Source organism: Notamacropus eugenii, chromosome 5, assembly GCF_028372415.1.
Source record: "Notamacropus eugenii isolate mMacEug1 chromosome 5, mMacEug1.pri_v2, whole genome shotgun sequence".
Classification (NCBI taxonomy): Eukaryota; Metazoa; Chordata; class Mammalia; order Diprotodontia; family Macropodidae; genus Notamacropus; species Notamacropus eugenii.
Window position 1 is genome coordinate 88,068,999 of NC_092876.1, and position 144,179 is coordinate 88,213,177.

The 144,179-nt window shown below is 38.6% G+C and overlaps 2 long non-coding RNA genes and 2 pseudogenes across 3 annotated transcripts; 2 read left to right on the forward strand and 2 right to left on the reverse strand.

Moving 5' to 3' along the window:
* The first annotated feature begins 27,493 nt into the window (after positions 1 to 27,493).
* On the forward strand, positions 27,494 to 28,641 carry LOC140507531 (vesicle transport through interaction with t-SNAREs homolog 1B pseudogene; annotated as a pseudogene).
* A 407-nt stretch (positions 28,642 to 29,048) lies between these two features.
* Positions 29,049 to 98,102, forward strand: LOC140504789 (uncharacterized). 2 transcript variants are annotated; one of them, XR_011967245.1, is made up of 5 exons: positions 29,049 to 29,692; positions 30,873 to 30,958; positions 96,398 to 96,482; positions 97,751 to 97,886; positions 97,973 to 98,102. It is a non-coding gene; the product is annotated as an uncharacterized lncRNA (long non-coding RNA). The 2 variants fall into 2 exon arrangements; XR_011967244.1 differs by having other exon boundaries at positions 96,398 to 97,886.
* LOC140504788 (uncharacterized) lies at positions 33,312 to 40,034 on the reverse strand. Its single transcript, XR_011967243.1, has 2 exons — positions 39,047 to 40,034; positions 33,312 to 38,647 (listed from the first exon to the last, which is right to left on the reverse strand). It is a non-coding gene; the product is annotated as an uncharacterized lncRNA (long non-coding RNA).
* LOC140504786 (interferon-induced very large GTPase 1-like) lies at positions 90,684 to 117,658 on the reverse strand (annotated as a pseudogene).
* Between the last annotated feature and the right edge of the window lie 26,521 nt (positions 117,659 to 144,179).

A 144,179-nucleotide genomic window follows, 5' to 3' on the forward strand; every position in this document is an offset into this window, starting at 1 on the left:
GACTTTTAGAGAGAACTGTGATTTTAGAATGGGGGTCCAAGCACCCCATCACCACCACTGAGAGAAATGAAATGGTGGACACAACCTAATCATGTTTGCCTTCTTAAACCAACTCTAAGGTTGACAGGACATTGAGTGGGGGGAAGGAGGACACAGTGACTAGGTAGGGGGATTGGCTGTATTGAGTCTGGGAGCCTGTGGTGTGGTTAAAGCTAGAATGTATGGTTAAATCTGGACATGCCTGTTGTTCGGGAAGGCCTATGAGGAAGTTAGAATATTGGGAGTGGGGTCAGCTTTATTAGAATTCCATCATCCACCTAAGAAATGACACTCTGAACCACAAAAAAAAAAAAATTAAAATCAAGGATAAATTTATAAAAATATTTTTCTTCCCACCCCTACATTGCCCAATCCAAAACAAAGAGTGCAAGACAGGAGAGGGAGTTCTTTTTTTATTAATTAATTTATATTAAACTTAAATACAAAATAAGAAAAGAAAAAAATGCATTCTAAGAAAAGACAAAATGCATTGCCATGTGCACAGCACAACTTAAAAAGGACTCAAAATATACAGCAAAAATTTCCATAACAAGAAAGCCAATATAATCAATACTACACATTGTGTTCAGAGGTGTCCATCTTTTCTTTGCTTCCTTGCAAATTTTCATTTGTTCTCTGCTGTGCACATTTTACTTTGTTCTTTTTCTCCCTTCCTTCTTCCCTCTTCCCTCAAGAAGATCACAATTAAGTGCAGATATAAATACACGCACATATATGCATAATACACAAGTGTATACATATATACACACATACATATACACATACTTATATACTCCTACATATACATACTTATATTTAGATATCTATGATCACAGTCATATAATGTCATATACATTCGTGTGTATCTATGCCACACCATACAAGACTTGTTTCTCCTCTTTCTCTGAGTATAGATAGCTTTCCTTCATAGGGACAAGTCTTTCCATATTTTTCTAAGTCCACCAACTCACTCTATACCACAACAATATTCTAACCTTATACTGTCTAGTTGTTTTAAATAGTCTAAAACAATATTGATTAACATGACTGACATAATGGTCTCCCTATTTTTCTCTTTTAATTATCTTTTTTTGAAACTGACAAATTTAAATTGGTCAGTCTTTCCAGAAATACTTTCATTATTCTAATTCTTATAAAGCATTTAAGCATATCATTTAGTTAAACCTTTGGAGTTGTGAACAATGTTTTTCCTTCCAAAGTTCAGTTTGCTGATAGTGAGATTGCATTGAAACTCCTTATCCTGATCAACCCCTAGCCCAACCCTGAACTGACTTTATCAAAGGTACAGAGAAGCTGCACTGTGTTCTGCTTAAGCTTGGGTGGAGACAGATTCTTCAGTCTACATAGCCCAAAGCTGGGAGTAGTCTGGTATGGTTGGGTAGTGCTCTCATAGAAGAGATATTTCCTCTGTTTGGAGGTAAAATAATAATGGGGTGATTTCAGCCCCTGTTGAAAAGATACATAAACTGGGCACCCCAAGCTCCAAATCAAGCTACATCTGTACTGGCTTTTTTAGGTGAGCTCAGCTCTGGACTAGAATTCCCATGTAATGCATGTATGTCACCAGCCGGGGAGAAATTAAAATGTGGACACAACCTAAATTTATTTTTCTGTCTTAGAACAGACTCTGTGGAGGTGGACATTTAATAGTGTCATGACCTGGATTAGGACTGGGATCAGAGACGGGACATTTTTCTCCTGATAGGGCAAGCATTAAGCATCCACAGGGCTCTTTTCTCCTTAACTCTCAGCCCTGAAGGGTGGGTGAGTTTTACCCCCAAATTCCTATTCCTATCTCTTGGACTCCCTGTATTTGGTTGCAATCCACCTTTCTCTCCAAGAGGCTCTGGGGGCAGAGACCTCAAAACGGGTCTCCTCTGAAAGGATATTCTTCATAATCTGATCAGAGCAAATTGGCATGTGATAAGTTGTATTGTAATCGGATTTGGTTACTTTTTTATGGATGAATTTATTTTTAGTTTTCAACATTCATTTCCACAAGATTTTGAGTTACATATTTTCTCCCCATCTCTCCCCTCCCCCACCACAAGACAGCGTGCATTCTGATTAACCCTTCCCCCAATCTGCCCTCCCTTCTATCACCTGGCCCCTTCTCTTATCCTGTTTCCCTCTAATTTCATGTAGGGTGAGATAGATCTCTATACTCCATTGCCTGTATATGTTATTTCTCAGTTGCTTGTAAAAACAATTCTTAACATTTGTTTTCAAAACTTTGAGTTCCAAAATCTCTCCCTCCCTCCCTCCGTACCCACTCCCATTGAGAAAGCAAGCAATTTGATATAGATTATACATGTGTAGTCATGAAAAACACTTCCCTAAGAGAGGAGTTGTGAAAGATTAACTATATTTCCCTCCATCCTATCCTGCCCTTCATTTATTCTGTTCTCTCTTTTGTCCCTGTCCCTCCTCAAAAATGTTTACTTTTGATTGCCCCCTCTTCCCATTTACCCTCCCTTCTATCATTCCCCCTCTCCGCTTTACTTTCCTCTAGGATAAAATAGATTTTCATAAACAAATGAGTGTGCATATTATTTCCTCTTTAAGCCAAAGCCAGTGAGCTTAAGGTTCACTCAATCCCTCTCACCTCCCCCCTCTTCTCCACCAATGTGTAATCCTGATTGTGTTTCCACAACACTTCAATTGTTTCTTTATGGCTGCTTGCAGTATTTCTCCTTGACCTCGGAATTTGAGAATTTGACTACAATATTCCTAGAAGTTATCCTTTGGGGATCTTTTTCAGGAGGCAATTGGTAGATTCTTTCAATATTTATTTTCCCCTGTGGTTCTAGAATATCAGTGCAGTTTTCCTTGATAATTTCTTGAAAGATGATGTCTAGGCTCTCTTTTTGATCATGGCTTTTAGGTAGTCCAATATTTTTAAATTCTCTCTCCTGGATCTATTTTCCAAGTCAGTTGTTTTGCCAAGGAGATATTTCACATTCTATTTTTTTCATTTGGGGGCGGGGGGGGGGTGGTGTTTGCTGATTTGGTTGCTTTTAAAGGATGTGGGGTGAAAATTAGAGTAATTAAAAGATAACTCTAGTTTTTGACAGTCTAAAAAATAAAATAAAATTCTAATTCTAAATTGGTTTATCTTGAAAACAAGCTAAGCTTAAGAAGCCAATAAGAAAATTAGATTTGTTGTGCCCTCTGTCTTGTCATTCTGTCTTTCTGTTCATAAAATGACTGTCATGTTTGTGTTGAAAGATTTAAAATGCATCCAGGAAAACTTCTAAGATCTGTAATTAGAGGGAACACGGGGAAAGACCTCCCACTCTAGGCTTTCAGTGAGAGATTAAGACTTTGGGGGGGGGGGCTAACACTGGCCAAATTGGGGTTATAAGAAGAAATTTAGAAAATAAATAATGGAACTGAAAACACAAGGTAAAACTTTCCCAGAAGTTAGTTGGAAGGTGGAATCAGATAGCAGCAGCTTTATACTAATAAGATCTACATAAGCAGCCCTAATATACCAATAGAATTTTCTTTGCACCCCTCTCCCCAATATATCTGACATTAGGACAATGTGTTTAGAACTGCAGAATTAGGTTTTTTTGATTTTTTAAGACACTATGATCAGGGCTTTTATTTCATAGCCTTAAACGCAATCACTTTAGGATTTCAATGATTTGTTTAAAATGCATATTAACACTATAAAAGTTGTTTGTGGAGGGTGTGAGAGAAATATAGCTCTCTTGATTTGTCAATTATTAAACATTAACTCCCTCCAGATGCTAACAGGTGCAGAGAAGCAGGAGAAAGAGGAGGTGAGTATGATTTTCAAATTGGAAAACTGTGTTACTTAAGCAGTGAATTATTTAATTATTATCTCTGAAAGCTCTGGGTGCTTCTGCCTATGGAGACTGGAAACATCCTGTGAGCATTACATCAAGTTCCTCAGGTCTTTTTGCCTGGGCCAAAAACAGCAGTACAACCTAGAGTCTTAGAATACTGGCATAGCACATTTTAAGCTAATCTGATGGCAACAGGTGTGATTTGGAACTGTTTGTAAAACTTTATATGAATTTCCTAGTATATACAACCTGAAATTTCCATGAGTATGGAATGGGGAGCTGGAATGCTTTGGGAAGTTCTTTCTTTGATAAACCTTCAAACAGAGAGGAGACTTCAGATCTCCAATGCAGTAGAGAAAAACGGTTATTCAAAGCTGGGAACTGTCACCACTTGTCTTTTTAAGGGAATATATGAATTTATGGATAATATTTTCTTTTGAAGTGCCAGGAGTATTAGATTTTTACAAAATTAAAATGCTTACCATTAGCAATAATAAATACAGAAGTGATTTGACTTTAGTCAAAATCTGTCCTGAAGGAATAAGAGCAGCATCTGAGTGTACCTTTCCTATCAGGATTAAGCACAAAAAGATATTGTTTTTGACTTTAAAAAATTTCTTATGTATAGCCCCAAGAAAGTTCTACGTTCTTCAGTTTACTGTTCTGTAAGTGGATAATAATAGAACCCACTTCTCAGGGATGTTGTGAGGATCATATGATTGTAAAGTGTTTGGCATAAGACAAATGCTATCTGAATGTTTACTGCTTACGTTAAATGTAGCTATTTCATACTTGATAACTTTATATGAACTCTTAGATGTGATCAGATTTCAGTGGCAATGAGATGAATGATTTTTTTGTGTCAAACAATTTGAAAACACATCCAATTAAATGAAGGTCGCCTGATTGGTAATGAAGTGGGTTTGTTTCAAGTTTCAAAAACATAGTAATTTTTTATGATATTGTTATATTTCTAAATTTTCTTACTTTGTGTGCTTTGGTGACAATTGTGTGACCTATGTTGTTAGAACAGAAATTTTTCTTATAATCTAGATATTAGATTTTTTTTTAAATGAGTGCATTAGGAACCTACTAGGTCATTCTATCTGACATGTATTGTAATATTCTGAAGTACTATGTAAGAATTTAAAACCTTTCAAGTTTTCTCTATATTTAAAAGGAAAACTTCAGCTAAAATTATTTGCTCTCATGTATGACAATTAAGACTGTTAAGCTATTTGGTGTTATCGTTTAAGTCAAGTGTTTACAAAAATATTTTTGTGAAAGGAAAATTGGTAATGATGCAAAGAAATGACCTTGTAATATCTCCCTTATAATTCTTATCAACTGGATGCAAGAGTTTTGTGATGTAGAATGCTTACTGAGTAAATAGGTCCTCATTATAAATACCTTTTTGACCAGAGAATTTAGGTAACTAAGAATTTTGTGGTAATCAGGAATTTAGTTTGTTATAGTAACATCAGGATAAATCATAAGCTGTCCTTAAGAAAGAGAAATACTTCAATGAAGAAATGTTTGCAAAATCTTTTGTGTGATTTTTAGAAAGCCTACTAAACATTCACTTACAAGCTATTTTATTGAAACAATACTTTAGTATCGATAACAATTATCTGCAAACCTCTTGTGAATTTTCAAGTTTCATTCCTAGATTTGTTGTGTCCTTTGGATTGGCCTTAAATGAGTGTTTTTGGAGAAACAGAGTCAGAGAAGCAACACCAGACATCTCAGCTGGTAATTAACACTAAAGCTGTAAGTGGGAAGTACCTTGCTGTTTTGATCTGAATTATTCCATGATCTAACAAGAGTTAAAATTATTGTTTGAACTTATCATATATATATATATATATGTATATATATATGTACACACACAGACACATATACATATATGTATATATACATATGTATATAGTATATATATGATTGAATTCTTGAAGTATCTCATTCTTTCACATTGAGTGTGGTTAGAGAAGGACACATAAACTTGAAATACAGAGATGCAAATCTATTAAGAGGATTAATTTGTGAACTGTCTTGCATTATCTGATTTGATTTTACTTATGTTGTTATTTGATCTGGAATTAGAACACATGAAGAACTGTATGCAACTTAAAACCCACCTTAAAGATTTTCCCATGGTTTAAAGGGCTTCTGAGAGCAGTAGTATTTTTCTGTGATGAATCTCATATTGCTTCCAAGGTTAAACCATAGTCACGTATATGAAACTGATTATTGGATCCTCTTGTTCAAGACCTTATGATAGGACTCTTAGCTGACATTATTCTGAGTCTGACTCCAGGTATTTTTATCAAGGAATGCTATTGACCCAATGATCCATGATGCCAGCAACCCTGTGGGGTCTATGAACTGTGTCTATGAACTACAGAGGGTGATCTCATGGGAACAGTTGGGAGAACAACTATTCCACATGAGCTGAGGCAGGATTCTCCTGCCTCAATTTCCCCAATGTGAATATCCCACCTGACCGACTTCAAACCAGACTCAAAACAATTGGCCATCTATATAACTTCTGCCTGGAATTGACATGAAGTTGGGAAAAACATTTTTCCCTTACTATAGTTAAGTCCCTATTCTTTTATAACAAATTTCTTTAATCAAAAGTTTTGTAAGCACCATATTAAGTCTATTAAACAGTAGATTGATACTGGAACATCTGGGATTACCACAGTAAGATTCAAGTATAAGAATGAGTTTTTGGCCTAGAATTTTCGCCCAAACAACTAAGTAAATATTTAGCCTTGACATTTGTTAATAGCATGTATTCTTCTATTCTTATGGTCTTAAATTTCTCCTAATACTATGGAGATAATTAGGCCAAGGACTTGTGAAACAAGGACATGATTTTATTACTTAGTTAATGTCATAACTGTCAATTCTGTTACAATTAGTTAATTTTAGAAGAAGAATGGCTTCTAGTCTTGTAAAAACCATAAAAGAACATGCACTTTAATTAAGGGTTGTTCACTGAACTTGATTAGAAGTTGGAACTGTTTTATTATACATAACTTACTTGACATGTACTCTTTCAAAATGGATTACTCAGTGTATCTATGTATACCATACTTGAACCTTTTCTTACACTGGTAGTTAATCTGGCAATTTTTCTGTTAATAATTCTTTAATTCTGCTAGTAATTGTTAATGGGATTGTTAATAGAGATTCCATTCCATATTTCTCTATGAGGAATAAATAATGCAAAGTATAAAAAAGAGGTTCTCATTTTTCTGTTTCTTTTTTTAAATTTGAGTTTCTTAGGTATAACAGCCTGACAACTGGCCAACTTTCCAAATCTGGTTTTACAATAAGAGATGAAGGGGTGAGTTAACTTTTGTTATTTGACCTGGTCATTGGTAATGTAATATAAATTTGTATTAAGATCAATTTTGTAGGAGATTTTAACAGAAAGAGGATCTCTACAAGGAATACTAAAGAAGATAGTTTACTGGAGACTGCTTAAACCACACTCTGGCCAGAAAACATTATGAGATAATGGCCCAAAAACCAGACAGCTGTGAGAAATGAGAATTCTGAGTTTTAAATGGACAATCTTATTCATTGTTTATCTTTTCCTTTTGCATCATTTTATCTGTACAGTCTGCTTACTGTTAGAGATGCACTTGACACACAAAAACGCATCAAGGAAATTTCTTAGAGTTCAGAGGAATTGAACAACTTGGCCAAGGTGAACTCCACCCTTCTTCAAAGAGAGAGAGAGAGAGAGAAAGAGAGAGAGACAAAGAGAGAGATGGAAACGAGGGCATTTTTATAAAGTTAGTGCAGGACAGATGGTCCCATCAGAGGACAGATTGGTCCATTCTCTTTTGGGTCACAAACTTTTGACACATCCACTCTATGTGGATGACACATCCAACAAGTGGAGTTGTACTTTTAGGTGGTTCCTTACAACGATGTCATGTTCTTTCTGATAGATTTTCCCTCAAACAGTTCATCAATCCGGTGCAGAAGTTTCTGATTTTCTTTATCTAACTTTTCTGGGTCATAATTCTGATTAACTTTCCCCACTGAAAGTTTTGACCTTGTGGAAACGGAACTTTTTTCCTTTGTTTACCAAAAACTCCTCCTTTCTTTTCTTTATCAAAATTTGTTTACACACCTAAATACAGTCAATATCTCCTCATTTTCTTTCCCCTATGAATTATTCTCTTCATCCATCTCCCCTTCATATGAATATGGGAAGAGAGCAACATTGACTGACACACTGAGAAATTACACAGGGGCAGTCCCCTTTCATAAGTACAGATGCAGGGACTCAAAAGAAAAAGTCAAATCAATGAATTGTCAAGTTCCATCTCATACAACAGTCTGGGGAGAAACATCATCTGATGCAGTTTTCTGGTCTGGATGCTCATTCAAGGCATCTTCAGCACAGCAACTCAGCATCCTCTTCCTGATATCTTCTTGCAGAAACCCAGATGTCCACTCTCCTACAAAATTGACCCTGATACAATTTTAGATTATCATTCCTAACTTTTATACTCTTATGACTCTTACCAAATCAAAATTGGAACTTTGGCCAATTGTCATGTTTAAAAAATTCACATTAGAGGGGAGGAGCAAAGATGATGGAGTAGAAAGATACACATATGCTAGCTCCAGACCCACAGCCCATAAAATACCTGTAAAGAAGAACTCCCCACAAATTCTGCAGCAGCGGAAGCCACAGAACAACAGAGTGGCAGAGATTTCCATTCCAGAGAGACCTGGAAAATCAACATGAAAAGTCTGTCGCGCACTGGACCCAGAGCAAAGCCCAGCCCTGCATTGGCCACACGGCATCAAGGTAGCAGATCTCAGCAGGCTTCAGGAATGGAATCTCCAGTGGCCGCACAGGTCTCTCCACCCACAGGTCAGTGAGAGAGTCTTTTTGGCTGACCGAGAGGGGAGTGGGGTTTCCCCATAACTCAGGCCTCCTCAGGAGGCAGCAGCAGAGGCGTCAGCAGACAAGGGCTCCCAAAGCAGGCAGGAGCTCAGATCCATTGTTGAAGTTCTCCACATAAACCCCCTGAGGGAACTGAGCCCCATGTGGCAGCCCTGTCCCCACCTGAGCACCTGAACTTAATCTCACACTGAATAGTACCCCCACCCCACCAAAAGCCCTGAGGCTGGGAAGCAGCATTTGAATCTCAGACCCCAAGCACTAACTGGGTGGATCTCGAGACGTGGTGGGTGTGGAAAGGACACTCAGAAGTCAAGTCACAGAAAATGCACAGAAAAGGGAAAAAAAATAAGACCATAAAAGGTTACTTTCTTGGTGAACAGATATCTCCTCCCTTCCTTTCTGATGAGGAAGAACAATGCCTACCATCAGGGAAAGACACAGAAGTCAAGGCTTCTGTATCCCACATATCCAAAATAAATATTCCATGGGCTCAGGCCATGGAAGAGCTCAAAAAGGATTTTGAAAATCAAGTTAGAGAGGTGGAGGAAAAACTGGGAAGAGAAATGAGAGAGATGGAAGAAAAGCATGAAAAGCAGGTCAACAACTTGCTAAAGGAGACCCAAAAATATGTTGAAGAAAATAACACCTTGAAAAATAGGCTAACTTAATTGGCAAAAGAGGTTCAAAAAGCCAATGAGGAGAAGAATGCTTTAAAAAGCAGAATTAGCCAAATGGAAAAGGAGGTTTAAAAGCTCACTGAAGAAAATAGTTCTTTCAAAATTAGAATGGAACAGATGGACGCTAATGACTTTATGAGAAACCAAGAAATCACAAAACAAAACCAAAAGAATGAAAAAATGGAAGATAATGTGCAATATCTCATTGGAAAAACAACTGACCTGGAAAATAGATCCAGGAGAGACAATTTAAAAATTATGGGACTACCTGAAAGCCATGATCAAAAAAAGAGCCTAGACATTATCTTTCATGAAATTATCAAGGAAAACTGCCCTGATATTCTAGAACCAGAGGGCAAAATAAGTATTCAAGGAATGCACTAATCACCTCCTGAAAGAGATCTAAAAAGAGAAACTACTAGGAATATTGTGGCCAAATTCCAGAGTTCCCTGGTCAAGGGAAAATATTGCAAGCAGCTACAAAGAAACAATTCAAGTATTGTGGAAATACAATCAGGATAACACAAGATCAAGCAGCTTCTACATTAAGGGATTGAAGGACGTGGAATATGATATTCCAGAAGTCAAAGGAACTAGGACTAAAACCAAGAATCACCTACCCAGCAAAACTGAGTATAATACTTCAGGGGAAAAAATGGTCTTTCAATGAAATAGAGGACTTTCAAGCATTCTTGATGAAAAGACCAGAGCTGAAAAGAAAATTTGACTTTCAAACACAAGAATGAAGAGAAGCATGAAAAGGTAAACAGCAAAGAGAAGTCATAATGGACTTTACTAAAGTTGAACTGTTTACATTCCTACATGGAAAGACAATATTTGTAACTCTTGAAACTTTTCAGTATCTGGGTAGCTGGTGGGATTACATAAACACACACACACACACACACACACACACACACATTCCCATAGAGACAGAGAGCATACAGTGAATGGAATAGGAGGGGATCATATCTTAAAAAAATGAAATTAAGCAAGGAGAGAAAAATATATTAGGAGGAGAAAGGGAGAAATGGAATGGGGCAAATTATCTCTCATAAAAGAGGCAAGCAAAAGACTTATTAGTGGAGGGATAAAGAGGGGAGGTGAGAGAAAAACATGAAGTTTACTCTCATCACATTCCACTAAAGGAAGGAATAAAATGCACACTCATTTTGGTATGAAAACCTATCTTACAATACAGGAAAGTGGGGGATAAGGGGATAAGCAGGGTGGGGGGGATGATGGAAGGGAGGGCATGGGGAGGAGGGAGCAATCTGAAGTCAACACTCTTGGAGAGGGACAGGATCAAAAGAGAGAATAGAAGCAATGGGGGGCAGGATAGGATGGAGGGAAATATAGTCAGTCTTCCACAACATGACTATTATGGAAGTCATTTGCAAAACTACACAGATATGGCCTATATTGAATTGCTTGCCTTCCCAAAGGGAATAGGTGCGGAGGGAGGGATGAATAGAAGTTGGAACTCAAAGTTATAGGAACAACTGTCGAGTACTGTTCTTGTTACTAGGAAATAAGAAATACAGGTAATGGGGTATAGAAAGATATCTGGCCCTACAGGACAAAAGGGAAGATGGGGACAAGGGAAGGGAGGGATGATAGAAGAGAGGGCAGATTGGTGATAGGGGCAATTAGAACACTCGGTGTTTTGGGGTGGGGGGAGGGGACAAATGGGGAGAAAATTTGGAACCCAAAATTTTGTGAAAATTAATGGTAAAAGTTAAATAAATAAATTTAAAAAAAGAAAAAAAAAGAAATTCACATTAGAACCCGCTTTCATATTTTACATTAATTCACTATTCATTTCCCCCATCAGAAGGATGATATTTCACTAAGGAATTAATCACAGGCTCTGCTACATATATAAATACAATAAATAATTTCTAACAGTGTACCTATCTTGTCATAAAACAATTTCAACTTCTGGTCACGTGGTGCTTCTTTTAAAGTATTCACAAGATGGACCACAAACCATTCTTCTTTCAACATTAACTAACTGAGACAAGAATAATGTTAACTAAGCTTGTTTACCTCACAGGCCCTCACTCTGTCTTCATGTTATTACTAAGAATTAACAGACCCTAACTAATTGTTGTTGTTCTAATATTCTAAGCCTAATAGCTTAATTTTGGGGTTTAACTTCAGATGTTCCCTTACCAACAATCTACTCTTTAACAGATCTGGTATTATGCTTACATAAATTTTGATTATATGAAATTGCCATTAAGAGTAGGGTCATTTCAAGGAAATATCTCCCTAACTTCATGTCAGTTCCAGGCAGGAGTAGAATGTGAACTGGCATTTACCCCAGCTTAAAGTCTGCCAGGTGTCAGTGGGGAAATTGAATCAGGAGAATCCTAGTTCAGGCAGAACAGACATTCTCCCAACCTCCCATTAGATCAGCTTTTTGCAGTTCATACCAGCATCTCACAGGTTCACTAGAATCATTGATCAGTAGCTCAGACAGCCTTTCTTACTATTCACACCTGGAGTTAGACTCAGAAGAATAGTCAGTTAATAATCCCATAAAATTTTAAAGTAGCAAGCTCCAATAATCAGTTTCAGATATGACTATAATTTCACATTAGCTGAAGAACATATTTAAAACAGTCTTAAGTAGCTTGCATGCTTTTCCACACTTGTTCTAGTTCCTGATTAAATAACAATCATAAAATCAAATTTACCATTAAAACCTTAAGTTATTGCACTAATGGACTTACATCTGCTTCCCAAGCTTCTCTATCCCTTTCTAACCACGCTCAGTCTAAAAGAATGAGTTACACATATGATAAGTTCAAACACTAATTTCAACTTATGTTCATGAAATGCATTCAAATCAAAACAAAAACATTTAACTTTTCCACCAATGCAAAATGTTATCAGAGACTACCTGCCTTTAAGAAACATCGACTGAAATTCTTTTCTCTACACTGAAGATGTCTCTGATTTAGTGTTAGTAATTAATTCAATAAATTGCATTAATACTCATTTGCTTTTACATCACTTTGAAACCTGCAAGGACCTCATTACAGATTGGGACCTCTGTCCCTTTCCCAAAAGAGTTTGAGTCCCATTTGTCCAAAGAAAACCTCAACCTGAAAGCTGCTTGAATTTCTCCACTTGATCTGGCTCTCTTGAGGCCCATGGACTTTTCCCAATCATTATGCCCTATCAATCCTATTCTCCGGGCTACTTACCCCTGCCATCAAGTCCACCCTTGGAACATGGAGACCGCCTGGATCCACCCCTGAATTCCCTTCTCAGTCCCTCTGTAAATCAAATCCATGAAAGTGCTCATGTAAGACTCTATCCAGCCCACCTACCTTAACAATTATAAAGGTCTTTTCAGAGGAACACAATGAGCCAGGAGGATCCAATCCCAGGCAGAGGACAGGATTGTCCCCTGAGGCAAACTTCTGCCTGTAACAGTCACATTCTTCTCTGAGTAATTGAACACAATTAGTAAAAGTTCCAGAGGATTTCATATCAGATGGCATGTTTCACTAATCAAAAACTTTACCAGGACTTACATCTTAAATCTTAAATTTGTCCTAAAAGCCAATCACTAGAGATTATTTATCACCAAAACAAGTTCTTTATTTAGGAATTCCATACTCAAAGAGTTTACACTTTACATAGAGACTACAATTTAACCAAGAGAGTCCCAGTAAGTCTGAGGCATCACTGCTTTCTAGCCTTAGATGCTACAGCCAAATGGGTGATGCTTTTGGGCTTTTCCAGTCTTAGGGGCCCAGGGTGGGACTGGTGTCCCTCCTTTCTTTCAAAAATGGGAAAGAGTTAACATCTTTTTTTTTCCCCTATACTTTTCCCAGCTCTTAAGAAGTCCTTCTGTAATAACGACTGAACTTTGAAGGTGAATGAAGAGACTGCCCTTAAGCTGTCTTAAATTTATCATGGAGCTTCCTGGAGCCATAAAATTCTTGGTCTCCCTTATCTTGTCCCTTTTCTTCCAACCCACATGAAACCTTTATAAAACAAATTAGCTTACAAATATAAATTTGGTACGCCTTTCAAAAATATTACAAAAGAATTGACAAAACATTTCTTCATACAACAAATATTTTTCTCTCTTAAAACCAGTTTATGGGAGCCTAGATGGCAGAGTAGAAGGATGAACCTGCTCTAGTTTCCCCTCAACAGCCCATGAAATACCTGTAAAAAATGACTCTAAACCAATTCTACATCAGCAGAATCCACAAAAAGATAGAGTGAAAGAAATTTCCAGCCCAAGACAGCCTGGAAGGCTGACAGGAAAGGTCTATTGCACCAGGCTCAGCGTGGAGAACAGGCCAGACTTGGCCAGGTGGCACAGCATGGACAGGGCTGAAGTAGGCTTCAGGGCTTGGAATCACAGGTAGCAGCAGTGGTTCCCAGGTTTCTCAACCCGCAAATGCCAAAGACAGCTTCAAAGGTCAGTGAGAAAGCTCTTTCACCTGGGTGAGAGGAGAGCAAAGTTTGGCCCCAGAGCAACAGCAGCCACTGTGGCAGCAGAGTCCACTTTTGGAGCCCTCTGCCTAAAGACCCTGGGGGAATGGAGCAGCTGATCTGAGTTTCAGCTCTGAGTGGTGCTCCTGGGGTGAGGAGGAGTGCAGGTGTGGTGGAGCTGGTGGAGGCTCTGGAGAGGGAATCCTACTTGCAGATCCTTGCAAGAAAAAAGTGCTTGTGGTTGCTCCCAGACCAGAGTGCAGACCAGGAGAGGAACAAACTCCTCTCCCTTGAGTGTGCCACCTTGGAGGAACTGAGAACTTACAGGGTAGTTTCAGGGAATATATATTTGTAAGTGTGTATGGGTATGTAGGCATGTGCATATTATATATGTGTAAGTATATATGTATGTATGTATATATATATGCATATATATATACATGTGTGTGTATATATATATATATGTGTGTGTGTGTGTGTGTGTGTGTGTGTGTGTGTGTGTGTGTGTGTGTACATACACACACCTGCCCAGAGGTCACAGGGTAAGCTGAATATGAAGGGAGAATACCTAAAAATAAATAAAATTTACTGTTGAATGGAATGTACTAGGACTAACAGAAAAAGAGAGATAAAATGTAGCAAATCATAAAAGAGGGAAGAAAGAGATTTTACAATGGAGGGGAAGAGCAGGGCAATGAAAGGAAATAATTGAGCCTTACTCTCATAGAATTTAGCTTAGGGAGGAAATAATATACACTCACTTGGATATAGACATCTATTTTACCCTGAAGGAAGGCAAGAGGGAAGGGGATAGGAGAGGGAAGATAATAGAAAGGACAGCAAATTGGGGAAAGGGATAACCAGAAGCAAACACTTGTGGGAGGACAGGTCAAGGGATGTCAAGGTCATTTTACAGTCATTTTCCAGATTACTTCCCTTTCTCAGAATTATCCTATTCAGCAACAACACTGCAGGGTAGATGCTCAAATGTCCTTGACTTCCTTTTCCTCCTATCAAAATCTAATACATAGGACTTTAGTTCCATTTCCCAGATTACTTCTTTTTCCCAGAATTATTCCATTTAGCAACACTGGAGGCCAGATGCTTAAGGGCCTTGTCTTCCATATCATACAAAAGTGATATCAGAGGAAATATAAAAAACCTATTGATCCTGATCCATTGGATTAAAGAAAGTTCCTGCTCCTTTTTATTTCTGATTATATTCTTCAGAACTGTGAGTGTGTGCATGCAGGGACAGCTCTAAAACAGCATCATATTTCACAGACAGTCCATTCTAAGGCCCTCCCATTTTGACTTGAGAAGATAAAAATCCTCCTAGAGAGTGACTGAATGACAGTCTAGCTATATGAATGACGCTAATATACAAATTTGAATTTCATGATCATTTAGTTTGCCCTAAAAGAATGAGGTAACTGGAGTCCCTTTGGGGCTGAGAGTGTGAAGGCTCAATCCAGTCCTTTTGTCCAAAGGGGAAGAAAAATGCAAGATACAGTAGAGGAGAAAATCACCAAGAGGCAGAGTTCGAAGGCAGTTGGTTCTGCCTCTTTCTCATTGAGAGGGAGAAGTAAGAAAAAGTAGAGATTTTTCATTCTGCAACACCTAGTTTTATATTATGTCATTTTAGATTCTATGTTGGCAGCTTAATATTACCTAAAGTAATAGAATAAGTGATGGACATTCAGTGATAGAGACAAATTTGAAGATTTCATGTTGAGGGAAAGACCAGATCTATATTTAGAATTTTGACTTCCCAAGACAAGAATCAAGAAAACAGTATAAGAAGCCCCATGTTTGTGCACATGTTGTAGTCTTCTTGTAACCTTACTGGAGAGGCTACACATCCATTCAGGGGGAATGGAAGTAAAGATTAATAAAGGCCCTCCTGATTTCACAACAGATATTATTCTTTATTTAAGGTGAACATTTAAATTTCTGCCTGTTGGGGGCTTGTTAGACTGGCTCACTTCTAACAAAAGGATGGGTCTGTTCAGGGTATTTATTAGACTTAACAGGACAAAGGAAGTTCAGAGGTTCTAGAAGGCTCTGGAGACATTGGAATCAGGCATTTTAGAGGACTGGAAAATTCAGAGGCTATAGATTTATCAAGCAGCTTAGAAGACTCAGGAGATTCAGCAAGTTTAGGATACAAATTCCTTCCTTTGTTTCCCACGTAGAGCCCTCAGATTATTTAAAGAGAAGACTAGTCCAAAGATTCTTGTTCAGATATACATTGGATGAGGTCATCTCCATGGTTCCTTAGAAACTTGAGACTCTGTTGGGATTCAAGGGACTCAAAAGGCCAGAGATCTAAGGATGATGGAAGCACTAAGAGATCCACTGGGTCTCAGAGGTATTTCTCTAACTGTTGGTGATTAGCACGTCATTCCTCTTCAGTCTGTCCATACTCCTGATGTTCTTTGCCATGCCTCAGCTCTTCATTTGGAAGTCTCACTTCAGCCCTGGTATGAAGTACCCTGCAAAAAATCTCTCTCTCTCTCTCTGTCTCTCTCTCTCTCTCTCTCTCTAGGTGCCCAGGACAGCAGGGCATTGTCTTTCCTTGTATTTTTAATTACCTGACACTTAATAAATGCTTGTTAACTGACTGACAGCCTACTTTGGAAGGTTTTTGTTTGTTTTTTTTTTTATTTGACAGTCTGAATTTCTTCCTTTGGTTCATATCCTTTGACCACTGTAATAGCCTTCAAAATTGGTCCTTGTGCCTTCCCATTCCCATCTATCCTCTCACAGTAGCCAAAATGGTTTTCTGAACATCTGGTCAAGTCATGTCCTACCCTGCTCAATAAATTCAAGTGTCTTTCTGTTATCCTCAGAATCAAATAGTGTCTTTTCAAACATTTAGAGCTCTTTACAGCATAACTATTTCCTACTAGTTTTAGAAGAAATATTTTAAAATAATATTTTTCTCTGAAACTCTCCAAATTCCTAGAAAAAAAATGGGTGAGGGGAAAGACAAAAAAAAAAAAAAACCTTTTCTAAAAGAACTAATTAAAGGACAATCTCCTTGCTTCATTCCCTGAAGTAATCAGACTACAGTCCACCCCAATGGTGTCCTCTTCCACTCAACTGGAGGCATTGCCTCCTATTGAATTTCAATTCTAGATATAGATGTTTTGAAGTAACTCCATTGGTTCCTTAACAATGATGCTAGAGGAATGGGATAGAGATATGTTTGCACATCTATGCAGAATCCAGAACTATATCACTATACATGTTGACAATTTTTATCAGATTCCTGTACACCTAAAATTGTCTTACAACAAAATCATCTTGGAAGTTATGTACTAACTATATCCTCTTCTCTCCACCCACTTAGCAACCACTCTTTTCCAGTAAGAACATTAAAAAAAAACCTCTTCAAAAATTATATTCAACTAGCAAGTATTTCTTTAATAATCTCCTACCTTCTTCCTCTCATTCAAGAAAAGGAAGGAAAAAATCCTTGTAATAAATATTCATTATCAAATAAGATAAACTCTCCCATGAGCCTAAGTTATATCTGTTTACAACACTATTGTTATATCATAACTTTTTCTCCCAGTTCTGTTTACTTCTCTGAATCAGTTCATTCAAGTCTTCACAGGTTTCTCTGAAATTTTTGTTAGAGACACTCAAAAAAGATATCAAGAAAAATTTAATAAAAATGGAGTTCAGAGGAAGGAAGGCCTTCTATGTTCCTCACCCTGAAGGAATGGGTAGCTTCCAAAATGGCCACCAGAAGGACTATGACCAAGTCAGGATGAGGCAGGACCCTTATAGAATTCTGAACTATGGATTTTCCACAACACCATCCCCTGGCCATGAGACTTCATGTTCTCCTCTGGTAGGCTTTCCCTCAAACAACTTATTGACCATGTGCAGCACTTTTCTGACCTCCATCTCACTAGGTCACACATTGAAGTGTGGAAATAAAACTTACTTGCTGTTTTCCAACAAACTCCCTCCTTTTCTCTGTATTAAAAATTTTGTTTCCATACCTAAATCCAAACAATACCACCCCACTTTCTTTCCCCTACGAACTCTTCCCTTCATCTATCTCCCTTTTATATGAATATGGGAAGGGAGCAAGGTTGACCAACACATTGACAAATTACAAGGGGGCAGTCCCCTTGTTATAAGTACAGAAACAGATATTCAAAGGAAAAGGTAAATTAATGAACTGTCCATTTAGAGGTTCCATCTCATACAGTAGGACTGGGGAGGGACATCATCTGATGCAGTTTTCTGGTCTAGATGTTCCTGCAAGCAGTCTTCAACACTCAGCATCTTCTTCCCTTTATCTTCTTGTAGAAATCCAGATGTCGACTCTCCTACAAAACTGACCATAATACAATTCTAGATTACCATTCTGAAGCTTTATACACTTATCTTTCTTACAAAATCAAAATTGGATTTTCAGAGGAAGAAATTAAAGCTATCTATAATCATATGGAAAAATGTTCTAAATCACTCTTGATTAGAGAGATGTAAGTCAAAACAACTCTGAGGTACCACATCACACCTTCAGATTGGCTAACATGACAAAACAGGAATATGATAAATGTTGGAGAAGATGTGGGAGAGTTGGAACACTAATTCATTGTTGGTGGAGCTGTGAGCTCATCCAACCATTCTGGAGAGCAATTTGGAACTATACTGAAAGGGCCACAAAAGCATGCATACCCTTTGATCCAGCAATGTCACTCCTGGGACTTTATCCCAAAGAGATCATTGAAATGGGAAAGGGCCCCACATGTACAAAAATATTTACAGCAGCTGTCTTTGTGGTGGACAAAAACTGGAAATCAAGGGGATGCTCATCAGTTGGGGAATGGCTGAAGAAGTTGTGGCATATGAATGTAATGGAATACTATTGTGCTATGAGAAACAATGAACAGGAAGACTTCAGAAAAGCCTGGAAAGACTTATATGAACTGATGCTGAGTGAAAGGAGCTGAACCAAGAAAACACTGTACATAGCAACAAACACAGTGTATGAGGAATTTCTCTAGTAGACTTAGTACTTCATTAACATCCATGGACTTAAAAAATTTCCAACGGACTCTTGAAGCAAAACACATTCCACATCCAGAGAAAGAGCTAAGGAATTCGACTACAGAGAGAAACAGATAATTTTCTTTTGTATTATGTTATGTTTTGTTTTGTTTTATGGTTTCCCCCATTCATTTTAATTCTTCTAAGCAACATGCATTTAATAGGAATGTACTTGTCAAACCTATATAAGATTGTAACCCATCTCAGAGAGGGAGAGTGGAGGGAGGGAGCACTAAGGGGGAGGGAATGGAAAAAATTTAAGATATATGGAAGTGATTGTTGAACACTGAAAACAAATAACTCAACTTTAAAAAATTTAAAAATTACAAAAAAGAAATACAAGGGAAGCAACATGCTAAAACATGCCTAACCACTGGGGAAAAACACAACAAAAATGCCAACTTCTACTGGGATTCAGCTCACTTTCAAGTCATATGTGTGTAGAAAATAAACATAATTTGAGGTGTGTATGGAATACGATAATCTCACTGATTTGCTAGAAGGCCAGAGGAAGCCTCAATCTACCTGGATTGCTTTATTTTCTTGTTTTGACCCCCATATTTCAGCCTCATATACTGAAGTACTGATACTTGAAAACTTTCTTGAGATTTTTTTGACAGGGAGACAGGGCTATTGACAACTAGGGAAAATCAAGAAAGATTTTGATATAGGTCACACTTGAGCTGATCCTTTAAGGAACTTACTGATTTTCTGAAAAATTAATTAAAATATTCATGAATCTAATTTAAAAAATCAAAATTGGAACTTTGGCCAATTGTCATGTTTCAGAAATTCACATTAGAACCGGGCTTTTACATTTTACATTAATTCACTATTCATTTCCTCCATTAGGATAATGAGATTTCACTAAGGATTCAGTAACAGGCTCCAGTATTAACATAAATAGAAAACGTAATCATTTTTAACACAGTACATATCACATCATAAAATGATTCCAACTTCTGGTCATGTGACGCATCTTTTAAAGCATTCACAATATAGACCACAAACCATTTTTCTTTTAACATTAGTCAACTGAGAAGAAATAATAACTATGTATGCTAACCTCATAGATCCTCAATCTCTAATGCTTTCCCTGCCATGAGAGAGAAGAGGTCTTAGACTCCCTACCAAACTAAAGGTCTATAAAGTCATTGTACTGACTTCATTACTGTATGCCTATGAAACATGGATAGTGTACCAGAGCCATGAAAGCAAAAAAAATAGCTTCTGTTTGAATTGTTTTAGGAAGATTCTGAGGATCACCTGGCAGTATAAATTATCAGACACTGAGGTCATTTCTCAAACTAAACTGCCAAGCATTCAAACCATGCTTCAGAGAGCACAACACTGATGGGCTGGCCATGTTGTTCAAATTCAAAACATATTGTCAAAAAGACTATTTTATGAAGAACCTACACAGGGCAAGTGATCACTTGGTGGTCAGAAGAAGCAATACAAGGACATTCTCAAGGTCTCTCTCATGAACTTTGAAATTGATGGATTTACAAGTGAATTCTATCAAACATTTAAAGAACAGTTAATTCCAATATTATATAGACTATTTGGGAAAACTGGGGAAGAAGGAGTACTCCCAAATTCTTTTTATTATACAAATATGGTATTGATACCTAAACCAAGAAGAGTCAAAACAGAGAAAGAAAATTATAGACCAATTGCTCTAATGAATATAGATGCAAAACTTGAAATAAGATTTTAGCAAAAAGAATACAGCATCTTATCACAGGAATAATACATTATGATCAGGTAGGATTCATACCAGGAATGCAGGGCTGGTTCAATATTAGGAAAACTATTAGCATTATTTATCATAACAACAAAACTAACAGAAACTACATGATTATCTCAATGGATACAAAAAAAAGTTTTTGACAAAATATAACACCCATTCCTATTAAAAACACTGGAGAGCATAGTAATAAAGGGAACTTTCCATAAAATAATAAGAAGTATCTACCTAAACCTTCAGCAAGCATTATATGCAATGGAGATAAGATAGATGCATTTCCAGTAAGATCATTGGTGAAACAAGGATGTCCTTTATTACCATTATCATTCAATAAGGTACTAGAAATGTTATCTATAGCAATTAGAGAAGATAAAGAAATTAAAGGAATTAGAATAGGCAAAGAAGAAACTAAGTTATCACTCTTTGCAGATGATATGATGATATACTTAGAGAATCCCAGAGATTCCAGTAAAAAACTACTTGAAATAATAAACAACTTCAGCAGAGTTACAGGTTACAAAATAAACCTGCACAAATCTTCAGTATTTCTATATATTGCTAACAAAGCCCAACAGCAAGGGATAAAAAGAGAAATCCCATTTAAAGGTAGGGTAGACACTATAAAATATTTGGGAGTTTACCTGCCAAAACGAACCCAGGGTCTATATAGACACAATTACAAGACACTTTTCACAGAAATAAAGTCAGATTTAAGTAAGTGGAAAAACATTGATTGCTCATGGGTAGGCTGAGCCGATATAATAAAAATGACAATTCCACCTAAATTAATTTACTTATTTAGTACCATATCAATCAAACTATCAGATAATTATTTTCTAGAGCTAGAAAAAATGCTATCATCTGGAAGAATAAAAGGTATAAAATATCAAGGAGAATAATGAAAAGAAATGCTAGGGAAGGTGGTCTAGTGCTACCAGATCTCAAATTGTATTATAAAGCAGCAATTATCAAAGCCACTTGATACTGGCTAAGAAACAGAAGGGTAGACAAGTGAAATATGTTAGGTACTCAAGACACAGTAGACAATGAATATAGCAATCTCCTGTTTGGTAAACCCAAGGACCCCACCTTCTGGGATAAGAACTCACTGACAAAAATTGGATAACAGTGTGGCAGAAGCTAGCCATAGACCAATGCCTGATACTGTACACAAGAATAAAATCCAAATGGGTACACAATCTAGGTATAAAGATTGATACTATGGACAAATTTGTGGAGCAAGGAAGAGTGTATTTATCAGATTTGTGGGGAAGCGAAGAATTTTTGACTAAAGAAGAGATAGAAAGCATTATGAATTGCAAGATGGATAATTTTGATTACATTAAACTGAAAAGTTTTGCACAATCAAACCCAATGCAACCAAGATTAGGAGGGAAGCAGAAAACTGGGAAAGAATTTTGGCAGCTAGTGGCTGTGATAAAGGCCTCATTTCTACAATATATAGAGAACTTAGTCAAATGTACAAAAATACAAGCCATTCCTCAATAGATAAATGGTCAAAGGATATGAACAGGCAGTTTTCAGAGGAAGAAATTAAAGATATCTATAGTCATGTGAAAAATGCTCTAAATCACTATTGATTACAGAGATGCAATCAAAACAACTCTGAGGTACCACATCTCACCAATCAGGCAAATATGATAGAACAAGAAGATGATAAATGTTAGAGAGGATGTGGGAGAGTTGGAACACTAATTCATTGTTGATAGAGTCATGAGCTGATCCAACCATTCTGGAGAGCAATTTGGAACTGTGCCCAAACGGCTACAAAAATGTGCATACCCTTTGACCCAGCGATATCACTTCTAGGACCGTATCCCCAAGAGATTATTAAAAATTGGAAAGGATCCCACATGTACAAAAATATTTATAGCAGCACTCTTTGCAGTTGCCAAAAACTGGAAATTGAGGGAATGTCCATCAGCTGGGGAATGGCATGTGAATGTAATGGAATACTATTGTGCTATAAGAAATGATATGCAGGAAGACTTGAGAGAGGCCTGCAAAGACTTATATGATCTGATGCTGAGTGAATGGAGCAGAACCAGGAAAATTTTGTGCACAGCAATGACCACCTTGTGCGAGAGGTTTTTCTGGTAGACTTGGAACTTCCTTGGAATGCAAGGACTTAAAAACATTCCCAATGATCTTTTAAGGCAAAATGCCTTCCACATCCAGAGAAAGAGCTATGAAATTCAATCGCAGAATGTAGCAGATTATTTTGTTTTATATTACGTTTTGGTTAATTATATGATGTCTCCCATTTGTTTTAATTCTTCTACACAGCATGACTATAGTGAAAATGTATTTAGTAGGAATACATATATAGAACCCGTATAAAATTGTATGCCATGTCAGGGAGGGAGGGAGGAGGGAGGGGAAAAAAATAAAAATCCAAATTATGTGGTAGTGATTATGGAAAACTGAAATTAAATAAAAGTAATAATAAAAAAAGAACTTTGAAATTGATTGTGTGACATGGGAGACATGGTCACAGAACTGCTCAACCTGGCCTGCCTACTCATAGAAGATGCTGTGCTTTAATGAGCAAAACAGAACTGAAAACAGCTCAAAGGAATCATAGAACGCACAAACTTAGAGTATACACCCCCCAAATATTCACATGGACTATTTGTGCCCAATCTGTGGTAAAGCATTCCAAGTTTGTATTGGTCTGATCAGCCACAGTCGGACATGTTGAAACTTGGCTTTTTAATAAGGATGTCATTTTGATCCTCTTGGAGAAAGTAGGACAAGAATCACCAGCTACCACCATTGGGATGACCTGGTGCCTCAGGTGAATGCCAGGGAAACTGAGTCATGTGGGAAAATCCAGGGGCCTTTCTTTCGTGGGCACCAATCCTAAAGATATGGTCTTTCCTTTTAGGCGCTCAGATCTCATTCCCATCACCCCCCCTCAAACAAATGGGCCCCAAATTCTTTTGGGGCAAGGGACAAAGGTCTTGGCTTCTGAAACTGTTTCCTGTTGGCAAGAGGCATAGAGCTATCCCTGCCTCCAGTAGATCCCAGAGAGGAGATTGACTGGAACAGAGCACAGGGTACATCCAGGGAACAATGAGTGGACATAGGCTGGTACCTACTATTTGCTCCCAATTAGATGTAAACGGCTTGTAGTCTGGAAGACACAACAAATCTAACAAGCAACTCTGCAAGGCCCACATATAGGGAGGAGTAAAAGTGCAAGAGTCCTATTGAATGCATTTCTGAAGTACTTTACACAGAGAATCAGGATCTCATGATTAACATGATAAAACTACAATTTCAAGCTGGAGCAGGATTGCTCCAGTTTGGAAGCTGGCTGGCTTTTGACCTCTTACTGTCTTGATGAGTACCAGTGAAGCTCATACTGTAGCTGCTGCCTCTCTCCCTTCCTTCCTTTTGACAGGTAGAGGAGGGTGAAACTCTCTTCTCCTAGTCTGATCTGGGATAAAAGGGGTTAACAGAAAAATTCAGGGCTGTTTGCAATCCACACACTGAAATACCGTCTTCACTCCAGGGAAGGGAGTGACCTGGATTGTATGGAGATGAGGCAAAACTCCTTAATGATCCATCATAAAAGCTCCAGTATCTAACATGTTTTTAGCTGTTCTAACTTTTCACACAGTAGCCTTAGCCTGGTCAGAGCCAAGACTATAACAAGAATCTTAAAAAAACTTTTTTGAACTTTTACAATTTATCTTCTAGAGGGAAAGGAGTAAGTAAGCCTTAGAAAACCAAAACATGCCTGCAGTTTCCCCAATTCCCTAGCATCCAAGAGAAATGAAAAAATTTGGCATGTACTTCCAGATAGGGTCTCCATACTCTGTGCTGCAGAAGGTGTGTCCAGGTCCATGGTCTTGCACCAAACTGCTGGACCCAGAGCCTGAGAACATCAGGCTGGATTTGAGGAAGCCTCATAACTGTCTAACATGAATGGAATCTGAGAGCGTCAGATATGAAAAGAACCTCCAGATTTTTCTAGGTGCTTAGAGAGTGACTGCAACTGCAAAGTGTAAAAGGGATAGAGAGAGAGAGGGGAGGCTTACACACCTTCAGGTCCTGGCTGGAGAAGCACTTGAGATAAGGCAGTTTCCTGGTGAGGGAACCATATATTGGGGTCTAGGTGTGCTGGGAGCCATGAAATTATAAGTGGCAAAAGGCATGGGTCTGCCTTGACACAATTTGTCTCAAGCCTTCTTTCAGTCAGAGACAAGTTTTATTAAAACACCATTTGAGGTGGGCAAAATTCCTATTAAGTCTGCAATACTGTCCAAATTTTAAGAATCTTGACATTTGTGGTGCTTGTATTGACCAGTGGGCCAGATTCTTAAGGAATCTGGACAATTGGTAGACAAGACTCATCCCTTTTTATAGTGAAAGGGATTGTGAGAAGCTTTAGATGTGATCTAGGAGTGGCCAATAGGCTGAGGGAATAGAGAATAGGTCTAAATGGAATTAAAGACTGGCAAATAGCTTGGAGTGGGGCCTGGTGCTGATGAAGGCCACAATGAAAGGGCAGTTAAAAGAATTATACTGGGCAGGGCGGGTGTCTCCAGTGTACACCATGGACTGGGTCATGTGGGAAAGTTCAAGGGTTTTCTTTTTGGGGGTTCACCCCAAAGACTGGATCTTTTCCTTTTAGGGGTTCAGATCCCATTTTCATCAATCACATAATGCTTGGGCTATTCCATGTTGGTTGGTTTCCCTTCTTTAAATCTCTTCCCATTCCAAGCCATTCTCCACTCTGCTGTCAAATTAATGTTCTTAAAGTGCAAATCTTACCATGTCACTTCAACTTCTATTTTCCTTCTATCTACCCCAGTGTTTCCCTACTGTCTGTAGGAGTAAATGAAAAATCCACTGTTATTCAAAATCCTTCAAAACTTAGTCCTCTCCTACCTCTGCAGTTTTCTCTCACCTTCTTTCTCACCAAGCTCTGCCATCCAGTGACACTGACCTCCTTATTTGCCTCCTTCTTTCTTGAACAAAAGGAACCTCACACTCCAGGCATTTTTCCTGGCTATCCCCCAAGCCTGGAACTCTCTCCCTCATCATTTCAGTCTCCTGGCTACTTGGGTGTCTAAGTTGCAGATAAAATCCCACCTTCAGGGAGAAGCTCCTCCTATTCCCCTTTAATGCTAGTGGTCTCTCTCTTTCCCTCCCTCCTTCCCTTCATCATTTTCCCCTCCTCTTCCCTCTGTGAATTCTTTCCTGCTCCCATACTGAGGAGAAAGATCACAGTTCATTCTCACTGTGGGTACCCCACAGGGTACCATGAACTGAATCAGTGAGGGAAAATGACATCCTTGCTTTTCTCTCCCTCTCTTTTACTTCTGGAGACTGGGGGTGTTTCTTTCTTTTTGATCTCAGCTGTCAGCAGTTTTGGGTGCTACTGGTGATCCCCAACTAATTTCAGTTAGTTTTGGGAATATGAGCCATGGAAATAACATTGCAGATGAGACAGTGTAGACAACCAGCTTGGCAGGAAAGCCCAAAGAAAGCAGGATACCTAAGATTGGAGCTCAAGGAGGGGTTTTGGACTTGGAAATTAGAGCTGAGCTAAGCAATGAACCCTCCCCAGAGACCAAATTAGAATACAGGAAAGATGATGCTTTTCATGGGCTGGGAAGCTGTTTGTATATTTTTTATTATACATTATGAAATAAATAAACTAAACTGACAGTGGCTAAATGGAACTAGGGTGCATGAAATGATCCATACAATCAAAGGGAACAACATCAGTTGTGAGTGAGATGAGGAAACTGTCAAGACTTTCCATAATAAAAATATGGGGATATTGAATTTTCTAAATAAAATGTCTTTTCCATAAGGCCTCTCCCCCTAGATACATGAGTTTCAGGAAGCCAAAGCTTGTGAGCAGTCAGTTGCCTCCTTCACCTACCAGCTTTCTTTCCGAAAGTGCTGTGGACTATAGTCCAAATTTGGAACTTACCCAGTTCTCCCCTGTGTTTGTTGTACTGTTGCCACATCAACACAGCTTCCCCTTTTCCCCCTCCCTTCCTTTATAGAAAAGCTATATCAGCAGTTAAGTTAGGTATTAAATTAGGTAACTGTGCTAGGATAGGTCAAAATTTCCCGAGGTTTGTCTAGTTTTTTCTGCTTAGATTGTAAGTCCACCTCCCAGCCAATGGAGAGGCGGGATAGTGGGGAGGTGGGCTCCTCTGCATTAGGGAATAAGATTGTGCTCTGATTTTTGTAAATTGCCTCCTTCCATCAGATTAATCCCATCCTGGTGGAGGGACACCCCTTTCACGCGAGAATTGTAAGAAATCATTTTTTGTTCTTATGGAGAAGCCTCTTCATTTATTTAAAATTTTGAGTAAGGTTCTTTTATCCCATACAGTTGGGACTCTAGCCATTGACAGGGAACCCAGGCAACCACAACACCTTTGAAGGTGCTAGAGAACCCTGCAGGAGTAGTTAAATAACATGTGCCAAGCCCACAGGCAGTTAGGACCAGGGTAGTCAATGTTATGTGATTATCTACAATTTATCTTGACTGTATCTGATTGGTACGTAGTTGTTCTCATGTCAGAGAACATTAGAAGGAGTTTCTTAAGAAGAGAGACTTTTTTTGTCCATGATGCTTAGCATAGTGCCTGGCACATAGGAGGCCCTCAATAAATGCTTCCTGATTGACTGACTGAAAATGAATTTGAGATATATAAGAATAATGAGGTAATTTGCGAAATAGATTCAATTGAATAAAAGGAAATTAGATCTGGGAACCATCTGAAACATGGTTTGCAAGCAAAGAAACACATGGCTGTCATGTTTAAAAGGAAGTGAAATACTGAATCAGTATGTAAAGAGATGAAATTCTGGGATTTGCGCACAGTGGTTGGGGGTAAAGCATGATTAGCGTCTGAAAAGGTAATTTTGAAAATTCGTAGTTTACAATGACAAACTGTAGACATGAAGTTCAGTCAATAGATTACAAGAAACGCACAAAAGTGCTCTTAAAAATAAAAAGTATAGGCGACGGTCGAACTAGCCGGAGGCCATAGAGTCGAGATAAGGCAGTTGAGCCCGATGCTGGGCTAGAAGGCGGCCCCTCGGCCCGGGACCTCGGCCCTGCCGGGCTGGGGGAAGCTCGCCCTACGCCACGGCGGCTGCTGTGTCCTCAGAGCCTTTCGAGAAGTTGCACGAGATCTTCCGCGGGCTGTAGGGTGAGCTGCGCGGGGTCCCCGACAGGCTCCTGGGAACCGGGGGGACCGAAGAGAAAAAGAAGTTAATCAGAGATTTTGATGAAAAGCAACAGGAAGCAAATGAAACGTTGGCAGAGATGGAAGAGGACTTACGCTATGCCCCGCTGTCTTTTCGTAAGCCCGTGATGGCCAAGCTTCGAAGCTACCCAAGAGACCTGGCCAAGCTCCAGCGGGAGGTGAGGAGCGCTCCACTGACAGTGCCACCTGGGGGCCGAGGAGACAGCAGATATGGGGCACATACCGTAGAAGACGAGCACATGAATCTGCTGCAATCTCAAAGGGCATTACTTCTACAAGGCACTGAAAGCCTGAATCGAGCCACTCAGAGCATTGAACGCTCCCACCGGATTGCTGCTGAGACAGATCAGACTGGTTCTGAGATAATTGAAGAACTAGGGGACCAAAGAGACCAGCTGGAACGCACAAAGAGCCGACTGGTGAATACAAATGAAAACTTGAGCAGAAGCCGAAAGATATTGCGTTCAATGTCTAGAAAAGTGGCAACCAATAAACTGCTGCTTTCCGTGATTATCCTTCTGGAGCTGATCATCTTGGGAGGTCTTGTCTATTACAGGTTCTTTCGAAAAAAATAAATTCCCTGCCTCTTCTCTGCCTTCCTTGTGGATCTCTAAATCAAAGAGCTAAAGGACCATCTTCACTGCTATGGGCTAGCAGTTGAAGCACTCAGACTGTGTGTAAGAGAGAAGGCAGACGACGATTGGAAATGTGAAGTAATGGTAGCAAGGCTGGGGTGCTATGCCAAGGTAACAAATGCTGTGTTTATTCTTTAAATGTATAGAGTATTCTAATATATTCACTCACAATGAACTAAATACAGCCAGTTACAGAATACAGTAACATTGGTCTTCCAAAATGAGAAGGGATTTTTTTTTCAACAATTGGGAGAAAAATGCCCTAATGAGGGCAGTATTGACATGGCCGATTTTAATATCCCTTTAAATGCCTCTGTAGAACTCTGGAATGCCCATTGTGGAAAAATCACGTGGAAAAAACACTCCCTAAATTCGAACACATTCTTCACTGTCGGATTCATCTGCTGAACTGGGAGTGGGGAGATGGTCATAACCATCGTGCTGGCCTTCCCTCTTCCGGACGAAGCTTGAGGCGATCACATCTACAGCCAGCCCAGCTGTGGCTTTCACTTCGTCTGCAGAAGTAGCCAAGAGAGGATTGACTTCAGCTAGATCCAGGGCCGACAGCAAACCTGAGGGAGCAGAGCCACACAAACTATATGATATGATCCCTCCTACCAAAGAGGTCAAGTCAATAGGACTGGGATAGAAAGGTAGCCAGCCTTGAACTGTTTATTTCAGGGGTGGAAGTACATCTTAATGATTTAGCTGCTATGTTTTATGAATGCAGCTTTTGCTCTAGAAAGTAAAAGTGGAACTGAAATGACAAAAAAATAAAAATAAAATAAAAAGTATATACTAAAAAGTTGACTGCAGAAAGTAGAATTAATTCATTTGGAACTCAGAGAAGTGGCTTCCATTTCCAGTTCCCTAACAGGAATCTCTCAAGACAAAACCATGTGAGAGTCTCATTTTTACCACAGATCAAAATCTCCAGCCAGGACCAACTTTACTAAAGGGAAGAGAAAAACAAAATCTGAGGATTTCAGAAAGGAAAAATGCAAGACAAAGGTGAGTGTAGACCTTATTGTAATGACAGAACAGTGAGACTGACATGCCAAGAAATCTGGGAAAGACACAGGGAAAATTTCCTATTTCCTCTTCAGAGTTTTTATCAGTAGTTTCCAAGATGAATTTTAGATTCTGCTAACCTCTCTTAATTTGCATCTTTGAAGATGCAAAAAAAAAAAAAAAAGTGACATAACTTAAGAGACTTAGACTGTCCTGCCTCCCATATCATCTTAGATCCCACTGCACACATTATTGGCTGTTTCTTGCAACAGATGACCCATCTCCTGCCTCTTTTCCTGGCCACTGGTTGCCTATGGCTGGGCCCAGAACTCTCCCCTTGTCTCCATCTCCCAGTTTCCCTGGCTTCCTTGAAGATAATTCAAATTTTACCTTCCTGATTCCTCCTTCTCCCTCCCTTCATCTGTTAATGCCTTCCCTTTTGAGATTACCTTCTACCTTCCCTTTAGGTTAGGTTGTTGTCCTGCATTCTCAAAGAGGACCAAAATGTTATCCCCATGATAAAGTCAAGTTTATCATGTGTCTGACTGTGTCTGACCATTGATCAGACCAACACAAGCTTGGAATGCCATACCACAGATTGGGCACAAATAGTCCGTATGAACATTTGGGGTAGATACTCCAAATCTGCACATCCTATATTTCCTTTGTGCTGTTCAATTCTACTTTGCTCACAGAGCACAGCACCCTTTCTGATGTGGGTATCAATGCTGTGCAGTCATGGGACAGTGTCTCCCATGTCACACAATCAAATCCAAAGTTCTTGAGAGAGACCTTGAGAGTGTCCTTGTATCGGTTCTTCTGACAACCATGTGATCACCTGCCCCATGTGAGTTCTCCATAAAATAGTCTTTCTGGCAAGCATACATTTTGCATTCAAAAAGCATGGCCAGGCCATCAGAGTTGTGCTCTCTGAAGCACAGTTTGAATGCTTGGCAGTTTAATTCGAGCAAGGATGTCAATGTCTTGTACCTTATCCTGCCAGATGATCTTCAGAATCTTCCCAACACAATTTAAAGGGAAGCAATTCAGTTTCCTGGCATGGCTCTTGTACACTGTCCATGTTTCACAGGCATACAACAATGATATCAGCACAATGGCTCTGTAAACCTTCAATTTGGTAGTCAGTCTAATACCTCTTCTCTACCATACTTTCCTTCAGAGCCTCCCAAACACTGAGCTAGTTCTGACAATGTGTGTGTCAGCTTCACTGTCAATGTGTACATCCCTGGAAAGTACACCACCAAGGTAAGTGAACTTATCTACAGCATTCAAAACTTCTACAATTGTTGCCTGATGGTTCCACATATGGATGGTGTGGTGGTGGTTGATGGAGCACCTGTGTTTCCTTGGTGTTAATTATTAGGTCAAAATTAGCACAGGAAGCAGAGAATTGATACATAGTTTGCTGCATCTCAGCTTCAGAGGCTGCATTGAGTGTACAATCATCTGCAAACAGAAAATCATGCACCAACACTCCTTCCACTTTGGTCTTGGGTTGTAGACTTTTCAAATTGAAGAAATTATCATCAGTGCTATAGCTTACCTTGATGCTGTATTCATCCTCATTGAAAACTTTTGACAACATGGCTGAAAATATCATGCTAAAAAGCAAGCACACAGCCTTGTTTAACTCCATTGGTTACTGGGAATGCATGAGAGCATTGTATACTATCTAGAGGCCAGGCAAAAAAAGCATCACGAAATAGATGCAAAATACTGCTGAACTTCACTGGGCAACCAAATTTTGACACAATTTTCCTTAAGCCCTGATTACTAAGAGTATCATAACTAAAATACACTTGGTCAGATCTACAGATATTGTGTATAGGCTTCTGTTCTGCTGTAGCATTTCTCCTGGAGTTGTTGGGCAGAAAACACCATATCAACTTTTCCTTGGTCCTTTTTGAAGCCACACTGGCTCTCAGGCATATGACCATCTTCCAGTTGAAGGATCAGCTTATTAAGGAGAACTCTAGGAATAATCTTGCCAGCAATGATTAACCCCCTGTGGTTGCTGCAGGACAATCTACTCCCTTTATCTTTATAGAGATGGACAATGGTAGCATCCTTGAACTCCTTGGGGACAACTTCCTCTTGCCATATAACCTGGAAAATTTCAGTCAGCTTTTGTATGAACAATGGTTCACCTACCTGTAAACCTCAGCTGTTATAGAATCAGCACCAGGTACTTTGCCACATGAAAGGAGCCTAATGGCATTCAAAACCACTTCTTCAGTTGGAAGTTCATCTAAGGAGGGATTGACTTCACCCTGAGATAAAGGTAAATGGACTCAGCATTTAATTCCATCAAAAGTAAAGTACAAAGTAAAGCTTAGAGAGATGCCAGATTCCTGGCTCAGTAAAAAGGGAGATGGAATTCAGTTTTATGCTGATAGTGACTACCCAAAGCACTTTTATGATTCCCTGAAAGTCATTCATGAACCAAAAATATATTCTGCAATACAACTACTTAGTGTTGATGGAGCCACATTGATTAGTGATAAGGACCATCCCTAGACATCATTTGGACATGCCCAGATCTTTGATATTCTGTCTCTCCCATTACAATGGGAATTCTTTGAGGGCAGGAAACATTGGCCTTTTGTGTGTGTATATCCTCAGCTCTTAGCAGACTGCCTAGCAGTGAGTCAACAACATTTAAGTAGTGCTTGTTCATGGAATCACTGGCTACGGTTTAATTTTTTAAGTGTATATGAGATTGAACATGATTGTAAAACACAAAATCTGCTCTCCTTTGGATTTCATTTCCTATGATGCTATGTCTCCTTGCACTCTGACAGTGGTCTGTATTAGTTGACTGAACAGTAACTGCTGCTAGAGGAGCAATTCGAGGAAAGAGAAAACTAAGAAAAGGAACTGAAAGTTGGCTTTCTTTATGAATAATAGAGGGAGGCAGGGAAACTCAGTGAGTATCTGTGTTTACCTAATTTGGTTTGTTTTTCCCTCTGTGATTGTGCTTGCATATTCATACCTCTGTGACCCATAAGCCAAACCCTACCTCCATGTCCTTCACTTACTGATGTTCCCACAAGCCTCCAGATCAACTTACTTACCCAAAGGAGAGGGGACAGGAAAGGCAGAAGAGAGGACACTGTTAAAGGCCTCAACCTTCCAACTCAGACCCAGTCATCCTATTCCTTTTTCTTTAATTTCCCCACATGAGTCAGAGGGGCAAAGCCTAAAATGAAATGACTTTCTGTTCAACATATTACTTCTACTACTCTACTTCAGCTTGGCCTAGGTCGAGTGAGACCCTGGAGAAGATATTTCATTCCACAGGAAGCACATCTCGGGTCAGCAATCCTGGATCCTGAGTAGAGGCAGAAAAACACAGAGGCCAGAGCAGAGAATAAGTTGGAGAGAGGGAGGAAGAGAAGAAAGAAAGAGAAAAGCAGAAAAAAAGGATGGAAGAGAAGAGATACAAACAGAGAAAGAATAAAGGAAAAGAGAGAGGAAGGACTTTGCCATTAGTGCAAAGGAATTGATGAGTGTTGGAAGTGGGGGAGGAATTCAGGGAACCCCGCAAAGCCTAGAGTACAGGTAAAGGTTGTCTGGAATGAATTCACGGACTACAGAATTCTTGAAGTCAAAATTGTAAAGATTTATTTTTATATATTTCAACAGGCAAGAGTTATTAGGGATCTGTGATTTTAAAGAGGAATAGGTAAAGTTTATATAGGATATTCTGTAGTAAAACATGTGCCAAATGTATTGAAGAGGTTACTCAGGGCAGGATTGGGGACTGGTTAGTTCTTAAAGGAACATGATCTTTTAGAATCTACTGCACAAGCATTTTACCTAGAGTTTGCTGGGAAATAGCTCAAGGCAGGGTCTACATGGAGGTATGGTTTTAAGCCTGAAACTTCACTGTCAAATAAACAGGGCTGACTGAGAAACACCCAGGTTGCTTTCTATCAATTTCTTGTTAGACAAGATAAACATAAGGGAGTATATCTATATCCAAGTCTGGGATACATATGATAGGTCATTGAGTAGTAAATATCTTTAAAACCCAATACACAGCCAGTTCAGCCAATACACAGCTGGTTCAAACTAATAAATTCTATAGATACAGCTGGCCACTCTATCAAGAAGAGAGAAAAATATTTTGCTAGGGCAGACTGTCTTTGGGCTGGAGAGAAGCTATCTGGGAAAGTGTTTTGAGGCTAAGGAGAAATGTGATTTTAGGGTCCAAACACAGGCACCCAAGTACCTCATCAGAACTAGAATGACATAGCTCACAAGTCCGCACTCGTATGCTCCCTGTTAACAATCAGTCAGACAAAAGTACTCACATATACAAAAATATTTATAGCAGTTTTCTTTGTGGTGGCCACCACAAAAAACTGGAAACTGAGAGGATGCCCATCAATTAGGGAATGGCTGAACAAGTTATGGTACATGAAAGTAATGGAAAATAATTGTGCTATAAGCAATGATGAACAGGTGGACTTCAGAAAAACCTGGAAAGATTTCTATGAACTGATGCTGAATGAAGGGGACAGAACCAGGAGTACATTGTAAACAGTAACAGCCATAGTCGGCAATGACCTATTTTTGATACACTTAACCCATCTCAACAATACAAGAACCTAAAACAATTCCAGATGAGTCATGATGGAAAATGTCATCCACATCCAGAGAAACAACTATGGAATCTGAATATAGAGCAAACAAACTATTTGCTTTTTGTTTGTATTGTTTTTTCTTTCTCATGCTTTCTCCCATTCATTGTAATTCTTCTATACAACATGATTAATGTGAAAATGTGCTTAATAAGAATGTATATGTAGAGCCTATATTGGATTGCAGGACACCTTGGGGAGGGAGGGGGAGAAAATTTAAAACTTACAAAAGTGAATGCTGTAAACTAAAAACAAATTAATTAATTTTTAAAAATAATACCTAAAAAATAAAATTAAAAAGTCAGACATAATTAGCTTTTTAAAAGTTATTTGGTAAGCAAATATAATAGGAAAAGTTGGTGTAAAGATATAAAACAGCAAAAGAAGCTATGTGCTACAAGTGGATGGAGTAATATACCTGAAGTCAGGAGGATCTCTCTTCTAATCCAATCTAAGATATTTACTAGATGTGTGACCTTAGGCAAGTCACTTAAGTTCTGTTTGTCTCAGATTTTTTTATCTGTAAAATGGGGATAATAATTGTACCTACCTCCTGGAGTTAACCTAAACAGAGAAAAATACTGGAACAAGAGTTAGGACAGCTACAAGGAGAATCTGGAGGAAAAGGTCCTGGACCAGCAGGGAGCTAAACTAGGTTGCTAAGAATGATGGGCCTCTGATGAAAATGTGCCTAACTTCTGCCATAGCAAGACACTATTTCTCCTAGTCTATCTCAGAGAAAGTCTGAGAAAGTCAGAGACTATCAGAGACAAAGATAATGTTCCTATCTTCCTCAGTCTCTTTCTTTTCCTTCACCCTCATTCTGAATCCCCTCCATTCCTCTCATCCATGAACACTTCTATTGTTTTTTAATTCCCTAATAAGGACTTTACAAAAGTGTACAAAAAAATGACATGAGAGGTCACACTTCATGCAGAAGGTTGTAATTCAGATGATACCCCACTGGGATATCCCAGGGATCTGACTTTAGCCCTGTGCTCCTCAACATTTTGGCAGTGATTTGTTAGATACAACTTTCTCAGAAATGAAGGTGACCCAAAACTGGGAAGGATATAACACAGTGGATGACAGGGAAATCAAAAACAGAGGTCAACAGACTAAGGTGACAAACGGATAGCACTGCTTGGCACTATCATGATGTTATTAAATAACAAAGACCAACATCTAGGAGGCCCTTTTTAACCCTGGAGATTCTTAAGCATCCTGCCAAACAAATGCTGGATAGCTGCCATGTTTTCTAAGATTCTCAGAGAATGCATAAACTTCTTTCCCCCAGATCCAACTCCCTGTGTGTGGCCACACCGACATGATACCTAAGAGGGAGGAGGGGAGAAATGTTTAGCATGGATTGACCCAATCAGAATCAGCTCCAAATCCCATGGCATCTGAAAATCCATTGGTTCTTTTCACTGAGACCTATTCACATGACCCTGGTGTGACTTAATGGAGCCCATGAAGAAATGAATAGTTTTACTTTGATATACTTTACTCAGTATTGAATCAATGAAGGCAACTTTGAGAAAACCTATAAGGAAACTTGTACTATGGATATCACCTCTCTAATACCCAGAGGACCACAGACAATACACAGGCTGTTTGAAATCCAGGATTTTCATGAAAAGAATGATTTGGTTTGCTTAGTCTCCTACAATTTTCTCCAAACAAGCAAAGGAATGCAGACAATACAGTACCATCTATAAATTATGTTAACTCGTGATTCCTGTGGAATGGGTTTCTAGATGAAGATCCAGGAACTCTGGTCTAGGTCTCAATTTCTTCTCATGGCATGGGGCAAGGTTACAGGATCTAGTGTTTTAACTGTTGAGTATCTTCCTCATGACATAGATGTTCAAGTGCTTCTTTCGATCCAGCTTATCCCTTTTGGAAGGGTAGGTGAATTCAAGAGCAGAACCCAGAAAGGTGAGCTGTGTCACAGAACACAATCCTATACCAGTATTTCCCTGTCCATGAGACATTCACAGTTTAGAAGGTATCCAGAAGAGGTTGAAAAAGACCAGAAGACTGGAAACGCTAAAAGAGGAGCAATGATTAAAAGAACTAGAAAAGAAAGTAGGGATCGAAGCCTAGAGAAGAAAAGGCTAAGGGGATATGGATATGAAAGTGGTCTTTAAGCGTTTGCAGGGCTAAGATGTGCAAGAAGGATTAGACAGAATTATGATCCAAGGATAGGAGTAGAAGAGAAATAGATTTAAGATAAAGAAAAGAAACAGAGGTAGTGTGAAGAACAATTCTCTAATATCAAAGTCTCGAGGTGAACCAGAATTATGTGCCCGGACATCAGCAGGTTATAGCTGGCCATTTAGGGCCTTCTGAGTGAGGGCAAATAGGAAACTCTACCTAAGTGTAAGGAAGTGGAATGGTGAACTTAAAAGCATCATTTCATAGAGAGAGGAGTAGATATGAGTGAGGTAATTCTCTCCATTTCTCCTTGCAACTTAGGCAGTAGGTCAATGGAAGTGTTTCCCTAGAAAATCATCTAGCCTTCACTCCTAAATTTCTAGGCAGGGATGCTCACTACCCTTTGAGGAAGCCTATTCACCTTTCCATCAGTCAGAATTGTCAGCAAGTCTCTATTTACAACAACCCCAATCTAGGCTCTTAGCAACTTCCATGAACTGCTTAGCCCCTAGTTCTTGCCTCTTGGACAAAACAGAATATATCTTATCTTTCTCCCATGGTAGAGAAATTCTAACATATGAAAATTTCCTACCTCTACCCCAAGACCATAAATATCCTGATTTCCTTCAACCAGTCTTTTTATGTCATGATCTCAAGATATCCACATCTTGATCTCCTTTTTCTGTGTGCACTACAATCTGTCAATGTCCATTTCCCAACTGGTTGCACTCCTTTGGACTTCATCATGTTCCCCACAAACCAAGATCATATCAGTCCTGGAACTCACACCTCCTTATTCCTCCCTTATCCCAGGGCCCCCTCCCTCCTTCTTTATGGAGAGGCTGAGAATGCAGAATGAAAAGCTCCTCTCAGAAACTCCATTTATGGAGGGTTCCCAGGACAGTCATCAATTCATTTCTCACGTTTCCTGCCTGCCTGCTCTCTTCTAGACTTCATCATTCCTCCAGCACAGGGCACCCCACCCCCATTTTATTCAGTTTCTTGTTATTTCTGCCTTCCCCTATTTGTTCCTTAATTCCTTGGCAAAAATGGTGTTAACTTCTCCCAATTTAAACCACTACTGGAAAGGTTTACTAGGGAAACATTTGGGGTCATTGTCCACATGACTATTAAAGATCATTACTACATATTATTATTACAGAGAAGCTCAGGCACAGATTAAGAAATTATATGACAACCTCTGTAACCTCCTGGGAGAAGTAAGACTATGGATGCATTTCTAATCATCTGTAAAGTAAACAAACTGGTACCAGTTGATTACAAAATGCAATCTCTCTAGGGCTGCTTCAGTTTATCAAGCTTCTCTTTGGTGCTTCCAAGACACAGTAAGATAAAGCTACAACTGCAAATCTCCATGTCAACGATGAAGCAAACCCAGACCTTGGTTGTTGGATGGTGCCATTCTCTGTGACAGGGACAATTTCCCATGGATCAGGGACCCGTTGGTGTTTGTGAAGACACACCCAATGTCCATTAAGTCCAATAGCTTTAAGGTGCCACAAAGCCTGCCCTACCTCACCATGTAGCTTACTAACAGCATCAAGCCTTTTCCCATCCCCCGGGGAGGAGTGGACTGGGGAGGAAATACAAGCAGGATCATGGAAAGCAAGCAAAGCAAAAACATCAAGAAGAGCTATGAATGACAGGTTTCACGTGGGAGCAATGGATCCCATAATCCTTTTTAAATAATCTTGATTGCAGTCTGTGTAGTTAGTAGTATGTGCAATGAGCCTTCCCAAATAGGCTAAGTTCTCTTGGTCCGCTGGAAGGTCTTCATGTAGACTTTGTCTCCAGGATGAAAGTCATGTATTGAAAAGTCCAAAGGCCCAGTCTGTACTGCAGCTCCTACATTATGAAGGTCCCTCAGGGTATTTTCTAGTTCCTGAATAGAAGCAGTAAAAGAAATATCTCCTCCTGGTAAATATGTACATATATATGTATAAATATACATAAATATATACACACATATGTATATATATACATACACACACACACACACACACACACACATATATATATATATGTATATCAGGAAGTAAGGACTCACTTTTATAGGAGGGTAGGCAGAAAGCATTTCCAAAGGAGAGAGGTGTAATCCCCTCATGGTCTGTAACAAAGACAGAACAAAGCAAGGAAAGTACATCAGGTCACTTAAGGTGTATTTCATACACAGTTTATCACTCAGGGCCCTAAGGTCCTTTTGTTCATAAGTTCAACCACACCTGAACTCTGAGAGTGATAACGATTATAAAACCTAGGAGTTGCACTGAAAAAAGAATAAATTTGGAATATCACTGTGGTCAAGGAAATGAGACCCTGTGTCTGAGTCAATGCAAGCAGGAAGGTTAAAGCAGCACCAGTTTCTTTAAGAATATTTTTAGCAACAAAACCCATAATGCCTTGGACCCAGAAAAGACCTCAACCCAAGTAGGGAGCTGATCAGAGATAATGAAGCAGAACCTAGGGTGGCCTTGATTCCTCAGAGAGCCGATAACAGGTGAAATACCTTCTAAGCTTCCCTTGACAAAGGACAATGAGCAATGGATGGCAGGGTGGTGCCAGGAAGAGCAGAACGTGACAGTCGAACATCTGAAGATGAAGCAGCAGCTGGACACGTTGGGATCGAACGCTGCCCTCCCTTAAACCTGGGCTTACTCTCACATAAAAGCATGAAGACTCCGTGGAAAGAAGGGCCACTCAGAGGAAGAACACCCGCGGGACTCAAAGGTGGGGAACACACGTGGTTAGGACACACCGAGTGCATGCGTGGGGGGCCCACTCGTGCCTCTGATGCTGCAGAACCAGCAAGTTCTTCTGCGATTCCTGCTGCTCCTACAGAAGTTTTCTGGGGTGCAGTCCGTCAGGTGTTCCCCGCCCCCATATTCTGGGTCCATCTCTTCGTTTCCCAGGACAGCTCCTTTCCTGGAGAAATTATTACCTTACGCCTACACATGGTCGTCTCCCCCCGAGTATCGATGGACGCCACAAGCGAGAGGGAATCTTTTCTGACGTCAACGCAAGCTTTCTCTGATCTGTTTAGGGACCATCCTCAGAGACACTCTCAGCTGCTTGGTCAGTGCTCAAACAACGTCACGTACCTGCTTCAAAGTGCGCCTGCGCACCGACCCAATCTGAACTACATTTCCCAGAACTCCTCAGGACCCCAATGCACTTGATCTGAATTCGATCAAGCGCCACCAGGGGACAGCTGGGAACCACAGTAAAGAGAGGACTGGGCCCAAAGCCAGAAGCACTCGTTCTTCAAATAGGGTCTCCCAAGTTTACCAGCAGTGTGACCGTAAGCTAGTCACTTTAAACTGCGTGCCTCAGTTTCCTCATCTGTAAAGTGAGCTGGAGAAATTAATGGCGAACCACTCCTGTATCTTAAATGAAGACTTGGAGACAACTGGAAAAACCAAACCGCAGCAACAACGCTGTTAGAACACGGATGAAAGCTCGAATTTGTCGGGGTTTGGGGGAAGAAACTGTTCTAGCCCGAGGAATTCTGGGAGATGGGCGGACCATCTCTGAGAAGTACTATGGAGTGTGGGGGGAGAGGGGGACCCCCAGCGGTCAGCTGGAGCAACTGCAGGGCAGGTTTCCTAGGATGTGAATGGGAACTGGAAGCGCTTTGGTTCAGTTTCGGATGAGGAAATAGAGGACTGGAGTCCAGGTGCCCTGGCCAAGAGGGCTGGGAACACGTGTGCAGGGAAAGGAAACCAATCTCTGTCTGTGTCTCTCTGTCTCTGTCTCTGTCTCTCTCACTGTCCCTCTCTGTCTCTTTCTCTCTCTCTGTCTCTCCGTCTCTGTCTCTCTGTCTCTCTCTCTCCCCCACTCTCCATCTATAAGGATGGATGGATGTTTGTCTGTATACATGTATGCACATACACATACATATATGTCTGTATATAAGTGTATGTAGAATGCATGTATACACACATATATATACATGTATAGATAGACATAAACACAGATATATACATACATATGCACACACATGTATATAAATAGATATGCATACATGATATATACCAAAAGGCAATACAAAAGTCTGAGGGACATGTATTCAGCATTCAAGAGAGTAAACATTTCTATTACACATATGGAAAATAAAAAGCAGGAATTCCTCATGAAGTTTAAGATGGCTTCCTGAGGTGGAATCTCCATCACAGCATTTGCTGACTTCTTTTGGAGAAAACTAACTCCTGTCCTCCCTACAGCCATCTGAAAGAGGACAGTTCTTGACCTGGCCTGCAAATTAAGGACTTATTGCCCAGCCTGCTTTGGCAATGGAGACAACTTGGAGATGAACAATCTGGTATGGTTAAAGAGAATTACAGGCTGCATATTCCATCCAAAAAAAATTTTTTTAAAGAATTACACTGAGATAGCAAATTGACTAATGTAACAAAAAGGGGGGGGGAATGATAAATGCTGGAGAGGATGTAGGAAAATTGGTACTCTAATGCATTATTGGTGAAGTTGTGGACCAATCCAACCATTCTGGAGAACAATTTGGAACTGTGCATAAAGGGCAACCAAATTGTGCATACCCTTTGATCAAGCAATACCACTGCTAGACCTGTATTCCAAAGAGATAAAATGGCTGGATGAGGGTAGTTCAAAGAATCCACACGAACAAAAATATTTTTAACAGCTCTTTTTCTGGTTGCAAAAAATTAGAAATTGAGGGGATGCTCATCAGTTGGGGAATGGCTGAACAATCTACAGCACATGAATGGAGTGGAATGCTACTGTGCAATAAGTAATGATAGGCAGATTTTGTTAAATGCTGTAAAGACTTGTATGAACTAAGAAAAAGGGAAATGGGCAGAACAAGGACAACATTGTACACAGTAACAGTGACATTGTGTGATGATCATCTATGAATGAATTAGCTCTGCTCAGCAATACAGTGATCTAAAACAATTACAAAAGACTCATGATGGAAAATGCTATACACGTACAGAGAAAGAACCAATGGATTCTCGATACAGATCAAAGATTCTTTTCCCTTTCTTTTTTCGTGGGATTTTTCCCCTTTTTGCCTTTCAATATGCTGTAAATATGATTGGCATGAGCACAAACAGTAAACTATCAAATTGCTTGTCATTTTAGAAAGAGAGGAGGGATAAGACAGGGAGAAAAGTGTGCAACACAAAATTTTGTAAAAAATGAATGCAAAAAATTGTCTTTATATATAATTGGAAACATTCCAATAAATACATATCAAAGAATATTGTTGAAATAGAGTAAATGCGAAAATGAGGAAATTTTTAAACAAAAGTTTACATTTTTTCAAGAACATCATTCTCCCTACTATTCATGAAAGGACCACAATGGCTAAGGATCAAAACAAATCTGTGTCTGTATGATTGAAAAAACTGTGTGACTGAAAAAACTCTACCAAAAAACAACTCTGCATTGAGCAATGGCTGGACATATTGTGTAGTCACCTGGGAAATCATCTGACCCTTCCAAAAAGAAAGTTGAGAACCCATAAACACCAGGAAACAACAGCCATCAAATTCCTCTCAGAAACCATGAATGAAAACCTGGATACCTAAATCTAGAAGAAAGATTGTAGAGCATTGCCTTTAACCAACTAGCATCAGGTAGCTTTTACAACTTGATCTGCACTTGGCAGATACTTTAAGAACACAAGTACAAACATTTCTCCCCAACAACTGGAGAATATACTATGCCACGTTGTTACATGAGGAAAGTGGGATCAGTCTATTATCTCTTTCTCTGAAAATAGGTAGAATGCTTCATCATGAATCCTCTGGAATTGTGATTATTTACTATGTTGATCAGAGTTCCTAAGTATTTCAAAGTTGTTTGTCTTTAAAATACCGTTTTAAATTATATAACTTGAGACTGCTCTCTTAACTTTGTATCATCTTATATATGCCTTCTCAGCTTTCTCTTAAACCAGTCCCCTCATCATTTCTGACAACACAATAGTAATCTATCATATTCATAAGCCATAAGATGATCAGGAATTCCCAGATTGATGGGTACCTCCTCAGTTTCAAATCTTTACCACCATAAAAAAGAGCTGCTACTGATATTTTCTATATATGTGTCCTTTTCCTTTTTCTTGGATTTCTCTGAGCAACAGATTTAGGAGCAGTATTGCTGAGTCAAAGACTATTTACATTTTTAAAAGTTTTTGGATTCATTTCCAATTGCTTTCCAGTGTAGCTGAACTAGTTCACATTGTCTCCAGCATTAAATTAATGGTGCTATTTTTTCCAACAGCCTTTCCAGCATTTCTCACTTTCTTTTTTTGAAAGTTTCCACTTTGATAAGTGTAACAGCAAACACCCCAGCATACACAGGAAGGCCCGCTGCAAAGGTTCTTAGATCTGTTTTTCTAAGGAAAGGAAACTTAAAAGGGGTAAATAATCTTACTTTAACCAAGCACATTTATCATTCCCCAATTTAGGGGGAAAAGTCAGCCCCCCGAATTTCAGAGAAAATACAAACAGAAAGGACAAGCAGAAATTACAACCAGAAATACCAGCAGATAGGGCTTCCAATTGTCAGACCATAAACAATACCTACATCGTTACCAGAAAGAGAAGCTCCAACATCTGGGTTTTCACAGGGGGAAATGGGGAGAGTTCCATAGTGGCTACCCAGAGTCTCCTGTGGCCTACTTACACAAACACTCTTCCAATGATTTGAGCCCCAAAGGAAAACCTCACCCCAGAGTGTAAATATAAATTTCAAAGATGGAGTATATGACCCTCTTGACCCAGTGCCTCATTAACAACTAACAAAGGTGTGGGCCTTCATACAAAACAAGTGTCCTCTAATCAAGCTTCCCTTAATAGCCCCATCTGAGGCCTATTAATGGGCAGGGAAGATTTTTAATTCCCTTTACAATAAGTTTGAGGTCATACCTCAGAGTTGTTTTAATGTACTTTTATCCAATTAACTAAGATTTAAAGCATTTTCCACATGGCAATTGATAGGGTGGATTTCTTTCTCTAAAAAGTGTCAATTCTTAACCTTTCACCATTTATCAATCAGGAAATGACTCATATTCTTATAAATTTAAATACATTCCCCATAGATTACACAAATGAGAACTTTATAAGAAAAACGTGCTATAAACATTTTTTCCTAATTTCATGTTTCTCTTTTAATTCTAACTGATTTTGTTTGTCTGCGCACAAATTTTTTTTTGAATTTCATATAATCAAAATCATCTATTTCACCTTTAATGAACCTCCTTATCTCTTGTCCGGTTGTGAATTTTCCACGTAGCCAAAGATCTAGAAAATATTTTCTCTAGTGTCTTCTAATTTGTTTATGACTATGTTAACACCTGAATGTGATTATGTTTTCTACCTAAATCATGTCCTCATTTGGAGATTGTCTTAGTATACAGTGTGACATTTTGATCTGTACTTCTTTTTTTGCCAGACTGTTTTCCAGTTTTCCAAATAGTTTTTGTTCAATAGTGAGTACTTTTCCAAATAGCTGAGTCTATTATTAATGCATTTTTGCTTAATTTGAAGATCTTTCCCATCCATGAAAAGACCCATGTGACCTGCTTAAATCTCATGGAAGCCTAAGTCACATGTGGTGGGAGGAGCTTGCTGAAGGGGTGGAACAGCAAGGATGAAGCAGAACTGGGAAGAAGTTGGTGAGAGTGATTAGAGCAGAGGAGAGAGGACACAGGCACAGCTAGTCTTGTGAGTGTTTGCTTGTGGCAAAGCCCTGGTAGAGGTGGGGAAAGCCTAGGAATGGCTTTGTCCCCAGCAGTGCTAACGTGTATTGACTTCTTTGTTACTAGGATGGGTTTAGCTTTCTGGTGCTGGGATTCAGCTTTCTGGTGTCAGAATAAATGTTTTTCTTCTGCCTTTTATATGGAGAGTCTGTGATACACTTTGCCATTCAGAATTATGCTGGCATATTCATAATCGCCATCAGTGCTGTGAATATTGCCTTGGTGATACACTGAGATCTTTGGGCTTATCAAAAACTAGGTTATAGTCTGCTCATTTGCTTCTGTCCATTGAGTATCTAATGTGTTCCACTGATACACCACTCTATTTCTGATCCTGTACCAAATAATTTTGATGATTATTGCTTTCTAGTATAATTTGAGATCTGGTATTCTAGGTCCCATTTGTTCCTGTTTTTAAAAGTTAGTTCCCCTGACACACCTGACCTTTACTTCCTCCACATGAATCATTTTTCTCCTAGCTGTAAGAGGTAATCCCTTGGTGGTTTGATTGGTATGACAGGTTCTAGTATTATTAATTAAGGCAACAGTACTACTTACATTTTTTTTTTTTTTTTGCTTTCGATGTTGTCCATCTGTCCTAAATTTCCTGAATGCAATCAGTAACGTGTTCCCTTTAGGGCCCTGGAGAGAAGCCAGTTACATCTCTTATTCAGGGTTTGGAATATTTTCCTATAATTCTTTTTCAAGCCCTACTTATGGCATTCTTCCTGCCACTCTCACTGTTAACCTTGAGTGAGAAGTATGCCAGTTACTTTTAAGCAGCTTACATTTATTACCTCTGTTGATAAATGGTCAAAAGAGATGAAGAAATGCTTTTGAGACAAAGTAATTAAAGCTATCTGTACTCATATAAAAAAATTCCCTAAATCGCTACTAATGAGAGTAATGCAAATTAAAACAACTTGGAGATACTACCTAACACCTGTCACGTTGGCTAATATGACAGAAAAGGAAAATGACAAATGTTGGAGGGGATGTTGGAAAATTAAAACACTGATGTTCTACTGATGAAGCAGTATACTGATTCAACCGTTCTGGAGAGCAATTTGAAATTGTGCCAAAAGAGGTATAAAGCCATGTATACCCTTTGATGAAGCAATACTACTACTAGGTCTGTATCCCAAAGAGGTAAAAAAAAAAAAATTAAGGATGTAATACCTCAGAGGTGTTTTGATTTGCATCTCTCTAAATCAATAGTTATTTAGAGAATCTTATCATATGACTATAGATAGCTTTAATTTCTTCCTCTGAAAACTGCCTGTTCATATCTTTTGATCATTTAACAATTAGGAAATGACTTGTATTCTTATAACTTTAACTCAGTTCTCTATGTGTTTTAGAAATGAGGCCTTTGTCACAGTCACTAATTGCAAAACATCTTTCCCAGTTTTCTGCTTCCCTCCTAATCTTGGTTGCATTGGGTTTGTTTGTGCAAAAATTTTTTAATTTAGTGTAATAAAAATTATCCATTTTGCACTTCATAATGTTCTCTATCTTTTGTTTGGCCATAACTTTCTCCATTCTCCATAAATCTGACAAATACACCATTTCTTGGTCCCCTAAATTATTTATAGTATCAGTCTTTTTATCTAGGTCATATATCCATTTGGACCTTATTCTTGTGTACACATTGGCTAATATAACAAAATAGCGTGATGATAAATGTTGGAGAAGATGTGGGAGAATTGGAACACTAATTCATTGTTGGTGGAGCTGAGCTAATCCAACCATTCTGGAGAGCAATTTGGAACTATTCCCAAAAGGCTACAAAAATCTGCATAGCCTTTGACCTAGCAATATCACTTCTAAGACTGTATCCCAAAGAGATCATAAAATTGAGAAAGGGTCCCACACGTACAAAAATATTTACTGCAGCTCTTTTTGGGTTGATCAAGAACTGGAAATCGAGGGGATGTCCATCAACTGGGGAATGGCTGAACAAGTTGTGGTATATAAATGTAATGGAATGCTATTATGCTATAAGAAATGATAAACAGGAAGACTTCAGAGTGGCTTGAAAGGACCTATATGAACTGATGCTGAGTAAAAGGAGCAGAACTACAAGAACATTGTACACAGTAACAACCACAGGGTGCGAGGAATTTTTCTGGTAGACTTAGCCCTCCATAGCAATGCAAGGATGTAAAACATTCCCAGTGGACTCTTGAGGCAAAATGCCATCCACCTCCAGAGAAAGAACTGTGGAACTGGAACACAGAATGAAGCAGAATATTTTATCTTGTGTTATTTTGTTTCAGTTTGATTTTTCTCCTGGTTTCTCCCATTCATTTTAATTCTTCTATGCAACATGGCTAATGTGAAAATGTGTTCAATAATAATGTATTTGTAGAACTCGCCTCCTGCAAAAAAAGGAAAAGATCCTACGCGTACAAAAATATTTACAACAGCTGTTTTAGTGGTGGCAAAATATTGGTAATTGAGAGGATATCTATCAATTTGGGAATGAATGACTGAATAAGTTCCTGTATATAATTGTAATAGATACTATTGTGCTCTAAGAAATGATGAGCAGGATGCTCTCAGAAAAGCATGCAAAGACTCACAAGAACTGATGCAAAGTGAAATGAGCAGAACCAGGAGAACATTGTACACAGTAACAACAATAGTGTTTGATGATCTACTGTGAATAACTTAGTTATTCTCAGTAATACAATGATCCACAACAATTCAGTAGAATTTATGATTAAAGGTCCTATCCATCTGCAAAGAAAGAACTGGAAGAACCTCAGTGCAGATCAAAGAATTTTTTTTATTTTTATTGAGGTTTTTTTGTCTATTTTTTCCTTCACATAATGCCTCACATGGAAAATATATTTTGCATAACTGTGTATTTATAACCACATCACTTGCCTTCTCAATCTGCAGGGGAAGGGAAAGACAGAAAGAACTTGGACCTTAAAATTTTGGGGGGAAGTATGCTAGAATTGTTTTTACACATAATTGAAGAAAAAATATTAAAGAAAATTTGAAAAAGCACAAGTTTACTTCCAGGTATGGTATGATGGATGGCTGCATAGTTGTGTATCACTGCTACCGCACTGTTAGATAAAACAAATTCTTTGGGAAACTCATACCTTACTATGCAGCTTCTGACAAATCTTGACATGTATTTGAACATCTAGTCTGGTGCATCACTGTCTTTGTATACTTGATATGGTTTATACTAACCCTTTACTTTCTCACAGTCATAGCCATCTCCAATCTCCATCTGAACTTGGCAGTAACAAATCAAAAGAGGCAAAGAACCAAGATGCATATTCACTGTTCAAATACTGATCTCACATCAAGAGGACCTGAGACCTCTATACTTGTAGCATTGTCCCTCTCAGTGAGATACAGGCAGGTATCAGCATGAGCCATTGTAACTAGTGTCTTTGGAGCATACCCCAGATCAAGTTATAGACCTAATCAATGGTCTATATTCTCATCACAAGGTTAGCACAATGGAATCAACAGCTAAATACTTACACACGTTTCAGACCTGGAAGCAAGGCATTTCCATTATGTATTATCATACATTTCCAAAAGCAAGTAGTAGTTGTATGGCTTTTTATTTCTTTATTGTTACTTTTTTGCTTTAATTTGGTACACTCATAGTCCTTTTTTCATTTTCATATTTTGATTATAATACCACTGTCAAGTGTTCTTTTGAAAATTTAATTATTAAACTGTTTGGTAAGTAAAAATAGAAAATAGTTGTATTTATTCATTTTTCTTTATCATTATATAATATCTTCATTTCCCTTCAATTTTTTTTTCAAATTTGAATTCTATTTTGTCAGGTAACATTAGAGTCCCTCTTACTTTTGTACACTTACTTTTCAATGCTACATTTTTAAAAATTTATTTATTTTTAGTTATCAACATTCACTTCCATAAGGTTTTAAGTCCCAAATTTTCTCCCTGTCTCTCACCTCCTCCACTGCAAGAGAACATGAAATTTTATATAGGCTCTACAAATACATTTCTATTAAACTTATTTTCACATTAGTCTTGTTGTAAAGAAGAATTAGAATCAATGGGATGAACCATGAGAAAGAAGAAACAAGAAGAGAGACCGAATAAATACTGTGCTTCAATCTGCATTGAGACTCCACAGTTCTTTTTCTGGGTGTGGACAGCATTTTGCATCATGAGTCCTTTGGAGTTCTCTTAGATCCATGCATTGCTAAGTAGAGATAAGTCTATCAAAGTTAGTCATCTCAAAGAAGGGCTGTTACTGTGGACAGTGTTCCCCTGGTTGTGATCACTTCACTCAGCATCAGTTCATGTAACTCTTTTCAGGTTTTTCTGCAATCTGCCTGTTCATCATTTCTTGTAGTACAATAGTATTCCATTACATTCATATACCACAACTTGTTTAGCCATTCCTCAATGGATGGCTTCAATTCCCAATTCTTGGCCACCACAAAAAGAGCTGCTATAAATATTTTTGTGCATAGGAGTGCTTTTCCTTTTGTGTGATCTCTGGGATACAGGACTAGAACTGGTGTTGCTGGGTCAAAGGATATGCACATTTTTATAGCCTTTTGGGCATAGTTCCAAATTGCCCTACAGAATGGTTGGATCAGTTCACAACTCCACCAATAATGCATTAGTATCCCAATTTTCCTACGTCTTCTCCAGCATTTATCATTTTCCTGTTCTGTCATTCAGCCAATCTGATAGGTGTGTTATGGTACCTCAGAGTTCTATTGATTTGCATTTCTCTGATCAATATTGATTTAGAGCATTTTATCATGTGACTATAGATAGCATTAATTTCTTCATCTGAAAACTGCCTGGCACATTTATAAATTATAAACCATGTATAAATTTAGGAATAACATATTCTTATATGTATTTTATACATGAAGCTATTATCAGAGACAAGGCCTATAAAAATTCTTTCCCAGTTTTCTCTTTCACTACTGATCTTGGTTGGATTGGTTTTGTTTGTACAAAAACTTCATTTCAATGTAAAAAAAATTATGCATTTTACATTTGGTAAGGTTCTCTAACTCTTGTTTGATCATAAATACATCCATTCTCCAAGAATCTGACAGGTAAACAGTTCCTTGGTTTCCCAGTTTTCTTATAATATCAGCCTTTGCATCTAAATTTTGTACCCATTTGGACTCTATTTTAGTATACCATTTAAGATGTTGGTCTATACCCAGTTTCTCTCACAGTTTTCCATTCTTCTCAGGAGTTTTTATCAAACAGTGAGTTCTTTTCCCAAAAGCAAGAGGTTTTGGATTTGTCAAACTATATATTACTATTGTACGTTGACTATTGCGTCTTGTCTACCTTACATATTCCTATTGATCCACCGCTCTGTTTCTTAGAGAGTCCCAAGTAGTTTTTAAAATACAATTTAAGATCTGGTATGCCTAGACAGCCTTACCTTGCATTTCTTTTCATTAATTCCCTTGATAATCTGGACATTTTGTTCTTCCAGATGAAATTTTTTACTATTTGTTCTAGTTCCATGAAGTAGTTTTTTGGTAGTTTAATTGGCATGGAAAGGAATAAGGAAATTAATATGAGTGGAATTGTCATTTTTATTATATTAGCTCAGCCTACCCATGAGCAACTGATGCTTTTCCAACTATATAGATCTGACTTTGTTTATGTGAGAAATGTTTTGCAATAGTGATCATAGAGTTCCTGGGTTTGTTTTGGCAGGAATACTCCCAAGTGTTTTATAACAACTGCAGTAATGAACAGAATTTCTCTTTCTATCTCTTGCTGTTGGGCTTTGTTAGTAATATATAGAAATGCTGATGATTTATGTGGGCTTATTTCCTATCCTGTCTATTTGATAATGTTGTTTATTATTTCAAGTTGTTCCTTAGCTGATTCTCTAGGACTCTCTAAGTATATCATCATACCATCTGCAAAGAATGATATCTTTATTTCTTCTTTTCCTATTCTTATTCCTTCCTTTTAAACGAGGTCAGGTTTCCAAGTCCAGTAATAAAAGTGGCCAACTCATTGTGCCAATTCTCTGATTTACCATTGAGTTCCGGAGTTGATTATTAAAATTTAGGACTGTGTCTCCTGATGACTTCTCCACCTCTCTCCAGCTCCTCTTGATTTGGATGAGAGATCAGAGGGGAAATTTTATTACAGAAGTACAGGGATTGAGCACCACAACAGGGAGAGCAAATTGACAAATGGAAAATTTGTCTGAAATGCATTGTCTCATGAAACCATCAACACAATGAAAAATCATTATCTGGATGTCCATTGGGTGGATGTGGGGCAGGACTTTTGATAAGAGAAGAGAGTGTGTGATCTTATCATCAGACAAATCATCACAAGGATCTGAAGTGTCAGCCTCAAGATTTGTCAGAGTCAGTGCCCCACTGCCCATTGGGTGTCTATCACCTTTAGGGACCAAGTGTCTCAGTCAGTAATTCAGCATCAACAGCTTTTGTAGGAAATAAAGTGGTAATTGCTTGTCTACATAGGCTGACTGTCATGCACAGAGGCCTTATAAATCAGATGGAAATGTTCTTGGCCCATCTTGCTTGCATAGTCACGCTCCAGACCAAGCCACTTGACTGGTTCTAGAAACTGGAAATTTTTAATCACTTCATGGTGTGTGATGGTACTTGGTTCTGATCCACAGGTTTTTTCTTTTTTTCTTTCTCTGAGAAACACTTTCCAGTTATTTTTTCACCTGGTTCATCTCCATACAGTTCACAGTAGCTTCATATTTTCCACTGATGAGAAAATTCAGGTCTTTCTCCAGAGTTTTCCAATCATCATAGGCCCTGGGTTTCAAGAGAACATAAAGCACTTCTTTGGACCATGAGAGTCCCATGTGATATTGGGCAAACTTCAAACGTTGCATCTTTTCTTCTGCAGACAAAGCTGTAGGTCCAGGAGTTACTGTGAGCCCTGTGAACAATAGGAATGCTTGAGCCCTATAGTCACATTCCTTATTAAGGTACTGGTATTTTTCATGGGCTTCTTTCATTTTACATAACAGGAAGCTTAATTCTTCACGTGCTAGGAGACAATGGAAGGTTTGGTTTTCCTCTTTGTACCCTGCACCAGCTGCAATGGAAAGTAGCAGCAGGTATGTGCCTGACTCCTCTGCCTGTTTCAGGGTCTTCAGAAATGAGCTGAGAGATGAACTGATCTCATAAGTAGCCTTTCTTTGAGCTTCTTCCATTCTTCCTGAGGATTTTGAGTTGTGATTCATTTCAACAAGATCATTCTTTGCCTTTTCTAAGATCTGAATGAAGTCAGCAAACTCTGTGATATGGATATCTTGCTGCTCCTTAGCTGAAGGGAAAACCCACTGCATGATTGGCTTACTCTGTGGGAAGTCTTCCACTTGATAGACATGAGGATACAAAAGGCTATGCAACTGGGATTTAATGAATTTGCTTTCATGAACTGGGAAATCTTTGCAAAAATTGACAATGCCCACCAAGTACTGCTGCAGAGCTAAGTCTTTGAGACAGATATCAATCCAGGTGTTAGAGGTCCTAGTTTTCTCCCTCAGTTTTTGCTTGAAGTCAAGGAGTTTCATTAGTTTCTCTTCAGGCTCAGTGATTTCCCAGGATTTCACTTCTTCTACAAAAGACCTTGCATCATCCACTGCACTCAGTAACTCCTTTCCATCCTGCATCCTTGCACATTGGCCAGTCAGAACTGTGTAAATATCCGTGAGGCAACGAGTCACTCGAAAAGGATCCTGAAAGTCTTGTCTGTGGTTAGAAAGAATTATGTCCCAGACAGGAACTAACTGAAAGCCTCGGTCAATGACACACCAGGTATTTTTACTGGCCACAAGACCAGCTTTCCACTGTGCAAGAGAATCCACCACTGGGGGTCCTCCTGTTTGGTATACAGACATTTGGAATCTTCCTTGCAAGTTAGATAAGCTTATATTGTGAGAAGTCGTTTGGAACTGAGAGTTCAATGCATTTACTGTGGCTGCAGTTGTCACCCCAAATCCACCGTAGCTGTGTCCAATGTACAAATCAAGTGCTTCTGAGGCTTGTTGTTTCACATCTTGCAGATCCTCTGCTTTGAAACCCTCAGCTACAGCTTTCCACCAGAACACTCCTCCCAAGTGCAATGGGCCCTGGTTCACATGAGAGCCAAACCTTTGGAAAAATGCCTCACATCTATGCTTCAGCAGTTGATGGGTTTCTGCACCATTGGAGCGATTCAGAAGATGTTCCAGCTGTTTTAACTCTTGAAGAGCTGACCTGGACAGATGGAGCTGGTCCTGTGAAAAGTGGCAGGAGGCCAATGGGATATAGCAGAACCTGGTGGTACAGCTATAAGTATGCTCACAGCATGACTTATGGACCTCTCTAGAGTCAGAAGATCTGGTGTCATTGGTGCTGGCCTCCAGGTTAAATCCCCAACCTCCACCTTTACCCAAGAAGCTCACACTGAAGCCTAGTTTCTCCATGCTTTCAGTAAACATAGCTTCTTCCTGAGGAGACAAAAATTCCTTTGTTTCCATCCTTGTGCCCTGGGCTGGCCTAAGCAGGAAGAAGTTCTCTGGGAGGCTGAGCAGTTCTTCTCTCTTCCCCAAAAGATCCTCAGCATGGTTGGTTTGGTAAATGCCCTGCAGGGCAAGGCCTCCTGACACCCTTCTGAGGAGCTCCCTGTGAGGAAGATTCTCCTTTTGAGAGAGTGTGCCTTTCATGAGACTGAGGTATCTCTCCATGTATTCTATGAACTCCATTAGGGGTTTCTCAGGGTGTGGCCAGTGCTTGGGTGGGATCTCCATGACCTGCCTCAGTTCCTCTTCTTTCACCCTCACAATCTCCTCCTGGCGGCTTTTACCACCTGCCTGCATCTCCCTCAGCTCCTTTAATACTGACTGTGCCCACTCTTGTCTCTCCTTCACTGTCACCAAGTATTTCTCTCCCATCTTCTCTGAGTGCAGGCCACCAGATAGCTAAAGCAGTTTCTCCAATGCCCTTTTCTCCCAAGGATGATTTGCTTGGAATTTTAGTGTCAGGATTTCCCTCTGTTGTAGGTGTTGTAAAGCTTGGGCAGAGGTCACACCTAGGTATTCCTACGGCTTAGGTCCCCAATACTGGACATCTAGGCCCAATTCTCTCAGCTTCCCCTTCAGTTCACTTCTTCCTGGGTCTCTGTGGGTTGGTTCTTCACCATTATCCCCTGGAGTTGACATGGCTGCAGGAGAAAACAAGCACACTGTTAATCATGTTTCCATAGACTAAGGTTGGGCTGTATTTGACCTACTATAATAAAATGTGTGTTAGATTTAAGCTACTGAACCTAAAATTAAACTCCTTTCTATACCTCAAACAACTTAGTAAATGGGTATTAGATCTTTTTATCTGCCTATTACTACCTATGTATGTACCTCTATGAAATAAAATCCTTATATGTTTCAAAATGATGTAAGAATAATTGGGTATTGGTACAATTGACTGAGGGACCTCACTTTTATTCTAGTAATTACTGAAAATAAAGCAGAAATATCTTTAGTTTGCTTTGGAAAAAGAATTTCAATGCAATCAATTTTCTTAAAGGAAGTAACTTATGAAATAAAAGTATAAACATTTTACTATAAACATTTTATTGCTGTGCACTGTTTTAGAATTATTACTTAAGGTGTCCTCCCAAATCTTTTGTTACAATTGGAATAAAGGTAACATCCGAAGCAAATTCATTTGGATAACTCTTGAACCCTGGGGTGGAAAGCTCCTACCTGCAAAAGTGTTGTTACTTAGATTTTCATGTATAAGGTTGGATCCTCACTAGCATCAGATTCTCCTAAAGGAATTTAAATCAGGATGGAAACATTTTGGGAAAGTAACAAGATCAGATAATCCTGTGTGTCAAAGTAAATACAGCATCATGGGGCTCTTGGTTTCTTTCTCCTTAATTCTGGGGCCCTGCATATAAACTTCCCTATCAGATTTCTGACTTCCAGGCTACAAGCGATTCACCTACAGGTGGAAGCCCATACTCACCCACTGTCCCCTGAATATGGCCTATGCTGAGTTTCAATCAACCTCCTCCTCAGAACTCATCAAAACAGGGACAGGTCTTTGCCACTTTCAGCCTGAAGAAGCTACAGAAGCCTAGACCTTCCTCTGGTTTCACAAATGAATTTTGGTGCCATATCTTTAAGCAGGGAGTGATAGAAACCTAATAAAACTTCTCCCAGCTCCAATATTCCCACTTCCTTATGGGCCCCCACTGAACAGCAGGGATGTACTGATATAACCACACCATCTGGCTTTGATCACACTACAGGCCCCCAGACTCAATATAGCCATTGTCCCTACTGCTAGCCCTCAGATCAGGTATATTCTTGTACTCAAGCACAATCACATCATCCATTTAGCAGAAGACAGGACTTAACTATATAGAATAATACCTAATTATCCATCTTGACGAAGCAAGATCACAATAATTAGCCAATCATAAAGCAGCACAACCAAGATGTTTGACCACCAAACCATAGAAGAGACCCACCCCCTCCTCCATTATGTAATTCCTTAACAAATCCTTCCTGTCTTTTTTATATTCATGATTTCTGTTGTGCAATCATCATCATTACATTCCAAAAATGCCTGTCTTTTCTTACTAAGTTACTGGTTCTCTTGGAACTCAGGCTGCTTCTTGAGAGGTGTCAATTTCTGTAAATGCCTATACTTGGATTAGAGGTGGTCTGACTGAATTCTTTTGATGGTCCTGACACAATAGACATAAAACCATAACACACCTGCTCATCATTTATTATGGAATAATAGTATTCCATTACATTCATATACCATAACTTATTCAACCATTTCCCAATTGATGGATGTCCCCTCAATTTCCAATTTTTTGCCACCACAAAAATATTTTTGTATAAGTGGGTCATTTTCCTTTTTTTATGATCTCTTCGGGATATAGACTAATTAGTGTTTATTGCTGGATCAAAAGTGTAAACAGTTTTACAGTCTTTCAGTATAGTTCCAAATTGCTCTCCAGAATGGTTGGATCAGTTCACAGTTCCACCAACAAAGCATTGGTGTTGCAATTTTCCCACAGCCTCTCCAACATTTCTCATTTTCCTGTTTTGTCACGTTAACCATTCTGATAGGTGTGATATGGTACCTCCACTGACCATTATCCACTTCCAGGTCACAGGTACAAGATGGAGAGGATTGCTTGTAATCACAAAGTCAAAGGACTAGGACACAAAGAGAGGGTACTAATTCCTAGTAGTAGTCCTAGGGCTAGGAAAGTAGTGGTGAGAGGTCAAGGACTTTACCTATGGAAGGACCAGAACACAGACCAGGAGAGCAGTGACTATACTTTTCACTAGATCACTTATCTTGAAAGCACCAAAAACTTCAAGACCTCCCAGAACTGTCTGTGAAAACAGCAGGGCAAAAAAGCCTGAAGCTTGGGATAGTGACCACAATCTCCAGTCAGCGGTGAGCAGAACCCAACTCCAACACTAATTTAAAGTCAAGAAATAGGGTGGAAAATGAGCAAGAAAAACAACAACAACAACAACAAAAAAACAACCCTGGTGATAAAGAGCTATTATTTTCACAGGAACCCATAAGACATAAACTCAGAAGAAAGCAAAAGAAGAAAACACCTACAAATAAAATCAGAAAGGAAAAATACAGATTAGACACAGCCCCAAAAAGAATTCACAGAAGAGACAAAGAAAGAGATTTTTTATTTTCTTCAGTATTTGGGGGAGGGGATCTCCTTTAGCAAGCTGTTGACTCACTTTTCATGATTTTCTTGCATCACTCTCATTTCTCTTCCCAATTTTTCCTCCACCTCTCTTACTTCATTTTCAAAATCTTTTTGAGTTCTTCCATGGTCTGAGACCATTGCATAATTTTTTGGAGGTTTTGGATGTCAAAGCTTTGACTTTTATGTCTTCCTCTGACGATATGCTTTGTTCTTCCTCATCCAAAAGGATGGAAGAAAATACCTCTTCACCAAGAAACTAAACATCTATCGTCTTATTTTTTCCCCTTTTGGGGCAGTTTTCCAGCCAGTTTTTTTTGAATTTTGCATCCTTTGCCAAATGGAGGGTATACTCCAAGGACCTGTAATTTCTCAGTTCCTCCAAGGTGGCACAATCAAGGGAGAGAAGTTTACTCCTTTCCTGGCCTGCTCTCTGGTCTGGAAGGAACTAGCATGCTTTTCTGTCTTGGAATTGTGAGTAGGATTCCCTCCCCAGAGCCTCCACTAGATCCACCACATCAGTACTCCTTTTCACCTCAGGACCACCACTCACAACTGAGACCCAGACCAGCCACTTCTTGATTCCCTCAGGTTCTTTTGTATCAGGGATCCAAAATTGAAAACTGCTGTGGCAATGGCTTCTGCTGCCCTGGGGCTGGAGTTGGGACAGAGTTTTCTCACTAACCTCTAAAACTGTCTTTGGTATTTATGGGTTGAGAAATCTGGGAACCACAGCAGCTACCCATGATTTCATGCCCTTTAGCCTTCTCCAGTCCTGTCCATGCTGGGCTGTGCCTGCAAGGCTGGACTGTACTCCACTCTGAGCCCAGTGTGCTAGCTCTTTCCTTTTGGCTTTCCTGGTTGTCTTGGGCTGGAAATCTCTTTCACTCTGCAGTTTTGTGGCTTCTGCTGCTCTAGAATTTTTTTAGGGTCATTTTTACATGTATTTTAGGGGCACAGCTACAGCATGTCCATCTTTCTATTCCACCATATTGGCTCTGCCCCCAAAAGACATTTTTCAAAAAGCAAAAAAAAATGTTACATATAAAATCAGTGCAATAGGAGAAAAATTGGGCAAAAAATGAAAGCAACACAAGAAAATTATGAAAAGAGAATTAAGAGACAATAAAAGAGGCAAAAAAACTGAAGAAAAAGAATTCTTGAAAAGAAGAGCTGATCAGATGTAAAAAGAAGAATAAAAGCTCATTATAAAAAAAGAGTTCTTCAAAAACTAGAAGTGGGCAAGTGGAAGCTAAGGATTTAATGAGACTTCAAAAAACAATAAAACAAAGTCCAAAGAATGAAAAAATAGAAGAAAAAGTGAACCATTTCATCAGATAAACAAACAACCTAGAAAAGATATTGGAGGGAGATGATCTAAGCACCACTGGGCTAACCAAAACACATTATCGAAGAAGGCATATACAGGAAACCTTTCAAGTAACTATAAAGGAAAACTGCCACAATACACTGGGAACCAGAGGGTAAAATAGAAATTGAAAGAATTCTCTGATGACCACCTAAAAGAGATTGCAAAATGAAAACTCTCAGTAATATTATAACCAAGTTTCAGATCCTTCAGAACAAGGAAAAAATACTTCAGACATCCAGAAAATAAAAAAAAAACCACATTCAAATAATGTGGAGCCATAATCAGGTTCACAAAAGTGTCAGCAGTTACCACAATAAAGGAGCAGAAGGCAAAGGAGGTCAGATTATTAGCAAGAACATCATGCCCAACAAAACTGAGATAATCCTTCAAGGGAATTAAAAGTTGATATTCAATGAAATAGAGGAATTGTAAGCATTCTAGATGAAAAAACTAGAGTTGAATAGAAATTTATACGTTCAAACACAAGACTCAAGAGGAGCATTAAAAGGTAAATGAGTGAGAAATCACAAGGAACTTAACAAAGTTAAAATATTTACATTCCCAAATGAGATGAGTCTTTAGAACATTATAATTATTAACAAAGAAGAACTTTACATAGACAGAGAACATGAATGTGAACTGATTATATTGGAATAATCTCAAAAAAAAAAAAAGAATGGAAGGGTGGGAAATGAAGATGCTCTGCAAAAAAAGGGAAGGAGGAAGAGAAATAGGTAAATTTTTTTCCCACATAAAAGAGGCATTAAAGGAAGAGTATTTACAGTTTAGAGGAAAATAGGGTGATATGGGCAATGTCTGAAATTTACTTTCATGTGAACTGGTTCAAAGAGAGAAAAATATGTTTAAATATGGATATACACACAATTACTCAATTACATATGTATATGTAGATATACATATACACTCGGTTGGATATAGAAATCTAACTGAATGAAATGGGAAGTAAAAGGTAATGGGTCTAAGATAGAGTGAGGAGAGGTAATAAGAACAGATTAAGTGAAGCAATGATCAGAAGCAAAATAGAATTTTAAGGAGGGACAGAATAAATGAGGGACAGAGAGAGGGAGGGAGAGAGAGAGAAAAAATATTCAAATTCTTAAAGGAAAAGTTAGATTGTTCATAGAGGAAATAAACAGCAAAACTATAGCTCTGGGGAGGGGGCTCAGTTTGCACCTTTCAAAACCAGAGAAATCTAACCATAAAATAAAGAAGAAAAAATTTAAGGAAATGAAAGACTTTTAGAAAAGTTAGAGATGATAGGCTTCTGAAGAAAATGAAATGGGAACAGAAATGAGTATGCCTTTTTCTCAGTTATATATGACATCTTCATAAAACATTTACTATGCATGGGGCATAAAATCCTCAGAAACAAATGCAGAAAATGGAAATATTAAATTCATTCTTTTTGGACCATAATACAATAAAACTTACATTCAATAAAGCTCCTTGGAGGCTTCAATTAAAAATCCATTCAGTCATTCATTCAATCATTCATTTAATCTAATCCTAAATCTATGGAAACACTAATTTCATTCAATATGAAACAATGACACAACATACCAAAGTTAAGGGAGAAATATGTGTGTATGTATGTATGTATGTATGTATGTATGTATGTATATATGTATGTATGTATATATATGTCTGTGAGGGGGATGTTAGTGGGGTAGGTGTGCATGTTTACATCAATAAAAAAGTGAAAGGACAGATTAGTCAATTAGCCATACAATTTTTAAAAATTAGAAAAAGAAGGAAATAAAAATCCACATTAAACACCAAAAAAAATTAGAAATCAAAAGAAAAATTAATACTTTTTGAAATAAATAGACCATTGAAGTAATAAAAAAAAAACCAGCAGACATTTTTATTGAGGAAATAGAGAAACACTTCAGTTTACATTAATTTTTGTAAAAGAAAAGAAAATATTGTAAATATCAAAAAGTGACAAGGTTAATGCACCAAAAAGGCAAATGAAATTAAAGTAATATTGGGTAGCTATTTTGTCCAGTTATATGTAAAAAAAAAAAATAACAAGCTAAGTGAAATGGGTGAGTATTTATAAAAATATACATTTCAACAATGAACAGAAGAAAAAAATCAAATACTTAAATAAACCATATTAGAAAAAGGAATGGAACATGCTATAAATGAGTTTCCCAAGAAAAAAAAGTTCCTTAGATCTAGATGTATTTACAAGTTATTTCTACCAGACAATTAAAGAACAATTAATACCAGTACTATATAAGCTATTTGGGAGAAAAATACGTAAACTAGGAGTCCTACCAATTCTTACAATAACACAAACTTGGTTGTCATGCCTATAGCAAGGAGAGCAACATCAAAGAAAGAAGACTGCAGATCAATTTTTCTAATGAATATTGAAGCCAAAAAATTTTAAATAGCAGGGAAATTTTAACAATAAGCTAAAAAGATCATGAAATATGATGAAGTGGAATTGATATTAGGAATGGAGGGCTGGTTCAATATCAGGAAAACTCTAAAACTTGACCATATCAAAAACAAAAACAAGAATTACATGATTACTTCAATAAATGGAGGAAAAGGCTTTTAACAAAATACAACACACTTTCTTGTAAAAACCATAAAAAGTATATGAGCAATTGGAGCTTTCCTTAATATGATAAATAGCACCTATTTAAAATAAGAGGAAAGCATCCATGGTAATGCAGATGGATTAAATGCCTTCCCAATGAGATCAGCGGTGAAGAAAGAATGTTCGTTATGACTATTAGTATTCAACATTGTACTAGGAATGATAGCAGTAGCAAGAAGACAAGAAAAACAATGAAGGAGTAAGAACTGCCAATGAGGAAACAAAACCATTTCTCTTTGCAGATGATATGATAATATACTTAGCAAACTCTGGAGAATCAACTTTAAAAACTATTGGAAGCATTAAAAACTTTAAGAAAGTTTCAAGGTATAAAATAAACTCACATAAATTATAGCATTTCTATATATTACCAATAAAAAAATAGAAAGAAAAGGAAAGATAAGTTCCATTTAAATGAGCACCGAACAAGATAAAATGCTTGGGAGTCTACCTGACAAGACACATTAATGAACTATATGAGTGCAATTACAAAACACTTTTATTTATTTTATTAATCAAATTCTTCTGATCTGTATATAAAAAAATAAATAGAAACAGATTTAAAGAATTTGAGAAATATTCATTTTTCATGGGTGGGCTGAGCCAATATAATAAAAATGATAATTCTTTCCAAAGTAATTTTCTCATTAATTGCCATACTATTCAAACAACCAGAGAATTATAGAGATAGAAAACAATAATAGCAAAATCCTTCTGGAAGAACAAATGTTCAAGGAAATCAATGAAAAAACATTATGAAGGAAGTACCAGATTTCACACTGTATTTCCAAGTGGTACTCATCAAAATAATCTGTATTGGCTAATAGATAGAAGAGCTACTTAGTGGAATAGATTAGCTACATAATACATGGAGTTAAATCATGACCACAATCTACTTTTTTGATATACTCAAAGATTCAAACTTTAGAGGCAAGAACACACTAGTTGCCAAAAACATCTGGGAAAAAATAGAACACATTCTGGCAGAAACTAGGCATAGATCAATATTTCACACTTTGTACCAAGTTAAGGTACATATGGGTATATGATTTAGACATGAACAGTTGTCTCATAAGCAATTTACTGGGCCACAGGGGGAAATTTTTCCAGTCAGATCTATGGATAAGGGAAGATTTTAAATACAAATAAGATATAGCGGGGATAATGGGAGACAAAGTTGATAATTTTGATTACATAAAATTAGAAAGTTTTTCAGAAACAAAACAAATGCAAAGAAAATGAGAAGAGAAGCAGGAAACTTGGGGGGAATTTTACAGGAAGTTCAGTTTCTCTATCTGATAAAAGTCAAATTTATAAGAATAAGAGCCATTCTTCAGCTGATAAATGATCAAAGGATATGAACAGCAGTTTTCAGAAGAATAAGTCAAAGCTGTCAATAGTCACATTAAAATTCTCTAAAAAAGACTAATAGAAGCCTGAGGTACTACCTGATACCTATCAGATGAGCTAAATGAAAGAAAAGTAAAGTGACAGAAGCAGAAGGTGATATGGGGGATGGAGAAATGGCACACTATTGCACTGTTAGTGGAATTGTGAACTGATTCAACCATAATGGAGAACAATTTTGAACTATAACAAAAAGATTATAAAATTGTTCTTTGACTTAGCAATGTTACTGCTAGGTCTGTATTCCAAAGAGATCAAAGAAAAGGGAAAAGAAACTGTATGTACAAAAATATTTACAGCAGCTCTTTTTGTGGTGTCAAAGGAGAGGAAAATGAGAGGATACTCCTCAGTTTGGGTACAGATGAATGAGTTGTGGTATACTGAACAGAGTTTTTGGGGGCCGTTCACCCCGAGCCGACAGGTCTTACCTGACCAGCAGGACCTGTTGACCCTGGAGGAGCACGCTGTGAGTAATGGATGAGGCGGGAGGCAAAGATGTAAGGCAACTCCGTTTATTCAAACTAGCTCAGGCACTTATATAGTATCATGTATGCCTTAGTTACGTAAGCAGCTCAAGCAAGATTAAACTAGTTTAATGGAGTTTTGCTACTACTTTCCTGCCACATTTCAGGAAGTATCTGGTGGTAAACAGGGGCGGAATCCTTCCTCCCAGCGCCATCTTGTTCATGCCTTACCAATCTCCCCTCAGTTTACCTGAGCCATGATTGGTGTACACCATCCAAGAGAGCTGAGGGTTGGCAATTCCCTAACAGTATATGATTGTGATGGATTACTATTATGCTATAAAAATGAGAAACACCATTTTTTCAGAAAATTCTGGAAAGACCTATATGAATTGATGCACAGCAAAGTGAACAAATCTAACAGAACAATGCACACAGTGATAACAATATTGTGATGATGGTTTGTGAAAGACTTAGCTACTTTGATCCATGACAACTCTAAAAAACCCTGCAATAAAAAGTGATTTTCACCACCAGAGAGAGAACCAATGGACTCTAAATACAGATTGAAACATATCCGTTTTTTCTTTGTCTTGCTTTTTCTTTTTGTGCAATATGGCTAATATAGATATATGTTTTGCATGACTCCCATGTTTAATGATTATCACGTGGCTTACCTTGTCAGTGAGTAAAGAAGGGGACAAAGGAAAGGAGAGAGTTCAGTATACAAAATAAAACTATGGTTTTTTTTAAAAAATTAAAGAAAATTTACCATATGGTATAGGAGAGCAAAGCATGTTTGTAATCAAAGAAAGGAAGAGGAAGAGATGGAAGATGCATGGCAGAAAGTGGATTCCTGAAACAAGATTCTAGAAAAGTGGGAATGGGATCAAAGGAACAGATGAAGAGCTTAGCCTTGAAACGACTGAATACTGAGGAAAGTAGTAAAGGACTACTTATTCAGCCACTTATGAATTTACTTAACTGTTTTATAATACATGAAACATTTTTCCATCTTGACTAAAAGCCTTTATAAAATGCTTTGATGAAATATAGATATTATCTCAGATCCTAACAAGATGAAATTTAATAAGGATAAGTGTAAATTAATAATACTTGACTTCAAAACATCTCACCTGATAAAACTAAAGAAAGGGTTATTCCACACTATCTGTGAAAAAGACCTCAATGCTTTAGTGTATGATGAGTACCAGTAAGTAGTGGGATGTGGCAATAAGAAAAGCTTCTGTGCCCTTTACAATGTGATAACAGGAGTAAGGCAAAGAAGAGTTTTTTTGGGTCTCTATTGGATACCCTTAGGAACAGAGTATTGAGGAAAAATAGTTCTAACATACCTACCAAAATCTAGAATGAAATGTTTCTGAGGTTGCAGTTTCCTGGGGGAGAAATTCAAGTACAAGTTGGATGACTGCTTGGTGAAGATATTACAGTTTTGATTTATAAACTGTGTAGGAATTGGAATAGTTGAAAGGATCCCTTACAATCCTGGCATTCTACACCTTTGATATCATGTTATTTATTATATAATCTAGGGCCCAGAATAGAGGCCTTGAGTTTATATGAGCTGGGTTTAAACTTGGAGGGTTTCTCCATTTTGACCCCAGCTAAGGTTTCCTTTGGGAGCATTTGTATTTGGATAATATCTACATCCTTATCAGTAAAGGGGAAAAACCTTCAGGTTTCATATGAGTATTAATGAAAACAATACATTAAATATAAGACAGACTTTATTTTATCCAACCAAATATATAAAAAACACTGGTGAATAATAAGTAGTCAAGACCACACTCCTTTGTCTACAATGAACCTCAACCTCCCAAAAGACCTTTATAGTCTTTCATAATTGTAGCATTACCCTGGATAGAGACACTCCCAATGGAGAAAGACATAGGAGATGATGGTTGACCACTTTCATCCAATGAGCTGCCTTCCCAGAGACCTAATAGTCATTCAGATATTAGAGCTATTCTGATTTCCATGAAAGCATGACAAAGATTGATCTCTTTGTGATACATATCTTGAATATACCTCACAGGACCAGTTGAAAACAAGGTGTTGGCTCTACAGTGTCACAAAATTTGACAAACAGAACAGAGTGATTGTCCAGTACATAATGAAAAGATCCTCCATTTTAATATACCCAAACTGATCATTCAGCTTCTACTTGAAGACTACCAAAGGTAGAACCCACAACTTTTCCAGGAAGCTCATGCTACATTTCGATAGCTCTAATTGTTAGAAAGTTTTCTGTGACATCAATATTAAATTGGAGGGTGGGGTGAAGCCAAGATGGCAGAGTACAAATAGCAACCAGCTGAATTCATATAATATTCTTCTCCAAACAACTTTAAAATAACTCCTCAACTCAAATTTTGGAGTGACAGAGCTAACAAGAGATCAGAATGAGATATTCTACCAAACTAGGACAACTTTGGAGGTTTATAACACCTGGGTACAGTCCTGTCCAGTGCACATGTGGTGGCAGCAGCAGGAGCTTCAGGAGCTCTCAGCCCAGAGGGAGTAATGGGGTCAGATGACTGGTCAGAGAAATTTTACAGGGAACTCTTTGCTGGCACTGGGTACAACTGCCACTGACTGACAACCATATTGCCCATTCACAGTTCTGGGTCACAATTCCAGGATGGAGAAGAGCACTTCTGGTCAGTCACAGGGGAGCAGGGTACCTAGTTTCTGTTCTAAAGAAAAGAGGAGCATTAGCACTTGTGACTGCAGAATATAAATGAACTAGTCATAGTTCCAGAACCAAGCACTCACTCACACATGTTGGTACAAGGGAGCAAGAATCCTTCATGAGTAAAGACCAGAGAACAAACCTCAACTCTCCCCAGACCACACCATGTTGGAAACACCAAAAACTTGTAGATGTCCAAAACTAGTTCTGAAAATAGCAGCATGCAAAAACTTAAAGCTTGGGACAATGCCTCCCCAAGGCCAGGAAACCAGAGTCCAACTTTAGCACAAAGTTCAAAGTCAAGAAATAGGTTGGAAAAATGATCACACAACACCAACAAAAAGAATGCAACCATAAAATCTTACCATGGCAGCAGGTGAAATCAAGACACAAACTGAGATGCAGACAACAATGTGAAAACAGCTACAAGCAAACCCTCAAAGAGATATCCTAATTGGAAACAAGCCCAACAAGAATTCCTGAGAGAATTAAAGAAAGAAATGAGTGATAGAGGGGGAAAATGGGGAAAGAATTTTAAAGATGTAAGAAAATTATGAAAAGAGAATTAATAGCTTAGTAAGAGAGGCACAAAAATACTGAAGAAAATGACACACATTAAAAAAGTGGAAATGGTCTAATGGTAAAAGAGACACAAAAATTCACCAAAGAAAAGAAATTCTTCAAAAGCACAGTTGACCAAATGCAAAAAAAAAAAAAAAAAAAGGTACAAGAACTCACTGAAGAAAATAATTCCTTAAAAATTAGAATTATCCAAGGGGAAGCTAATGACTCTATGAGACATCAAGAAATGATAAAAATAAAGTCCAAAAGAAAGGAAAAGTAGGCAAAAATGTGAATATCTCATTGGAAATGCAAGTGACTTGAAAAATTGATTAAGGAGAGATAATTTAAGAATTATTGGACTACCTCAAAACCATGATCAAAAATGTAGCCTAGTCATCATATTTCAAGGAATTAAAGACAAAAATTGTCATTATGTTGTAGATTCAGAAGGCAAAACAGAAATTGGAAGAATAAACTGATCTGAAAGAGATCCCAAAATGAAATCTCCCAGGAATATTGTAACCAAATTCCAGAGCTTCCAGGAGAAAGGGACAATATTGCAAGGAGCCAAAAAAAGTTTCCAGATAATGTGGAACCACAGTCAGGATCATGAAACATTTAGCGACTACCATCTTAAAGGACCAGCGGTCTTAGAATATTATATTTCAGAAGGCAAGGGAGCTAGAAGTACAACTAAACAATAATACATCAAGCAAAACTGAGTATAATCTTTCAGAAGGAAAAAACATGGACACATTGAAATAGAAGGCATGCAAGAATTCCTGATGAAATCACAGAAATGAATAAAAAAATTCAAACACAATATTCAAAGAAGCATGAAAAAGTAAACATGAAAGAGTATCACAACATAAAAGAGTAAGTGTAAGAGATTCAATAAAGTGAAACTGTTTACATTTCCATACAGGAAAGAAAGATATTTGTAACTCCAAAAAACTTTATCATTATTCAGACATTTGGAGGAGTATACATAAAGATAGGGCATGAAAGTGAGTCATTATACTAGCAAGATCTCACAAAAATGAAAAAAAATAAAGGGGGAGAAAAGAGAGATGCACTGTGAGAAGAGGAAATGCAGAATAAGAAAATTTTTTTTCTTGCATTGAAGAGATGTGCAAGAAATATCTTTCACAGTGGATGGGAAAATGGGGGTAATGGCAGGAAATGCTTGAATCTTGTCCTTATTGTAATTGGTTCAAAAAGGGAAGAATACATATACACACTGAGCTGGATATAGAAATCTATCTTACCCAACAGGGAAACGGGAATGTAAGGGGATAGGAGACTTGAGAGGGTGGGAGCTGATAAAAAGTAGGCAACGTACAATTTATAGAAGCAAAAAAATATATATAAATATTGTAATGTCATATTTGACAAGCATAATGACAAGATTTGGGGATAAAAATTTGGTATTTCGTAAAAATTGTTGGAAACACTGGAAAGCACTATGGCAGAAATTAGGCAGAGACCAATATCTTACTCCATTTACCAACATAATGTAAAAATGAATAGATGAATAGATGTAAAGAGAGTAACTGTAAGAAATTTAAAGAATATGGAACATCTTACTCATCAGACTTACAGATAAATGAACAATTTATGAATAAACAATAGAGAGCAAATGGAGGTATAAAATGGATAATTTCAGTTACATTAACTTGAAAAGGAATTGTATAAGTAAAGCAAATATATCCAAGATCAATAGGAAAGTAAACTACTGGGGGAAAATATTTATACCCCTTCAAAAACTGAAGTGAGTAGAAGCAGTAAAACAATACAGAGTAACAGCAATATTGTAAGAACAACCAACTGCGAAAGACTTAGCTACTTTCATCAATACAATGGTCCACCACCATGCCGAAGGACTCATGATATAAAATGCTGTCTTCTTCTAGGTAGAGAACAGAGATCAGTTTTGTGTAATTATGTATTTATATTGAATATGTTTTAACTATTTCTTACCTTCTCAAAGTATGAGGGAGGGGGCAAAGAGAGAGATAGAGAATGTGGAACCGAAAATATTTTTTTAAAAAGAATGTAAAGATGTTGGAAATTGCCTGGCTTTCCCAAATTCTCCCACAAATAATTTTAAATATATCCTATAGATGAATGGCGGGGAGAGGTTTGGGCCATGCTTTTACCTGTAAGCCTTAGAGATGGATGTAGAAGGAAAGATAAAGGTACCAGTAGAGCTCCCATAGTCCTTGCCTCCTAGCATCCTAAGGAGGGACTGAACCACAAATGTTCCCAAAATAAGGCATTTCTTGTCAAGAGGGAAGTATCCAAGAGCCTGTTGAAGGTTCCTCCCAAATCACAGTAAGCTTTCCTAGGTACTTAAGGGGTGAACCTCAACCACAGGGCTTGAGGAGAGAGGAAGGTTGGGAAACTTAAGGGAAAAGGGAAGCTTGGAGGAGAAGAGAAGACAGGGGAAGCTTACCTTGACTTGAAGAATGCCTGAGACCTCAGACTGTGACCCACATTGGGCACCAGAAATATGATGAGAGCTAGGAAAGTACAGGAACCCCAAGACTGGCATTCCCTGGGTGGTCTGTCTGGAAAAGAATTCAAGGATTCAAGCATTCTTGCAGTCAAGGTGGTAAAGATTTATTACATTTTTCAGTGAGCAAGAGTTCTTAGGGAATCTACAACCTTAGAGGGGTACAGGTTAAGGTTTATATAAAGAACATGTGCTGAGTATGCTAACTAGATGATTCAGGGTGGGATTAGGGAGTGGTTAAGAAGTGCTTAGTTCTTAAAGGAAGATGCACTTGTAGTATCTACTGCACAGGTATTTTACCCAGATGTCATCAGGAAATAGCCCAAGGGGGGCTACATGGAGGTCTGGTTCTAAGCCTGAGAGGACACTAAGTCAACTAATGATCAAGGCTGACTAAGGAATACCCAAGTTGCTCCCATGGATGTCTTATTAGACAAGATAAACATAAGGGAGCATACACTAAATCTAGGATACATATGACTGCTCAGTGAGTAGTAAATGTCATTACAACCCAGTACACAGCCAGTTCAGCCAGTACACAACTGATTCAAATTAACAAATTCTGTAGGTGCAGCTGGCTTTTGTATCAGGAAGAGAGATCTAAGGCAGGCTATACTTGAGCTGGGGAGAAACTGTCTGGGACAGTGTTTTGAGTCTGGGGAGAAATGTGATTTTGAGACAGAAATGTGATTTTAGAACTGAGGTCCAAACACGGGCAACCAAGCACCCCATCAGAGCCAGGTGACATTGAGGGACACAGTGACAGGGCAGTTAAGAGGATTAACCTGAGATGGCCTGGTGCCTCGAGAATGCACAAGGACCTGGGTGCTGTGGGAAAGTTCAGGGGGGTTACTTTTTGGGGTCTAAACCACAATGACAGCTTATTTTCCTTTTAGGGGATCAGATCCCATCCTCATCAATCACAACATGCTTGGGCTGTTTCATGATGCTTGGTTTCCCTCCCTTAAACCTCTTCATATTCCAAGCCATCCTCCACTCAGCTGCCAAATTAATTTTCTTAAAGTACAACTCTTACCATATCACCTCAACCTCTGCTCTCAGGGAACCAATGGCTCCCTGTTGCCTGTAGGACCAAATGTAAAATCTATTTTACTCAAAATTCTTCACAACCTGGCCCACTCCTACCTCTGCAGTTTTCTTTCATCTTCTCACCAAACGCTGCCATCCAGTAACTCTGACCTCATTGTTTTCCTCCTGATTATTCCTCGAGCAAAAGTTTCCATCCTCCAAGCCAGGCATATTCACTGTCTATCCCACATGCCTAGACCTCTCTCCCTCCTCATTTCAGTCTCCTGTCTGCTCTGGTTTCTAACTAAAAGGTAAAATCCCACCTTCAAAGAGAAGCCCTTCCTGATCCCCTTTAAAGCTAGTAGTCTCCTTGTCTCTCTTCCCCCCTTCCTCTTCCCGATTTCTCTCTCTCTCTCTCTCTCTCTCTCTCTCTCTCTCTCTCTCTCTCTCTCTCTCTCTCTCTCTCTCTCTCCTCTCTCTCTCTCTCTCTCTTTGTCTCTCTCTCTCTCTCTCTCTCGCTCTCTCTCTCTCGCTCTCTCTCTCCCTTTTTCTCTCTTTTTCTCTCTCCTCTCTCCTCCCACTTTCCCATCGTTCTTTTCCCTTCTCCTTTCCTCCTGTGAATTCTTTCTTGCTACATGCTGAGGAGAAAAATCACAATTCATTCTCAGCATGGGTGCCCCATTGGGTACCATGGATTGAACCAGGGAGGGGAAGTGACATTCTTGCCTTTCTCTCCCTCTCTTTTACTTCTGGTCACTGAGGGATATTTGTTTCTCTTTGATCTCAATTGTCAGCAGTTTTGGGTGCCATGGGTGATCCCAAACCATCTTTCAGTAACTTTTGGGAGCTGAAGTCATGGCAATAAAATTGCAGGTAAGGTAGTGCAGCCAACCAGGTTGCCAGGAAAGCCCAGAGAAACAAGGACAAGTAGAATTGGAGCTTATTTATGCACTAGCTGGCTACACTTGTTTTTTTTAAGGGTATGTGGGATTCAACATGATAGTAAAACACAAAACCTGATGTCCTTCTGTGGATTTCATTTGCTATGATGCCATGTCTCCCTGCACACTGATAGCAGTCTGTATTTGTTGACTGAACAGTATCTGCTGCTAGACTAGCAATTCTAGGAAAGAGAAGACTAAGAAAAGAAACAGATAGTTGGCTTCCTGTGTGGATGATAGAGGGAGGCAAGGCAAATCAGTGAGTGGGTGTGTTTACCTAATTTAGTCTGTTTCTCCCTCTGTGAATGTGCCTGTATATTAAAACCTCTGTGACTCATAACAGACTATATCTCCATGTCCATCAGATAGGGCTGTTCCCACAAGCCCCCACATCAACTTATATACACAAAGGACAGTGGACAGGAAAGGCAGAAGAGAGGGCATTCTTGCAGTCCTCAACCCACCAGCTGAAACCTGGTCATCCTAATCTTTTTCCTTCAATTTACCCAAAGGAATCAGAGGGGCAAAGACTAAAATGAAATGGCTTTTTGTTCCATACCTTAAACCATTCACTACCTCAGCTTGACCTGGTTTGGATGAGACCCTGGGGAAGGTATTTGATTCCATAGGAAACACATCTGGGGCCTGCAGTCCTGGAGCCTGAGTGAGCAGAGGCAGAAAGCCTAGAGGCCAGGGCAGAAAATAAGAAGGAGAAAGAGAAGGATTAATGGAGGAGAGAAACAGAAAAGAAAGAAAACAGAAAAAAGAGTGAAAGAGAAGAGATAGAAACAGAAAAAGAATAAAGGAGAAAAGAAGGGCTTTACCATTAATGCAAAAGGACTACAAGTGTTAAGGCTCACAAGTTCCCACTCAGTCAGACATAATTAGCTTTTCCAAAGTTATTTAGTAAGCAAATATAAAGGGAAAAGTTGATATGAACCGTTATAAAACTGCAAAAGGAGCTAGGTGCTACACTGGACGAAGGGATATACCTGCATTCAGGAGGATCTCACTTCCAATCCCGTCTCATATACTTACTAGGACGGTAACTATAGGAAAAACACTTAAATTCTATTTGCCTCACTTTTACTTTTATAAGTAAAATGGGGATAATAATTGCACCTACCTAACACAGGAAACCTAAACAGAAAAGAGTATAGTAATAAGAACTAGGATAACTACAAGGAGAATTTGGAGGAAAATGTCTTGAACCACAAAGGAGCTAAACAAACTCCATAAGAATGATGGGGCTCTGAGGAAAATGTGACTGAATTCTGAGATACTAAGGCAATATTTTTCATTGTCTATCCCAATAGTTTCTGACAGAGAAAAAGAGAAAAATCTAAGAAACAATCAAAGATAATACTCTTATCTTCCTCAATCTCCCTTTGTTCTTTCAATATCATCCTGAATCCTTCTACTGCCCTCATCCATGAACACATATAATTTTTTTAAATTATCTAACAAGGACTTTACAAAAGTGTACAACAAAATGACTTGAGAAGTCAAACTTTAGGCAGAAGATTGTAATTCAGATGATACCCCACTGGAATGTCCCAGGCATCTGACTTCAGTCCTGTGCTCTTCAATATTATGTCAGAGACTTGCTAGACACAATTTTGTCAGAAATCAAGATGATCCAAAAGTAGGAAGGATTTAACACGGTGGATGGCAGACAAATCAAAAAGAGAGGTGGGAGGCACAATCAATATGGCAGAGTGAGAGCAACTACTCACCTGAGCTCCAAGACAAACTGCTTCAGATACCTCTAAAAAGAGAATTTGAACAAACTTTTGAGTGGCAAAATTCAAGAGAAGAGAGCGTGGCAGATTTTCATCCGAAGACAGACTGAGTGGTCGATGGGAAGGATCTGTTGCACAGGACTGGAGGAGCACACAGTGCACAGGCTGTACCAGCACAGACCCTGCCATGGGAAAGGCCAGCAGGAAGCCCTGGGAAGTCTAAAGTAGTAGCACTGCAGAATCTCAAACATATCAGCCCAGGACTGGAGTCCAGTGAGACTGAGTGTGAGAGAACAGCAGAAACCCAGGTAATTGCAGCAGATGCTCCTGGGCTATTGGCCCACAAATTCAATGTCTGTAACGATCTATTTGAACTTCTGGGAGCTAAGATGATGGAGTGATTGGTAAATGCTCTACCTCTCCCTTTCCGAAATTCCAGAACTATCAAGTGAAAGAGAAAATACTACAGGTAGCCAGAAAGAAACAATTCAAATATTGAGGAGCTACAGTGTCACACAGGATCTTACAGCTTCTACATTAAAAGACTGGAGAGATTGAAATATGATATTCCAAAAGGCAAAGGAGCTGGGACTACAATCAGGGATCAATTACCCAGGAAAACTGAGCATAATATTTTAGGCAAGGAGATGGACATTCAATGAAATGAGGGATTTCTAGATCTTCCTGATGAAAAGGTTAGAGCTCAATAGAAAATTCAGTCTTCAAACACAAATCTCAAGAAAGGCATAAAAAGGTAAACCTGGGAAGAAAAAACTTGCTATTCGATATGGGCAAACTGTTTACAGACCTATACGAAAAGGTGATACTTCTTAACCTTGAAAATTACATATTTATTATGTTAAATAAAAGGGATATACATTGGTAAAGAGAGTGGCTACCAAGGAAATGATGTGAAAATAAAACTGTGATTTAATGGTGCAAAAGGATTGTAATAGGAGATGTCCAAAGGAGGAGGCAGAAAAAGGTAAATTACATCACAAAAAAAGGAATACAAACATATTCCAGAAGAGGGAAAGAAAGGAGGGAGATGAGCACTGTTTAAGATTTACTCTCATCTTATTTGGTTCAAAGAGGGAACAGCAAACTCAGGTAAGTATAGAAATCTAACTAGTTCTACAGGCAATAGGAGGGGAAAGGGGAAAGCAAAGGGAGAGGAGGATAAAAGAGAGGGAAGAAGTAATAAGGGGAAAGATTAGTAAAAAGGAAGGGGCCTAAAAGAAGAGAGTGAAGACTGAGGGAGGCAGTGGTCAAAAATTAAAACTCTTTTGTGAAGGGGAAGGGAGACAGGAAATCTAAAACATAAATGGGGTAAAGAAGATGGAGGGAAAGACACAGATAGCAATCATAACTGTGAATAAGGACGGGATGAACTCTCTCATAAAACAGAGGCAGATAGCATAATGGGATTCAAAACCATAATCCAACAACATGTTGTTTACAAGAAACACATTTGAAACAGGACACACACAGGGTAAAGGTAAAAAGTTGGAGAAGAATATGTTGTGCTTCAGCTGATGTAAAAAAAAGCAGGGGTAGCAATCCTAATCTCAGACAAATCCAATGCAGAAATAGACTGAAACAAAAGAAATAAGTATGGAAACTATATCATGCTACAAGACACCATAGACAACAAAGCAATATCATTACTAAACATATATGCTCCAAGTGGTATAGCATCCACATATTTAGAAGAGAAGTTATGGAAGTTACAGGAAGAAATATACAGCAGAACTATACTAGTGGGGGACCTCACATCCCCCACTCTGAACTTGATAAATCTAGCCTCAAAATAAACAAAAAAGGAGTTAAGGAGGTGAATAGAACTCGGGATAACGTGGATATGATAGATCTCTGGAGAAAATTGCATGGGGATAGAAAGGAATGTATCTTTTTCTCAGCAGTACATGGCACATATACAAAAGTTGACCATGTACTAGAGCATAAAAACCTCACAATCCTATGAACAAAGGCAGAGATAGTCAATACATACTTCTAAGACCATAAGGCAATAAAAATTATTTGTAATAAAAGACCATGCACAGCAACTTATAATGTGAATTATAATTATGATCAGGTAGGATTTATACCAGGAATGGAGGACTAGTTCAATATTAGGAAAACTATCAGCATCATTGATCATAACAATCATAAAACTAACAGAAACTATATGATTATCTCAATAGATGCAGAAAAAGCCTTCAACAAAATACAACACCCATTTCTATTGAAAACACTGGACAGCATAGAAATAAATGAAGCCTTCCAGAAAATAAAAAGCAGTATCTATCCGAACGTATTATATGTAATGGGGGTAAAGTGGATGCATTTCCAATAAGATCAAGGGTGAAACAAGGATGTCTGCTATCAGCACTGTTATTCAGTATGGTTCTAGAAATTGTAGTTTTAGCAATGAGAGAAGAAAAAGATACTGAAGGAATAAAAACTGGCAAAGAAGAAAGTAAGTTATCACTCTTTGCACATCATATGCTGTTATTCTTAGAGAATCCCAGAGAATCAAGTGAAAAACTTCTTGAAATAATAAACAACTTTGGCAAAGTTGCAGGTTACAAAATAAACCCACATAAATCATCTGTCTTTGTACACATTACTTACAAAGCCCAAGAGCAATAGCTAGAAAGAGAAATTCCAAATGAATGCCATTTATATATCATAATAAATATAAAATATCTGGGAGTCTACCTGCCAAAACAAACCCAGGGTCTGTATGAACATAATCACAAAACATTTTTCACACAAATAAAATCAGATCAAAGGAAGTGAGAAAACATCAGTTGCTCGTGGATAGGCTGAGTTAATATAACAAAAATGACAACTCTACCTGAATTAATTTATTTGTTCTGTGCCATACCAAACAAACTACCAGATAATTACTTTCTAGAGGTACAAAAAATAATATCAAAATTCATCTGGAAGAAGAAAAGGTGCAGAATATCAAACAAACTAATGAAAAGTAATGCTAGGGAAGGTGGCTTAGCCCTACTAGATACCAAATTGTATTATAAAGCAGATATCATCAAAACCACTTGGTGCTGGCTGAAAAAAAAGGAGGGGTAGACCAGTGGAACAGGTTAGGTACTCAAGACATAGTAGTCAACGAATATAGCAATATACTATTTGATAAACTCAAGGAGTCCAACTTCTCTGACTGTTTGACAAAAATTGCTGGGAAAACTCTATAACTGGGCATAGAGCAATGCTTAACTCTGTATACAACAATAAAGTTCAAATGGATACATGATCTAGGTATAAAAAATGACACTATATAAAAATTAGGGGAGCAAGGAATAGTACATTTGTCAGATTTATGGAGAATGGAGAAGCTTTTGACTAAACAAGAGATAGACAACATTATGACGTGCAAAATGGATCATCTTTATTACATTACATTGAAAAGTTTTTGCACAAGCAAACCCAATGCAAACAAGATTAGGAGGGAAGCAAAGAACTGGGAAATAATTTTTGCACCTAGAGTCTATGATAAAGGCCTCATTTCTAAAATACATGGAGAGTCAAATTTACAAGAACACAAGTCATTCAGCAATTGATAAATGGTCAAAGGATATGAACAGGCAGTTTTCAGAGGGAGAAAATAAAACTATTTATAGTCATATGAAAAAATGCTCTATATCACTACTGATTAGAGAGATGCAAATCAAAACAACTCTCAGGTAGCACATCACACCTCTCATACTGGCTAACATGACAAAACAAGAAGATGATAAATATTGGAGAGGATGTGGAAAAGTTGGAACACTAATTCGTTGTTTTTAGAGCAATGAGCTGATCCAACCACTCTGGAGAGCAGTTTGAAACTATGCCCAAAGGCCTACAAAAATCTGCATACCCTTTGACACAGTAATATCACTTCTAGGACTGTATCCCAAAGGCACCATAAAAATGGCAAAGGGTCCCACAAGTACAAAAATATTTGTAGCAGTTCTCTTTTTAGTGGCCAAGAACTGGAAATGGAGGGAATGCCCAACAATTGGGGAATGACTGAACAAGTTGTCACATATGAATGCAAGGGAGAACTATTGTACTATAAAAAATGATGAAGAGGAAGACCTCAGAGAGGCCTGGAAGGAATTATGTGAATTGATACTGAGTGAAAGGAGCAGAACCAGGAGAACTGGTTCAACCACAGTGTGGGAGAAATTTTTCTGGTTGATTAAACCCAATTAATGGGTTAATTAATTAAATGGGTAATTAAATGGGTAATTAATTAAACCCGATTAAACCCAACAATGCAAGGAACTAAAAAATTCCCAGTGGTCTCTTAAGGCAAAATGCCTTCCACATCCACAAAAAGAACTGTGCAATTGGATTCCACAATGAAACAGACCATTTTCTCTTGTGTTGTGTTTTGTTTTGTTGTCATGGTTTCTCCCATTCATTTTAATTCTTCTCTGCAACATGACTAAGGTGAAAATGTATTTAATAAGAATGTATGTGTAGAACCTATGAAAGATAGTATGCTGTCTCGGGGAGGAAAGGGGAAGGAAGGGGGAAAAATCTAAGATATATGGAAGTGATTGTAGAAAACTGAAAACGAATTGATTAATTAATTTTAAAAAAAAAATCAGAGGTCAACAGACCAAGGTGACCACCAGGTGGCACTGCTTGGAACTATCATGATGTTGTTAAATAACAAAGACCAATATCTGGGAGACCCTTTTATACACTGGAGATTCTGGTGCATCCTGCCAAACAGAAATGTGAGATAAGCGCTATGTTTTCTAAGATTCTCAGATAATGGATCAACTTCTATCCCTCAGATCCAATTTCCTGCGTGTGACCACACAGATGTGATACCTTAACAGGTAGAAGGGAATGATATTTACCACGGATTGACCCAATCAGAAACAGTTCCAAGTCCCATGGCACCTGAATACCCCTTGGTCCCTTTCACTGACACTTATTCACATGACCCTGGTCTAATCTAATGGAGCCCAGGCAGAAATGAATAGTGATACTTTGATATACTTTACTCAGTGTTGAATCAATAAAGGCAATTTCAGAAAACCTGTAAAGAAACTTGTAGTATAGATATCACCTCTCTAAGACCCAGAGGACCCCAGGTCATGCACATACTGTTAGAAACCCAGGAATTTCAGGAAAATAATAATTGGGTTTGCTAAACCTCCTACAGCTACTCCTCCAAATAGGCAAAGGAATGTAGACAATAAAGTACAACCTATACATTATGTTGAACTCTTGATTCCTGTGGAATTGGTTTTTAGATGAAGATTCAGCAACTTGAGTCCAGGTTTCAATTTCTCCTCATGGCACAGGGCAAGAATACAGTTTCTAGTGCTCTAAATGTTCAGTATCTTTTTAATGACATAGACCTTCAAATTCCTATTTTCACCCAGCTAATCCCTTTTGGAAGAGTAGGTGAATTCAAGAGAAGAATCCAGAAAGGTGAGCTGTTTCACACACCACAATCTTACACCAGCATTGCTCTGTCCATACAACAGACATTAGAAGGTATCCAGATGAGGCTGAAAAACACCAGAAGAACATTGGAAATGCTAAAATAGGAGCACTGATTGAAAGAACTAGAGAAGAGAGCAGGGATTAATGCCTGGAGAAGAAAAAGACAAGGGGATATGGATATGACCATGGTCTTCAAAAGTTTAAAGGGCTAAGATGTGCAAACTGGATTATATTTGTGTCCTTGGCCTCTTGGACAGAACTATGAGCAAGGGATAGGAGTAGAAGAGAAATTGATTTAAGATTAGGAAAAGAAACAGAGGTAGTATAAAGAACAGTTCTCTAATAACAAAGTCTTCTCAAAAAGGACCAGAACTATGTGCTGATGCATGTTATAGCTGGACATCGAGGACCTTCTGGGAGAGGACAAACAGGAAATTCTACCTAAGTGTAAGGAAATGTAATGGTGAACTTAAAGCATGATTTCATAGTAAATCTCTAGTCAGGAATGCTTACTATCCTTTGAAGAAGCCTATTCCCCTTTCCATCAGTCTGAATTGTCAGCAAGTCTCTATTTACAACAACCCCAATCTAGACTCTTAGCAACTTCCATGAACACCCACCTCCAAGGTCCTGCCCCTTGGACAAAGCAAAATATACCTTATCCTTCTCCCACAGCACAGACATTCTAACACCTGAAAATATTTAGAAGTCACTACTTTTACCCCAAGCCTATAAATACCCTCATTTCCTTCAACCAGTCTTTCTATGTCATGATCTCAAGATATATCCACATATCAAGATGTGTCCATATATCCACATATCCACAGATCAAGATATTTTGCTGTATGCACTCCAATCTGTCAATGTCCATTTCCCACATTTCCCAACTGGCTGCTCTCCTTTGGACTTCATTATATTCCCCACAAACTGTATCTTCCTCCAAGATCACATCAGTTCTGGAACTCACACCTCCTTATGCCTCCCTGATCCTAGGGCCCTTTCCTTCCTCTGACTGGAGAGGCTGAAGATGCAGAAAGGAAAGCTCCTCTCAGAACCTCCATTAAAGAAGATGCCCAAGCCACGCATCAATTCATTTCTCACATTTCCTGCCTGTCTGCTCTCTTCCCAACTTCATCGTTCCTCCAGCACGAGGCACCCCAACACCACTTTTTTCAGTTTCTTTGTCATTGTTGTGTTCCCCTATCAGTTCCTTAATGCCTTGGCAAAAATTGTGTTAAACTTCTCCCAATTTAAACCACTACTAATAAGGTTTACTAGGGAAACAGACGCGAGGATATTGTCCACATGATTATTATAGATCATTGCTATATAGGATTATTAGAGAGAAGATCTGGAATGGGTAAAGAAATTATCTGATAATCTCTGTAACTTGTAGTTATAATGGGAGAAGTAAGATTGTGAAAACAGATGATTACCTTGCCAAAGTCGAATGCATTACAGGAGGCTTGGTCTTAGTAATACCAAGGGATGAGGTGGCAGAAGTGTACTAACAGCTAACAAGGCAGATTGTGTCTTGGCATACTGTTCTCCCTAGGAGATATTGATCTTAAACAAAATGTAGTCTCTTCTTAGAGAGGTGAAAGTTACTGGTCTAGGGCTGGTCCAGTTTATCAAGCTTCCCTTTGGGGCTTCCAAGATATGCTGAGGTACAGTGACAACTCTAAATCTCCATGTCAAGGATGAGGCAAACCCAAATTTTGGCTGTAGGATGGTGCCATTCTCTGTGACATGGAGCATTTCACATGGATCAGGGTCCCCTTGGTGTATGTTATGACACACCCAATGTCCATGAAGTCCAATAGCTTTAAGGTGCCACAGAGTCTGCCCTACCTCACTATGCACTTTACTAATCGTATTAAGCCTTTTTCAGTTCTCCTGAGAAGAATGAACTGGGGAGGAAATATAGCAGAATAATGGAAAAGAAACAAAGTGAAAACATGGAGAAGCAATATGAGCTTTCACATGGTAGCAATATATCCAGGAATGCTTTTTCCACAGTTTTGATTGTAGCGCATGTAGTTAGTAGTACTTGCAAAGGGCCTTACCAAATAGGCTAAGTTCTCTAGGTCCACTGGAAGTTCTTGATATAGACCTTATCTCCAGGATGAAAACTGTGTATTGCAAAGTCCAAAGGCCCAGTCTGTACTGCATCTCCTGCATTATGAAGTTTCCCATCAGGTATTTTCTATTTCCTACTGATCCTACAGGAGTTTTATTGGGTGCAGTCTGTCAGGTGTTACCCCACCCCCACCTTCTGGGTCCATCTCTTCCTTTCCCATGACAGCTCCTTTCCTGGAGAAATTATTACTTTACACTCCCACAGGAGGAGCATGGGTTGGTGGAGATAAGGGGGAGTGAATCTTCTCTGAAATGCACACTAGCATTCTCTGATATGGTCATGGACCTTCCTAAGGTTCACACCCTGCTTGTATATGAGCTCTCAGACAAGGTCATAGACCTGCTTGAAACTACACCTGTACCCTGACAGGATGTGAACTGCATTACCCAGAATGCATCAGGATCCCAAGGCTCCAAATTAGATTTTGACCAAAGGCCACCAGTAGGCACCTAGGGACCACAGTCCAGCCCTGCAGTAAGGATAACTCATCTCCATAACTTTAAATATGGCCTCAGGGGTTTACCAGCTGTGTGATCACACTCAAGTCACTCAACCCTGCTTGCTTCAGTTTCCTCATCTGTAAAAGAAGCTGGAGAAAGAAATGGCAAACACTCCTGTATCTTAAATGAAGAGTTGGAAACAACTGAAAAAAACCAAACCACTCGAACAACGCTGTTATATCATCGATAAAAGCTTGTATTTGTGGGGCATTTGGGGGAAAGACAATCTGGTCACAAGAACCTGTTCTGGCTTGATGAATTCTGGGAAATGTTTGGACCATCTCTCAGAAGTATTTTTGAGTTTGTCAGGGAGAGGCTGACACCCAGTGGAGTACTGAAGCAAATAAAGGGATAGTTTTCTTAGGATTTGAACAGGAAGTGAAAGAGCCTTTAGTTCAGTTTCCCAATGAGGAAATAAAGGACTAGAGAATCAAGGTGCCTTGGCCAAGGAGCCTGGGAACACATTTACAAATGAAAACAAGGTCTCTCTCTCTCCCCCTCTTTTTCCTCCCTCTTTTTTTTCCACTTATATGGGTGGATGTGGATGTGTGTGCATATACCTGTACACAGATACACATACATTTGTCTGCATATATGTGTATAGATAGTATGTGTACATATACATGCATACATTCATATATGGATATACATAAACACACACATATACAAATCTAGATATACTCACACACATAGATATGTGTATATATAAATATATGTATATTTTTAGCTAGCTATATACCAAAAAGCAGTAGAAAAGTTTTGGGGATGTGTATTCGGCATTCAACAGAACACACAATGGTGTTACATATATAAAACAAAAAGGGGGAAATCCTCATGAACTTTAAGATGTCTTAACAAGGTGAAATAACCATCACAGCATTTGCTGACTACTTTTGGAGAAAACTAACTACTGTCCTTCCTACAGTCATCTGGAAAAAGATAGTTCTTAACCTGACCCGAGAATTTTGGACTAACTGCCCAGCTTTCCTTGACAATGGAACCAACCAGCACAGTCTGATATAGTTAAAGAGAATTACAAGCAGTATATTCAAAGTTAAAAAAAAATTATTTGTTAAGAATTGCACTGAGTTATCAAATTGGGTATCATAATCCCAAAAAAGTGAAATGATAAATGCTGGAGAGGATGTGGGACATTTGGGACACTGATCTATTGTTGGTAGAGTTGTGAACTGATTGAATCATTCTGGAGAGTATTTTGGAACTATGCCCAAAGAACAATCAAACTCTGCATGCTATTTGATCCAACAATACCACTACTATACCTGTATCAAAAAGAGATCATTCAAAAGGCAGGAGAAGGGTGGAATGAGTGGGTGTGGTGAGGACCTACATGAACAAAAAGTATAGCATCTCTTTTGTGGTGGTAAAAAATCAGAAATTGAGGGGGTGTTTATCAAATTGGAGAATGGTTGAACAAGTCCTGGTTGTATGAATGGAATAGAATGCTATTGTGTGACAGGAAATGATAGGCAGATTTCAGAAAATGTTGAAAAGACTTGTATGAACTAATACAAAGGGAAATGAGGAGAATGAAGAAAACATTGTGCACAGTAACAGCAACATTGTGGGATGAACAGCTATGAATGGCTTAGCTCTTCTCAGCAATACGATGATGCAGAACAATTACAAAGGACTCATATTGGAAAATGCTATCCACATTCACAGAAAGAACCTATGGACTCTGGTTGCAGGTCAAAGCATACTATTTTCACTTCCTTCATTTTTGTGAGGTTTTTTTCCCTTTAGTCTCTTACTTCTTTCACGACTGTGACTAATATGGAAATATGATTTACATGATTATACATATGTAAACTGTATCAAATTGCTTCCCATTTGAGGAAGAGGGGATGAAAGAGAAAGGGAGAAAAACTTGGAACTCAAAATTTTGTAAAAATCAATGCTAAACACTGTCTTTACAAATAATTGAAAAAATAAATACTATTAAAAATTTTTAATTACACTGAAAAACATGTTAAAAAACATTGCTGAAATAGAGAAAATGAAAAAATATTTGACCAAAATTCAATTTTTTTCAAGAAAGTCATTCTCCTTACTATTCATAAGAGGGCAACACTGACTATGGACCAAAATAAATCTGTGTCTAAAATGTATTCATTTGACCCTACCAAAAAACAATTTTGTATTTGTATGGCAGGACATATTGTGTAGTCACCCGGGAAGTCATTTGACCCTTCCAAAATGAAAGTTTGAGAACAGTAAACACCAGGAAACAACAGCTATCAAATTCCTCTTGGAAGCCGTGAATGGAAAGCTGGATACCTAAATCTAGAAGGAAGATTGTGCAGCATTGTCTTTAACCAACTGGCATCAGGTGGCTCTTATAGGTAGCAGATATTATAAGAATAGAAGTACGAACATTTCTCCAAACCAACTGGAGACATATTCTATACTGTACCACATTGTCACATGAGGAAAGTGGGATCAGTCTATTATCTCTTTCTCTGAAAAGAGGTAGAAAGCTTTGTCATGAATCCTCTGGAATTGTGATTATTCATTGTGTTGATCAGAGTTCCTAAGTATTTCAAAGTCATCTTTAAAATATTGTTTTTATTGTATAAATTGTCCTCTTCAGTCTGCTCTTTTAATTTTGTATCACTTTATATACGTTTTTTCAGTTTTCTCTAAAACAAATTCCCTCATCATTCCTTATAACACCATAGTAATTTGTCATATTCATAAGACATAAATTAATCAGAAATTGACAAATTGAAGGGTACTGCCTCCGTTTCTAAACTTTACAACCACCAAAAAGAGCTGCTATTCATATTTTTTACATATGTGTCATTTTCCTCTTTCTTGGATTTCTTTAAGAAACACACTTAGTAGCAACATTGCTGAGTCCAAGACTATGAACATTTTAGTAGCTTTTTGGGTTCAGTTCCATTTGCTTTCCAGTGAGGCTAGATCAGTTCCTATTGTAAACAGCATTGCATTAATGATGCTATTTTTCAACAACCCTTCCAGCATTTCTCATTTTCCTTTTTTGAAATGTTCCAATCTGATTAGTATGCAGTCGTACCTCACAACTGTTTAATACCTTACTTTTATCTAATTATCTAAGATTTAAAGCAATTTTCATATTGCAATTGATGGGTTGGATTTCTTTCTCTGAAATGTGTCAATTCTTAACCTTTGACCATTTCTCAATCAGGAAATGACTCATCTTCTTATAAATTTAAATATATTACCTACATCTTTTACAAATAAGAGCTTTATAAGAAAAACTTCCTTCAAAGATATTTTTCCTGATTCAATGCTTCTCTTTTCATTCTAACTGAATTCATTTTGCTTATGCACAAACATTTTTATTTCCATATAATCAAAATCATATATTTTACTTTTAATGAACCTCCCTATCTCTTGTTCAGTTGTGAATTTTCCACCTAACCAAACTTATTTTTTCCAATATCTTATAGTTTGTGTGTGATTTTACCCTTTATACCTAAGTCATGTTTCATATGGAGCTTCTCTTGACATACAGAGTGAGATTTTGATCTGTACTTCTTTTTTGCCACATTGTATTCCAGTTTTCCAGCAGTTTTTGTTCAATAGTAAGATATTTTTCCCAATAGCTGGAGTCTTTGGCTTTACCAAAAACTGTCACATTCTACTCAATTGTTGCTCTATAGTGAATCTATTCCATTGTCTGCCATTCTATTTCTTATCCTGTACCAAAGAATTTGGGTTATTATGGCTGTAGTATACTTTGAAATCTAGTACTCCACCTTTCATTTGTTCCTACTTCTAAAAGTTAATTTCCTTGATATCTCTAATCTTCTATTCCTCTGAAAGAATCATTTTTTTCTAGCTCTACAAAGTAATCTTTGGTAATTTAATTAGTATGACAGCTCTTAGATTTATTTATTAATCCCGCAGATTTTCTTTTCTTTTTTTTCCTTTCAATGTGTATCTGGCCTAACTTTCCCAACTGCAATCAGTTACATTTCCCCTTTAGGGCCCTGATCAAAGGTCAGTTGCATCTCCCCTTTAGGGTTTGGGGTATTTTTCTACAATGCTGTTTTCAAGCCCTAATTTTGGCATTCTTCCCCCCACTCCAGCAGTGAGGTTCCAGTGATAACCACACCAGTTGCTTTTAACTAGTTTACATTTGTTATCTCAATGGATAAATGCTGAAAACATATGAAAAAACAGTTTCCAAAGGAATCTAAGCTATCTATACTCATACTAAAAAATGTTCTAAATTGCTATTGATGAGAGAAATGCAAATCAAAACTACTCTGAAATGCTACCTCACCCCTGTCAGATTGGTTAATATGACAGAAAAGTAAAATGACAAATGTTGAATGGGATGTGGGAAAATTAAAACGCTGCTGTACTATTGGTGAAGGTGCATCCTGACTCAACCATTCTGGACAGCAATTTGGAACTGTGCCCAAATGGTTAAAAAGTCATGCACACCCATTGACCAAGCAATCCCACTAAAACATGGAAAGATTTCCATGAACTAATGCAAAGTGAAATGAGAAGCACCAGGAGAACACCTTACAAAGTAACAGCAATATTGTGTGATGATCTGCAGTGAATAACTTCGCTATTCTCAGCAATACAATGACTCAAGACAATTCTGTAGGATTTATGGAGAAAGGTCCTGTCCATCTCTAGACAAAGGACTGGTAGAACCTTAATGAGGATCAAAGAAATTTTTACTTTACTTTATTTTTCTTGGGTTTTTTGCTTGTTTGTTTTTCTTTCTCAGAATGCCTTACATGGAAATATGTTTTGCATAACTGTACAAGTATAACCTATGTCAAATTGTTTGTCTTCTCAATGCAGGGGAAGGGTTCAAGAAGTGGAGAGAGGAATACAACATCAACCTCAAAATTTGAAAGAAAAAAAGGATGTTAAAATTGTCTTTACATGTAATGGGGAAAAAATAAAATATTAAATAAGATTTTAAAAATGCAAGTTTATTTCCAGAAGTGGTGTGAGGTATGGGTGCATGAGTGTGTATCTCTGCTACTTCTGGGCTAAGTTAAACAAGTTCTTTTGAGAAACTCATTCCACACCATGTGACTCCTAACATATCTTGCCATGTATTCAGACTTCTAAATTGGTGTATCACAGTCCCTATAAACTTGATATATATCACTCTAGTCCTTTTACATTCTCAAAAGCATATCTATTTCCAATCTTCATCTAAACTTGCCAAGAACAAATCCAAAGAGGCCAAGGACCAAGACTTATATTCATTGACTGAATGATGATCTCACATGAAGAAGACTTGAGACACCTATACTAAAACATTGTCTTTTTCAGTGAGATACAAGTAGGTAGGAAAGAGATATACCAAGAGCAAGGCACAGTCTGACCAGTGTCTTTGGAGCATACCCCTGATTGAGTTACAGAGCCAGTCAATGGGCTGTATTCGCATCAAAAGATTAGCAAACTGGAATCAACAGCTGAATATCTACATATGTTCCAAGTATTGGAGCAAGGCACTTCCATTATATATTAGCATACATTTTTAGAAGAAAGTATTAATTGTATGGATTTCTGTTTCTTGATTGTTACTTTTTGTTTTAATTGATAGTATCCTCGTAGTCCATTTGATTGCTTTTTATAACACTGTGAAGTTTTTTTAAAAATTCAAATATTGAACTGTTTAGTAACAAAGACAGAGAATAGTTATATTTATTCATTTTCGTTTTATCATTATAAAATGTCACAATTTGACTCCAATTCTCTTCTAAACTGAATTCTACTTGGTCAGATAGCATTATAGTTCCTCCTGCTTTTTCACACTTGCCTCTTAATAACACATTTTACACCAGCACTTCAATGTTAGTCTAACTATGGCTCCCTCTTTAAAATGTGTTTTCTGCATTCAATAATTAATGGGCTTTCCTGTTTGATTCTTTCCAGAGCTCTTTTTCCTTTAATGGGAGAAATCAGATCACTCACATTTCCTGCTCTGTCTAATAAATAAGTTTTCTGCCACTTCCTTATCATTACTCTTGTTGATACCTGAAGACAGTGAAATTTCTCTAATCCTTCAATAAATATTTCCACTTTTTTAAAAAAATAGACATAAGATTTCATTGGTATGGGAAATTCCCTGGGAAGAAATCTCATGACAAAAGATAAATGGCATCTACTTTGTGATTTATTCTGAGGGAGCTGCATGTGGACACTTGGAAATTAAATGCTATGCACATTCAGCAGGTAGAAGAGGCAGGATCCAATCTAAGATGTTGCTGGCTTAGGTCAGATCTGCCCCTCATCAAATGAATTTTGCTATTAAAATCTAAAGAAGAATACACCCAATTTCCATCTTTAACCTTTTTGCATCCTTTAGTCTCACTCCCTCCCATTATACTTAGAATTTTGCCTTTTACGTGTCCTGCTTTTGTCCCTTTTTCTCTTACTTTTTTCTCATCTTACTGAAGTACCTTTTTGTTAGAAAAAATGGTTGTATTTTAATGTTTTTCATACCTGTTTCTATTAATCATAATATACATTTTGTCCCAAAGGCTACTTTGATTGTTTGTCACTCCTTTAAAAGGCTGCATACCTTGATAATACACCTCCAATCATGACTAAAAGGAGCGGCAGGGTTGAAACCTATTGTCTTCAGTGCATCACTTCCCTTGGGTTTCTCCCTGTCCTGATTTAAATTTTCTTCTCTGTTGTGAATGGTTTATAAACTTTTCTGGACATGCGTAATGATAGTGTCTCTCCCCTCAGTAAAAGAGTGCATGCTATCAGTTTTCTGTTCCAGGCCTGCTCCAAAAATGTGGGAATGAAATACAGTGAGCTTGCCAACTTTTTGTTCCAGGGTGTAGCTGGCTAGCCAGGGAGCACGAGGTCCCAGCATTGTTAATAAGCTAACATTTATTAAACCCCTGCAATGTGTCAGGCATGGTGCTAAGATCTAAAACCACAGCAGCAGGAGCACCAGTAGCAGAAGAGTAGAAGCCTGGGATGGGCTCTTTTTGGGATCTACAGATTCAAAAATTTGTCTGGAAAAGCAAGACCTGGCAATGTACCAAAATCCTGGAAAGATGATGAGGAGAATGTACCAACTAAATATTGTCTGCAGCTGAGCAGGTGGGAGCAGGCATTCTGCAGCACACAGAGTGTTCTCTCAATTTTATCTCCTCTTGATGTTGACGTCTTCAGCCATCATTCTCCTTTTACTGCCTCAGGTAGTTAATTTTGGGTAGTCCCATCAGTTTGTGATCTGAATAAGGAAATTCTCCTTACTCAAATTTCATTCAAGCCTGGTATCTATGGGTGACCTGGAGAACTTTTCCACCACATCTGGGTCTGATTAGGAATGATCCCTCCTACCTTATACCTATCATACTGTCTAACACGATAGAAAAGGAAAGCAAGAAATGTTCAAGATGTTGAAAAATAGGTACAATATTGCACTGTCGGTGGAGAAGTGAATTGGTGTAACCATTCAGGAGGACAATTTGGATGTATTAGCAAAGATTTATAAAACTGTGTTTACTCTTTGACCCAGCAATACTCTCCTGGATCAGTTTCCCAAAGAGATCAAAGAAAAAGGTAAAGAACCTGTGTGAAAAAAATATGTATAACACCTGTTTTTGTGACAGAAAAGAATTAGAAATTGGTAAGATGTCCTTCAGTTGGGGAATGGGTAGACAAGTTGAGGCTTAGGACAGTGATAGAATACTATTGTGTACATCTTTAAAAAATGATGGGGTAATGATTTCAGAAAAACCTAGGAAGATTTATGTGAACTGAGGCAAAATGAAGTGAACAGGACCAGAAGAACACTGTACACCGTAACAGAAATATTGTAACAGTAATGAACTGTGCCTCGGGTACTCTAAACAATACAATGATACAACAAATTTACAAAGGGTTCATGAAGAAAAATGCTGTATAAAACTGAAGACAGAACTGATGAACTCTGAGTGTGGTTAAAAGTATTTTTTATTTTATTTTTCATGTTTTTTTAATAATAAGACTGATATGGAAATATGTTTGGCATGACTTGCCATATACAATTAAAATAATATTGCTTATTCTCTCAGTGTGTGTAAAGGGGGAGGAAGGGAAGAAAAACTGAGAAGTCAAAATTTTTTAATGAATATTTAAATATATAACATATATTTATACTTCAGTAAAAATGCTCCCTTGTACAACTTGCACTAATCATTTCTTCTCAGCCAAGCCTGTTCTTAGGATTTATAATTTTGTCACCTGAACCACAACTTTGAGTACGTTCCCTCCCCAACTTGTCTCCCTAACCCTCTGACTCAGGTGAGTTTCTTGTTTGCAGGAAAAAACTGTCTGTATTGCCATTGTGTGTGTGTGTGTGTGTGTGTGTGTGCGTCTCTGTGTGTGTGTGCATCTCTGTGTGTGTATATATATGTATACACACACACACACACACGCACACACACATATATGTTTTGCCCGTTGTTGTTCCTTGTAACAATCAAGTTTGTGATTGAATTATTTTCCTAAGTACTAATTTTCTGGAAATTCTCCACCCTAGGTAATTGTTTTAATCCAAGGTGTGTGGGCAAATACAGCAATTGTTTGTTCAATAATTAAAACCATTTGTTGAAAGGAAAATCTGACCTTAAAGCCAGGAAGACCCAAGATTAAATACCACTTCTACTATATGTTGGCAATGTGACCTTGGGTAAGTCATTTAGTCTCTCCTTGCTCCCAGGAAACTCCCTTTAAAACATGTAAAACAGATGTCAATCATCAGTGACAAGGAGTTATCTATAACAGTGAAGTCTTACGTCTCCTTTTTAAAAAAATAGAAATATTTATGGAACATTAAGATCAATTTCACTCTCTTCTGGTGTCAAAAAGAGTTATAAAAAGGAAGTCACAGAAAATATATCAAGTTTATTAGATATACCAATATATTTAAGTGACGTTAATTCTCCCATTAAAGGAGTAAGTATAATAGAATGAATTAAGAAACAAAACTCATCAATATGTCACTTATAGGAAATACATTTTTTTTAAATGGCTGATTCAAAATTAAAACACTACAGTAAAATATACAATGAAATTGCAAGAGTAAAAAAGGATGGGTCATAATAAAATGAAATTCAAGTTAGAAAATATTTTAAAGAGACAAAAGAGGTCACTATAGTAAAGTGAAAGTAAAAATGAACACTAGAAAATGTAACCACTCTGAATTTACACTCATCGAACAGTTCAATAGTTCAATTCATAAAAGGTAGATAGTAGTATGAAAAGAAATAAGTGTAAAAATGAAGGTTTGTTTTATCAACATGCTATGAGTATGACAAATTAAAAGAAATATAACAACAATGAAACAATAAGCCCACATTTCATCTACCTGCTTCTGGACATGCCTGGTGATGTGTGATGGCAGGGTCTTTGCTTTCCACTTTGGAACGTGTGCAGACTGCAGCTGTCTCTGGTATCCTATCATTTGATGAGGACAGAGACAAATGATTGGCTGTGTCATCAGGCCTGGGGTACACTTCAAAAGCATTTGTCACCCCGGGACTTGCTCTTTGTCAATCTTCTTCCTACCTGCTTGCACGACATTGAGAGAGACAGTGCTGTAAGGGGAGAACTCTTCGACCTGAGACGAATATTTGTCCTGTGAATACAGGCCTAGGTACTCTTTGCATTTGTCCTTTTCTTTTTTAGATGGAGATTAGAAATGGCTATGACCTTGTGAACTGACAAAGTCAGGCATATTAAATACTAGAATCTGGAGGTTGGAATTCATATCAGAAGATACAAAGTGAGGTGTGAGGTTCTAAGCAACTTAATTGCCCTAGGCCAGCAGGAGCAGAGATCTGCATCTCCTCCATTGCCCATACCACATCTGGAAACTTACTACTATGATAGTTATGTAGAAACTTAGTTAAGAGTGATGCCTCTCTGCCCACACGTAGTATGTGTCCACGCTTTGGGAGAAGGGGTTGGTGAGAAGAGGAATGCTTGTACTTCTGTTTTACCTGTTATTTAAAAGTGAATATCCCTTTGCAAAAGCAAGTCTATAATAATTGGAGTAACTGGTGTGCTTATCACTGGGTGCTAACTGCTGAAACGGGACTCAGGATAGACCAGAATGAGGGCTTGAGACAACAGCATTGCTGGAAGTCATCCCTAAAAGGGAGATATAGCTGACCACCCCCTAGAATCATGAAGAGCAAGTATAACTCATCTAATTGTGGAACAGAAAGGCCAAAGTATCACCACAATTTTATGGATCATAATAATTTGTTGGGTTTTGGTTGTTTGTTTTTTCATGGCTAAACCACTCTATTCATGTACCACAATTTCTTGCAATTCCCTAATTAGTGTGCGTTTTCTGAATTCTTTGCTACACAAAAATGTATTACTATAAATAATTTGATAATGTCTAGGATACAATATATCGTTTTATCATTGCCTGTCTTATGGTATATGCCTAGCAATAAGATCTCTGGGTCACCAGAGATGGTGAGAAATATTCATTTACTTCTTATCATAATTCCAAATTGTTTTCTTGACTGGGAGACCATTTCAAAACTCTACCTGCAGTGTATTAGATTTCCTCTTTCCACAGTATATGTAGAATGTACTTTTCTCATCTTTAATAATCATTATCAATTTGCTTTGTTTGAGGTAAAATATAAGAGGTCTTCTGATTAACATTTTATTTATTTTTAGGTATAGAATTTTTGTAGATTTTTTTTCAAAATCACCTGGATTTCTGCGCTGTATATTAATTACCTCCTCTCCTCTCTCAGAGCATCACCTTTTGGAATAAAAAATAATTTTAAGAAAAAGAGGAAAGAAAAATTCAAAGTAACCAATGAATACATTGAAAATATCTGAAAATATATTCCTGTAGACCACTGCCCACCTCTCCTAAGGATTGGGGAGAGATATATTGCATGTTTGCTTTGGACCATTGAAAATTTGAAATATTGATTTTGATTTTCATATCATTTTTTCCATTTCCATTGTCACTGCACACATATACGTGTCTGTGTGTGTATGTATACACATATATACTCATTATAGTTTTCAACACAAAACTTTATATCACTTCATAAACTCTATGATTCTCTGTTTTCGGCATGATTGTCATTTTTATAGCACTACTACATTAAGATTAAAATCTATGAATAAAGAAAATTGAGGCAAAAAAACCCTGAAGAGCAATCACTTTATTAGCCATCCCTAGCAGTTTGCCAATAAAATGGTCCAAGACCACCTCAGTTGGTACAGGGACCCTGAACTGAGTTTACAGAGAACTTTTAGACACAGATGAGAAGCATCAGAATGAGGAACATTAACACTGAGGAACATTTATCCCAAACTGAGGGACATGATATTGATTCTCATAGAGATTTACATTTCTGCTTGCTTGGGGTGCTTGTGTACAGTTTAGTATCATCACAAAAGTCTATCTTGGGAAGAATAGGGAATTTTGAGAATTGGGAACTTTGACAGGTAAGCAACATTCATGGGAGTTTCCATCTTCATGTGACTTATATTTGATCACGGAGTGATTATCACTACAGTCTATGCAAGGCTCTTAATAGAAATAACAAGTTTAACTGGACAAAGGCCTTTAATGGAAATGAGAATTTTGGTTAATAAGAAAGCTAACTGGAGCCAATGCACTGTCAGGCTGCACAGAATCTCATACACATTTCTTAATCAATTATGAGTCATAAGAGCTAAATTATGTGTACTTAAAGAATATGATTAAAGTAAATAATTGATCTATAACTGATTAATATTTCACAATAATACATCATTATATTCATGCACCACAATTTGTTCAGCCGTTATGCTAATGATAGATTCTATTTGCTTTCCAGTTTCTTGCTTCTATAAAAAGTGGTATTACAACTATTTTTGTGCAGAAGAAACCTTCCTTTGTGCTTAATGACTTCATCAGGACTTATGCCTCTCAACAGAATCACTGGATCAAGGGGTCAGGATATTTTAGCCACTTCATTTCTATAATTTAAAATTGCATTCTAGAATAGCTGTGTGCATACAAAGTCCCACCAACGATGATTTAGTGCAACATGTCAAACTCAAATAGAAAGGCAGATCAATAAGCCATAAATGTCCTTCTCTATAGGTACATATTAATTTAGGAAACAAAATATTAACATTATTTGTCTTTTATTGTATTTCATTTATTTGGCTAAATGTTTCCCAATTCCATTTTCATCTGGTTATTTTACTGTATCTGCTTGTCCACAATACCTCGCATCAAAAATTAAATTTTGATTATTGCTCTCTGTTGTCATCTATTCCAGTGGGCTGGATGTGATGGAATGCTCTGCATTGTTTTGATTCCGATTTCTCTTAGTAGTGGTTTTAAGGATTTTTTCTTATGGTACCTAACAGTTTACAACTTTTCTTTTGAACACTGTTGATTTTCATCCTTTCTATAATTAAGCATCAGACAATGGACCTTTTTTGCTTATGGATTTGTTAATTGCCTCTGTTTTGTATCCTTGTCCAAGACATTTCATACAAACGTTTTTCCCATTTTAATACTACTCCTCTTATGCTAGCAATGCCATTTTTTCTTGTGTAAAATGTCTTCCATTTCACGTGCTCTTATGTTTTAACTGTCAGTCTTTCTTGTTTATTTAAGTTTTGCACTCCTGGGCATGGATAAGAAAAGTACCTATTTGATTTCTTTCCTAATTTTCTAGTGATATGAACTTTAAACATCGAGATAACATATTCCCTTTTACTTACACAAGTATTTTGTGTTACCTGGTACTCTAAAACTAATTTCCATGAAGCTCCTTTAGAGATTTTCCAACAATTCTTGCAAACAGTACTTCTTGCGGAAATAATTTATATTCTTGCTTATTGAAAACTGAGAGATTAAAATCAAGTGTTTCTGGTTCTTTCTCCACTCTATGTCACTAAATCTCGTTTTATTTATTTTTTAAGCAGTGATACAAAGTTTTGATGATTACTGTATCATAATATGTACCTCCAAACATTCATATTTGAAAAAATCATTTCTGAAAGAACAGGTTCTTGAAATGCTCTACAATCAGGTTCACTTAGAATTATTACTTATTCAGGTCATTCAGCACATCTTGCTTGGTGATTTGGAACCATGCCTGAGGAATCTGACCTCTTCCCTTGAATCTGAGATTATAACGCTCTTCTAATTGTGACCTGAAGCGACATATAAACCATTTCCAGTATGGCTGAGCAGATGTATCTGGAGTGATGTTCCATGTGGCATATTCACCACCTGCCTGACGATAAGTCTTGAAAGGGATTATCCTACCATCCTGAAGGATAAACGGAACATCATTTGCCACAGCGGTGGTACAGAAATCAATTGCAAACTCATCAGTATTGTGCCACTTTTTACCTGTGACAGCCTTAGAACGATGAAAAGGAACACTGTGGTCCTCAGAATGATTTCTGGCTGTATTTGTACAAATTGCTTTGCAAAAGGGACATTGTTTCCAGCAGCCACTTAAGTGATCAGAGAGCATGGCCTGAATCTCAGGTACAAATTTCTTTATAGATGTAATTTCAAAGGACTCTCCTACCTTTTGGATTCTGCTATCCAGGAGTTTACTCATGGTTTCCTTGAGGAATTTTATGTCCACTATCTTCTGGTGTTCAATGCTTATTAAGTCTACTCTTGGAAGGGTCAAATGATGCCCAAGGTGATTACACAATGAGTCTAGCCATACAGACGCAGAATTGTTTTGGTCCTTAGCAACCAGAGTTGATTCCTGAATAGCAGAAAGGGTGACTTTCTTAAAAAAATCCAAGTTATTACTTAAAAAATTCTTCAGTTTCTCATTTTCTTTACTTATATATGTTTCAATCTCTTTCTCAAGGTAATGCTTAAAATATAATTCTGGTGTATGTATGTATTGCTGATAATTCTCAAAGTTTTCTTCCTTAGCCAGAGAGATGAGAATGTGTTTCTCCAGATTGGAACGGTTTCCATTGAAGGCAGGGCAGTTAGCCCTTATCTCCCCAGCTAGGTCAAGGGCTATCTTTTTCTGGATGGCTACAAGTAGGGAAGTAGTGAGCTTGCCCCACAGGAAGTCAACAAATGCTGTGATAGAAGTTGCACCTTGGCAGGAAATCTTAAAACTCATAAAGAAGTCCTCTTTCTTGTTTTCTAGATATGTGACAGGATCATGTGCTCTCTTGAATGCTTTGTGCATATCCCAAAATGTAGCAACCGCTCTATGGCATAAATATAAGGACAAATCTATTTTATATTCGTTTGTGAATGTGTACCGTTCCTCCTCAGATGCCAAATCAGTGTTCTTGTTGATCAACCAGAGTATTTCATGGAAGTAACCTTTATTATAATCCATTCCCATTCTCAACTTAGATTCAATCTTTTCAGTGACCAATGAGATAATGTTTTCAGTAGTCTGCCCTATGGTGTTCTTAGCACTCTCTTCTATAGAGGGCCTGTAAAGTCGGAATTTTGTCTTCCTTATGACATGTTTCTTATAATTAAGGAAAAACTTTTTTGTTCTGGAATGATCTTGAAGTTTGCCTACCATGTTGTGCTCTTGTTTAAAATATTCCAAAAAGACATTTTCCAAATCGACATGAATATTGGGATCTTCAGCAGGAGGCGATGTTGAGGACACTTCATAGACCCACTTTGTCCAAAGCTGACTGAATATCTCTCTCAGCTGCTCCTCACTTAATTCTTTACCCATTAAGGAAAGAGCCACACCTCTGCTGTTTAACAACAGCTGTTTTTCATACTCTGCTTTTTTATTAAACAATTTATCTTGACGTTTCCTGGAACTAAGGAAATCACTGGACTTTCTAATGATATCTGAAACAAGTTCCTCCTTAAGACCTTTCAGTTTGTTCTCAAAGTTTCCCTTCCACTGAGTAACGATTTCATTCTCTTGATCTTCATCAAAATATCTTTGAAGCTCTTGCTTGATGGCGTCATATTTTTCTGCAATGTTAGCTTCAATAGAACTTCTTGGCAAATCCTGAATTTCCCCATTCTGAATCTGATTGGTCACTTGGTTCTGCAAACTCAACACATGACTTCTTAGATTCCAGGTCCAGTTGTTATACATTGTCTCAAGCTTTATCATGGCCATGATCTCTCGGGTATTCCTAAAACTGAACATGAAGTTTTCATTCACCAAGACTTTCCACAAATCATGGATCCGGACTTTCACCTCAGACATCTTCAGGATACTGCCTTTGGATTCTTTTTTGGCAGCCATGAGAATTCCTCTTTTTAGTTCCTGGATGTTGTGACTATAACTAGGGTGAGGAGGGGCCATTGGAGGATCCCCTTCCCATAGATGAGCAAAGTAATGGACATGGGTGTTGACATCAAACTGAATGACATCACTGAAGCGAGTAATACCAGAATATTGTTCCTGTTCTGCAGCTATGACTGCCATTTCATCCAGTCTCTGCTGTAGTCGCCTTCTTCCTTCCATGTTTTGATCTTTAGCAGTGATTTCTCCCACATTCTGATGTACAAAGAGACAGCTTGGGGAAATGTTCATTTGTTTCATTCTCAGAAAGGCCTGGACAGCAATTTGCAAGATATCTTGCATTTCTGAAGGATTTTCTCCAAATATATTGTTCAAGGTAAAGTTTCCAAGTCCAATAACAAAAGTGACCAAGTCATTGTCCCGATTCTGTGATTCACCAGTGAATTCTGGGGCCCTCAGTCCTTCTGTGTCAACCACGAGGACAAAGCCAAAGCCTAGCTCCTCCCACAGTGTCTCCTCCACTTTCAGTAACTGCATGTAAGCTCCTTGTGTACATCGCCCTGCACTGACATTAAATTGCAGGCCAAACATAGCATTCAGCAGAGTAGATTTCCCTGTGCTTTGGAGGCCAAGAACAGAGAGAACAAAGAGCTTATGGTCTCCAATTTTCTAAATCAATCTGTCAAAAACAGCTGCCACCCACTTCAGAGGTACGTAGGAAGCATCCCCATCCATCACTTCAAGGGGATATCCAGAGATCATCAGGTCAGCAGCAATTCGAGGAAGGGAGAAGAACACAGTGTTCATTTCAGATGAAGTTTCTTCCAAAGCTTCATAGATCTGGCCAATCTCTCTCAGGAGATGTTCAATACCCAAAGAAGAATCCCTCATCTCCTTGGACACAGCTTCTAGTTCCACTTGGTGGCATTTCAAGGAGCCATTCTTGGTTTCCTTTTGATTTTCTGCCAGCACCAGGGACCACAAGTGGCTGTACCTCTTCTGGAGTTTTTCCAGGTGACCTCTGGTCAGGTTGTCCATGAATGTACTTAGCCACTGTAGGAAGTACAGCTCAGTGCTATTGTCTTTCTCTGAGTGAGACTGGAGGATTTCAAGCACAGATCTCATCAAGTCATTGAGAGGAAATGCCCTCCTTAGCTGTATTTGTCTAATTATTTGCTTTTCTGTCTCAATCTCACTCTTGTGCTGTTCAAGGCTGCGGTTCTCCTTCTCTCTCAGGTGACAAAGCTCCCTGTCCTTCTTACACCACTGGTGCCAAAGCTCTCCTTGAAGGGGGAGTAATCTCTCCTTCATTTCAGACAATTTCATCTCTTCCATGATGGCCAGCAAAGCCTGTGCCTTTCCCTTAGCCTCCTGACACTCCTTCTTGTCCACATCTACAAGAAAGCCATGGTGCCGAGCAACGTCAGCACACTGTTCCAGACTGAGAAAGCGACCTGAAGACTTCAGCAAGTGATTGAGGACACTCATGAGTTCATCCATTAATTCAGCCTCATTTCTATTCCTAATCCCAATCCTCACTTTCTGACCAGAATGATTGAATGCATTCTCATCTTTGTCGTCAAACAAATAAACCAAAGGTTTTGTTGACTTCCACAGGTCCCGAACCATTTGGACAGTCCTCTCACTTTTATCAGAAGCAGACACAAGGACTACTGTGACAGAAGCAATTTCCTGCAGATATGTAAGTTGTTTCTCATAATCTTTAGAATCTCCACGGAAATTGGTGAAGGCCACACACCTTTCAAATCTGTCCTCATCTCTCCCCCCTGGACAGAACCAGGAGATCTCTACCATCCCTCCCATTAAAAGACAGGATTTGCTGCTGCCTCGGCAGTGACGGTGAAAAAAAGCATCATGTTTGTGCTTACTCAGCAGAGAGTTCAAAATCTGAGATTTGGAAGAAGAAGCAGAACTCACAACTCTTATAAAGGACACAATAGGGATGGGTGCCTGGCAGATGAGTTGGTTATTAAAATTAAGGACTGTGTCTTCTCCTGATAATTTCTCCACCTGTCTCCAGTTTCTCTTGATTTGGCTGAGAGACCACAGGGGGAATTCTATTACAGAAGTGCAGGGATTGGGCACCACAAGGGGGAGAGCAAATTGACAAATGGAAAGTTTGTTTGAAATGTATTGTCTCATGAAATCATCAGCACAGTGAAAAATCATCATCTGGGTGTCCATTGGGTGAATGTGGGGTGGGCCTGTGGACAAGAGAAGAGAGGGTGTGATCCTGTCATCAGATAAATCATCATAAGGATCTGAAGTGTCATCCTCAAGATTTGTCAGAGTCAGTGCCCCACTGCACCTTGTGTCTCCATCACTTTTACAGGTCAGGTATCTCAGTCGGTAATCCAGCATCAACAGCTTCTGTAGGAAATGAAATGGCAATTGTTTTTCTGTATCTGGCTGACTGTCATGTACAGAGGCCTTGTGAATCAGATGGAAATTGTCACGGAATATCATCCTTGGGTAGTAATGCTCCAGACCAAGTCTCTTGGCTAGCTCTATAAACTGAGAATTTTTTATCACTTCCTTATGTGTGGTGGTATTTGGTTCTGCTTCAGAGCTCTATTTCTTTCTCTGAGAAACACTGTCCTGTTCTTTCTTCACCTGATCCATCTGTATACAGTTCATTGTAGCTTCATAGTCTCCAGTGATGAGGAAAGTCATATCTTTCTCCAGAGTTTCCCAATCATGACTGATCCTAGCTTTGAAGAGGACAGAAAGTACTTCTTTGGACCATGACTGTCCCATGTGAGATTCCATCCGCGTAAAACGTTGTATTTTTTCTTCTGCAGACACAGCCATAGGTCCAGGAGTTACTGTGAGCCCTGTGAACAATAGGAATGTTTGAGCCCTATGGTCACATTCATTTTTAAGGTAAAAGTATTTTTCATGGGCTTCTTTCATTTCACATAACAGGAAATTTATTTCTTCACATCCTAGGAGATGGTGGAAGGTTTGGTTTTCCTCCTTGTACCCTGCACCAGCTGCAATGGAAAGTAGCAGCAGGTGTGTGCCTGACTCCCCTGCCTGTTTCAGGGCCTTTAGAAAGGAGCTGAGAGATGAACTGATTTCATAGGTAACCTTTATTTGAGTTTCTTTCATTTTTCCTAAGGAATTTGAGTTGTAATTTAATTCAAAAAGATTATTCTTTGCCTTTTCTAGGAGCTGAATGAAGTTAACAAACTCTGTGACACAGATATCCTGTTGTTCCTTTGCTGAGTGGAAAACCCACTGCATAATTGAGTGACCCTGTGGGAAGTCTTTCACTTGATAGACATGAGGATACAGAAGGCTACGCAACTGGGATTTAATGAATTTGCTTTCATGAACTGAGAAGTCCTTGCAAAAATTGACAATGTTCACCAAGAACTGCTGCAGAACTAAATTTTTGAGACAGATATTAATCCAGGTGTTAGAGTTCTCAGTTCTTTCCCTCAGCTTTTGCTTGAAGTCAAGGAGTTTCATCAGTTTCTCTTTAGGCTCAGTGATTTCCCAGGATTTCACTTCTTCTACAAAAGACCTGGCATCCTCCATGACACTCAATAACTCCTCTCCATCCTGGATCCTTGCACATTGGCCATTCAGGGCTGTGTAAACGTCCATTAGGCAGTGAGTCAATCCAAGAGGATCCTGAAAATCTTGTCTATGGTTAGACAGAATTATGTCCCAGACAGGCACTAGGTGATGACCTCGGTCAATGACACACCAGGTGTGGTTACTGGCCACAAGAACAGCTTTCCATTGTGGGAGAGAATCCACCTCTGGGGGACCTCCTGTTTGGTACACAGATATTTGGAATTTTGCTAGCAAGTTAGTGGAGTTTCTTTTGTGAGAAGCCATTTGGGACTGAGAGTTCAATGCATTTACTGTGGCTGTAGCTGTCACTCTAAATCCACTGTAGCTTCCTCCAATGTACATATCAAGTACCTCTGAGGCTTGTTGCTTCACATCTTGCAGATCCTCTGACCTGAAGCCCTCAGCTACAGCTTTCCACCAGAACACTCCTCCCAAGTGCAATGGGCCCTGGTTCACATGAGAGCCAAACCTTTGGAAAAATGCCTCACATCTATGCTTCAGCAGTTGATGGGTTTCTGCACCACTGGAGTGATTCAGAAGATGCTCCAGCTGTTTTAACTCTTGAAGAGCTGACCTGGACAGATGGAGCTGGTCCTGTGAAAAGTGGCAGGAGGCCAATGGGATATAGCAGAACCTGGTGGTACAGCTATAAGTATGCTCACAGCATGACTTATGGACCTCTCTAGAGTCAGAAGATCTGGTGTCATTGGTGCTGGCCTCCAGGTTAAATCCCCAACCTCCACCTTTACCCAAGAAGCTCACACTGAAGCCTAGTTTCTCCATGCTTTCAATAAACATAGCTTCTTTCTGAGGAGACAAAAATTCCTTTGTTTCCATTCTTGTGCCCTGGGCTGGCCTAAGCAGGAAGAAGTTCTCTGGGAGGCTGAGCAGTTCTTCTCTCTTCCCCAAAAGATCCTCAGCATGGTTGGTTTGGTAAATGCCCTGCAGGGCAAGGCCTCCTGACACCCTTCTGAGGAGCTCCCTGTGAGGAAGATTCTCCTTTTGAGAGAGTGTGCCTTTCATGAGACTGAGGTATCTCTCCATGTATTCTATGAACTCCATTAGGGGTTTCTCAGGGAGTGGCCAGTGCTTGGGTGGGATCTCCATGACCTGCCTCAGTTCCTCTTCTTTCACCCTCACAATCTCCTCCTGGCGACTTTTACCACTTGCCTGCATCTCCCTCAGCTCCTTCAAGACTGAGTGTGCCCACTCTTGTCTCTCCTTCACTGTCACCAAGTATTTCTCTCCCATCTTCTCTGAGCACAGGCTACCAGATACCTAAAGCAGTTTCTCCAATGCCCTTTTCCCCCAAGGATGATTTGCTTGCAATTTTAGTGTCAGGATTTCCCTCTGTTGTAGGTGTTGTAAAGCTTGGGCAGAGGTCACACCTAGGTACTCCTACGGCTTAGGTCCCCAATACTGGACATCTAGGCCCAATTCTCTCAGCTTCCCCTTCAGTTCACTTCTTCCTGGGTCTCTGTGGGTTGGTTCTTCACCATTATCCCCTGGAGTTGACATGGCTGCAGGAGAAGACAAGCACACTGTTAATCATGTTTCCATAGACTAAGGTTGGGCTGTATCTGAGCTATTATAATAAAATGTGTCTTAGATTTAAGCTATTGAACCTAAAATTAAATTCTTTCTATACCTTAAACAACTTAGTAAATGGGTATTAGATCTTTTTATCTGCCTATTACTACCTATGTATGTACCTCTATGAAATAAAATCCTTATATGTTTCAAAATGATGTAAGAATAATTGGGTATTGGTACAATTGACTGAGGGACTTCACTTTTATTCTAGTAATTACTGATAATAAATCAGAAATATCTTTAGTTTGCTTTGGAAAAAGAATTTCAATGCAATCAATTTTCTTAAAGGAAGTAACTTATGAAATAAAAGTATAAACATTTTACTATAAACATTTTATTGCTGTGCACTGTTTTAGAATTATTACTTAAAGTGTCCTCCCCAGTCTTTTGTTACAACTGGAGTAAGTTAACATCAGAAGCAAATTCATTTGGATAACTCTTGAACCCTGGGGTGGAAAGCTTCTACCTGCAAAAGTGCTGTTACTTATATTTTCATGTATGAGGTTGGATCCTCAATAGCATCAGATTCTCCTAAAGGAATTTAAATCAGTATGGAAACATTTTGGGAAAGTAACAAGATCAGATAATCCTGTGTGTCAAAGTAAATACAGCACCATGGGGCTCTTGGTTTCTTTCTCCATAATTCTGGGGCCCTGCATATAAACGTCCCTATCAGATTTCTGACTTCCAGACAACAAGCGATTCACCTACAGGTGGAAGCCCATACTCACCCACTGTCCCCTGAATATGGCCTATGCTGAGTTTCAATCAACCTCATCCTCAGAACTCATCAAAACAGGGACAGGTCTTTGTCCCTTTCAGCGTGAAGAAGCTACAGAAGCCTAGACCTTCCTCTGGTTTCACAAATGAATTTTGGTGCCATATCTTTAAGCAGGGAGTGATAGAAACCTAATAAAACTTCTCCCAGCTCCAATATTCCCACTTCCTTATGCACCCCCACTGAACAACAAGGATGTACTGATTTAACCACACCATCTCGCTTTCATCACACTACAGGCCCCCAGATTCAATATAGCCACTGTCCCTCAGATCAGGTATATTCTTGTACTCAAGCACAATCACATCATCCATTTAGCACAAGACAGGACTTAACTGTATAGCACAATACCTAATTATCCATCTTGACCAAGCAAGACCACAATAATTAGCCAGTCAGAAAGCAGCACAACCAGGATGTTTGACCACCAAACCATAGAAGAGACCCACCCCCTCCTCCATTATGTAATTCCTTAACAAATCCTTCCTGTCTTTTTTATATTCATGATTTCTGTTGTGCAATCATCATCATTACATTCCAAAAATGCCTGTCTTTTCTTACTAAGTTACTGGTTCTCTTGGAACTCAGGCTGCTTCTTGAGAGGTGTCAATTTCTGTAAATGCCTATACTTGGATTAGAGGTGGTCTGACTGAATTCTTTTGATGGTCCTGACACAATAGACATAAAACCATAACACACCTGCTCATCATTTATTTTGGATTAATAGTATTCCATTACATTCATATACTATAACTTGTTCAACCATTCCCCAATTCATGGATGTCCCCTCAATTTCCAATTTTTTGCCACCACAAAAATATTTTTGTATAAGTGGGTCATTTTCCTTTTTTTATGATCTCTTCGGGATATAGACTAATTAGTGTTTATTGCTGGATCAAAAGTGTAAACAGTTTTACAGTCTTTCAGTATAGTTCCAAATTGCTGTCTAGAATGGTTGGATCAGTTCACAATTCCACCAACAAAACATTGGTGTTGCAATTTTCCCACATCCTCTCCAACATTTCTCATTTTCCTGTTTTGTCACGTTAACCATTCTGATAGGTGTGATATGGTACCTCCACTGACCATTATCCAATTCCAGGTCACAGGTACAACATGGAGAGGGTTGCTTGTAATCACAAAGTAAAAGGACCAGGACACAAACAGAGGGTACTAATTCCTAGTAGTCTTCCTAGGGCTAAGAAAGGAGTGGTGAGAGGTCAAGGAAGGACCAGAACAGAGACCAGCAGAGCAGTGACTATACTTTTCACTAGATCACTTATCTTGAAAGCACCAAAAACTTCAAGACCTCCCAGAACTGTCTGTGAAAACAGCAGGGCAAAAAAGCCTGAAGCTTGGGATAGTGACCACAATCTCCAATCAGAGGTGAGCAGAACCCACCTCCAACACTAATTTAAAGTCAAGAAATAGGGTGGAAAATGAGCAAGAACAACAACAATAAAAAAACCCTGGTAATAAAGAGCTATTATTTTTACAGGAACCCATAAGACATCAACTCAGAAGAAAGCTAAAGAAGAAAACATCTAGAAACAAAATCAGAAAGGAAAACCACAGATTAGACACAACCCCAACAAAAATTCATAGAAGAGATAAATAAAGAGATTTTTTATTTTCTTCAGCATTTGGGGGAGGGGGTCTCCTTTAGCAAGCTGTTGACTCGCTTTTCATGATTTTCATCACTCTCATTCCTCTTCCTAATTTTTCCTCCACCTCTCTTACTTCATTTTCAAAATCTTTCTGAGTTCTTCCATGGTCTGAGACCATTGCATAATTTTTTGGAGGTTTTGGATGTCGAAGCTTTGACTTTTATGTCTTCCTCTGATGATATGCTTTGTTCTTCCTCATCCAAAAGGATGGAAGAAAATACCTCTTCACCAAGAAACTAAACATCTATAGTCTTATTTTTTTCCCCTTTTGGAGCAGTTTTCCAGCCAGTTTTTTCAATTTTGAATCTTTTGTCAAATGGAGGGTATACTCTAGGGACCTGTAAGTTCTCAGTTCCTTCAAGGTGGCACAATCAAGGGAGAGAAGTTTACTCCTTTCCTGGCCTGCTCTCTGGTCTGGAAGGAGCAAGCACTTTTTCTGCCTTGGAACTGTGAGTAGGATTCCTTCCCCAAAGCTTCCACTAGATCCACCACATCAGTGCTCCTTTTCACCCCAGGACTGCCACTCACAACTGAGACCCAGACCAGCCACTTCTTGATTCCCTCAGGTTCTTTAGTCTCAGGAATCCAAAATTGAAAACTGCTGTGGCAATGGCTTCTGCTGCCCTGGACCTGGAGTTGAGACAGAGTTTTCTCACTAACCTCTAAAACTGTCTTTGGTATTTATGGATTGAGAAATCTGGGAACTGCAGCAGCTACCCATGATTTCATGCCCTTTAGCCTTCTCCAGTCCTGTCCTTGCTGGGCTGTGCCTGCAAGGCTGGACTGCACTCCACTCTGAGCCCAGTGTGATAGCTCTTTCCTTTTGGCTTTCCTGGTTGTCTTGGGCTGGAAATCTCTTTCACTCTGTCGTTTTGTGGCTTCTGCTGTTCTAGAATTTGTTTAGTCATTTTTACAGTTATTTTAGGGGTATAGCTACAGCATGTCCATCTTTCTACTCCACCATATTGGCTCTGCCCCCAAAAGACATTTTTCAAAAAGCAAAAAAAAAAAAAAAAAAATGTTACAAATAAAATCAGTGCAATAGAAGAAAAATTGGGCAAAAAATGAAAGCAACACAAGAAAATTATGAAAAAAGAATTAAGAGACAATAAAAGAGGCAAAAACCTGAAGAAAATGAATTCTTGAAAAGAAGAGCTGATTAGATGTAAAAAGAAGAATAAAAGCTCATTATAAAAAAAGAGTTCTTCAAAAACTAGAAGTGGGCAAGTGGAAGCTAAGGATTTAATGAGACTTCAAAAAGAATAAGACAAAGTCCAAAGAATGAAAAAATAGAAGAAAAAGTGAACCATTTCATCAGATAAACAAACAACCTAGAAAAGATATTGGAGGGAGATAATCTAAGCATCACTGGGCTAACCTAAACACATAATCAAAGAAAGCATATACAGGACACCTTTCAAGTAACTATAAAGGAAAACTGCCACAATACACTGGGAACCAGAGGGTAAAATAGAAATTGAAAGAATTCTCTGATGACCACCTAAAAGAGATTGCAAAATGAAAACTCTCAGTAATATTATAACCAAGTTTCATATCCCTCAGAACAAGTAAAAAATACTTCAGGCATCCAGAAAATAAAAAAAAAACACATTCAAATAATGTGGAGCCATAATCAGGTTCACAAAAGTGTCAGTAGTTACCACTATAAAGGAGCAGAAGGCAAAGGAGGTCAGATTATTAGCAAGAACATCATGCCCAACAAAATTGAGGTAATCCTTCAAGGGAATTAAAAGTTGATATTCAATTAAATAAAGGAATTGTAAGCATTCTAGATGAAAAAACTAGAGTTGAATAGAAATGTAGACTTTCAAACACAAGACTCAAGAGGAGCATTAAAAGGTAAATGAGTGAGAAATCACAAGGAACTTAAAAAAGTTAAAATGTTTACATTCCCAAATGAGATGAGACTTTAGAACATTATAAGTATTAAGAAAGAAGAACTTTACATAGACAGAGAGCATGAATGTGAACCGATTATATTAGAATAATCTCAAAAAAAAAATGAATGGAAGGGTGGGAAATGAAGATGCTCTGCAAGAAAAGGGAAGGAAGAAGAGAAATAGGTAAATTTTTTTTCCCACATAAAAGAGGCATTAAAGGAAGAGTATTTACAGTTGAGAGGAAAATAGGGTGAAATGGGCAATGTCTGAAATTTACTTTCATGTGAACTGGTTCAAAGAGAGAACAATATGTTTAAATATGGATATACACACAATTACTCAATTACATATGTATATGTAGATATACATATACACTCAGTTGGATATAGAAATCTATTTGAATGAAATGGGAAGTAAAAGGTAATGGGTCTAAGATAGAGTGAGGAGAGGTAATAACAGATTAAGGGAAGCAATGATCAGAAGCAAAACAGAATTTTAAGGAGAGACAGAATAAATGAGGGACAAAGAGAGGGAGGGAGAGAGAGAGAGAAAATATTCAAATTCTTAAATATTCAATTCCTTAAAGAGGAAATAAAAGGTAAAACTATAGCTCTGGGGAGGGGGCTCAATTTGCACCTTTCAAAACTAGAGAAATCTAACCATAAAATAAAGAAGAAAGAATTTAAGGAAATGAAAGACTTCTAGAAAAGTTAGAGATGATAGGCTTCTGAAGAAAATGAAATGGGAACAGAAATGAGTATGCCTTTTTCTCAGTTATATATGACATCTTCATAAAACATTTACTATGCTTGGTGCATAAAATCCTCAGAAACAAATGCAGAAAATGGAAATATTAAATTCATTCTTTTTGGACCATAATACAATAAAACTTACATTCAGAAAAGCTCCTTGGAGGCTTAAATTAAAAATCCATTCAGTCATTCATTCAATCATTCATTTAATCTAATCTTAAATCTATGGAAACAATCACTAATTTCATTAAATACAAAACAATGACACAACATACCAAAATTAAGGGAGAAATATGTTTGTATGTATGTATGTATATATGTGTCTGTGAGGGGGGTGTTAGTGGGGTAGGTGTGCATGCTTACATCAATAAAAAAGTGAAAGGACAGATTAGTCAATTAGCCATACAATTTTTAAAAATTAGAAAAAGAAGGAAATAAAAGTCCACATTAAACAACAAAAAAAATTAGAAATAAAAGAAAAATTAGTACTTTTTGAAATAAATAGACCACTGAAGTAATAAAAAAAAAAAACTAGCAGACATTTTTATTGAGGAAATAGAGAAACACCAGTTCACATTAATTTTTGGAAAAGAAAAGAAAATATTGTAAATATCAAAAAGTGACAAGGTTAATGCACCAAAAAGGCAAATGAAATTAAAGTAATATTTGGTAGCTATTTTGTCCAGTTATACGTAAAAAAAAAAAAAAAGTAAAAAACAAGCTAAGTAAAATGGGTGAGTATTTATAAAAATATAAATTCCAGTATGGAGAGGAGCACTTGTTGTCAGTCACAGGGGAGCAAGGTACCTAGTTCCAGTTCTAAAGAAAAGAGGAGCATTAGCACTTGTGACTGCAGAATATAAATGAACTAGTCATAGTTTCAGAACCAAGCACTCACTCACACATGTTGGTAGAAGGGAGCAAGGATCCTTCATGGGTAAAGACCAGAGCACAAACCCTACCTCTCCCCAGACCACACCATGTTGGAAACACCAAAAACTTGTAGATGCCCAAAACTAGTTCTGAAAATAGCAGCATGCAAAAACTTAAAGCTTGGGACAATGCCTCCCCAAGGCCAGGACACCAGAGTCCAACTTTAGCACAAAGTTCAAAGTCAAGAAATAGGTTGGAAAAATGATCACACAACACCAAGAAAAAGAAGGCAACCATAAAATCTTAGTATGGCAGCAGGAGAAATCAAGGCACAAACTAAGATGAAGATAACAATGTGAAAACAGCTACAAGCAAACCCTCAAAGACATATCCTAATTGGAAACAAGCCCAACAAGAATTCCTGAGAGAATTAAAGAAAGAAATGAGTGATAGAGGGGGAAAATGGGAAAATAATTTTAATGACGTAAGAAAATTATGAAAAGAGAATTAATAGCTTAGTAAGAGAGGCACAAAAATACTGAAGAAAATGACACACCTTAAAAAAGTGGAATTGGTCTAATGGTAAAAGAGACACAAAAATTCACCAAAGAAAAGAAATTCTTAAAAAGCACAGTTGACCAAATTGAAAAAAAAAAAAGAGGTAGAAGAACTCACTGAAGAAAATAATTCCTTAAAAATTAAAATTGGCCAAGGGGAAGCTAATGACTATGAGACATCAAGAAATGATAAAAATAAAGTCCAAAAGAAAGGAAAAACAGGAAAAAAATGTGACATATCTCATTGGAAATGCAATTGACTCGAAAAATTGATTAAGGAGAGATAATTTAAGAATTGTTGGACTACCTCAAAGCCATGATCAAAAATGTAGCCTAGTCATCATATTTCAAGGAATTAAAGAAAAAACTGTCATGATGTTGTAGATTCAGAAGGTAAAACAGAAATTGGAAGAATAAATTGCTCTGAAAGAGATCTCAAAATGAAATCTCCCAGGAATGTTATAACCAAATTCCAGAGTTTCCAGGAAAAAGGGACAATATTTCAAGGAGCCAAAAAAAGCTTCCAAATAATGTGGAGCCACTGTCAGGATCATGAAACATTTAGCAACTACCATCTTAAAGGACCAGTGGCCCTAGAATATTATATTTCAGAAGGCAAGGGAGCTAAAATTACAACTAAACAATAATACATCAAGCAAAACTGAGTATAATCTTTCAGAAGGAAAAAACACGGACACATTGAAATAGAAGGTATGCAAACATTCCTGATGAAATCCCCAGAAATGAATAAAAAACTTCAAACACAATATTCAAAGAAGCATGAAAAAAGTAAACATGAAACAGTATCATAGCATAAAAGAGTAATCATAAGAGATTCAATAAAGTCAAACTGTTTACATTTCCATACAGGAAAAAAAGGTATTTGTAACTCCCAAAAACTTTATCATTATTCAGGCATTGTGAAGGGGTATACATAAATAAAGGGCATGAAAGAGAGTCATTATACTAGGAAGATCTCACAAAAATGAAAAAAAATAAAGGGGGAGAACAGAGGGATACACTGTGAGAAGGGGAAATGCAGAATAAGGTAATTTTTTTTCTTGCATTAAAGAGAGATGCAAGAAATATCTTTCACAGTGGATGGGAAAATGGGGGTAATGGCAGGAAATGCTTGAATCTTGTCCTTATTGTAATTGGTTCAAAAAGGGAAGAATACGAGGGCGGAGCCAAGATGGTGGAGTAGAAAGACTCACATACACATAGCTCCGAACCCACAACCCACAGAACGGCTACAGGGGAGTAACTCACGGCGAATTCTGCACCCAGAGGCCACGGAATATTGGAGCGAGGGAGATTTCTGTTCCGGAGGGACCTGCAAACCTCTTGCGGGGGGTCCTTCGCACTGCAGACTGCGCGCCGGGACTGGGAGCTGAGGGCAGCCCTGCCGCGGCCGCGGCACCAAGAGGAAAAGATCCGAGCAGGCTTCAGGGACGGGATCTCCAGCGGCCACGCGAGTCCCTCCACCCACAGAGGGACCTGCAAACCTCTCGCAAAAGGTCCGTCGCGCTGCAGACGTGGAGCCCAGCCCAGCCCAGACCCGCTGCGGCCACGGCACCAAGAGAAACAGACCCAAGCAGGCTTCAGGGACGGGATCTCCAGTGGCCACACAAGTCCCTCTGCCCACAGGTGACGGGGGTCGGTGAGAGAGTCTCTTTGGCAGGTCGAGAGGGGAGTGGGGTGCCCCCATGATTCGGGCCCCCCACCCCGGGAGGTAGAAGCTGAGAGGCGGCTGCAGACCGGGGCTCCCCAAGCGGGCAGGAGCCTGAATCCATTGTGGAAGGTTTGTGCATAAACCCTCTGAGGGAACTGAGCCTGAGAGGCGGCCCTGCCCCAACCTGACCACCTGAACTTAATTCTCACACTGAATAGCAGCCCTGCCCCTGCCAAAAGCCCTAAGGCTGGAAGCAGCATTTGAATCTCAGTCCCCAAACGCTGGCTGGGAGGATCAGGAGGCGAGGGGGGTGTGAGGAGAATATTCAGAGGTCAAGTCACTGGCTGGGAAAATGCCCAGAAAAGGGAAAAGAAATAAGACTATAGAAGGCTACTTTCTTGGAGAACAGACATTTCCTCCCTTCTTTTCTGATGAGGAAGAACAATGCTTACCATCAGGCAAAGACACAGAAATCAAGGCTTCTGTGTCCCAGCCCACCCAATGGGCTCAGGTCATGGAAGAGCTCAAAAAGAATTTTGAAAATCAGGTTAGAGAGGTGGAGGAAAAACTGGGAAGAGAAATGAGAGAGATGAAAGAAAAGCATGAAAAGCAGATCCGCTCCCTGCTAAAGGAGACCCAAAAAAATGTTGAAGAAATTAACACCTTGAAAACTAGCCTAACTCAATTGGCAAAAGAGGTTCAAAAAGCCAATGAGGAGAAGAATGCTTTCAAAAGCAGAATTAGCCAAATGGAAAAGGAGATTCAAAAGCTCACTGAAGAAAATAGTTCTTTCAAAACTAGAATGGCACAAATGGAGGCTAAGGACTTTGTGAGAAAGCATGATATCACAATACAAAACCAAAAGAATGGAAAAATGGAAGATAATGTGAAATATCTCATTGGAAAAACAACTGACCTGGAAAATAGATTCAGGAGAGACAATTTAAAAATTTTTGGACTACCTGAAAGCCATGATCAAAAGAAGAGCCTAGACATCATCTTCCATGAAATTATCAAGGAAAACTGCCCTGAGATTCTAGAACCAGAGGGCAAAATAAATATTCAAGGAATCCACAGAACACCACATGAAAGAGATCCAAAAAGAGAAACTCCTAGGAACATTGTGGCCAAATTCCAGAGTTCCCAGGTCAAGGAGAAAATATTACAAGCAGCTAGAAAAAAACAATTCAAGTACTGTGGAAATACAATCAGGATAACACAAGATTTAGCAGCCTCTACATTAAGGGATTGAAGGGCATGGAATAGGATATTCCAGAAGTCAAAGGAACTAGGACTAAAACCAAGAATCACCTACCCAGCAAAACTGAGTATAATACTTCAGGGGAAAAAATGGTCTTTCAAAGAAATAGAGGATTTTCAAACATTCTTGATGAAAAGACCAGAGCTGAAAAGAAAATTTGACTTTCAAACACAAGAATGAAGAGAACCATGAAAAGGTGAACAGAAAAGAGAAGTCATAAGGGACTTACTAAAGTTGAACTGTTTACATTCCTACATGGAAAGACTATATTTGTAACTCTTGAAACATTTCAGTATCTGGGTACTGGGTGGGAGTACACACACACACATGCACACATGCACACATACATAGAGACAGAGTGCACAGAGTGAATTGAAGAGGATGGGATCATATCTTAAAAAAAAATGAAATCAAGCAGTGAGAGAGAAATATATTGGGAGGAGAAAGGGAAAAATTGAATGGGGCAAACTATCTCTCATAAAAGAGGCAAGCAAAAGACTCATTAGTGGAGGGATAAAGAGGGGAGGTGAGAGAAAAACATGAAGTCTACTCTCATGACATTCCACTAAAGGAAAGAATAAAATGCACACTCATTTTGGTAGGAAAACCTATCTCACAATACAGGAAAGTGGGGGACAAAGGGACAAGTAGGGTGGGGGGGATGATAGAAGGGAGGGCATGGGGAGGAGAGTGCTATTCGAGGTCAACACTCATGGGGAGGGATAGGATCAAAAGAGAATAGAAGTAATGGGGGACAGGATAGGATGGAGGGAAATATAGTTAGTCCTATACAACACAACTATTATGGAAGTCATTTGCAAAACTACACAGATTTGGCCTATATTGAATTGCTTGCCTTCCAAAGGGAAGGGGTGGAGAGGGAGGGAGGTAAAGAAGTTGGAACTCAAAGTGTTAGGATCAACTGTAATGTTCTTACCACTAGGAACTAAGAAATACAGGTAAAGGGGTATAGAAAGCTATCTGACCCTACAGGACAAAAGAGAAGACGGAGACAAGGGCAGAGAGGGATGATAGAAGAGAGAGCAGATTGGTCATAGGGGTAATTAGAATGCTTGGTGTTTGGGGGGGGAGGGGAGAAAAGGGGAGAAAATTTGTAACCCAAAATTTTGTGAAAATGAATGTTAAAAGTTAAATAAATAAATAAATAGATAGATAGATAGATAGATAAAAAAATAAATAAATAAAAAGAAGAAAGCATTCAGGTACTTGTAACAAATGCTTAGACGAATTTCTATCCAAGACATAGATTTTTTTTTAAATTAGATAATTCTAACCACGTAAGATGTGTACATTTGAATAAAATAAATGAAGGTCAAATTAGAAATTATAGAGTAGAGAATATATAAAATATTACATTAAAATGAACAAGGAAAGTCATTTGTATTCAAGATATTGAGAAAACCAACACTCAGGTGTACCAGGAGCCACTGGCAACAGATGAGTGCTGGAAGTTTTCCAAAGTCTTAAATAACCATAAATGACATAAGTTCCAAAACATTGATAAAAAGCTAGTCATATGAAAATAATTTTGCCATCTCAAGTCATGCCTTCAAAATCAGTGAGAATGGCAAAAGAAAACCAATAACTGATTTTTTAAAAATTTTGAAATTCATGAATGTGAAATAAAAGGGCCATCTTATATAAATCATAAAATAGAAAGAAAAAAAGGGATTGTACATGAAACAAATTCTAACATACATAGCATGACTTTATTTTTGAATAATGAAAATTCAACATGACACTTTCAAATCCGTTCTCATTCCTTCTGACCTTCCTTCTCTTTAAAAAAAAAAGAATACATAAACACACTCAGCTGGATACAGAAATCTATCTTACCCAATAGGGAAACGGGAATGTAAGGGGATAGGGGACTTGAGAGGGGGGGAGCTGATAAAAAGTAGGAAACATACAATTTATAGAAGCAAATATATATATATAAATATTGTAATGTCATATTTGACAAAAATAAAAATAAAGACAAGATTTGGGGATAAAAAATTGTTATTTGGTAAAAATTGTTGGAAACACTGGAAAGCACTGTGGCAGAAATTAAGCAGAAACCAATATCTTACTCCATTTACCAAGATAATGTAAAAATGAATAGATGACTAGATGTAAAGGGAGTAACTGTAAGAAAATTTAAAGAATATGGAACACATTACTCATCAGACATAGATAAGTGAATAATTTATGAATAAACAATAGAGATCAAAATGAGGTATAAAATGGATAATTTCAATTACATTAAATTGAAAAGGAATTGTAAAAGTAAAGTAAATATATCCAAGATCAATAGGAAAGAAAACAATTGAGGGAAAAAATTTATAGCCCTTCACAACCTGAAGGGAGTAGAAGCAGTAAAACAATACAGAGTAACAGCAATATTGTTAGAACAATCAACTGTGAAAGACTTAGCTACTTTCATCAATACAATGGTCCACCACCATGCCGAAGGACTCATGATATAAAATGCTGTCTTCTAGGTAGAGAACAGAGATCAGTTTTGTGCAATTATATATTTATATTGAATATATTTTAAGTATTTCTTACCTTCTCAAAGCATGAGGGAGGGGGCAAAGAGAGAGAGAGAGAATGTGGAACTGAAAATAATATTTTTTTAAAAAGAATGTAAAGATGGTGGAAATTGCCTGGCTTTCCCAAATTCTCCCACAAATAATTTAAAATATTGCATCAAAGTGAACTTCAGAGTGGTAGAAATGATTACAAGTCAAAATAAGTAGTTGTACAACCTAAAACAATTTGCAAGGCTAAGAAAGACCTGAATTCCAGGAGTAGTGGCCTAGCCTGATTGAAGCTAGGCAGATCATTGTGTTCATCCTTCATTGCTGAAGAAGACCAAGCCATCAGAGAAATGATGACATGACTTGCAATTGACTTTGTTTTGAGTGAGGGAGTCACCAGCCTCACTTCTCCTCCAGACCCATCTGGATCCAGTGATCAGATATTCATCAGGATGACTGGAGATGACCCAGGGTGCACTGGGAGACCTTGGGTCCTTTAGGTCAAGGTCCTTGCAGGTACTCACTTAGGGTGAAGCAACGCCCATTCATTGAATAAGCCTGTTTAAGAAGTAGCCAGGGCATGGCCCCTTTAATGAGGCCTAGAAAAAGAAAGACCTCAGATTGGGAGGGAAACAACAACAGTTACTACTGATAATCACTCTAAAGCTAGGAGGGTCCAGAAGAGCCCTTAGGCAGCAGACCATTAGTGTCCCAGCTTCAGAGTCCATAGATTTAAGGTTTTGGGACAGGACAGGACAGGGAAAAGGGAAGGTAAGGGGAGGGGAGGGAAAGGGAGGGAAGGAGCCAGTAAAACCCAAGTCACCTGGGCATCTTTTGGCCGTTCAAATTTACTTTCCTTTGGAGAGGAGAAGGAAGGGGAGGGGGAAGCAGACAGGAAAGGAGGGGTGCAGTTACCCAGCTAGCTGGGTCCCCATTCAGTGAGCTGCATCTGCTCACATGACTGTGTTCATCCTTTTTTGCCAAAGAAGACTATGCCATCAGAGAAATGATGACATGACTTGCCCTTGACTTTGTTTTGAGTGAGGGAGGGCTGTGCAGGTCACCAGCCTCTCTTCTCCTCCAGAGTCATCTCAGGCAAATAATACCAAATCAACAAATAACAAGCCCTGGGGGTGTCTGTGTAGGAGGCAGCTTCAGTTGCAAGAACTTTTACCCCATGATCAATGTAGGGGTCAGGGAAAAGCTTGCATGGACCTCCACTTTCTAGTGTTGGACCTAGGATGTATGTGCACTGATGAGATGCAGTCCCAGGCTGTGGCAGTGGTCAAGGAGGAAAAAGTACACACTGGTGAATGTAGCTGGAGAAGAGTGAGACTCTGATGGCTGTGGTCACTCACAAGAAAGTGGAGTCACTGGTTCTGATTCCAGGGCAAAGGGTGAGGTGAAGCCATAAGCTGCTGAAGGGAAGCAGAGGGAGTAAGAATATTTGTGTTGACAGCATTGCTGAGGGCCCTGGTTGCAGCTCAGGGGCAGAAAAGAGCACATGAGGTTACTTATAGAAAATGGTGTGAGCTGGATGAACACTGACTATACCTGGCCCTGGATTCTAAAATATTCAAGAACCAAGAGATGAAAGGCCCCCAGATAGAGCTCAGAAAACAACAGCCCCAAAATCCTGAAGCCTGAGACATTATCCCCCACACCTCAGGACCAGAGTCTGACTCTAATATAAAGTTAACAGCCAAAAAAATAGACCGCTAAAAAAAATGGGTAAGCAAAGGAAAAAGAATCAAACCATAGATAGCTACTCTGGTGATATAGAAGATCAGGAATCGAACTCAGAAGGCAGGGAAGCCAAAACGTCTACTTCTAAAGTTTCAGAGAAAAATATAAAATGGTCAGAAGCCCAAAAAGAGTTCTTGGAAAAATTTTTAAAGCACTGTGATATTCAGAGAAGTTGAGGAAAATTAGAGGAAAAAATAAGAAAATCAAGATAATTATGAAAGTCAACTAATTGGAAAGGGAGATCCAAAAACTTAAAGAAGAAAATAATTTTTAAAATTTGAATTGAGGAAGATAAGAACTAATGGCTTCATATGCTAATGACCCCAAGAAATACCAAAGCGAAATGAAAAGAATGCATAGAAGAACATGTGAAATATCTCATCACAAAAACAACTGATCTGAAAAATAGATCAAGGACAGACAAATTCAGAATTGTTGAACATCCTGAAGGTTATGATTAAAAATAACTTAGACACTCTACTTCAATAAATTATTAAGAAATATTACCCTGAAGTGTCAGAACTAGACAGTAAAATAGAAGTTGAAAAAAATCCACTGAAAGTGACCACCACATGAAAGTGATCCCAAAATGAAAACCCACAGGAACATCGTAGCTTAGTTCTGTAGCTCCCAGGTCAAGGAGAAAATAATACCAGAGGAAAAAATTGAAATACTGTGGAACTTCAGCCAAGATAACAAAGATTTAGCAGCTTCTATATGAAAAGATCAAAAGGCATGAAACTGGGTTTGCCACCAAGAATAACTTCACCAACAAAGCTGAGTGTAATCCTGTAAGGGAAAAATAGACATTTATTAAATTAAAGGACTTTCAGGTAGCCTTGAAGAAAACAAAAGAACTAAACAGAGAGTTTGGCCTACAAGAATCAGAAGAAACACAAAAAGGTAAAGATGAAAATTATAAGAGGTTTTATTTCTTATATGGGAAAAAGTCATCTGTAATTTCTAAAAATTATCATTACTAAGGTTGTTTGAAAGGGCATGCATAGAAGTCTTGGGGTTGAGTTTACTATGATGTGATGAACCTAAAAATAAAATTGGGTAAGAAAAAGTAAAATGGAGTAATTATCTCATAAAAACAAGGCATTAATGGAAGAACTCTTACAATGGAAGGTAGAAGGGGGTGGAGGGCTAGTAGTGCTACAACCTTATTCTCATCAGGACTGGGTTAAAGAGGGAACAACATATTCCTCTAGAAGGGTATAAAAGTCTTCTTACCTTACAGGGAAATGGAAAGGCAAAGGAATAGAATAAGGGAGGGTGTCTTAGAAGGAGAACAGATGCTGGAGGCAGTGATCAGAAGTAAATTTAGATGTGTGGTGTGTGCATACTACGGTTTTACATAAACATGCATGTGTGTGTGTGTGTGTGTGTGTGTGTGTGTGTGTGTGAGAGAGAGAGAGAGAGAGAGAGAGAGAGAGAGAGAGAGAGAGAGAGAGAGAGAGAGAGAAATGGTTGCCATCTCAAATATAGAGTGAGGAAGGAGGAAGAAAGAGAGTTCAGAATTTTAAAGAGAACTAAAAAAATTTAAAATAAATTTTAAAAAAAGGAATATGAACTCCTTGAGAAGAGGGATTGGCTTGCTTTTCACTTTCCATCCCAAGCTCTATGTGTTTTGCCAATTGTAAGTGATTATTATCTGCATTATTCATTCACTCACTGGATGCATATATGTGTATATATACAAGTGCAAACACACACAAATACACACACACACACACACACACGGTGCCCAAAAGCAAAATCTTGGTACAGTTTTAAGGTTAAATAATTTATATGTGCATAAATATTTGTGTGTGTATATATGTATAGTCAGCATTTACATAGCACATTGAGGTTTTCAAAGTGGATTCCACATGTTAACTTGGGTGATCCTTACAACAACCACATGAGGTGGGTTCTTTAACTATCCATATTTTCTATGTGAGGGAGATAAAGAGAAGTTAAGTATGATTTGACCAGAGTCAGAACCATAGGAAGAGTTTGAAGCAGGATTTGAATTAGTCTTTTCCTGACTCCACACCCATCACTCTCTCCACTTAACCACCTTTGTACCTCCCTCTCTCTATCTCTTCCTCGCTCTATATCTCTAGTCTATATCTTTACTACTTTCTGTTTCTGTTTCTCTCTCATGCTCACTGACTCTAGAGGTGTCCCTCTATTTCCCTGTGTACATTAGTGGGGCTCCACCCTGCTCTTTGTCTCTTGCCATCTCTGTCTCTCTATAAGCCCTCACTCCACCAACACCTCATTTTGTGAGCTGAACAAGCCACTTTTCCTCTCAGGGACCCTGTACCATCAGGAGGTGGAAAGAGATCCATCGTCTGCCCCTGTGCCTCTTAACATGCCAGGGAGTTAATGTCAGGCTCTTTCTCAAACCACACAAAAGAGAGTTCTGCAGAATTTAAAGCTCTATGTCACTGTCAGGCTTGCTATGCTTGTTACTTTTTCAATAAATGACTCAGTCTAACAGATATGCATACAAGACTTCTGTAGCCCAAGTAATGGGAAGCAACTGTATTACTCTTTGTCAAAGATGTGTTGATGTTGTTCTCATCAGTAAGATGCAAATTCATTTGGGAGCATCACTGAGTTCACTGTAGCTTTTTACCATCACTAGATTTTCAAAGCATAACAACTATTATGGGGCTTAATGATGTTTTTCAAAACCAAATGGGAGTTTTCATTCTCAAAAAGGCTGGAAAACCACCAAACTGGAAGGAAGGGGGAGGAATGGGGAACATCTGTGATGATCTCCCAGCCCTTTTCCTTCCTGTAATATACTCCACTCCCATAACAACAAGCACAAGTCCTGGTTTGAAGATAGGAGTTGCATGCCTATATGCAGGCAAACTCCAAAAACACAGAGATTTTATTCTTTTTTTCAGACTCCCTCTCTTTCCCAGACGGGGCAGCAGAGGACATGGCATAAGAGGAAATACATGAAACTGCTCTGAGAAGGCGAACCAAGAAAGAAAGGACCAAAGATAACTTTCGTGGGTGAAGGGAGAGCAGCAAAGCACCGCAGAACCACCCATAAGTGAACCTTCCATGGAAACACTGTAAAGGTGTGGGTCTGGGTGCGGAGGAGAGAGAAAAATGAAAGAGAGAATACGATACTCTACCTGAAAGTCAGCTAGATGCCCCAGTGTCCCCTGAAGCATATGCCTTCCTTGAAGCCTGTGACCCAGGTTCCCTGAACCACTTGATTCCCCCAAACATTTTGACCTCCCTCCTTCCCTGATTATTCTGACTCCAATACAATTCCACTCTGAGTCCTTTTTCTTTCTTTCTCTCAGCCTTTTGCTACCTGACCATCACTCTCTTTGTTTTCTTTCTAGGCTACATTTCTGTTTCTGCTAATGTTTTTCTCTTTGTCACTCTCTCTCTGTCTCTGCTTTTCATTCTTTTGCCCCACCTCATTCTGCATCTCCCCCTAATCCCCAGAACATTTTTCCAAACCCATTTTTATCTCTGTCTCACTTTCTTATACATCCATCATGCCAGGCTCCTGACCTACGTGTCTCTACCCTTTGTTCTGTCTTCTTGTCTCTTTTTCTCACTTTCTCCCTGAAGCACAGACTCTTTCACTATTGCCTGTGTCTCCCTAACACACAGCACAGTGCCTGGCACACAGTAGGTGCCTAATAAATGTTTAATGATAGATTAACTGTGCCACCTTTGTTCTCTCTCTGTTTCTTTCTCTTATGCTGAATCCTGGCTCGCTATTAATGCAACCTAAGTCCCTTTTCTTCTCTGAGACTTGATTTCCCCATTGTCACAATGAACAGATTGACCTAGATTGTCCCTAAGGTCCCTCCCAGGAGTCCCTTTTACTCCTACTGTAGTTCCCGTAGTTTCAGCTCCATCCTCTCTCTGTTTCTTCCCTCCTCCGTGCCTGAAGCCCTTTAATCCCCATCAATCTTACTCTCCAGGCCACATGTCTCTGCTCCCTCTCAGATGCAGGAGCTTATCCAAGCCCCTCTGTCTTCAGAGATGCTGGCTACAGCTAGCGTTCCACAGGACAGTAGCTTCCTTTTCCTGAAGTCTGAAGTCCACAACACTGAAGAGACTTTATAAAGGTGAGGCAGGGCACATGATGAAGAGAAAGCAAAAGCATTTTCAAAGAAACAGAAAGGAATATTAAGAGAAACTTACAGGAAAAGAAAAACAAGGAGGAAAGTGCAACTTGTACCACCACCACTCAAAGTATAAAGTGCTAATTAGCCAGACTTTGAGACACCATAATTTTTTTTTTTAAACGATCAAAGAAAGGTAGTCCAGATTTAGAGCCAAGGGCATACAGCTTTCATAATAATAATAATTTTTTTCCACACCAGTGACTCAATTTTTATAGAGAGCTCCCTCCACCAGTAAAGAGCTACCTTTAATGTGCAATTTTTATTCATGCAGTGTTGCCTTGGAATTAGAGAAGTTTGGGGACTTACCTAAGATAATACAGACAATTTGTATCTGAGGCAGGACTTTCATCTTCTGGGCTCTTCAGGTGGTTCTCTTTCTGCTATACTTCCATAGTTCCCATATATTTAATGATTGTGTCCAAGCTGAAAACTACCAAATCTTTATTTCTAGCCTTGGTCTCTCTCGTGACCTCCAAACTCACATCAGGAACTGCCTAACATTCATTTAGAATTTGATGTCCCATAGACATTTCAAACTCAACATGTTTAACACTACCCTCATTATCCTACCCCCCAAACCCATGCTTCATCAATCTTTCATTTTTTCTATAGAGGGTACCACCATCCTGCCACTTACTCAAGTTCATAACCTCAGTATTAAGAAAATAACTTACAATTTTCATATTAATCTATATGATATGTGTAATGAATATGCTAACAGTTGAGTATTTTCAAGAGGTGCCTCTTCCAGCTTATGAATCAGACTCACAATGCAGCTTGAACCAATCAATTAAACTTCTATAAGGCTCACAATCACTGTCATCCTTCTGCCTACGTGCCTGAAGTGAAGCAAATCAAAGGCTACGGAACATGTTCCCATCACAGAACTCTGGTTCTATACTTTAGCAGTGGTAGTCACAATAGCCAAAGACTTGGGTACAGAATTGTTGTATTGTGAGACTTGTGGATTTCTGTTGGGAAACTCTTAGTGATTGTTTGTAATCCACTCTCCACCATCCTCTAGTGGTGATTGAAGTATATAACCTGTGCTTTTGCTTCAGCTAAGAGAATATTTGTCACTCTGAAACTGATGAATTAAGCTTCTTGATTGTTGATGTCAGGGAGCCATATGTTGAGGTTTGGGGTGCTCGAGACCCTGGTACACTGGGTCCTGCTGTATGAGTTCAACTCAAACCTTCTTTCAGTCAAAGCAAAACAAAGTTTATTAAAGAATAGCCATATTGCATTGACTCTTAAGAAGTCTCATCATTTGGGAATATTGTATTGATATTCCCCAATTGATAAATGGTCAAAGGATATGAACAGGGAGATTTCAGAGTAAGAAATTAAAGCTATGTATAGTCATATGAAAAAGTGCTCTAAATCTCTTTTGATTAGAGAGGTATAAATCCAAACAACTGAGGTACCACATCACACCTGTCAGATTGGCTAACATGACAGAACAGGAACATCATAAATGCTGGAGAGGATGTGAGAGAGTTGTAACACTAATTCATTCTTAGTGGAGCTGTGAGCTGATCCAAACACTCTGGACATCAATTTGGAACTATGCCCAAAGGGCTACAAAAGTGTGCATACCCTTTCACCCAGCAATATCACTTCTAGTCCTGTATCCCAAAGAGAACATAAAAATGGGAAAGGGTCCCACATGTACAAAAATATTTATAGGAGCCCTCTTTGTGATGACCAAGAACTGGAAATGGTGGGGATGCCCATCAATTAGGGAATGGTTGAACAAGTTGTGGTATATGAGTGTAATGGAATACTATTGTGCCATAAGAAATGATGAACAGAAAGACTTCAGAAAGGACTGGAAGGACCTATATGAACTTATGCTGAGTGAAAGGAGCAGAACCAGGAGAACTTTGGGCACAGCAACAACCACAGTGTGCGAGGAATTTTTCTGGTAGACTTACCCCTTCACAACACTGCAAGGACCTATAAAGTTTGCAATGGACTCTTCAGGCAACATGTCTTCCAAATTCAGAGAAAGAACTGTGAAACTGGATCACAGAATGAAGCAGACCATTTTCTCCTGTGTTATATTTTGTTTTGTTTTCCTGGTTTCTCACATTTGTTTTAATTCTTCTATTCAACATGACTAAGGTGAAAATGTATTTAATAAGAAGGTATGTGTAGAACCCATATAAGATTACATGCTGTCTTCAGGAGGGATGGGGGAGGAAGAGGGTTGGTGGAGAAGAGAGAGGGAAATAAGATATGTGAAAAGGATTGTAGCAAACTGAAAACAAATTAATTAACTTTAAAAAAGATTTTATTGACAAGTGGGTCAGATAGAATCTGAGCTAGATTGAATCTGAGCCAGATTGAATCTGAGCCAGATAGAATCTGAGTGCCTTCATGGTGGCCAGATGGAGTTTATATACAGAAAGACCTTGAGAAAGATGCAGGGGTGGCCAAGTGGTCTCAGAGGTGAGGTCTAAGAAGGATATGTGATTAAGGGTGGGAAAGTGCTAGAAGCAATGGGAAGGTCATAGACAATAAAGGGTTAGGGAGGGAAGCAGGTGGGACAATCCAGAGGCAACAGACAATGGAGCATCAGGCTAGGTTAAAAGTAACAGATCTGGGTAAGAAAAGACACATTAAGTGGCAGGATTCAAGGAGGGTTCAAGGAGGGTCCCAGGGTCTATAATTCATCATTGATTACTGGCACTCTGGTCTCTAAGCCTACCTTGTGAGGCTCTGAGCATTCTCAAGTTGGACACCGGCTCAGTAAAAACCCTATTAACAGGGTCATCCTCAACTCCTCCCTGTTGATCAACCAATGGGCCCACTCAGTTGTCATAACTGGTGGCCTCTTCCTCCCCAATATCTCTCATAGAGAGCTACCCTTCTCCCACCTTGCACATCTACTACCCTAGTTATTCACCCGTTGTCTGGAATATTAGAATAGCATCCTAAAATGTTTCAGGGGATCATCTCTCACTCTTCCCACCCATTATCTGTACAACTACCAAAGTGACTATTCTTAGACCCAAGGCTGACCATGCCACTCTCTTACTCAGTAAACTGGACTACATCCTTATTACCTAAAGGTTCAAATATAAAATCAACTTTCTTGATGGGGATGGGATCTGAACCTCTAAAAGGAAAAGATCATGTCGTTGGGATCTAGACCCCCTCAATGGAAAAGCCCCTGGACTTTCTCACACAGCCCAGATTCCAGTCATTTTTCTATGTATAGACTCATCCCAGTATATTCCTTTTAATTGTCCTTTCATTGTGGCCCTCGTTGTCTGCACTAGGCACTACCTCTGGCTACTTCCCATCCTTAATTCCATCTAGCCCCCTTCTCTGTAACCTCCAGAACACCCCAGGTTATTGACCACTCCTTGATCACATTCAGATCTGTCCAGAGTCTTTCTGCACAAAAGTGATCTTGTGCCCATTAAATTGCTCAGATTCTGAAAATTCAGCCTGCTTCTATTAGGACACAATAAACCTTGTCTCTGACTGAAAGAATGCTTGAGTCAAGTTCCTTTGAGGCAGACCTATTCCTTTTGCCTTTGAATTTCAGGTTCCCAGCACCCCTAGACCACAACAACCTTTTCACTTAAAGCCTGTAGATTCAAATAGAAACTTTTTGACTGAGTGCCTGATAAATGGGACCTGAATGGCCCATTGAAGGCACAATAAAGGTGAGAATAAGACAGGTTTACAACCTCATTATCATTCTTAATTCTTCACTGACATTTATCTCATATGCCACACAATCGCCAGATCTAGTGGATTTTCTCCTTTTAGGCTGACTTGTAAATTTTTTATTGAAAAATGTTTGATCCCAGTGTTGCATTTTCACAAGTGGAGGTCAGAGTCAGAGATTTTGTCCATCCAGGGATGCTAAAATTGTTGCAGTTTCACGCTGTGTTGTGGTGGAACTATATCAAAGAATTCAGAGTCAGACCACTTCTAATCCAAGTATGAGTATTTATTGAGAATGATGCCTTCAACAGGCTGAGTTCCAAGAAGGATAACAACTTATTAACACAAGAGAAGAAATTTTATAATGTAATGATGCTGATCACACAACAGAAATTATGAATATTTAAAAGGCAGGAGGGGCTTGTTAAGGGATTAGGTAATAGTGGAAAGGTCCCAACCTCAGTGAAATTGTGCATGCAATTTCTCACAACACATACAGAAAAACCCATGGGGAGTGTTGTATGTATGATAATAATTATTGTTATAATAAGCCTCTCTATGTCATAAATTCACCTAAAGCACAACTTTTGCTGCTACTGTGCAGGTACCTACTTAGGAAAAATCCCTTCTGTTGTTTTGGTGTCCATATCCTGCTCAGGTATTTTTACCAACAATTTTGCATAAATTTCCAGACCTTTTATACTTTCCTTAAACTATCTAACCATGCTGCTCTCCTTCCTACATGCTTAAACTTTCTTGCCTTTCTGTCTATCTACATATTCTTTCTGGTTGGATTAGATTAAAGACCCTTTAAAACTGCACATTCCTTAGTTCTTTCTATTTCTGACCTGACATTGCCTTTCCCAATCATATAAACTATACAGTAAAAGATTTTTCTCTCACTTTCTCTCCCATCTATCTGCTCCTCTGATTCTGTAATCAGGGAGAGTGGGAGAGGGGGAGGGAAACAAATAACTGCAAAATAGTTAGTCTTCCCCAACATGACTATTATGGAAGCCTTTTGCATAACTACAAATGTATAGCCTGTATTGAATTGCTTACCTTCTCAGTGGGGATGGGTGGGAAAGGAGGAAGGGAGAGAAGTTGGAACTGAAAGCTGTAGGAACAAATGTTGAAAACTGTTTTTGCATGCAACTGGGAAATAAGAAATACAGGTAACGGGGTATAGGAATCTGTTACCATACAAGAAAAGAGGGAAGATGGAGATAATGGAAGCAGGGGTGTGATAGAAGGGAAAGCAGATTGGGAGATGGGATAATCAGAATGCATGGTGTCTTGGGGGGGAGGGGATAAATGGAGAGAAAATTTGGAACTCAAAATTTTGTGGAAATGAATGTCTAAAACTAAAAATTAATTAATTAATTAAAAAAAGAAACAGATAACTGCTTGGCTTCATTTTCAACTTTACAGGGTGTCAGATTATATATATACAAACATGAACTCTCATTCATGCAAACACAGACACATATACAGACAATGAAAGGAAGAATCCAAAAGTTCAGAGAAGATTGTCAGAAATCCTCTGCAGTAATCAGATACTTTTGCTAGGTTCTCCAGATCATAATGGAGCCCAGGTAAAACACTCTTTAAGGCCTTGGAGACCAAGTTTTTTTTTTACCTGTTGTCTAAGAGATATCTTATGGGTGAATGGGGGGAGAGAGGTTTGGACCATCCTTTTACCTGTAAGCCTTAGAGATGGGTGTAGAAGGAAAGATAAAGGTACCAATAGAGCTCCTATAGTCCTTCCCTCCTAGCATCCTAAGGAGGGACTGAAACACAAATGTTCCCAAAATAAGGCATTTCCTGTCAAGAGGGAAGTATCCCAGAGCCTGTTGAAGGTTCCTCCCGAATCACAGGAAGCTTTCCTAGGTATTTAAGGGGTGAACCTCAACTACAGGGCTTGAGGAGAGGGGAAGTTTGGGAAACTTAAGGGAAAAGGGAAGCTTGGAGGAGAAGAGAAGACAGGGGAAGCTTACCTTGACTTCAAGAATGCCTGAGACCTCAGGCTGTGCCCCACATTGGGCACCAGAAATATGATGAGAGCTAGGAAAGTACAGGAACCCCAAGATTGGCATTCCCTGGGTGGCCTGTCTGGAAAAGAATTCAAGGATTCAAGCATTCTCGCAGTCAAGGTGGTAAAGATTTATTACATTTTTCAGTGAGCAAGTGTTCTTAGAGACTCTACAACCTTAGAAGGGTACAGGATAAGGATTATATAAAGAACATGTGCTGAGTATGCTAACTAGGTGATTCAGGTTGGGATTAGGGAGTGTTTAAGGAGTGCTTGGTTCTTAAAGGAAGATGCACTTTTAGTATCTACTGCACAGGTATTTTACCCAGATTTCATCAGGAAATAGCCCAAGGGGGGCTGCATGGAGGTGTGGTTTTAAGCCTGAGAGGACGCTAAGTCAACTAATGATCAAGGCTGACTAAGGAATACTCAAGTTGCTCCTGTGGATGTCTTGTTAGACAAGATAAACATGAGGGAGTATGCACTAAATCTGGGATACATATGACTGCTCAGTGAGTAGTAAATGTCATTACAACCCAGTACACAGCCACTTCAGCCAGTACATAACTGATTCAAATTAACAAATTCTATAGGTGCAGCTGGCTTTTGTATCAGGAAGAGAGATCTAGGGCAGGCTGTACTTGAGCTGGGGAGAAACTGCCTGGGACAGTGTTTTGAGTCTGGGGAGAAATGTGATTTTGAGACAGAAATGTCATTTTTGAACTGAGGTCCAAACATGGGCAACCAAGCACCCCATCAGAGCCAGGTGATGTTGAGGGCCACAATGACAGGGCAGTTAAGAGGACTTACCTGGGATGGGCTGGTGCCTCCAGAATGCACAAGGACCTGGGTGCTGTGGGAAAGTTCAGGGGGGTTATTTTTGGGTGTCTACACCATAATGACAGGTTATTTTCCTTTTAGGGGTTCAGATCCCATCCCCATCAATCACAACATGCTTGGACTGTTTCATGCTGGTTGGTTTCCCTCCCTTAAATTTCTTCACATTCCAAGGATCCTCCACTCAGCTTCCAAATTAATTTTCTTAAAGTGCAACTCTTACCATATCACCTCAACCTCTGCTCTCACTCAATCAACTGCAAAGGCTCCCTGTTGCCCGTAGGACCAAATGTAAAATCTATTTTACACAAAATTCTTCACAACCTGGTCCACTCCTACCTCTGCAGTTTTCTTTCATCTTCTCACCAAATACTGCCATCCAGTAACTCTGACCTCATTGTTTTCCTCCTGATTGTTCCTCTAGCAAAAGTTTCCATCCTCATAAGCCAGGCATATTCACTGGCTATCCCACATGCCTGGAACTCTCTCCCTCCTCCAGTCTCCTGTCTATTCTGGTTTCTAACTAAAAGCTAAAATCCCACTTTCAAGGAGAAGCCCTTCCTGATCCCCTTTAAAGCTAGTGCTGTCTTTGTCTCTCTCCCCCCTTTCCTCTTCCCGATTCTCTCTCTCTCTCTCTCTCTCTCTCTCTCTCTCTCTCTCTCTCTCTCTCTCTCTCTCTCTTTCTCTCTCCTCTCTCCTCCCACTTTCCCACCATCCTTATCCCTTCTCCTTCCCTCCTGTGAATTCTTTCTTGCTGCATGCTGAGGAGAAAAATCACAATTCATTCCCAGCATGGGTACCCCATTGGGTACCATGGATTGAACCAGGGAGGGGAAGTGACATTCTTGCCTTTCTCTCCCTCTCTTTTACTTCTGGTCACTGAGGGATATTTGTTTCTCTTTGGTCTCAGTTGTCAGCAGTTTTGGGTGCCACAGGTGACCCAAAACCATCTTTCAGTTACTTTTGGGAGCTGAAGTCATGGCAATAAAATTGCAGGTAAGGTAGTGCAGCCAGCCAGGTTGCCAGGAAAGCCCAGAGAAACAAGGGCAAGTAGAATTGGAGCTTGTTTATTCACTAGCTGACTACACTTGTTTTTTTTAAGGGTATATGGGATTCAACATGATAGTAAAACACAAAACCTGATCTCCTTCTCTGGATTTCATTTGCTATGATGCCATGTCTCCCTGCACACTGATAGCAGTCTGTATTTGTTGACTGAACAGTATCTGCTGCTAGACTAGCAATTCCAGGAAAGAGAAGACTAAGAAAAGAAACAGAAAGTTGGCTTCCTTTGTGGATGCTAGAGGGAGGCAAGGCACATCAGTGAGTGGGTGTGTTTACCTGATTTAGTTTGTTTCTCCCTCTGTGAATGTGCCTGTATATTAAAACCTCTGTGACTCATAACAGACTATATCTCCATGTCCATCAGATAGGGCTGTTCCCACAAGCCCCCACATCAACTTATATACACAAAGGAGAGTGGACAGGAAAGGGAGAAGAGAGGGCATTCTTGCAGTCCTCAACCCACCAGCTGAAACCCAGTCATCCTAATCTTTTTCCTTCAATTTCCCCAAAGGAGTCAGAGGGGTAAAGCCTAAAAAGAAATGGCTTTTTGTTCCATACCTTAAACCATTCACTCCCTCAGCTTGACCTGGGTGAGATGAGACCCTGGGGAAGGTATTTGATTCCATAGGAAACACATCTGGGGCCTGCAGTCCTGAAGCCTGAGTGAGTAGAGGCAGAAAACCTAGAGGCCAGGGTAGAAAATAGGAAGGAGAAAGAGATGGATGAATGGAGGAGAGAAACAGAAAAGAAAGAAAACAGAAAAAAGAGTGGAAGAGAAGAGATAGAAATAGAGAAAGAATAAAGGAGAGAAGAAGGGCTTTACCATTAATGCAAAAGGACTACAATAGCGTTAAGGCTCACAAGTTCCCACTCAGTCAGACATAATTAGCTTTTCCAAAGTTCGTTAGCAAGCAAATATGAAAGGAAATATAAACGCAGGAGGAGCTAGGTGCTACACTGGATGAAGTGATATACCTGAATTCAGGAGGATCTCACATCTAATCCAGTATCCAATAATTATTAGAAGTGTAACTATAGGAAAAACACTTAAATTCTGCTTGCCTCAGTTTTTTTTTTTATCAGTAAAATGGGGATAATAATTGCACCTACCTAACACAGGAAAACTAAACAGAGAAGAGTACTGGAATAAGAAATAGGATAACTGCAAGGGGAATTTGGAGGAAAATGTCTTGAACCACAAAGGAGCTAAACAAAGTCCATAAGAATGATGGGGCTCTGAGGAAAATGTGACTGAATTCTGATATACCAAGACACTATTTCTCATTGTCTATCCCAATAGTTTCTGTCAGAAAAAGAGAAAAATCTAAGAAAGTATCAAAGATAATACTCTTATCTTCTTTAATCTCCCTTTGTTCCTACAATCTCATCCTGAATCCCTTCTACTGCCCTCATCCATGAACACATATAATTTTTTTAAATTATCTAACAAGGACTTTACAAAATGACTTGAGAAGTCAAATTTCAGGAAGAAGATTGTAATTCAGATGATACCCCACTGGAATGTCCCAGGCATCTGACTTTTGTCCTGTGCTCTTCAACATTTTGTCAGAGACTTTCTAGATACAACTTTGTCAGAAATGAAGGTGATCCAAAACTAGGAAGGATTTAACACAGTGAATGGCAGACAAATCAAAAACAGAGGTAGGAGGCACAATCAATATGGCAGAGTGAGAGCAACTACTCACCTGAGCTCCAAGACAAACTCCTTCAGATACCTCTAAAAAGAGAATTTGAACAAACTTTTGAGTGGCAAAATTCAAGAGAAGAGAGTGTGGCAGATTTTCCACCCAAGACAGATTGAAAGGTCGATGGGAAGGATCTGTTGCACAAGACTGGAGGAGCACACAGTACACAGGCTATATCAGCACAGACCCTGCCATAGGAAAGTCTAGCAGGAAGCTCTGGGCAGTCTAAAGCAGGAGCACTGCAGACATATCAGCCCAGAACTGGAGTCCAATGGAACTGAGTGAGAGGGAAGAGCAGAAACCCAGGAAATTGCAGCAGCTGCTCCTGAGCTATTGGCCTACAAATTCAATGTCTGTAAGTGATCTATTTGAACTTCTGGGAGCTAAGATGATGGAGTGACTGGTAAATGCTCTACCTCTCCCTTTCCCAAATTCCAGAACAATCAAGTGAAGGAGAAAATACTACAGGTAGCTGGAAAGAAAGAATTCAGATATTGAGGAGCTACAGTAAGCGTCACACAGGATCTTACGACTTCTACATTAAAAGACTGGAGAGATTGGAATATGATATTCCATAAGGCAAAGGAGGTGGGACTGCAATCAACAATCAGTTACCCAGGAAAACTGAGCATAATATTTGAGGCAAGGAGATGGATATTCAGTGAAATAAGGGATTTTTAGATCTTCCTGATGAAAAGGCTAGAGCTCAATAGAAAATTCAATCTTCAAACACAAGTCTCAAGAAAGGCATAAAAAGGTGAACAGGGGAAGAAAAAAACTTGTTATTCAATAAAGGCAAACTGTTTCCAGACCTATAAGAGAAGGTGATACTTGTTAAGCTTGAAAATTACATATTTATTTTGATATATAAAAGGGATATACATTGGTAGACAGAGTGGCTACAAAGTAAATGATGTGAAAATAAAACTGTGATTTAAAGGTGCAAAGGGACTGTAATAGAAGATGTCAAGAGGAGGGAGGGAGATGAGCACTGTTTAAGATTTACTCTCATCTTATTTGGTTCAAAGAGGGAACAAAAACCTCAGGTAAGTATAGAAATCTAACTAGTTCTACAGGCCATAGGAGGGGAAAGGGGAAAGCAAAGGGAGGGGAGGATAAAAGAGAGGGAAGAAGTAATTAGGGAAAAGCTTAGTAAAAAGGTAGGGGCCTAAAAGAAGAGAGAAAAGACTGAGGGAGGCTGTGGTCAAAAACTAAAACTCCTTTGTGAAGAGGAAGGGAGACAGGAGAACTAAAACATAAATGGGGGAAAGAGGATGGAGGGAAAGACACACATAGAAATCATAATTGTGAATAAGGATGGAATGAACTCTCTCATAAAACAGAGGCAGATAGCAGAATGGGATTAAAAACCATAATCCAACAACATGTTGTTTACAAGAAACACCTTTGAAACAGGACACACACAGGGTAAAGGTAAAAAGTTGGAGTAGAATATGTTGTGCTTCAATTGATGTAAAAAAAAGCAAGGGTAGCAATCCTAATCTCAGACAAATCAAATTCAGAAATAGACTGAAACAAAAGAAATAAGTATGGAAACTATGTCGTGCTACAAGGCACCACAGACAACGAAGCAATATCATTACTAAACATATATGCTCCAAGTGGCATAGCATCCACATTTTTATAGGAGAAGTTGTGGAAATTACAGGAAGAAATATACAGCAAAACTATACTAGTGGGGGACCTCACCTTCCCCTCTCTGAACCTGATAAATCTAGCCTCAGAATAAACAAAAAAGAAGTGAAGGAGGTGAATAGAATTCGGGATAACGTGGATATGATAGATCTCTGGAGAAAACTGCATGGGGATCGAAAGGAATATATCTTTTTCTCAGCAGTACATGGCACATAGACAAAAACTGACCATGTACTAGAGCATAAAAACCTCACAATCCTATGAACAAGGGCAGAAATAGTCAAGACATCCTTCTAAGACCATAAGGCAATAAAAATTATTTGTAATAAAAGGCCTTGGACACCAACTTATAATGTGAATAATACATTATGATCAGGTAGGGCTTATACCAGAAATGCACGGCTGGTTCAGTATTAGGAAAACTATCAGCAGCATTGATCATATCAATCATAAAGCCAACAGAAACTATATGATTATCTCAATAGATGCAGAAAAAGCCTTCAACAAAATACAGCACCCATTCCTAATGAAAACACTGGAGAGCACAGAAATAAGTGAAGCTTTCCATACAATAATAAGCAGTATCTAACTGAAAGTATTATGTGTAATGGGGATAAAATGGATGCATTTCCAGTAAGATCAAGGGTGAAAAAGGATGTCTGCTATCAGCACTGTTATTCAATATGGTTCTAGAAATTGTAGTTTTAGCAATAAAAGAAGAAAAAGGTGTTGAAGGAATAAAAATTGGCAAAGAAGAAACTAAGTTCTCACTCTTTGCACATGATATGGTGTTATACTTAGAGAATCCCAGAGAATCAAGTGAAAAACTACTTGAAACAATAAAGAACTTTGGCAAAGTTGCAGGTTACAAAATAAACCCACATAAATCATCTGTCTTTCTACACATTACTTACAAAGCCCAAGAGCAAGAGCTAGAAAGAGAAATTCCAATTGAATCCCACTTATATATCATAATAAATATAAAATATCTGGGAGTCTACCTGTCAAAACAAACACAGGGTCTGTTTGAACACAATCACAAAACATTGTTCACACAAATAAAATCAGATCTAAGTATGTGGGAAAACATCGGTTGCTCATGGGTAGGCTGAGTTAATATAACAAAAATGACAATTCTACCTGAATTAATTTACTTATTCTGTGCCATACCAATCAAACTACCAGATAATTACTTTCTAGAGGAACAAAAAATAATATCAAAATTCATCTGGAAGAACAAAACGTCCAGAATATCAAACAAACTAATGAAAAGCAATGCTAGGGAAGGTGGCGTAGCCTTACTAGATACCAAATTTTACTATAAAGCAGATATCATCAAAACGACTTGGTACTGGCTAAAAAATAAAGGGGTAGACCAGTGGAATAGGTTAGGTACTCAAGACATAGTAGTCAACGAATATAGCAACATACTATTTGATAAACTCAAGGACTCCAACTTCTCTGAAAAGAACTCATCGTTTCACAAAAATTGCTGGGAAAACTGGATAACTGGGCATAGACCAATGCTTAACTCTGTATACAACAATAAAGTTCAAATGGATATGTGATCTAGGTACAAAGAATGATACTATATAAAAATTAGTGGAGCAAGGAATAGTGTATTTGTCAGATTTATGGAGAATGGAGACGCTTTTGACCAAACAAGAGATAGAGAACATTATGAAGTGCAAAATGAATCATTGTGATTACACTAAATTGAAAAGCTCTTGCACAAGCAAATCCAATGCAAACAAGATTAGGAGGGAAGCAAAAAACTGGGAAATCATTTTTGCATCTAGAGTCTGTGATAAAGGCCGCATTTCTAAAATACATAGAAAGTCAAATTTATAAGAACACAAGTCATTCAGCAATTGATAAATGGTCAAAGGATATGAACAGGCAGTTTTCAGAGGGAGAAAATAAAACTATTTATAGCCATATGAAAAAATGCTCTAAATCACTACTGATTAGAGAGATGCAAATCAAAACAACTCTGAGGTACCACATCACACCTATCAGACTGGCTAACATGACAAAACAAGAAGATGATAAATGTTGTAGAAGATGTGGAAAAGTTGGAACACTAATTCGTTGTTGGTAGGGCAATGAGCTGATCCAACCACTCTGGAGAGCAGTTTGAAACTATGCTCAAAGGCCTACAAAAATCTGCATACCCTTTGACACGGTAATATCACTTCTAGGACTGTATCCTAAAGGCACCACAAAAATGGGGTCCCACAAGTACAAAAATATTTGTAGCAGTTCTCTTTTTAGTGGCCAAGAACTGGAAATGGAGAGAATGCCCATCAATTGGGGAATGACTGAACAAGTTGTCACATATGAAAGTAATGGAGAACTATTGTGCTATAAAAAATGATGAACAAGAAGACCTCAGAGAGGCCTGGAAGGAATTGTGTGAATTGATACTGAGTGAAAGGAGCAGAACCAGGAGAACTGGTTCAACCACAGTGTGGGAGAAATTTTTCTGATAGAATAAACCCTTCGCAACAATGCAAGGAACTAAAAAATTCCCAATGAACTCTTAAGGCAAAATGCCTTCCACATCCACAGAAAGAACTGTGTAACTGGATTGCACAATGAAACAGACCATTTTCTCTTCTGTTCTGTTTTGTTTTGTTTTCATGGTTTCTCACATTCATTTTAATTCTTTATGCAACATAACTAAGGTGAAAATGTATTTAATAAGAATGTATGTGTAGAACCTTTGAAAGATAGCATGCTGTCTCGGAGAGGAAAGGGGAAGGGAGAGGGAAAAATCTAAGATATGTGGAAGTGACTAAAGAAAACTGAAAATTAATTAATTAATTAATTTTTTAAAAAGACAGAGGTCAACAAACTAAGGTGACCACTGGGTAGCACTGCTTGGAACTATCATGATGTTTTTAAATAACAAAGACCAATATCTGAGAGACTCTTTTACACACTGGGGATTCTGGCGCATCCTGCCAAACAGAAATGTTGGACAGGCATCATGTTTTCTAAGATTCTCAGATAATGGATCAACTTCTATCCCTCAGATCCAATTCCCTGTGTGTGACCATACAGATGTGATACCTTAGGGGGTAGAGGGGAATGATATTTACCACGGATTGACCCAATCAGAAACAGTTCCAAGTCTCATGGCACCTGAATACCCCTTGGTCCCTTTCACTGGTACTTATTCACATGACCCTGGTCTAATGTCATGGAGTCCATGCTGAAATAAATAGTGATATTTTGATATACTTTACTCAGTATTGAATCAATAAAGGCAATTTGAGAAAACATAAAGAAACTTGTACTATATATATCACCTCTCTAAGACCCAGAGGACCCCAGGTCATGCACATACTGTTAGAAACCCAGGAATTTCGGGAAAATAATAATTGGGTTTGCTAAATCTCCTATAGCTACTTCTCCAAATAGGCAAAGGAATATAGACAATAGAGTATAACCTATAAATTATGTTGAACTCTTGAGTCCTGTGGAATTGGTTTTTAGATGAAGATTCAGCAACTTGAGTCCAGGTCTCAATTTCTTCTCATGGCACAGGGCAAGAATAAAGTTTCTAGTGTTCTAACTGTTCAGTATCTTTCTAATGACATAGACCTTCAAATGCTTCCTTCCACCCAGCTAATCCCTTTTGGAAGAGTAGGTGAATTCAGGAGAAGAATCCAGAAAGGTGAGCTGTGTCACAGACCACAATCTTACACCAGCATTGCTCTGTCCATGCAACAGACATTAGAAGGTATCCAGATGAGGCTGAAAAACACTAGAAGAACACTGGAAATGCTAAAATAGGAGCACTGATTGAAAGAACTAGAGAAGAGAGTAGGGATTAATGCCTAGAGAAGAAAAAGACAAGGGGGTATGGATATGACTGTGGTCTTCAAGAGTTTATAGGGCTAAGATGTGCAAAATGGATTATATTTGTATCCTTGGCCTCTTGGACAGAACCATGAGCAAAGGATAAGAGTAGAAGAGAAATCGATTTAAGATTAGGAAAAGAAACAGAGGTAGTATAAAGAACAGTTCTCTAATAACAAAGCCTTCTCAAAAAGGACCAGAACTTTGTGCTGATGCATGTTATAGCTGGACGTCGAGGACCTTCTGGGAGAGGACAAACAGGAAATTCTATCGAAATGTAAGGAAATGTAATGGTGAATTTTAAGCATAATTTCATAGTAAATCTCTAGTCAGGAATGCTTACTACCCTTTGAGGAAGCCTATTCCCCTTTCCATCAGTCTGAATTGTCAGCAAGTCTCTATTTACAACAACCCCAATCTAGACCCTTAGCAACTTCCATGAACTGCCCAGCCCCAAGGTCCTGCCCCTTGGACAAAGCAAAATATACCTTATCCTTCTCCCACAGCACAGACATTCTAACACTAGAAAATATTTAGAAGTCCCTACTTTTACCCCAAGCCTATAAATACCCTCATTTCCTTCAACCAGTCTTTCTATGTCATGATCTCAAGATATAGCCACATCTTGATATTTTGCTGTGTGCACTCCAATCTGTCAATGTCCATTTCCCACATTTCCCAACTGGCTGCTCTCCTTTGGACGTCATTATGTTCCCCACAAACTGTATCTTCCTCCAAGATCACATTAGTTCTGGAACTCACACGTCCTTGTGCCTCCCTGATCCTAGGGCCCCTTCCTTCCTCTGACTGGAGAGACTGAGGATGCAGAAAGGAAAGCTCCTCTCAGAACCTCCATTAAAGAAGATGCCCAAGCCATGCATCAATTCATTTCTCACATTTCCTGCCTGCCTGCTCTCTTCCCAACTTCATCATTCCTCCAGCACGAGGCACCCCAGCACCACTTTTTTCAGTTTCTTTGTCATTGTCGTCTTCCCCTGTTACTTCCTTGATGCCTTGGCAAAAATTGTGTTAAACTTCTCCCAATTTAAACCACTACTGATAAAGTTTACTAAGGAAACAGATTCGGGGATATTGTCCACATGATTATTATAGATCATTGCTATATATGATTATTAGAGAGAAGATCTGGATCAGATAAATAAATTATCTGATAATCTCTGTAACTTTTAGTTATAATGGGAGAAGTTAAGATTATGAAAACAGATGATTACTTTGCCAAAGTCCAAGGTATTACAGGAGTCTGGGTCTGAGTAATACCAAAGGGATGAGGTGGCAGAAGTGTACTAACAGCTAACAAGGCAGATTGTGTCTTGGCATACTGATCTCCCCAGGAGATATTGATCATAAACAAAATGTAGTCTCTCCTTAGGGAGGTGAAAGTTACTGGTCTAGGGCTACTCCAGTTTACCAAGCTTCTCTTTGGGGCTTCCAAGATACAGTGAGGTACAGTGACAACTCTAAATCTCCATGTCAAGGATGAGGCAAACCCAGATCTTGGTTGTAGGGTGGTGCCATTCTCTGTGACATGGACAGTTTCCCATGGATCAGGGTCCCCTTAGTGTATGTCATGACACACCCAATTCCCAGGAAGTCCTATAGCTTTGAGGTGCCACAGAGTCTGCCCTACCTCTCCATGTAGTTTACTAATAGCATTAAGCCTTTTTCAGTCCTCATGGGAAGAATGAACTGGGGAGGAAATATAGCAGAATAATGGAAAACAAGCAAAGTGAAAACATGGAGAAGCAATATGAGCTTCCACATGGTAGCAATATATCCAGGAATGCTTTTTCCACAGTTTTGATTGTAGTCCATGTAGTTAGTAGTACTTGCAAAGGGCCTAACCAAATAGGCTAAGTTCTCTTGGTCCACAGGAAGTTCTTGATATAGATCTTATCTCCAGGATGAAAATTGTGTACTGAAAAGTCCAAAGGCTCAGTCTGTACTGCATTATGCTCCTGCATTATGAAGTTCCCCCTCAGGTATTTCCTAGTTCCTGTGTATGAGAAGGAACAAAAGTATCTCCTCTGAGTTACAATGTATCTATCAGGGAGTAAGGAGTCACTTTTAGAGGAGGGTGGCCAGAAAGCATTTCCTAAGGAGAGAGGTGTAAACACCTCACGATCTGTAACAAAGCTAGAAGAAAGCAAGGGAAACTACATTAGGCCAAGTAAAGTGGCTTTCACAAGACAATTTGCCAATCAGGGTTCTAAGATCCTTCTGTTCATAAGTTCAACCACACCTGAACTCTGAGAGTAATAAGGACTGTAAAACCTAGGAGTCACCCTGAGACAAGAATAAATTTGGGAGACAACTGGGGTCAAGGAAATGAGACCTTTTCTCTGAGTCCATACAAGCAGGAAAGCTAAAGCAGGACACAGTTTCTTTAAGAATAATTTTAGCCACAAAACCCTCAATGCCTTGGAACCAGACAAGACCACAACCCACGGAGAGAGCTGATCTAAGATAATGAAGCAGAGCCTACAGTGGCCCTGATCCCTCAGAGAGCCAATAATAGGTCAAATACCTTCAACAGTTTCCCCTGACAAAGGATACTGAGGTAGGCTGGTGACAGGAATAGCAGAATTTGACAATCGCATATCTGAAGGTGAAGTAGCATAGTTAGACACGCTGGGATAGAACACTGTCCCGCTTTAAACCTGGGCTTACTCTCACATAAATGTATCTAGATTCAGTGGAAAGGAGAGGAACTCATAGGAATAATAGACATGAGATCCAAAGGTATGGAACACACGTGATTAGGACACACAGAGGACATGCTTGTGGGGCCCACTTGTGCCTCTGATGCTGCAGAGCCAGCAAGTTCCCCTGTGATTCCTGCTGGTCCTACAGCAGTTTTATAGGGTGGAGTCTGTCAGGTGTTACCCTGCCCCAACCTTCTGGGTCCATCTCTTCCTTTCCCATGACAGCTCCTTTACAGGAGAAATTATTACTTTATATTCCCACGGGAGGAACATGAGTTGGTTGAGATAAGGGGAAGAGAATCTTCTCTGAAATGCACACTCGCATTCTCTGATGTGTTCATGGACCTTCCTAAAGTCCACACCCTGCTTGTACATGAGTTTTCAGACAAGGTCATGGACGTGCTTGAAACACGCATACGCCCTGACAGGACGTGAACTACATTTCCCCGAATGCATCAAGATCCCAAGGCTCCCAATCAGATTTCGACCAAAGGCCACCAGTAGGTACCTAGGGACAAGAGTCCAACCCTGGAGTAAGGAAAACTCATCTCCTTGAGTACAAATATGGCCTCAGGGGTTTACCAGCTGTGTGATCATACTCAAGTCCCTCAGCCCTGCTTGCCTCAGTTTCCTTATCTGTGAAAGAAGCTGTAGAAAGAAACAGCAAACAGTCCTGTATGTTAAATGAAGAGTTGGAAACAATTGAAAAAACCAAACCACCCCAACAACGCTGTTATATCACAGGTAAAAGCTTGTATTTGGGGGGAATTTGGAGGAAAGGCAGTCTGGTCACAAGAACCTGTTCTGGCCTGATGAATTCTGGGAAGTGGATGGACCATCTCTCAGACTTATTTTTGAATTTGGCATGGATAGGGGGACACCCAGTGGAGTACTGAAGCAAATAAAGGGATAGTTTTCTTAGGATTTGAATAGGAACTGAAAGAGCCTTTAGTTCAGTTTCCCAATGAAGAAATAAAGGACTAGAGAATCAAGGTGCCTTGGCCAAGGAGCCTGGGAACACATTTAAAAATGAAAACAAGGTCTCTCTCTCTCCCCTTCTTTTTCCCCCCTCTTCTCTCTCCACATATATAGATTGATGTGTTTGTGTGTGTGCATATACCTATACATACATAACCATACATTTGTCTGCATATATGTGCATAGATAGTATGTGTGTATACATATATATATGGATATACATAAACACACATATATAGATCTAAATATATTTGCACACATGGATATGTGTATATATTCATATATATATATGTATGTATATATATATATATTATATATTGTAGATAGCTACATACCGAAAAGCAATAGAAAAGTTTTGGGGGTGTGTATTCAGCATTCAACAAAACACATAATAGTATTACATATGTAAAACAAAAAGGGGGAAATCCTCATGAACTTTAAGATGTCTGAACAAGGTAAAATAATCATCACAACATTTGCTGACTTCTTTTGGAGAAAACTAACTACTGTCCTTCCTACAGCCATCTGGAAGAAGATAGTTCTTAACCTGGACTGAGAATTTTAGAGTAATTGTCCAGCTTTCTCTGACAATGGAACCAAGTGGGAGTGAATCAGCACAGTCTGGTATAGTTAAAGAGAATTACAAGCAGTAAATTCAATCTCAAAGAAAAATTATTTGTTCAGAATTGCACTGAGATATCAAATTCGGCATTATAACCCCAAAAAAGTGAAACGATAAATGCTGGAGAGGATGTGGGAAAATTGGAACACTAATCTGTTGTTGCTGGAGTTGTGGACTGATTCAATCATTCTGGAGAGTAATTTGGAATTATGCCAAAAGGACAATCAAACTCTGCACACTATTTGATCCAGCAATACCACTACTATACCTGTATCAAAAAGAGATCATTAAAAAGGCAGGAGAAGGGTGGAATTAGTGGGGGTGGTGAGGACCTACATGAACAAAAAGTATAGCATCTCTTTTTGTGGTGGTAAAAAATCAGAAATTCAGGGGATGCTTATCAAATTGGAGAATGGCTGAACAAGTTCTGGTTATATGAATGGAATAGAATGCTATTGTGTGATAGGAAATGGTAGGCAGATTTCAGAAAATGTTGAAAAGACTTGTATGAACTAATACAAAGGGAAACGAGGAGAACGAAGAAAACATTGTAGACGGTAACAGCAACATTGTGGGATGATCAGCTATGAATGGCTTAGCTCTTCTCAGCGATAGGATGATCCAGAACAATTACAAAGGACTCATATTGGAAAATGCTATCCACATTCATAGAAAGAACCTACGGACTCTGGTTGCAGGTTAAAGCATACTATTTTCACTTCCTTTATTTTTGTGAGGTTTTTTCCCTTTAGTCTCTTTCTTCTTTCACAACTATGACTAATGGAAATATGATTTACATGATTATACATATATAAACTGTATCAAATTGCTTTCCATTTTAGGAAGAGGGGATGGAAGAGACAGGGAGAAAAACTTGGAACTCAAAATTCTGTAAAAATCAATGCGATACATTGTCTTTACATTTAATTGAAAAAATCTATTAAAAATTTAATTACACTGAAAAACATGTTAAAGAATATTGCTGAAATAGAGAAAAGGAAGAAATTTTTGACCAAAATTTAATTTTTTTCAAGAAAGTCATTCTCCCTACTATTCACAAGAGGTCAACACTAACTATGGAACAAAATAAATCTGTGTCTGTATGGTTGAAAAAGGATGTAATCATTCAGAGTCTTCATTTGACCCTATGAAAAAACAATCTTGTATTTGTATGCGTGGACATATTGTGTAGTCACCTGGGAAGTCATTTGACCCTGCCAGAAAGAAAGTTTGAGAACCAGTAAACACCAGGAAACAACAACCATCAAATTCCTCTTAGAAGCCAGGAATGGAAAGCTGGATACCTAAATCTAGAAGGAGGATTGTAGAGCATTGCCTTTAACCAACCAGCATCAGGTAGCTTTTATAAAGTGATATTCACTTGGCAGATATCATAAGAAGAGAAGTACAAACATTTCTCCAAAACAACTGAAGATATACTCTATACTATACCACATTGTCACATGAGGAAAGTGGGATCAATCTACTATTTCTTGCTCTGAAAATATGTAGAAAGCTTCATCACGAATCCTCTGGAATTGTGGTTTTTCACTATGTTGATCAGAGTTCCTAAGTATTTCAAAGTCATCTTTAAAATATTGTTTTTATTGTATAAATTTTCTTCTTGAATCTTTTCTCTTAATTTTGTATCACTTTATATATGTCTTTTCAGTTTTCTCTAAAACAAAGCCCCTCATCATTTCTTACAACACCATAGTAATTTATCATATTCATAAGACATAAATTGACCAGGAAGTGCTAAATTGATGGGTACTTCCTCAGTTTCTAATCTCTACAACCAGAAAAAAGAGCTGCTATTCATATTTTTTACATATGTGTCATTTTCCTCTTTCTTGGATTTCTTTAAGAAACAGACTTAGTAGCAACATTGCTGAGTCCAAGACTATGAACATTTTAGTAGCTTTTTGGGTTCAGTTCCATTTCCTTTCCAGTGAGGCTAGATCAGTTCCTATTGTAAATGTCATTGCATTAATGATGCTATTTTTCAACAACCCTTCCAGCCCTTCTCATTTTCCTTTTGTGAAATGTTCCAATCTAATTAGTATGGGGTCATATCTCACAGTTGTTTAATACCATACTTTTATCTAATTATCTGAGATTTAAAGCAATTTTCATATTGTAATTGATGGGTTGGATTTCTTTCTCTGAAATGTGTGAATTCTTAACCTTTGACCATTTATCAATCAGGAAATGACTCCTTTTCTTATAAATTTAAATATACTACCCACATCTTTTACAAATAAGAGCTTTATAAGAAAAACTTGCTGCAAAGATATTTTCTCCTAATTTGCTGCTTCTCTTTTCATCCTAACTGAATTCATTTTGCTTATGCACGTTTTTATTTCCATATAATCAAAATCATCTATTTTACCTTTAATGAACCTCCTTATCTCTTGTCCAGTTGTGAATTTTCCACCTAACCAAAGATCTAAAACTTATTTTTCCAATAACTTATAGTTTGTCTGTGATTTTGCCCTTTACACCTAAGTCATGTTTCCATATGGAGCTTGTCTTGACATACAGTGTGAGATTTTGATCTGTACTTCTTTTATGCCACACTGCACTCCAGTTTTCCCAGCAGTTTTTGTTCAATAGTAAGATATTTTTCCCAATAGCTGGAGTCTTTGGCTTTACCAAAACTGTCACATTCTACTCAATTGTTGCTCTATATTGAATCTATTCCATTGTTCTGCCACTCTATTTCTTATCCCATACCAAAGAATTTGGGTTATTATGGCTGTAGTATACTTTGAAATCTAGTACTCCACCTTTCATTTGTTCCTACTTCTAAAAGTTAATTTCCTTGATATCTCTAATCTTCTATTCCTCTGAAAGAATCATTTTTTTCTAGCTCTACAAAGTAATCATTGGTAGTTTAATTGGTATGACAGCTCTTAGATTTATTTATTAATCCCGCAGATTTTCTTTTCTTTTTTTTCCTTTCAATGTGTATCTGGCCTAACTTTCCCAAATGCAATCAGTTACATTTCCCCTTTAGGGCCCTGATCAAAGGTCAGTTACATCTCCCCTTTAGGGTTTGGGGTATTTTTCTACAATGCTGTTTTCAAGCCCTAATTTTGGCATTCTTCCCCCCACTCCAGCAGTGAGGTTCCAGTGATAACCACACCATTTGCTTTTAACTAGTTTACATTTGTTATCTCAATGGATAAATGCTCAAAACATATGAAAAAACAGTTTCCAAAGGAATCTAAGCTATCTATACTCATACTAAAAAATGTTCCAAATTGCTATTGATGAGAGAAATGCAAATCAAAACTACTCTGAAATACTACCTCACCCCTGTCAGACTGGTTAATATGACAGAAAAGTAAAATGACAAATGTTGAATGGGATGTGGGAAAATTAAAACGCTGCTGTACTATTGGTGAAGGTGCATCCTGACTCAACCATCCTGGAGAGCAATTTGGAACTGTGCCCAAATGGTAACAAAGTCATGCACACCCATTGACCAAGCAATCCCACTAAAACATGGAAAGATTTCCATGAACTAATGCAAAGTGAAATGAGAAGCACCAGGAGAACACCGTACAAAGTAACAGCAATATTTTGTGATGATCTGCAGTGAATAACTTCGCTATTCTCAGCAGTACAATGACCCAAGACAATTCTGTAGGATTTATGGAGAAAGGTCCTGTCCATCTCTAGACAAAGGACTGGTAGAACCTTAATGAGGATCAAAGAAATTTTTACTTTACTTTATTTTTCTTGGGTTTTTTGCTTGTTTGTTTTTCTTTCTCAGAATGCCTTACATGGAAATATGTTTTGCATAACTGTACAAGTATAACCTATGTCAAATTGTTTGCCTTCTCAATGCAGGGGAAGGGTTCAAGAAGTGCGGAGAGGAATACAACATCAACCTCAAAATTTGAAAGAAAAAAAGGATGTTAAAATTGTCTTTACATGTAATGGGGAAAAAACAAAATATTAAATAAGATTTTAAAAATACAAGTTTATTTCCAGAAGTGGTGTGAGGTATGGGTACATGAGTGTATATCTCTGCTACTTCTGGGCTAAGTTAAACAAGTTCTTTTGAGAAACTCATTCCACACCATGTAACTTCTAACATATCTTGCCATGTATTCAAACTTCTAAATTGGTGTATCACAGTCCCTCTATACTTGATATACATCACTCTAGTCCTTTTACATTCTCAAAAGCATATCAATTTCCAGTCTTCATCTAAACTTGGCAAGGACAAATCCAAAGAGGCCAAGAACCAAGACTTATATTCATTCACCAAATGATGCTCTCACATCAGGAAGACTTGAGACACCTATACTAAAACATTGTCTTTTTCAGTGAGATACAAGTAGGTAGGAAAGAGATATACCAAGAGCAAGGCACAGTCTGACCAGTGTCTTTGGAGCATACCCCTGATTGAGTTACATAGCCAGTCAATGGGCTGTATTCTCATCAAAAGATTAGCAAACTGGAATCAACAGCTAAATATCTACATATGTTCCAAGTATTGGAGCAAGGCACTTCCATTATTGTGAAGGTTGGAAGTTCAATTCCGTGAGGACGGTCTCGGGCGGGTAAAGGTGGGAGCTTCTAAATCTTAGAGTTCTTACGAGGCCCCCCAGGAAAACAGCAGGGAATCGAGAAGGTCAGACCGAGCTAGCTCGGCTAGCTCGGATTTTTCCGCCTCTTCCCGGGAGATACGTGATGGGTGGAGCCTCCCTGCTCTTGAGGCTGTCCCGGATTGGACACACCTGTTGTCTCCTAACAGGCTCGATATTGATATGTAAACTACGCGACAGAGGGCTTAAGTAGGTCCAGGAAAGCCCGAAAAAGCCTCTTGGGCGGAGTGAAGCGGACAGGACAACAAGGCTCTGCTTTTCCTCTTCTCCTTCTCTCCCCTCCCCCTCTCTCCCCACTTGTACTTCTACTTCCAATCCCTTATTGTAAGATCTTTGCCTCCTTGGGAGATCCTTCTCTCTCCCTCCTAAGGAAGATTTCCCTGCACTTGTAACTAGACCCTGAAATAAAGCTCAACCCTTGTTCGACTCTGGAACGTCCTTTCTCTCATACGAGCATCCGGTTTGGCCAGCCGAAGACCTCGGGAGGTGAGGTAGAAAGACTCGGGTAGCCCTCAGGCCTCTAGGCCTGGCACATTATATATTAGCATACATTTTTAGAAGAAAGTATTAATTGTATGGATTTCTGTTTCTTGATTGTTACTTTTTGCTTTAATTGATAGTATCCTCATAGTTCATTTGATTGCTTTTTATAACACTGAAGTTTTTTTAAAAATTCAAATACTGAAATGTTTAGTAACAAAGATAGAGAATAGTTATATTTATTCATTTTTGTGTTATCATTATAAAATGTCACAATTTGTCTCCAATTCTTTTCTTAACTGAATTCCACTTGGTCAGATAGCATTATAGTTCCTCCTGCTTTTTCACACTTACCTCTTAATAACACATTTTACACTAGCACTTCAATGTTAGTCTAACTATGGCTCCCTCTTTAAAATGTGTTTTATGCATTCAATAATTAATGGGCTTTCCTGTTTGATTCTTTCTAGAGCTCTTTTTCCTTTAATGGGAGAAACCAGATCACTCACATTTCCTGCTCTGTCTAATAAATAAGTTTTCTGCCACTTCCTTATCATTACTCTTGTTGATACCTGAAGACAGTGAAATTTCTCTAATCCTTCAATAAATATTTCCACTTTTTTAAAAAAATAGATATAAGATTTCATTGGTATGGGAAATTCCCTGGGAAGAAATCTCATGACAAAAGATAATCGGCATCTACTTTGTGATTTATTCTTAGGGAGCTGCATGTGGACACTTGGAAATTAAATGCTATGCACAGTCAGCAGGTAGAAGAGGCAGGATCTGATCTAAGATGTTGCTGGCTTAGCTCAGATCTGCCTCTCATCAAATGAATTTTGCTATTAAAATCTAAAGAAGAATACACTCAATTTCCATCTTTAACCTTTTTGCATCCTTTAGTCTCATTCCCTCCCATTATACTTAGAATTTTGCCTTTTACAATTCCTGCTATTGTCCCTTTTTCTCTTACTTTTTTTCTCATCTTACTGAAGTATATTTTTGTTAGAAAAAATGGTTGTATTTTAATGTTTTTCATATCTGTTTCTATTAATCATAACATACATTTTGTCCCAAAGGCTACTTTGATTGTTTGTCACTCCTTTAAAAGGTTGCATACCTTAATAATACATCTCCAATCATAACTAAAAGGAGCACCATGTTTGAAACCTATTGTCTTCAGTGTGTCAATTCCCTTGGGTTTCTCCCTGTCCTGATTGAAATTTTCTTCTCTGTTGTGAATGGTTTATAAACTTTTCTGGACATGTATAATGATAATGTCTCTCCCCTCAGTAAACGAGTGAATGCTATCAGTTTTCTGGTCCAGGCCTGCTCCAAAAATGTGGGAATGAAATACACTGAGCTTGCCAACTTTTTGTTCTAGGATGTAGCTGGCTAGCCAGGTAGCGCGAGGTCCCAGCATTAAGTTAATCAGCTAACATTTATTAAACCGCTGCGATGTGTCAGGCATGGTGCTAAGATCTAAAACCACAGCAGCAGGAGCACCAGTAGCAGAAGAGTAGAAGCATGGGATGGGCTCCTTTTGGCATCTACACATTCAAGAATTTGTCTGGCAAAGGAAGACCTGGCAATTTACCAAAATCCTGGAAAGATGATGAGGAGAATGTACCAACTAAATATTATCTGCAGCTGAGCAGGTGGGAGCAGGCATTGTGCAGCACACAGAGTGTTCTCCTTTTTCTCTCAATTTTATCTCCTATTGATGTTGAGGTCTTCAGTCATCATTCTGCTTTTACTGCCTCAGATAGTTAATTTTGGGTAGTCCCATATGTTTGTGATCTTAACAAGGAAATTGTCCTTACTCAAATTTCATTCAAGCCTGGTATCTATGGGTGACCTGGAGAACTTTTCCACCACATCTGGTGGGTCTGATTAGAAATGGTCCTTCCTACGTTATACCCATCATACTGTCTAACACGATAGAAAAGGAAAGCAAGAAACGTTCAAGCTGTTGAAAAATAGGTACAATATTGCACTGTTGGTGGAGAAGTGAATTG